Source organism: Bradysia coprophila, chromosome II (genome assembly GCF_014529535.1).
Source record: "Bradysia coprophila strain Holo2 chromosome II, BU_Bcop_v1, whole genome shotgun sequence".
NCBI lineage: Eukaryota > Metazoa > Arthropoda > Insecta > Diptera > Sciaridae > Bradysia > Bradysia coprophila.
In genome coordinates this window covers 12165336-12306598 of record NC_050735.1, presented here as the reverse complement: position 1 = coordinate 12306598, position 141263 = coordinate 12165336, and the positions used below count along the sequence as shown (strand labels likewise).

General features: G+C 37.1%; 17 protein-coding genes and 4 long non-coding RNA genes across 24 annotated transcripts; 10 read left to right on the top strand and 11 right to left on the bottom strand.

Annotated features, from left to right (window-relative positions):
• Positions 1–705: 705 nt before the first annotated feature.
• Positions 706–17555, bottom strand: LOC119082852. Its single transcript, XM_037192549.1, has 22 exons — positions 17322–17555; positions 17204–17247; positions 16625–16894; positions 16358–16552; positions 16017–16291; positions 14356–14510; positions 14125–14287; positions 13894–14062; positions 12337–12531; positions 11688–11848; positions 11505–11627; positions 11289–11443; positions 11052–11214; positions 10901–10990; positions 10712–10833; positions 7983–8026; positions 7733–7924; positions 7172–7369; positions 6842–7107; positions 4268–4422; positions 969–1221; positions 706–901 (listed from the first exon to the last, which is right to left on the bottom strand). The coding sequence occupies exons 1-22, from the start codon at positions 17417–17419 to the stop codon at positions 818–820; spliced, it is 3570 nt and encodes a 1189-aa protein (XP_037048444.1). The 5' UTR covers positions 17420–17555; the 3' UTR covers positions 706–817.
• A 4492-nt stretch (positions 17556–22047) lies between these two features.
• On the top strand, positions 22048–23256 carry LOC119073532 (gustatory receptor for sugar taste 64a-like). Its single transcript, XM_037179077.1, has 5 exons — positions 22048–22154; positions 22223–22377; positions 22732–22894; positions 22953–23042; positions 23113–23256. Exons 1-5 carry the CDS (start codon positions 22152–22154, stop codon positions 23218–23220), a joined length of 519 nt encoding a protein of 172 aa, XP_037034972.1. The 5' UTR covers positions 22048–22151; the 3' UTR covers positions 23221–23256.
• A 3064-nt stretch (positions 23257–26320) lies between these two features.
• LOC119073514 (gastrula zinc finger protein XlCGF7.1-like) lies at positions 26321–27574 on the top strand. Its single transcript, XM_037179043.1, has 2 exons — positions 26321–26430; positions 26607–27574. Exons 1-2 carry the CDS (start codon positions 26412–26414, stop codon positions 27500–27502), a joined length of 915 nt encoding a protein of 304 aa, XP_037034938.1. The 5' UTR covers positions 26321–26411; the 3' UTR covers positions 27503–27574.
• A 2160-nt stretch (positions 27575–29734) lies between these two features.
• Positions 29735–46402, top strand: LOC119082792. The gene is made up of 18 exons (XM_037192441.1): positions 29735–30021; positions 30079–30146; positions 30203–30283; positions 30344–30535; positions 30809–31003; positions 31523–31797; positions 33278–33432; positions 33527–33689; positions 33746–33914; positions 37110–37448; positions 37535–37726; positions 38878–39072; positions 39281–39444; positions 39528–39650; positions 39909–40063; positions 40148–40310; positions 46049–46138; positions 46208–46402. Exons 1-18 carry the CDS (start codon positions 29930–29932, stop codon positions 46316–46318), a joined length of 2922 nt encoding a protein of 973 aa, XP_037048336.1. The 5' UTR covers positions 29735–29929; the 3' UTR covers positions 46319–46402.
• Positions 41411–44468, bottom strand: LOC119073488 (oocyte zinc finger protein XlCOF6-like). Its single transcript, XM_037178996.1, has 3 exons — positions 44314–44468; positions 43380–44042; positions 41411–43310 (listed from the first exon to the last, which is right to left on the bottom strand). The coding sequence occupies exons 1-3, from the start codon at positions 44330–44332 to the stop codon at positions 41422–41424; spliced, it is 2571 nt and encodes an 856-aa protein (XP_037034891.1). The 5' UTR covers positions 44333–44468; the 3' UTR covers positions 41411–41421.
• Positions 46336–48259, bottom strand: LOC119073503 (zinc finger protein OZF-like). 2 transcript variants are annotated; one of them, XM_037179021.1, is made up of 3 exons: positions 48083–48259; positions 47236–47948; positions 46336–47173 (listed from the first exon to the last, which is right to left on the bottom strand). In XM_037179021.1, exons 2-3 carry the CDS (start codon positions 47942–47944, stop codon positions 46647–46649), a joined length of 1236 nt encoding a protein of 411 aa, XP_037034916.1. In that variant the 5' UTR covers positions 47945–47948; positions 48083–48259; the 3' UTR covers positions 46336–46646. The 2 variants fall into 2 exon arrangements, with proteins under 2 accessions (XP_037034916.1, XP_037034925.1); XM_037179030.1 differs by having other exon boundaries at positions 47236–47898.
• A 3291-nt stretch (positions 48260–51550) lies between these two features.
• LOC119073495 (DNA ligase 1-like) lies at positions 51551–53518 on the top strand. The gene is made up of 2 exons (XM_037179010.1): positions 51551–53075; positions 53153–53518. The coding sequence occupies exons 1-2, from the start codon at positions 51620–51622 to the stop codon at positions 53467–53469; spliced, it is 1773 nt and encodes a 590-aa protein (XP_037034905.1). The 5' UTR covers positions 51551–51619; the 3' UTR covers positions 53470–53518.
• A 2137-nt stretch (positions 53519–55655) lies between these two features.
• Positions 55656–73490, top strand: LOC119073520 (uridine-cytidine kinase). 2 transcript variants are annotated; one of them, XM_037179057.1, is made up of 8 exons: positions 55656–55874; positions 55982–56047; positions 56628–56818; positions 57240–57382; positions 57448–57545; positions 57637–57685; positions 69501–69602; positions 73295–73490. In XM_037179057.1, the coding sequence occupies exons 1-8, from the start codon at positions 55770–55772 to the stop codon at positions 73423–73425; spliced, it is 885 nt and encodes a 294-aa protein (XP_037034952.1). In that variant the 5' UTR covers positions 55656–55769; the 3' UTR covers positions 73426–73490. The 2 variants fall into 2 exon arrangements, with proteins under 2 accessions (XP_037034952.1, XP_037034960.1); XM_037179065.1 differs by lacking the exons at positions 69501–69602; positions 73295–73490 and adding an exon at positions 60698–60819.
• On the bottom strand, positions 62617–72158 carry LOC119073556. Its single transcript, XR_005087048.1, has 3 exons — positions 72032–72158; positions 69112–69115; positions 62617–62627 (listed from the first exon to the last, which is right to left on the bottom strand). It is a non-coding gene; the product is annotated as an uncharacterized LOC119073556 (long non-coding RNA).
• LOC119073540 (fatty acid-binding protein, liver-like) lies at positions 65064–65604 on the bottom strand. Its single transcript, XM_037179091.1, has 2 exons — positions 65477–65604; positions 65064–65414 (listed from the first exon to the last, which is right to left on the bottom strand). Exons 1-2 carry the CDS (start codon positions 65550–65552, stop codon positions 65083–65085), a joined length of 408 nt encoding a protein of 135 aa, XP_037034986.1. The 5' UTR covers positions 65553–65604; the 3' UTR covers positions 65064–65082.
• LOC119073546 (fatty acid-binding protein, muscle-like) lies at positions 65605–66399 on the bottom strand. The gene is made up of 2 exons (XM_037179103.1): positions 66121–66399; positions 65605–66047 (listed from the first exon to the last, which is right to left on the bottom strand). Exons 1-2 carry the CDS (start codon positions 66191–66193, stop codon positions 65719–65721), a joined length of 402 nt encoding a protein of 133 aa, XP_037034998.1. The 5' UTR covers positions 66194–66399; the 3' UTR covers positions 65605–65718.
• A 3134-nt stretch (positions 73491–76624) lies between the features above and the next one.
• LOC119073466 (chymotrypsin-2-like) lies at positions 76625–77848 on the bottom strand. Its single transcript, XM_037178974.1, has 4 exons — positions 77353–77848; positions 77176–77294; positions 77048–77113; positions 76625–76809 (listed from the first exon to the last, which is right to left on the bottom strand). The coding sequence occupies exons 1-4, from the start codon at positions 77838–77840 to the stop codon at positions 76679–76681; spliced, it is 804 nt and encodes a 267-aa protein (XP_037034869.1). The 5' UTR covers positions 77841–77848; the 3' UTR covers positions 76625–76678.
• Positions 77849–78735: 887 nt separating this feature from the next.
• On the bottom strand, positions 78736–79899 carry LOC119073476 (chymotrypsin-2-like). The gene is made up of 4 exons (XM_037178986.1): positions 79406–79899; positions 79226–79344; positions 79101–79166; positions 78736–78925 (listed from the first exon to the last, which is right to left on the bottom strand). Exons 1-4 carry the CDS (start codon positions 79891–79893, stop codon positions 78795–78797), a joined length of 804 nt encoding a protein of 267 aa, XP_037034881.1. The 5' UTR covers positions 79894–79899; the 3' UTR covers positions 78736–78794.
• Positions 79900–81098: 1199 nt separating this feature from the next.
• LOC119073460 (dual specificity protein kinase TTK) lies at positions 81099–85347 on the bottom strand. Its single transcript, XM_037178962.1, has 6 exons — positions 85181–85347; positions 84270–84362; positions 83325–84206; positions 82852–83254; positions 82602–82778; positions 81099–81289 (listed from the first exon to the last, which is right to left on the bottom strand). Exons 1-6 carry the CDS (start codon positions 85255–85257, stop codon positions 81191–81193), a joined length of 1731 nt encoding a protein of 576 aa, XP_037034857.1. The 5' UTR covers positions 85258–85347; the 3' UTR covers positions 81099–81190.
• A 2032-nt stretch (positions 85348–87379) lies between these two features.
• LOC119073441 (zinc finger CCCH domain-containing protein 14) lies at positions 87380–91487 on the top strand. Its single transcript, XM_037178935.1, has 6 exons — positions 87380–87539; positions 87744–87981; positions 88043–89546; positions 89627–90105; positions 90173–90418; positions 90484–91487. The coding sequence occupies exons 1-6, from the start codon at positions 87501–87503 to the stop codon at positions 90711–90713; spliced, it is 2736 nt and encodes a 911-aa protein (XP_037034830.1). The 5' UTR covers positions 87380–87500; the 3' UTR covers positions 90714–91487.
• A 414-nt stretch (positions 91488–91901) lies between these two features.
• Positions 91902–115097, bottom strand: LOC119073450. Its single transcript, XR_005087044.1, has 4 exons — positions 115087–115097; positions 108410–108415; positions 103006–103009; positions 91902–91952 (listed from the first exon to the last, which is right to left on the bottom strand). It is a non-coding gene; the product is annotated as an uncharacterized LOC119073450 (long non-coding RNA).
• LOC119073432 (protein crumbs) lies at positions 95199–126158 on the top strand. Of its 2 annotated transcripts, XM_037178912.1 has the most exons (15): positions 95199–95637; positions 109497–109622; positions 114282–114491; positions 114603–114879; positions 114939–115786; positions 115851–116041; positions 116100–116253; positions 116321–117100; positions 117207–118136; positions 118214–119406; positions 119465–119846; positions 119913–120282; positions 120345–120513; positions 121312–121431; positions 123014–126158. In XM_037178912.1, exons 1-15 carry the CDS (start codon positions 95589–95591, stop codon positions 123245–123247), a joined length of 6033 nt encoding a protein of 2010 aa, XP_037034807.1. In that variant the 5' UTR covers positions 95199–95588; the 3' UTR covers positions 123248–126158. The 2 variants fall into 2 exon arrangements, with proteins under 2 accessions (XP_037034807.1, XP_037034816.1); XM_037178921.1 differs by lacking the exon at positions 121312–121431 and having other exon boundaries at positions 95203–95637.
• LOC119073455 lies at positions 112537–112809 on the top strand. The gene is made up of 2 exons (XR_005087046.1): positions 112537–112575; positions 112619–112809. It is a non-coding gene; the product is annotated as an uncharacterized LOC119073455 (long non-coding RNA).
• Positions 126159–128310: 2152 nt separating the features above from the next.
• Positions 128311–128746, top strand: LOC119073429. Its single transcript, XR_005087043.1, has 2 exons — positions 128311–128601; positions 128673–128746. It is a non-coding gene; the product is annotated as an uncharacterized LOC119073429 (long non-coding RNA).
• A 466-nt stretch (positions 128747–129212) lies between these two features.
• On the bottom strand, positions 129213–130809 carry LOC119073427 (mitochondrial mRNA pseudouridine synthase Trub2-like). Its single transcript, XM_037178888.1, has 4 exons — positions 130584–130809; positions 130333–130521; positions 129860–130263; positions 129213–129474 (listed from the first exon to the last, which is right to left on the bottom strand). Exons 1-4 carry the CDS (start codon positions 130720–130722, stop codon positions 129256–129258), a joined length of 951 nt encoding a protein of 316 aa, XP_037034783.1. The 5' UTR covers positions 130723–130809; the 3' UTR covers positions 129213–129255.
• A 1361-nt stretch (positions 130810–132170) lies between these two features.
• On the top strand, positions 132171–133139 carry LOC119073423 (sex-regulated protein janus-A-like). The gene is made up of 5 exons (XM_037178872.1): positions 132171–132290; positions 132378–132479; positions 132548–132652; positions 132829–132953; positions 133019–133139. The coding sequence occupies exons 1-5, from the start codon at positions 132239–132241 to the stop codon at positions 133109–133111; spliced, it is 477 nt and encodes a 158-aa protein (XP_037034767.1). The 5' UTR covers positions 132171–132238; the 3' UTR covers positions 133112–133139.
• The last annotated feature ends 8124 nt before the right edge of the window (positions 133140–141263 follow it).

Genomic DNA, 141263 nt, shown 5'->3' with positions numbered 1-141263 from the left:
ACTCTTCATGCTAACACCTCCTTAATTCCTTAATATAAACTATATCATTCGAATGCGTAAATATTATACTTGTAGGATATTTCGAAAGTTACTGCCGTAATTCGCATGTCGGACTTAGTGCAAAATTTAAACAAAGATTTCTTTTGTTTAAATTTTGCACTAAGTCCGACATGCGAATTACGGCAGAGTAGCTGTAGAAATAGCCGCGCAGCGAAATTTTTTCCGTAAAATTGGACCACATCTGTTAAGCGTTGCTAAAATTTAACAATATTTTAGAAAAAAGAGGACAAAAGAGGACGTATTGTGAAAAAAGTGATGTTCTTAGAATTTTTACAAAAAAGAAGAATTAGACGAAAAAAGAGGATATGTCCTCTAAAAAGAGGACGAATGGCAACCCTATGCATAACCGGGAAAGTCGTTTTCAGCAGACTTAGTCAGAAATTTTTTATGAATTATTTACAATACTGATGTTAATCTAATGACGAGTGCGGGGAAAACGTTTTTAGTATGGGTTTTTGGTGAATGTATCTGAATCGAAAAAGGACTTCTGTCGATTGCTGTCTCGTTCACAAGTTTTGTATAGTCAGTGGAACAGTCAATTTTAGAGCCACATTTTATTAACTTTCAAAGTAATGTTGTGATAGTTTTACAGAGCGTTTTTCACGTAAAAAATGTCGTTAACCCAAAAAAAAAGAACAGAAAACAGAAGCTAAACCAACAATTTATTGAGTATACCAAGATTAAAAAGTGAAATATTGAGTCAATACATATGCTTATTGTTGCCATAAATTCTCTGCGTTACATGCACAGCATCCGTTTAGCATTGATTTGTTGCATACATGGTATTTTCCTCGTGAAATTGTATCAGCACCAGTTCATATGTTACAATCGTAGCTGCAACCTAAAATTGTGTATTCGTAACAACATTTCAACCGATGCTATTTTCACATCCATAAACCGAAACCTACACTCAATACAACACCTCGAGTGAGAAAAAAGAATTTCATGCCCGACAATGCCACTGTGTCCCTGGTAATTTCATTGGAAAATCGTTTTATTTCCAGACACCATGCCTCTCGAGGTACATTACGGATAACTTTTAGTGGTTCCTTGGACTGATCATTTATTTCGGCACTGTACAAGGTGACGGCGAGTGTTCGACTGACCAAAAAGACGAAGGAGAACCAGAAATACAGTGCAACGGTGATGTTTGGCATTGGACTGTTATAATTCGATTGAGGGGAAAAAAGACTTTTAATTAGGAAGTACACGCACGGTACGGTTAAACAATCATGTCCGCACGTACACTACTAAAAACCAATTTTCAAAAAATAGTGACGAAATGACATATTTAAGATCTTCGGTTGTTTTGCTTGGTGCTTGGTAAAAGGACCTTTTTACAGACACTTTAGGAATCGAAGCATTCGTAAGAGTTTAAAAGCACACATCAAACCTGATAAGATTTGGCCGAAACATTGCATTTCAAAAAATTGAAATTTGTGTGACAATTTTCAAATTTTTGTGTTTCGAGATAATTGAAACTACGTTCGTGTTATAGTTAGTTCGTTTGAAAAGTAGGTTCCACAAACTCCTAAACGTTTCGATTAATTTTCTTGAAATTCGGAAAGTATGCCAATCTCGAGCTATATATAAAAATGATATTTTAAAAAAGCAAGGTTCTCGACCTCGTTTGGGAGCTAGGGTTCCCGGAAGTTTCCATTCCATTCAATACGTGTGAAAAAAAATTCAGAAAATTTACTCTTGAAGTAAAGGCGATAATTTTTGCCCGTGGAAGTATGGAGATATGGGGCAAGGTGGTGACGCCATCTGATGTCAAAAAGAAAAGTTTGATATGCTGTTCAAGACCGTCTGAAACGCGGAGAAACCACATTTCTGGAAAAAGTGTGATCGCAAAATTCGCAGATTTTAGGGTTTTAAGGGAGTGTTGACACGAAATTAGGATCTTTGATGAAAAAAGCATCAGGGGAAAAGCGTTCAACGGATTACTTATTGCAAAGAATTTCAATTGCTATTCAAAGAGGAAACGTTGGAACGTTGGGAAGGAATAGAGTGGACGATTTTTATTTATTGTAATTTCTGTTTTTGAAAAGATCAATTTTTTACTGGCCTCTACAAAATGTGTAATTTTTTCAATTATTGTGAATCACGCGGCGCGAAATCCCTAACAGGTGAAATTCTTCCCACCTCGATAACGTCCAAGACATGGGCTCTAAAACGGTGAAAAGGCGTCAGACATCACCGGGGGAATTATCCACCAGGAATTTTTACCCAGCTATCTGAGTATTACTCACCAACAGTCAGTAACAGTTCGTAGCTGAGGAATTATGTCCCAGTGAATACTAATATAATAAATTGGGAATTATCATCCAGTTAATAACCGGGCAAGAAATGACATTCATATTGTCATCTTGGACGAATTATTCATCATCTAAAGGCTTGCATGATTTGTATAGTCAATTGAGCACCGTATTAAATGGATGTGCAGTGCATTTAGTCTAGCTAATTTGACATCCTCTAAGAGGCATGCACAATTAATATGGTCTATTTTACATCAACTTAAGGGGATCATCTCAAATGGATGCACAAACAGTTATAGTCAATTGTATAATCATCCCTTCAAGATGACGCCCAATTTACTATATAAACCCATGCCTAGATAATGGATAATTCGTCGAAAAGTACATATGGATGTTTATTCTTGCCTGCTGCTAATTCACTGGATGAAATTCCCAATTGAATGTAATAGAGGCAATTATCGTGATATGGAAGGATAGTCAACTTTGTACCATAATAACCAAAGGTTCCTAATGAACAGCGTCGAATTTTAAGAAGAGAGACTGTTGCGTTCGCGGTCTGTGTTCGGAAGTCGCGGAACGTTCGTTGATAGCTTTATTGAATTTTTCCGTGAAGTGAAATTAGACAGAGAGATTCTTTTGAAAAACAGCCTACCGAAATCGGGCGTGTTTTCTAGTGGAACTTTTTATAGGTACCTAGAAAGGACTTCGATCCTAGAAGCCAAAACCACTCTCAAAAAAATTCTTCGAAACTTTTATGGCTGGTGAAAGGTGATCGAAAGGCAAAAATTTTCCACTTAAACATTTCAACTTCGCGTGTGGAAATTCACGCTATCCGCGGTATCCTGGATACCGGGAAGTTTTCAGAAAAATTCTTTAGATACCGGGAAATCGAAAAAATCGCGAAAAATATGTGGCGAAAAATCGAATTTTCGATTTTAGATACCGGGAAATTTGACTCTGATACCGGGAAGAAAACAAAATTTCCACACGCGTTCAACTTCTCATATTTCATCGTAGATGCTTTCAAACCCCCATAAGACCCTATTCGGCCCAAAAGCACATAAAATTACCTTTCAAATGATATACCCCACACCACAGTGTACGGCTCGTGTAACTGGGGAAATATTGGTAAGAAAAGTGCAAGTTTTCGGTTTTTGATCACTTTTCACCAGTCACAAAAGTGGTTTTGGGTTCTAGGGTTGAAGTCCTTTCTAGGCACATATAAAAAAGTCCACTGGAAAATGCGTCCGATTTCGGTAGGCTGTTTTTCAAAAGAATCCCTCACAATTCGTTCCTCAAGTAGTTGTCCGAAAGTGTTTTGACGAAGACTATCCATATAATTAATAATCATATTTATGGCTCATGACGCTCATGACGTAGCCTTTGAGTTTTGTAAAAAGATTAATTGAATTCGACTTTTTTTTGTAACGACGATGTCCATTGGATTGATCAATATGCTGTGTAATTTAAGGGGCACCGGTACTTAGTTAAAATTGTAGGCTTCATTTGTGTGCCTCATATTTCATTTTTGTGATATCTTTCCATCAGAATTCTTTTTCAAAGATGTACGACCGCAATTCCGATCACGAATATTTTAGCTTTCAACAGAAAGTGGTTGTAGTCGTTCGACCAGCTCTAAGAAAAGTGAGCAGGTTTAACGAAATTTTCATAAACTGCTCACGTTTCTCAGAGCCGGTCAAACTGTAACAACCAAATGTATTTTCTGTTGAAAGCTACCACATTCGTGGTCGGAATTGCGGTCGTACATTTTTCAAAAAAGATTCTGATGGAAAGATATCATCAAAAGTAACCTAAAATCCAGTATTTAAAAATCGCCTTAATGTATGCAAAAGCCCCGATGCCTCTTAAGCAACGTATGTTATGTAAGCAGCACATTTTATGTTAAATAAATGTTTTTCAGTGTAATATAAAGCAAAACAAAACTTAACTTCAAACTCCACAGCAATTGTACACATATGAAGTACAGGTTATTGGAAAATGAAACCAGTGTAATTTTCGAAATATTATTGTCAACAAGTTCGCATAAAGTGCACAATTTTCGGTAAGCTTGCCGGTGTTGTGTCCATAAATTTTCTGTCATTTCCTGCGGAAAGTTTTGCAAAACGTAAATGGAAAATTGTTTTAAAGTTTAAATTACATAATTTTGATTAGACTGCATGCATAGCCAGCGACGAATCACAATTGTGAAACGTTACAATTTTTAATTGAATTAAAAGTTTGTTGTTTATGATACGAAGTTGTAAAGGATATGGCTTTTATGGATATGGTAGAGGTGACATTAATTAACACGTTCTAAAGATTATTGTGTTACTCGTAACTCTAAGCATTCAGCAGAATATTAACGAGTTCCAAACGGACAACCACAACAATGTAAACTTTAAAGTTACCTTAAAATTGCGCAAAAAAGAGTTTGCTCTGTACAGACAAAAATTAATTGTATCGTAACCTAGCCCAACAATTCAGCACGTTGCAGGTTTCTGTCACTGTTTCAGACTACAGTAAATTTTCTAACTGAAGCATAGCATAGCTTCTAGACGTTCTGCTGAGATCACGGCAGAGTTAAGTAAACCAGGCAGTAGTAGTAGTAACCTGAATTATCTAGTAGCCTTATATTTTGCGAATAAAATCAATCAATTCAAGGTCAGTGTTCATTTAAGAGCGTTCACCCCTTGGCAATTTTCTAGCCTACATTTGTGCGCAAAAATATTCGTTTTTCGATGATTTCTCTGAACCAAAATCTTTTTTTGAAAAAGTAAAACCATTAAAGCATACAAAAATGTGTTATTTTAGAGGGAAAAATTAGTTCGTGGTCGATAACTTAACCCACTTGGAGAAACCTTTGCAAAACACATAGATATACACATTTGTAAAGGTTTCTCCAAGTGGAATAAGTTATCATCCACAAACCAATTTTTCTGTTAAAAGTAACACATTTTTGCGTGCTTTAATGGTTTTACTTTTTCAAAAAAAGATTTTGGTTCAGAAAAATCATCAAAAAACGAATATTTTTGCGCACAAATGTAGGCTAGAAAATTGCCAAGAGGTGAGCGCTCTTAAGAGGGCAGACTAGGTGTGAAGTAGGCTATATATTGAAAAATTGGTTTTAAAATTAATGTAGACCATTTAATGAAAATCTGTTCCAGCAATTAGATGAGCAATATGTTTATCTATCTCTAAAAAATGAAAAACGATTTACAATAAGCAACAGTTGGAAGAAAACCGATTTCCAAAATATGAACGTCGCTTAAAGTTAGGCTATGCAATATTTTTTTGGAAATCGGTTTTCTTCCAACTGTTGCTTGTTGTAAATCGTTTTTCATTTTTTAGAGATAGATAAACATATTGCTCATCTAATTGCTGGAACAGATTTTCATTAAATGGTCTCTACAATTTTAAAACCAATTTCTCAATATATAGCCTACTTCACACCTAGTCTGCCCTCTTAAGTTCATTTTCATACAATGTACGAGGCCCCTTCAGAGAAATGATAAGTTGGTACGCCTGTAGTGAGATAGAAGGATAAAAGGTACATATGAATGACAGTTGGCTCGTATGGAAGAAAATGTGAGAGACTTATTTCAACACGAATTAGCTCTATTAGCTCGAATTAGTCCCTCTATCCGTTGCGATAACAATCTGTATTCAAATTGACACGTCGGTCCTGCAGGTGTTGAGGAATTTCGCGCCGTGTCATTCACAATAACCCACAAAGTGACATTTTCCATATACAAAATGTGTCATTTTGTCAATTATTGTGAATGACGCGGCGCGAAACTCCTAGCAGTCGTCCTGCACGGATATGAATACCGTTTCTCCGAAACGGCTGGATGGATCTGCGACCTGAATTTGGTTCCCTATAGTACTCGAATCCCTCAATAAGAACATGAAGAAAAATCAGAGGTGGTATCGCGACTCTATTTAAGTTTTGTTCAACACCACCGTGGAAACTCTGGCCATCTGTTGAGTGATAGCAAAAACATTTTTTGAAATACAAGTAAATCATAGTCAAACGAAGCGTAATGGCATTACGTCAAAATATCGAGGGGAAAACCAATATTTTGTGATTACCATGGTTAATCAGTTAATCTATTAATCAGAAACATAAGTTTTGTGAATCCAAACGGTTAATTGGTGATTAACAATGATTAACAATGATTAACAATGATTAACCGATATATTTCACGTTTATTTGTAGTTTTGCGACGATTCCACCGGTCAAATGCTGGTTAATCACCAATTTGTCATAATGTTAATCACTGGTTAATCATGTTAATCATGTTAATCACATCAATAAAAAAGAGTGGTTTCACAAAATATCATAATTTGGAAAACACTTTTTTGAATGTGAGCATCGATGACTTTTAAAACTGTAGACAAAACCCACTGTAAGTCATTCTGAGTTAGCAAGTTTGATAATGAGTTAACATTTCAACTGTGATTCGCTAGAGTTGTTCGTGTGCATCATGCTATAATTACGCGTTATATTCTGTAGTAGATCTCACCTTATTGGCAATCAAGCTTTCATTGATTCGCTTAAACAAAGACGACAATCCAACGCTCAATATCATCACAAATAAATCGGTGTAGCTCCACATAAAAGTCGCCAATAAATTGACCGTTTTGGCGCACAGTCCTTTAAAGATATCATATTTGATGCAGGCAAAAACGTGCGGCAATTGACCAACAATCAATCGTTTCAATGGATCATTAATGGAGCGACAAGTGTCCTGTTTGGTCAATTCTGAGGCAATGCTCATCAAATGTTCACCTAAAAAACGAATAGACGTTTGAGTCAGTCTGGGTCGCGCGTAAATTGTGGATAAAAATGTTACAGAGAGACGTAATTAGTACGACGGTTGATATTATTCTGATTTTGTTGGCCAATTTTCCATTGTCGGCAATTGGTTTGGTTAGCATTAGAATATTTTTCTCCACATTTTCCCATGATTGCATTAATTCGGGCCAATTAATGGCCATTTTTGTAAAACATATCATGGCATAGGCATTCGAAACATAGAACACTAGTGGCACTGAAAATCAATCGAAACTTTAGCTGAAGCTTAATTCGCACGTCCGTTTTCAGTTTACGCCAGCACAATGGAATGAGAGATCAGATTTCATTGCTTTTTTTAGGATGGTGTATTAAACGGAATGAACTGCGTTTTGTGCTCAAAATTGACACAAAAAGAAAAAAAATGTCAGTTATCACTGCTCTCCATTGGCATAGACTGCAAAACTCTCTACTAACTGTAGGTAGACATATATAGGTGAAGCGACACGAAAGAGACCTAACTTAAATTTAAATTAGGTCTCCTTCGCACATCTAATTTCGCGATCAAATTTTTACATTCCTTATTAGCAAGGTCGTTGTATGCAAATGACAAACAATTTACCGATTCGTATAAATGTAATACGTTCGTTCATCAACCAAAATGACGCACACACTGCATTTAAACAAATCATCACAAACACGAAGAAGCTGTAGGAGGTTCGAAAGCTTTTCCAGATAAAACGGAGATCTTTGGCAGATTTTCCCTTGATTCCTTGAACCGGCATAATGGCGAAAAATTGGGCCAACACAAGAACTATGGACAAATGCTGCCAATTAATATTTTCTACTAAAAGTGTAATTCAAATCAGTACCTGATCCGATCGCTTCATGAAAGCTTCCATCGTACACAAAGTAGCTTTTCGTTTTTTGTCGGAACGATTGAATTTCTGAAATGTAATGGTTCAGTAACAATCACTCAAAATGTGTCTACTCAACTTGGTTGTATGGATGTGATTGTCTCGGCAATTGTCCATATTGGTGAAATGGTATTGGCTTTCCTGCGATACAAAACTAGGTTCATATAAATACGCTTCTCAGAATTTCCAAAATTAGACTTGGACTATATGCGCTTAAGCTTACCAAAAATTCTGAAAAACACGCTAGGACACATATAGTGATAACAAAATGGAGGACATGGAACTTAGAAAAGAACGTTTTCTCTCAGTTTCTTTAAGAACAGGTTTCAGGTTAAGACACTGACGAAGACTGGTGGCAACGCAATTTGAACACTGAGAGGTGTCATTACCTGTTCTTTCAGAACCTAGGTCGTCTGTACAGAGTACAATACAATACATGGAAAATATCCGCTGAACCGGTCTTAACTAAAATAGTTTCGCTGCTTATGGTTCTACTCGTCGAGGGTTGTAATTTACCGAATCATATTACTGTGCCCGTGGAAAAGGTTGTTCGACATCGATACTGCTAGTGCCATCTATGACGTACTAGAAGCGATACGAGTAGGAGTCTAAAACAGGTTCTCCCAACAATATTTTGTACCGGTAAACAGTGCGAAAGGTCTACCCTCAACTTCTCTTGACATGAAAAGACTCAATCAGATCTGACAATTCTGCCTGCGATTGAGTTTCGAACTCTCGAACTAGTAAGGGTCCGTACTTTTTTTAGTAATTTTTGTAAATTCCGGTTTTGTAGACCTCTCTCTCCCCCCAATTCTGGACGTCTCGTATTGAGCTCTTATTTGTGCTATACCATGGTATATTTTCTATTTAGGAAAGATGACCGTTTCTAATAGGATTATAGTCTAGTTCGTCCATTCACTGTGATCTTTTACCTTTTTTCAGTAAAAGGCATGTCTGACACTGTTTTACGTTTATTAAAATCTCCTCGGAAAAATTCTCGCAACGACTTCATCTTGCCGGAAAATCCTCAAACATTAAAGTAAACTTTCGATTAAACCAAGTTTTAATAATGAATTGAAAACAATGCTGAAAAGGCATCAAGAGCAATTGTTGCATGCAATCCTAGAGCATTTTATTTACGACTTTCCTAAAATTAAGTGTAATTTGAAATTAATTAGACTATAACCAACGAACTTTGCATGTCGTTGGTTCGTTTTCGGTAAATAACTTGAACTAAATGCAAATCAACACAAAAAATCAAAGTTTGAAGGACAATTAGCCTTTTAATGAACATGCGTTATTAATAATGGACTTGAAATTCGTGTGTCACTTGGCTGCCGTTTCAATCAATCAAAATGATTTTCGTTGCTAATGTTGCTAATATACCTTTCATGACATGACATTCCGAAATCTACGGCATTTTTTCCGTTTTTTTGTATGATTAAATTTCATGAAAAATCTTTTTTTAAAGGTAGTGAAAAATCCTAAATTTTGAACGAGAGCGAAGTGGCACAGCCTGCTGGTACATACAAATATATAGCGAATCATCAACGAAAATGAAAGTGAACTTTCGTATCGTTTCAAGACCAAACATGATAGGGAGGGTAGCGTGGTGAACAAATCGACTACGAGACCTTCATATGCGCGCGCACACTAGTATAAAGCGCCTCGTTCTAACATTGGCCACGTGAAATGGCCTGTAATGCCAGTGGCATTATGCCACCACGTTTTTCGTGGTACTTCATTTTTGTCGTTACAGAGTAAACGTCATAATAGTGAATTTGGTTCACATGAAAATAAGCTCTATGACAACAGCTATGTCATTGTCCGAGTGAGATTCAACCGCCGGCAAGTGGTAATAACATTTAACAAACTTCTTACATTATTACTGGCCATTGTGTGAGAAAAATCAATGAACGTCAACACAAGGTATTGTCGAATGTCAAACTTTGTATGGAGCGGTGGACGTAGCGATTTCATACAAACAAACTCACCTCTCATGAGGTTGTTTCATTTGTTTATATGAAATCGCTATGTCCTCCAGTTTGTATGAACAGACCATACCTGGTTTATATTTTCATTAAGAAAAATGGCTCCGTTCTCCAAAAATATACCAAGCTGAAAAAATGTAAAGCGACCCGATTGACAGAGGGGACCCGACTATATAAAGATTTCGTCAGAATTGTCTTCTATAGCGGAAGCAGTACGGCAGAGTAAAATAAACCAGGCAGGAGCTGTTCATTTTCGAAACGTCAAATAAGGGACCTCATACACTGTATGAAAATGAACTCAAATGCACTCAAATGAACATTGACATAAATTGAAAAATTTTATTCGCAAAAAATATATGGCTACTAGATTATTCAGGTCCCTAGTCAAATCAGCGCTCCTGCCTGGTTAACTTTACTCTGTCGTGGGAAGCAGGCAAAACCAAACTTTGAGTAGATTCGAAGCGGATCTTTATTCCAACAAAAATAAGTCGCCAAGTGAACATCCACGTATGTTAATTGTTTAGATAAATTACACTGATAAAGACATAATTACTCTAATGTTAAGGCTTGATTTCCACTTACCAAAAAAGTACCTCGTGCGAGAGACAAAATTGTTTTTTTTTTAATTTTTGCTTAGTTTACTTGACAGTTCGCTCTCTCACGGAGTACTTTTTGTTGAGTGAAAACCATGCCTAATTGTCTCCACCAGAAATTATATCGGTAATGCTTCTCAAATCACATAAATTCGGTTCTTTTGTTCCGTCTTTGATCGTATCCAAAAGAACTAATTCATAGGTAGCGACTGTCCCAGCAATCTAGCGGCGTTAAATATCAGTTTAAAAGAAAACAAAATATTCAAAGAAGGAAGTCATGTATACTCACAGCCAAGATTAACTTTCTTGTTATAAAGAAAAATCGCTTTCCGGAGAGCGCAACAACTTCGTTATTCAATTGATCTGTGAAACGTTGAACCTTATTGAAAATCGATTGTTAAATGACACGTTAAATGACTATTTGATCAATTCGATCATACTTCAAGGCTCCAAGCGACCGATGGTACGCAGCGTAATACTCGTAGGGGCTTCTTCGATGCATCATTGATTGAACTTGCACAGAACAGCATTACAAGAGTTCGTAGGGTGATGAATATCAATGCCGCCCAAAAGTAAACTTTATTGATAAGTAGAGGAATGTGACTGTTGGTATTGAAATGTAACGGTGCGAACGAATTACAGATTACGACGTATGATGAATTCAAACATTTTCTTACGTAAAGCTGTTGAACAATTGGAAGCAAATGAAGTACAAATTGTTGGCGCATGATATAAGGGTTAATAGTGACACTTCTTCATCAATAAGTTGCAGGAGTTCGGTCATAGCTAAGAAATGAGTGCGAATTTCGATCCAAAATGATTCGGGCATCAACTGCAAAATTTGATCATGAAGCCAGAGCGAAAAAATAAAATTACCAAGAAATGGCAGGTACTTTTCCCCTAGCAGTTTCCAATCTTTCATTGATCTGCTTATATCGACGGGCGATTCCAATGCTCAGGGCCATGATGAACACGTCCATAAACGACCACCGCAATGTCATTCCAACATTGTTTATCTGAAGAATGAAGGCAGGAATATCATGTTGGATCGATTTGAAATGATTTCAATTTCTTACGAAAAAAAATATGGCTGCGATGCCATTGTATGGAATTGCCATCGCCAAATGTTTCTTTTCTCGAAAGTACAAATTTTTGAAAAAGCTTATGTTCAGATGGCATTCATCTATTTGCTTGCTGTTGTTATACAAGACCGATGACATGTACAGGATGTGTTCAACTGTTGAATGAAGTGAATTTATTTATAAATGGGTTAGTCATACAGATCTGAGAGTGTAAATTGAAAAAATTGCCAAAATATGCACACACAAGTTTAGGGATGAAATGAAATTTCATTTCAATTATAATTCGCTAGACTTGTTCCTGTGCAAACTGGTATAGTAATCTTAGAGTATTGTCTGAGAATCACTGTCACCATGGTCTGATGGGAAATAATATTATTGAACAGAAAGTCAATGCAAAACGTCGAAAAACAGGTTGAAACGACGGGTGGTCGAATTCACGGCGTAAGTGTGCCTAAAATTTGAATTTTAAGTGAACGATTCAATGAAAAAGTGAACCGAAAAATACATTTCAACGCTTCATTGTATGAAAATAACGCTACGTTAGAAAGACCTCCGCACTTTCCATTTTGAATTTCGACCGCACTTACGGCGTGAATTATGTATGAAAGAATTATAATTATTTTTTATGGTCAACATATCTTACGCATCGCTACTGCCATTACAGTTAAAGTTAGAGCTCTCAATTCCAACGACAAGGATAGTTTCCATCGCCTGTAAGGAAGCTTCAGAAACACGTCCTCATTTCGTCTCCAAAGCTGGATGAGAGACGGCCAATGAATGGCGATTCGTATGAAAAACAGATCACTGAATAGACAGACCGAGTAAAATATTATTGCACCTAGAACGATAATGATTAACTGCTTCGATTGCAGTAAATACAGCATCAAGCCAACATACCTGCGACGCCCAAATTTATCTTTTCTTTTGAGGCGGTCATAAAAATCGTTACCACCTCGACCATCGAGAACAGGACAAAAATTATGGAAACAATGACTGGCACAGATATCCATTTGAATTTAACAAAGCGGGTATCGTTTGATAAAATACCAGAAACTGGCATCGTTCCGAAGAATTGTGCCATTAAAATAACTGTGGGAATTTTCAACGTGTTTCTTTTCTAGAAAAAAAATTGATTTAGATAAAACGAAAAACCTGGTCCGACTGCATTGTGAAAACTGTCCATATTAGCATTGGTATTTGGTATATTTGAAATTGCATACTCGTTCTCGATTAGAATTTTCATTTTGACAACTTTCTGGCGCACTTTTAGCTAGTTTAGTAAAACGAAAGTTATTGCGAATCTTTGAATGAAACCGATATGAAACAATATATTACAAGATGGCATGTCAATATCTCGTTAGCCTGCAGGCCAGATTAAATCGTTGATACTTTGATATCACCTGTATCACATGTACTAATTAATTATCGTGACCATGGGATCAAGCATGGGACAGTACTAACGAGAAACCAAATTTTATTTCTAAATTAGATTTTAATTGCGTACAGAGTCGTTACAAAATCTTCTCTAAATGAGTTTAAAACATTCATCGCCTTAAAATCCAGTTGCTGCGGAGTTTTATGAAGTTCTAGTTTCATGTAGTTCAAAACTCACCTGCCTCTCAAAACTCCCATGGAGTTCAAAACTCACATGGAGTTCAAAACTCACATGGAGTTCAAAACTCCCATGGAGTTCAAAACTCACATGGAGTTCAAAACTCACATGGAGTTCAAAACTCACATTGAGTTCAAAACTCACATGGAGTTCAAAACGCACATGGAGTTCAAAACGCACATGGAGTTCAAAACGCACATGAAGTTCAAAACTCACATGAAATTCAAAACTCACATGAAATTCAAAACTCACATGGAGTTCAAAACTCACATGGAGTTCAAAACTTACATGGAGTTCAAAACTGACATGGAGTTCAAAACTGACATGGAGTTCAAAACTCACATGTAGCTCTAACCTTCCATGGACTGCTAAACTCGCATGATGTTATAGGCTTTTGTTAAGCTAAAAACTCTTTCGCAAACGTGAATTTGAAATTTTGATGGAGCTAAAATCTATAGTGACGTCGCAACGTTTGTAGACTGGCAAGTCATGGAATTGAAAGATTTGACGAGTTATCGCTACTCAAATTTGGTTCGGCGCTTAAATCGTTATAATCTACGGCAAATCGATCGGCTCTTCAACACTAACACGATCCAGATGGTCGTTCATAATCAATTTTATGAAATTGAATCAACACTAGTTCATACGTTATTATTGTGCCAGCGATACTCAACAGTAAACCTCTTGTCAAGTAAAAAAATCTTATACCAGACAGGGCTACAACATCCTTGGTAACCTCATAGTAGAATCTCTTGACCTGGAAATGTACAAATAAAAAACAGACAACTTTAAGTCACTACCGTTCGTTGAGCTGCATACTTCTGTGCACCAGGACTCAGCTGGACATGATCGAAGAGCACGAATCGGTTTTTTCGACTCGTTATTCACATCGGCTGTGTACAATGAAACAGCACAAGTTCGTGTAATTAAAAATGTCAATGAAAACCAAAAGTATACGGAATGAGCAAACGATGGCATGGGGCTAGAAGTGAATTGCATTTTTTTTCTTGTTAATTCTTGTGAAATTCAGGGGTCACTAAGTCACTTTACTTCAAACTCTTCATCAGTTGAACGCAGACGAAAAATAAGTTGTTGGCAAACGAAACGATTGTTATTCCACCGATAGCTTCGTCAACTGTTTCGCAAAGTTTGCACATGTTGCGGTAGCTGGAGCGAATTTCAATCCAATAGTTTTCGGGCATTGCCTAAAAATCAAATTTACCTTCTTTTTTTCACTACCACTAATGTATGAATTTGTGTCAACACAAAAATTATTTGTGTCCCGAAATTTGTAATTTTTTTGTGTAGAAATATTATTTGTGTGTAGTTTTTACTGCTTTGTAAGAATTGGAAATAGATGAAAATGAGTTCAATGAATTTCTGCTATGATTTTCAAGAGAAAATAAGATAGCAAATAAGGATACAAAATTTTGCTCTACTTTTTTTTAGTGATAACTGCGATAACTGTCTTTATGATATAAATGCATCTGTTAATTGAGAAAAGCTTGGAACGTCGAAACTGTGTAAGTTCGAAGTAATAAATGTTTCAAATAGAGTAGTTTTTTGATACCAATGCAATAATACCATTATCAGCCTTAATGGTAATTTTGCAATGACATTATAAAAAAAGGTATGGAAATATTCGCATACTTCGATTAAAGTACTACTTTATTTTTTTCTATTACCCTGCTAGGTGCTTTGCTTATACATAGGAAACGGTTAAATTAAGGAAATATTTCTAAACAAAAACGAGCTGTACTTCGCGACCTGCGGCGAAATTTTACATCAAGTTTTTGAGTATAAAAATTCCAATGAGACAAAGATAGAAATGTCTTCTTGGGTGTGTAAAACCGACCTCCGCGTAGCCTCACACAGCCAAAAAGTTGCTATCAATATATGTTCATTAGTCCCTAATTTTTGTTGTTGAAATTTTTAAAGTAGATCACTACCATTATGAGAGGAATTACGGCTGTCATTCTCTACCGGTTCTCTTTCTTAACTCAATCGCAGTCAACCGTTAAAATGTCGAACAATTTAGTGTTTTTCATAGAGAAAAGCATTGCAAATGTCCTACTTTCTTCACATTCATATTGTTTTTCTCTACCAAAGGCACTAAAATGTTTGACATTTTAACGGTTGTCTGCGATTGAGTTGAGAAAGAGAGCCGGTAGAGAATGACAGCCGTAATTCTTCTCCAGGCCCAATAATTACATGGATTATCGACTTGTGACGAAAAGTGTTTCAGTGAGACCGTTAAACATAAAATAGTCATCTGTTTTCGACAGCCATGACAAAAATAAGGAATAACCTCCGATTAATGTGCTCTTATATAGAGTAAAAAATATGTTTAAACAAATGAAGTAAAAGATTTTTCAATTTATAATGTGAAGTAACTGTCAGATTCATACGGAACTATGCAATTTGTATGAAAATAGTATAGAATGGCACACGAAACGAACTATTTGAGTAACCGTATTATAAGAATTCATTTTATTTAAAGCTCGAAATAGGTAAACTGATGATGAGACCGCGGTTCAAAGACTATTAAACCTGAAATTTCAGGTCAGGGTATTTTTTGTGGAGAAAATTGACCTTACCTGAAACATGTCAGGTCAGGTCAAAGTTTATCAGATGAGGTTCTGGTTTCAGTTGACCTGTTTCGAGCCTTATTTTATCTGAGAAAAAATGCCAAAATTTAGGACAACACTTACTTGCCCCTTATACTTCATCAAATGTCTGTTAATTTTTCGGAATTGAGTTGACAAGCCAACACTGACCACCATTATAAATAAGTCCATGTACGTCCACAAAAATGTCGACAAAAGATTCAAAATTTTACCGAAGACTGCCAAGAATGGTGAATACTCTAAGTAAGCAAACAACTCGTTTAGTTCAATGCGAAAATAATCCTCGGAGGCATTCGTTTTCTCCTTAGTGCACTTAATCGAATAAAATGCTGTGGAAATTATACTCAAAAGATGTTCAGCTGTATAATAGGGAAATGCAAGTTATGATGATCGCTAACTGTTTGACATGCAAATATTGTACTTACACATAGAGAGTAGCATTACCACCAGGGATATCATTTTAATTTTGTACGCCAGCACCGATTTGTCTCTTTGACTTTCGAAAATAGGGATTTTCTGTTCTATTTTCTGCCACTGTTGCATCAACTCTGGCCATTTCATTGCGAGTGACATGAAAAATACGCGCGCAATGCAATTCGATACGTAGAAAACGACTCCCACTGATCGAAATAGGGTCAAAATATTTTTTTATAATTTTGTGTACTGTTGATGGTGTAAGATCTGATACTAACCCACCGCGTCGAACTGCAAGCGTTGCGAAAGACACACCATTACTATCGGCACAGTAAAGGCAAATGTTAGCAGCATAACGGTGATGCTGTAGAAATTCCGAATACTTGTCCACGAATAGTAAAGATCTGTGGGACTTTTTGCCGTCACATTCATCACTGGCATTACGGAGAATATTTCAGCCATTACCAATACTGGACGCACAGCCTCATGAAAACTACCGTTATAAATATAATCGGCTCGGGTACCTCGTCGAAATGCGTTTATTGTTCCTGCAACGAAACTGCATTCAAAGAAATATTCTCGGAACTTCAGTCTTGGCTACACAATTTGAAATAGAGACATGAGGTACATCGAGCATCGAGGTTATCTACTTTTATTAAAATGGTAAAAATGCAACGTAGCCTGTACATTTTACATATAAAATCAGAGATTTTTCAACAGTGTATCGTCGTATTGGTAAGAGAAATTTTTAGCATTACAAAAAAATGTTTTAAAAATAATTCAAGGATTCGATATGCGATTTCGCTTAACACTGTCCACTCTAAACAATCAACAAAAAATCAAATATACATGCTTACCGAGACCCTTCCGCTCTTTTTTCCAATTACCATTAATATGTTGCCTTCCGGATGCAAGCACAAATTATTACTCACTTCATTATTTCATTACCGTGAATCAGAAAGCGATACTTCATACCTTGACCTTTTCCATTCGAACGAAACCCTTTTAAAACCAACTTTCCGATTTTCCCTTTTCCGGTTACTTGGCAGAGAGAGCTTTTTCGATAATTTCATTTTCGAAATGATGAAATCCAAAAATAATATTCCAATGGGCTGTGCTGTTCTGCAACTCGTGCACCAAGAGTGGATTGAAAACGATTGAGGAAATAGTGGTTGATTGCGCGCTAAACTGTTTATTGTTCATGGCAAAATAATCGATCATTGGGCTGCGCTATAATGACTTTGTTTGTTTGTTTGAATTAGAAATTATTTTGATTTTAAAGTACAAATATGAAGGCATGTAATATATGTGTTTCTCTTGTGATAGTTATAGCACTATTACTAACGATTCCATCAAAATATGATGTATTAGAGCTTAGAGATGTACTAGCTATCATCATTTCGGTTCTATATTTCTCAATAATATCCGCCTCGCAAAAGAGAAGCCAAAATAAAAAATGCAGCACTCACTTAGTCATGAAATGCTATACACTATAGTCCAGCCCCTTGTGTCAGAAAAAGTCGGCTCGTTCGCTTTAAGTTTTTCGAATTTTTTCTTTATCTCATGTGATTAAGCAAGAAAAACCGTGGAACGAAATGTTTTTCTGGAAAATGGAAAATTGGTTTTTCGGCCGGAAGAGCGGTTTCTATGAAAAACTTAAAAGTAAAATATCTACCGTCACGTTCGGTAAAAAATTCGAAATTTCTTTTCATGCTTTCAGATGAAATATCAACATTTCGTCGAACAACCTTTTTTCATGAGCAATAAAATGGCGTCTTTCCCAAAAAATGACTCGGAAAATTCCTAAACTTTGAGAGGTGAACACCAACACTTTGAAGCTGATTTCATTAATGGCTTCAAAAGCATGAGGTAGTGCGTGTTTTAGGTCATGTTTAGAATCATTGTTGAAATTTTTCGAACAGTTTATAACAGTTGAGTAGGTGATTTTTTGTCACGGGATTTTTATCTTTCAATATCAAAATCTTGTAGCTACTGCCCTGTTTGTAAAGTTTGGCCAAGAAAAGAAAGTTCACTACCCCAGGTCATACCTATAAATAGTGAACAGATCATGTGACCAGTGACAAATTATTAACCGAAATCAGGACCTAACTTAACATGACAAGGAAGATTAAAAACAAATTAGACGAACGGCTTACAATGACAAGCGTGAATTATTTTTCCAGGTTGACCTTGATCCCTTCCGAACGAAACCCTTTTCAAGCTATCTTTACGATTTTCCCTTTTCCACTTGGTTGCCTGCGTAAGCTTTATCGGTAATTTCATTTTTCACGTACACACCGACGGATTGAATGTATAATAATAGGAAACAAACGTTTCGTCCTAAATGTTTGTTAAAACGTTCATGATAAAAATTATCGATCATTTAGCGGTGCCATAATGACTTTGTTTGTGTACGAAAGTAAGTTTAGTTAAAAACGGATTTGATTTTAAATGTTTTTAGTTCGTGCAAACTTACAGTGATAAATGTTTGAAACTAGCTTTTTGACAGAATATTTGCCACATATTTGCAAGACTTTAACCTGTTACAGACGGCAAGCATATGACTAGTGTTATTATCGGGTCTATTACTTCCATCGATCAAAGTATATTTAATCTGTTGATTTCAAATCTTGTACTTCAAAATTGTCAAGTACGTTTACTATATAAACGTATTGCCTAGAGCTTGTCAACAATTTTATTCGCAAAAAATATAGGGCTACTAGATTATTCAGGTCCCTAGTCAAATCAGTACTCCTGCCTGGTTAACTTTACTCTGTCGTGCTATAACAGTTCAATAGCCGTATGTGACAGGTTAAATGGATACACTGTCACTTCCAGCATTAGATGAGAACGAATTTTCTGAGTGGGAACTTTTGACTATATTGAAAGTGGAGCGGCTGGCAGACTCACTTTTACGTTTCTTTCTCGTCCGGCACCATCGAAATCTTCTTTTTATATCCAAAACCCACGACAGAGTGAATACAGGCAGAAGCACTTGATTTGACTAGCGACCTGAATTTTCTAAAGAATAATCTTGTAGCTTTGTATTTTGAGAAGTAAAATTAAATCAATTGTGTCATTTGAGTTCATTTTTATTTCGTGGCCTCATATTTGACATTCGGAAAATGTATTGCCCCTGCCTGGTTTTACTTTTCCGTGTCTGTAAATGCATTTCATTTTCATAACTCATTAGAATATTTTTTTTTAGTTTTCCCCAATTTTATGGACAATGTACACATAAATGACTATCTGGCAATGAAACGAATTTGCAACGTTAATTCGACCAACCTTGCAAACAAATTAAGACAGAACATGCGAATTTGTATTTAAATTTTGTTTGTTTTCCTTTTTACTTGAAACGATCGCAATCGTAATGAGACAATTCTCGGTGTTTTTTCTTTGGACAGCATTAAGAATTGAGCGGTCCATCAAGTCGGTTGACTTATAATAATCTACTGCGATCAAATTTATATCAGGAAAAAATGGGTCTAAGCAAGAAAAATTCTGAACATCGTTCACAGGATGACAAGAAAAATGACGATTATTTCAGCGAAGCCGTTTGGCCAGGTAATCAGATGGTTAAATTAGAAAACAAAATCCACCTCAAAGGGACACCGAGTCAACAGTTATTTTCCAGTTCTAGCTGTGGCTCGACTGTTCGCCATTATGCCTGTTTATGGACTGCGCAACAAAAATCCTAAATTTAAATGGTTCAGTGTGTACTCCATCTTTTCGTTGTGCTACATTCTCATTGTCTATACGCTAGCATTTCTGCAAGCAAAAGATACCTTCAACGATAAAGTCAACACATCGAACTCCGGTAAATATTTTAACACGGCAGTGTAAAGTTAACCAGGCAAGAGCCGTCAATTTGACGAGGGACCTTTGATTTTTGTACAAAATGCAAGAATCGAATACGTAAACGATGGTAACGGGACTTAGGTCCCTTCTTTGAATGTAGTTGCGTCTCCTGCAGGGCCTATTTTAAGAAATTTAATTTCCAAAAATTTCCAAAATTTCACAAAAATTCTTAAAAATTTCCAAATTTTCTGTTAGATCTCCTTCCGAAGTAATCAGTTAAGCTCAAAGACGTGAAAGACAACTAAAAAGGCAGTAAAAACAACATTTACGATGCAATCTGTTGTGTTTTTAGATGAAATGACGAAAAGTGATCGAAAAATCTGAGAATTTTTGGAAATTTAATTTCCTTAAAATAGGCCCTGGTCTCCTGCTCCTGTCTGGTTTTCTTTATTATGCCGTGATCTTAACCTTCATACTTAATTCCGATGGTGTTTTTATATCGCATCTTTTACAAGAGTTGCGGTCATGCACGAAGTAGCCTGACGTAGTCTGACGTAGCGTGACAGTTCGTATAGTTCATCTAATTTTTCATAAATTTTCTTGTGACATGACAGATAGGGAGGGTGATGTCTGAAAAGTCGATTTAAGCATGACTTACTTTATGAAAGACCCTTGATGGACTCCTCCATAGCACTGCCACTAGCTCGAACACTCATTCTATCAACGTCAAAATAGCTTCCAAATCTCAAAGATGTATGCGTGTAAGATAGCATGCGCTGGGCGCTTTTATTCACACTAACAAATCATGACTCCTGTCTTTACGAAAGAAATGCAACGCATATTAAGATAGCATTAGCGTGCAAATATTTCTTATGTTCATGCTAGTAGCAGGACTCCTCCAAATATAATCACAGATTTTTCACTTTAATTCTTTCGCAGGCGGAATTTTCTTTTACATCAGCATCATCTTAAGCTTTCACTTATTTTTCATCATGGCACGGAAATGGAACAAACTTATGTTAGAGTGGCGCGAGAAGGAAAAAATCTTTTTACATCTGCCTTACGAACGACATGGATGGCATCTGAGGTGGAAAGTTCGAATAACAGCAACGATTTTGTTGGGGCTTGCTCTTTGTAATTCTTTAAAGTTTCAATCACATTTAACTGATTGAACTTGACCAAGAGCCTATTGCATATCAGTCCCTTTGCCAAATTTTGTTACACGATACGAAAAACATTTGTTCTACGACTTCTGTTTCTAACAGAGAAATGATAACAGATGACGACGAGGTGGCAGCAACGTTATCATTTTTGTGGAATCTAAGTGCTAAAAGGGCCCTAACAATGGTATCTTTATTGGGTGTCTCAGCCGTCAAACAACGTAGAGAGTCGAAATTGGTGTAGCCAAATGACGAATGAATTTAGAAAGTTGACTTGTTAGGCACGCCAGACCTTACGATGTTATCAGCAACACAAATTAAATGCAAAAATGTAATTAGGGTCCTTCTAGTGTTAATTTCCTTAGGGCTCTTCTAGCGCTCGGGCAATGTAACAATTTGGCATAGGTTTGAAACTGTGGCCGTTTGAGGGGCTGGTATGCAGGTGGGTTCGATCGACACGAATTGAACATTTAAAATCTAATCTTCATCTAGTGGAGCACGCAATCCAAGTAGTCCGGAGCATCTCGAATTACAATTATAGAGTGCTTCAGTGCAAAGACGGATTGGTGACTGATCGTTGGAAACATTACTTCCGAACGGAATACAATTCAGTTTTTTCCACATTTCGCTTCAATTCGTTCGTGGCCATTTTTATAGCGGTAGTGAAATCAAACGTGTTGTGTGATTGGAATGACTAACCAAATGTTTCCGTTTATTTCGACAGTATGTTCGCGTACTTATGGCAATCGTTTGGAACTATTCCGACATTTTTATCATAACGGTTGCGATTGCACTATCCACCAGATTCAAACAGTTGAACAACCGAATATACTCGTTAAATGAAATGGTTGGGATTGGGTGTTGCCACAAAGGAAGCCTTACGCTGAAGAGATTTTTGTTTTCTTTTTATTTTAGAGCATTGACTACATTCTATGGTCGGAGCTTCGGCAGCACTATGTCTTGTTGTGTGAATTATTGGAAATAATTGACAACAAATTGGCATCTTTGATATTACTATCATGCGCCAATAATCTGTACTTCATTTGCTATCAACTTGTCAATATTTTTGAGTAAGATCACCATTGATCGTGAGATTGACGAACCATTAGTAAGTTATGGACGTGAAGTAGTTGGACCTTGAACAAATGCCATTTTGCCATACTTGACATCAGCGTGTCTCAGTTATTTCTTTCGATCAAAATAATTTCATGTCACTGATACAAAATCTATAACTTCATTCGTTTAAATATTTTCAATTCGATTTATAAAGCCTTATTCTCCAGAGCTTTAATACTTATGGCTTCATAAAAATTTGAACAAGATGTCGGCTCATACGTCGAAAAAAGACGAAGCTAATGGTTCGCTTTGCTATGCCAATTTTTCAGTAGGCCAGTACGAGCAAATGAGCAAAATTTTGATTGTAGAGAACTGCCCGATCTATTGAACTACATTTACTTCTGGTATTCTCTGATCCTACTGATTGGACGGACTATTGTAATGTTTTTATGCATCAGCGAAATTAATGATGCGTCTAAGAAACCACTAGATATGGTTCGACAAATTCGGAGTCGCATGTGGTGTACCGAGGTTTGTTGCGATTTTTGGGTTCATAAAACATCAATATTTCGTCTGTTTTCGTATTTAGCTGGAACGATTCTCAGACCAGTTGACAAATGAAACTATTGCATTGTCAGGAATGAATTTCTTCTTCATAACCAGGAAATTAGTGCTAAGTGTATGGCTTTTGATGGAAACTACTTAAATTGGTGATGTTACTCACTTTATTTTAAATGTCCATTTTGCAGATGATCGGCACGATAATTACGTACGAATTAGTTTTGCTTCAATTTGACTCACAATTGGATCCAGATGCAGATAAAAAGGAACTGAAAGAATTTTGCAATTTAAAATAAGATAATGAAGGCGTAATATACATTACGTGTAGTGCAATGTATTAGTATATTACTTCCGAGGTTCCAAGTTGTGTATTTGATAAGTGGGGTGTTACAGCCCGATCCGAAGGCAATGCTGTACAATGCTTTACGTGATTAGGCAATGTAAATGAAAATGAAACATGCCGTAACACGTAAAATGTTAAAGATAAATAAAAGTTAACATTATTTCGAAAAGGAATTGAGATTGGTCCTTTGTTGGATTTTATTTTTAACAGGAAACTCACACAACACTTGAGAACGTTCCTATAGCACACAGCCAACGTCAGAACAAGACAGTGGAAGCTGCGGGAATTCGCTCAGATCTAAACAGATATAAAGAAATTTTGCCTTATAATTAAAACATCTAATTCCAGACATAGAGAGTGTATGTAAAATTTCACGAAATCAATGCTGACTTTTTGCATTACAGAACTTTGGAACTTTGAAGTACCAATAAAGTGTAATTACGCTATAGTAGGACGTTTGACCACTGTTTCGATCTGAGAAAAAATTAAATAGGTCTTTCGTCGTTTTGCAGTTCAAAAATACCATTTCTCATCAGGCCATGGCGACAGGGGGGTACTTAATACAGTGCTCTAGAAACACCATATCAATTTGCACACGAACAAGTATAGCGAATCATGACCGGAATGAAATTCCAATTCATCACTAATCACTATCCTTGCAGACTCGTGGCGGTCTGCGGCAATGATTTAATACACTTTTATGTCATTGGTCTGCGGTAAAAGCCACCACAAAAGCTAAATTAAGTTAATCTTAATTAACTTCGTATTTATAGAAGCATCAAACCACCGTCGAGTACTTTTTGTTGAATGGCAACCATACTTAATTTTTATTGGTTGAATCAGGGTGATTGATAAATGAAAGGTTGCTCGCATAATTTGAAGTACAACAGACGTAGGAACTAGAAAAACTATTTACGTGTCTGTGGTGAACGGTAGATTTGAGGGAATTTCGCGAGTTGTAGCCCGAACGAAGTGCGAAAGTGAAAAAGCGTCCTTTCTGGAAAAAGTGGATCCATCATTTAGTGTCAAGAAGTGTTGGCTTTGAGTAACAATTTTTGTTAATTTCTTTTCATCAGAATTCTTTTCTAAAAATATACGACCGTAATAGCGACCATGAATGTGTTAGCTTTAAATAACAATTAGTTTTGGTTGTTCTCGTTCGACCAGCTCTGAGAAAAGTCAGCACTTTAACGAAATTTTCATAAACTGTTCAGTGATCTCAGAGCTGGTCAAACCAATGAAAGTCTAGAACAGGTATGGTCGATCGGCGAATTCATCTTAAACGCACTCACATTTTATGTCAAAATAATATGAAAATGAGTGCGTTTAAGTACGAAAATCAAATTTTTATGTCCTCCGGGCGGACAATAGACCATACCTGTTTTACACTTTCCTTGGGTCAAACTGCTACAACCAAATCTATTTTCTGTTGAAAGCTAAGACATTCGTGGTCGTTATTACGGTCATATATTTTTGAAAATGGATTCTGGTGGAAACCAAAATCCAGTATTTAAAAAACGCCCAAATGTAAGCGTTTCTCGTTAAGGCACGATGCCTCTTAACATTAATGTTTTTTTTTCATAGATTTTGCCAACTTCGATTTGAAATTATATTTGTGATGAAATGGGTAATATTTAAATATAAAATAAAACTCAATCAGGGCGCCAATTCTCTTAAATTTAAGGATTTGTAAGTTGACAGTTGTCACCTTAAGAGTGGTCCATACGATTTATAATTTTTAAGGTGACACCTGTCAAGTTACGAATTCTTAAATTTAAGATAATAGTTCATCTTCAAGTTATCGTACTTTCAAACGTAACCTCAGATTTGTTTCGTTGTGTTTTATATTTAATCGAAATCCTGTGTAAAAAAATGACGAACAATCGGCAGTGCAGCGGTTCAAAATATCTCGTTTAAATGATATTTTTTTTAACGTGGATGGCCAAGGCTCCCTATATCACAAACAATAAATATCACATCGATTGTTTACAAAATTTGGAGGCCTAAAATCACTCCGTGTTCCTTGCAAATTTCATTATGTATTCTTTATATGCACTTACGTGATGATTATATGAATTTATTTATTACAAACACATATATAATAAATAAGTGCATATAACGAATACATAATGAAATTCGCAAGGCACACTGAGTGATTTTGGTGTTGAGGAATTTCACGCCGTGTCATTCACAATAACCCACAAAGTGACATTTTGTCAATTATTGTGAATGACGCGGCACGAAATTCCTCAGCCGTGGCCTCCAAATTTTGTAAACAATCGGTGTGATATTGCTAGAGATCTGCCTTGGGATGGCAGTTCTTAACGTGGAACGGCCTTGAGATGATCTATTGGCGCTCAGGAGAGTTATAACGATACCTCAAATCATTAACACAACGTTCTGTGCTTTAAGAAATTTAAATACTACTCTCAATCGAGTAACAAGCGTTTTTTGAGATTAAACCAAAGTTTACATTCATTTGTGTGCCTTAATCGTTCAAAATTAAAATTTACTTACCAATGTGGTGGCGCAATCATTGTTTAAAATGCCAGGGTGCCGTACATAGTGAATAATCCATAGTGACTAGCCAATGAAAGTATACTATATATGTGTTGGAGAATGGAGTTTAGAAACTAAGGGTAAAATCTATTACAATTTAGTACTTTTCTTCATGAACAAACTTCACTGCTGTGACATTTCATTGGAATGAATTAATTAAAATAGTCCTGTGAGATTGAAGTACTATAAAAAAATGTGGCGCCTCTACAGGCCAACCTATTAGGTGAATGCTCTAATGTCAAAATTTGTACGGAACGGAGGAAATAGCGATTTCATATAAACAAACTCACCTCTCAACGAAAATAATTGAAAGGTGACTTTTTATATGAAATCGATACTTCCTCCGCTTTGTATGGACTGGACAGACCATACCTTGTTTGTACTTTCATTTGTATTAGAGCCACCCTGTCATCTGTCCATTGAATAACGTTTATGCTTTAACCTGCACCTCCAGTCTTCAACACAATTTTAGCTGTCATCACTGAACTTGGAGAAATGTCAGAGCAGATTACGTTTGACATGTTTACGTTTTATATTATTGTGTGTTGCAGTCAATAAAATTAATAAATTTTAAATTGAGACGAAATGAATCCACCCTTGAAAGGTAATTTTCAATATATGAAGAAAAAAGCTAAGTTCGGAATGATGTTGAGTTTGTGCTCCTCAAAGTTTTAGTCTTTTACAGTTTTGAAATGAATTAGAAGAACTTTTCTTCTGCTCGTCCATTATTTAAACTTGCTGTGACAAAATTAACAACAAAAAATCCATTCCATTTGAAAGGTCCGGTGTATTCCATGGAAGAAGTGCTGATAAAAAGTGAGCCAGTCGAAATCGAACCTACCGCCTACTTCCACATAAAATGTGAAGACGGCACTACTATAGTCAAAGCCGAACCGTCCACACCTCCATCCGCATTTGAAGACCTGCCTTCAGAAACGGTAATAAACATCAAGTCAGAAATTGAGCTGGGCGACTACGAATGTAGCCCTTCATTGAACAGCACGCTGGTACAGTGTAACAATACCGACGAACAAATAGCCACCGACGAGCCAATAGACACCGACAATACCAAGATGTTCGGCTGTGATCTGTGCGATGCACGATATTCAAATCGAAATAATCTTCAAGTTCACCGTCGCAAACATACCGGCGAGCGACCATTTGTTTGCGAAGAATGCGGAAACACGTTCGATCGGAAGCAGAATCTCATTCGGCACAAACGATTTCACAGCGGAGAGAAACCCTATCCGTGCGACATATGTGGCATGCGATTCAAGCAGAGCGCCCACGTCAAATCCCACATTCGGATGCACAACGGGGAAAAGCCATACGATTGTGGTGAATGTGGCGCCAAATTTGCCACTAAATACGGACTTACAGTCCACCATCGGAGCCACACCGGTGAACGTCGGTACGAGTGTGAATTGTGCGGGAAGACGTACGTGCGCAACGAAAGTCTGGTCAAGCACAGAAGATTTCACAGTGGAGAGAAGCCGTACAGCTGTGATATTTGTGGATTGCGCTTCACGCAACTTGGTCACGTTAGACAGCACGAACTGACGCACAACGGTGAGAATTTATTCCCATGCGATGAATGTAGTGTAAATTTTGCTCGCAAGTCGAGTGTGACTAAACACCGTAAGAAGATGCACTCCTCGGAAGCGATTCTCGGTTGATTGATGATTGATTAGTTAATAGCTCAGCACAAGTAAACGTTTTCCTCGAAAGAGGCTAACTGTATACAATTATTTGTCATTTTTCTTTTGCACAGGCATAACAAGAGTCTTAATCTTTTAAGCTCTTAAAAGAGTTTACTCTCACTGAACATGTAGACATTTGTTCGCAGTGTTCAGTGATTGAGGGTTCGTTTCTAAGCCAAGTTTCTGTTTTAGACTGGTAATTTGTCTAAGGTTTGCATGACCAGAAAATTATCACTCAATGCAACGCACTTCAAGCATGAGTGGTACTCTAAATTGGGTACAGAAACTTGACAGTGTGTCATACAACTCCAAAACACTGTAAAAGAGCAGTTTCAAACAGAATGGTACTCTCTTTGGCAACGCTGTCGACTATGATCACTTTCGCTTGAAGTGCGTTGACACAGCACTGCTACTAGCATGAACACTGAATTGACAAGTGTCAAATTTGGAGACTATAGTGATACGAGCTACCGCTTAGGATTGTTTGTATTGTATGCTTCAACACATACAACGAAAGCAAGTCATCTATCTGTACAACAGAAACGCAGTGCCTACTGTGATTTCATCAGCCTCCGAATATTTTCTAAATTCATGCTAGAAGCAGGTCACGTCAATGACAGAAATTATAGGACTGAGCGACGAAAAAATTGATTCTATGCGACGATACGATTTCACCCACAATTCCGTTGTCAGTGAGTCTTTCTTCCGTCAGGTGATGATCCGGATGATTTGTTTGATTGATACAAGGAGTTTCCGTATGAATTTTAAATAAACACCCAAAATACCAAAAAAAAATGTTTTTCAAATATGGTTCGAATAGTTGCTGCAAAGTGCTTTGGTGGAGCCATTAGAAAGAGGAAGCCAACGTTTATTAGCCGAACAGAATTCAGGTTAATAATTCACCTTGTAGTTCTTTTCAATCAATATATTCTGTCACACTGATTGATTTTCTCAAAGTAGTCTCACCCGAGAGGGCGTTCAATCTAATTTACAGATAGGGAACATTGAATAGAATCCTGGGATAAATTTTAGTGAAATGCTGCCTTTTCTCAGAACTGCTACAACCAAATCTATTTTTATTGACATCTAGTGCAGTCGCCGCTCGTTATTCCGATTTTTGAAAATTGATTCTGGAGAAGTGATATCATCAATAATAATTAATCTAAAATTCACGCCGTAAGTGTGCCTAAAATTTGAATTTTAAGTGAACGATTCGATGAAAAAGTGAACCAAGGAATGCATTTCAACGCTTCCCTGTATGAAAATGACGCTACGTCAAAAAGACCTCCGCCACGGCAGAGTAAAAGTAAACCTGGCAGTAGCGGTTCATTATTGAAACGTCAAATGAGGGACCTAATACACTGTATGAAAATGAACTCAAATGAACACTGACATAAGTTGAAAAATTTAATTCGCAAAAAACATAGGGCTACTAGATTATTCAGGTCCCTAGTCAAACAAGCGCTCCTGCCTGTGTTACTTTTACTCTGCCGTGCCTACGCATTTTCCATTTTAAATTTCGACCGCACTTACGGCGTGAATACTATTTGAACAACGCCCCAATGTATGCTTTTCAGCATTTAAAATGAAAGCAAAATAAAATGATCGGTTCTGGTCCAGACTCGATCATTTTATTTTGCTTTCATTTTATTTGTGCATTTCGTATTTTATTTTACAAAAATCCATTTTCAAAGTACGACCGTCCTTTTCAGCAGAAATGTTATAGCTTGGGTGGGTTTTGTTAAGGTAAGTAAATATATGGGCCCGTCCATATATTTACCTTTGGTTTTGTGTCAGTCTGTGAGAATTCCTCTGAGAATTCCTGCTGGAAATAAAGGTCATACTTTTTGAAAAAGAATTTTTGTAAAAAGATATTAGCGAAAACAAAATACGAAACGCACAAATGTAGGAGCATGCCTCTTAATTATAGCAATCGAAGCTTCGCTGAAAGCGTTATATTTTGTAGCCTACATTTGTGTGTTTCTAAATTGTATTTTCGATGATATCTTTTCACCAGAATTCTTTTTGAAGGAGGTGCAGGAGGGTAACTTTCACTTTCATTCAACAATCAGAGACAACATTAAACACGAAACCATACCTTTCACGAAACAGATCTATGTGAACTTTACGGACGTTATAGTTGGCATATACATGCAATGCACTTCGCAATAAACATCCTGCTAATTCGCTTTTAATTTTCCAGCTGAATTGTATTCGCATTATTTAAAAAAATCGTTCGTGACGCAGTTGTTTTGCTGTCTATATTGTTCTTATCCCACGTAAAATCTATCCTCGGCATATATTTGAGAAAAACAACAAACCAATTATAGTGTTCACGACCACGACACAACTTTAATTTCTACTTTTTAAGTTTGTGTGTTGGAAATTTCACCTTTGCAGACGATGAGACTTATCGGCAAAAACGCACTTTGGGCTAGGAGACGTAAAAATAGGACTGGTGTCAAGGGGAACCTTTTCAAAAATACCGTTAAATGGTAGGAAAGGCCAATAAGTTTTCCTAATTAAAATTAATTAGAAATTGAGGTTTCCAGGTTGTTCTTTTCGAATTTTAATGTCACAAAACTGGAATTTCTCCGAAAGGCCAAACTGACTGTTTTGGGTATGTTAAAAAGTGTTTTGCCGGCATTTTTCACTGAATTCAAAATTTTAAATTAGCAAACGTACAGGCGAAATTGCGTAGTGGATCCAAAGGAGACTTTACACACAATGGAAGTTTTCACGAAGCAATCGCCCCTGGTAATATGAACAATTTCAAAAAAAAAATTAAATTTCGCCTTTGACACAGAACCATTTTAGTCCTTGTTATGGCACAATGCTTTACCATTATGCCAGTGAAAAATGTCACAGCAAAAACGGTTTCACAGTTGAATTTCTCGTGGCGGAGCGCTAGAACAATATACTGTTGCAGCTTTACGATCGTCTCTGTTCTATACAATGGGATGGTGATCTGGTGGTCCTTTTCGAATGAAATTGATTTTGATAAAATTGGTAAGGGTCTGACCCGAGCAACTCCGATTTGTACATCCAGCTTTCCTAATTCTCACAGTTTTGGTATAGCGAATAAGAACTAGTGTGAGAATTGGTGGAGAGTGACAAATCTAGTTGGTCGTATATTTATGTTCAGTTCAATGGATTTGTTTCAGTAGCAGTTAAAGCAAAATTTGTTTATAAATCGGAAGGAACTCAAAGAATCCATCCACCGACAATCGGCTCTCTGAATCTGTTATGTACATTCAAATACTTAATTATTGTCCCTCACAGTTCCAGTGATCTTCTACACATTCTGTTCATATGCTCGGATATGTTTCATCATTCTGGCAATGAAATGGCCGGCGCTAATGGCATATTGGCGAAAACTTGAAAAGCAACTTCCTCCATATGAAAGCATTCGAGAACAATCAGAACTGGCGTACAAGATTAAAATGACTTCCATCATCATCATGACGTTGTCTTTGTGTAAATTTATGTGCTAATTTAATGGATCGTCCAATTTCTATTATAGGGTGACGGCACCAGTTTCCGGCGATGTAACAGTTAGTAGTCGGACACCTCTTGTTCTTTCACTCATAAAAAATCGCGCATATGAAAGAAAGGACAATAGGTGTCCGGTTACTGGTACTTGTGACAATTAACTTGTCCGAAGACTGGATTTTTGCACGAAAAAAGCATTAGGTGTCGCACTACTGGTATATGATCAGAAACTGGTGCGCCCACACTATTCAGCTTGCACTGTTTTTGGATTTATTTTTTGAGGGTTTGTCCTAGAGTTGTTATAAAATTGCATAAATGTCTTTTACGGCAAAATTAAAACGACAAAACTTATGAAGTAGAAGATTCAAACCAATTATACTTTTAAATCTAGGCCGTATTCAATCATTTCAATCATCTTGTATGTATGATACAATCTCAGTCATTGGACGATCCCTTACGAAAGAGAGTAACAAATTATGCTGAGCATTTAATTTTACATTTTAGCGGAACATCTTCTGAACATAATATCGATTGTGAGTCACCTGCACACCTGTCACAAAAATTTACCAGATCCTATTGAAATGTACTTTCTAATCGAGCTTAATCAATTGTTCTACTACTTCGAATTTTCGCCATTACTTGCATTTGTTGGGAAATTGTTGAACATAATGTCGACCTTTCTGTGGAGTTATATGGATCTGTTTGTGATCGTCATCAGTTTGGGATTAACGTCACGTTTCAAGCAAATAAATAAAAATTTGTTGAAACATAAAGGACAGGTACATTAAATACATACAACGGTTTGGGGAGGTCACACAGACCGCCATTTTGTTAGACACACCAAGGCACTTCAAGCAAAAGTGCTATTAATGACAGCTGCCAAATAGAGTACTATTTTGTATGAAAATTTGTTTGATACACTGTCCAGTTTCAGTAACCTATTTAGAGTACCACTGATGCTTGAAGTGCGTTGGACACACCAAAGTTAATAAACGCTGAAGGTAACGTGATTCTTTTGAAAAACAGCCTACCGAAATCGGACGCATTTTCCAGTGGACTTTTATATTTTCCTAGAAAGGTATTCCCTAGAAGCTAGAACCACTTTCAAAAAAATTCTTCGAAGTTTGTGTGGCTGGTGAAAGGTGATCAAAAACCGAAAACTTGCACTTTTCTTACATAAATTTCTCCAGTTACACGAGTCGTTAAGGGTTAAGGGACTATTGAGCCGAATAGGGACTTATTGTGTTTAAAATTCATCGACACTGAAATATGTGCAGTTAAAGTTTTTAACCGAAGACTAACACTATTCTTTCTGAAATTTCTCAAGGTACACAAAACGTACATGGTCGTGTGGGGTGTCATTTGACAGGTAATTTAATGTGATTTTGGGCCACATAAGGTCTTATGTGGTTTGGATGCATCTACGATGAAATAGAATCTGAAATGTTTAAGTGTACATATTTCATCATAGATGCATCCAAACTTCATAAGACCCTATTTGGCCCAATAGCACATTAAATTACCTTTCAAATGATACCCCATGTACGTTTTGTGTACCTCGAGAAATTTCAGTAAGAACAGTGTAAGTCTTCGGTTGAAAACTTCAACTGCATATATTTCAGTGTCGAGGAATTTTAAACCCAATAAGTCCCTATTCGGCTCAATAGTACATGTGATCACCTTTCTAATAACACCTCACATGACCCTGTACGGCTCGTGTAAATAGAGAAATTTTTGAAAGAAAAGAGTAAGTTTTCGGTTTTTGATGACTTCTCGCTAGCCACACAAGCTTCGAAGAATTGTTTTGAAAGTGGTTTTGGCTTCTAGGGCATAATACCTTTCTAGGTAAAAAAGTCCACTGGAAAATGCGACCGATTTCGGTAAGCTGATTTTCAATAGAATCCCTCTCAGCGGACCACAAACTTTATGGAACTGGAACATACGTTTTGGGCGAATAATAGATTTGTTATTATGCGTTGGTGTGTGCTTAGTTTTGTCACATGTTGCAATCTAACAAATTGAATTTAACTTATTATATTCACCCAAAACTAGGGTTCCATGAGTTTTTGTGGATTTGCAGTACCTTTAGTGTTTATATACTTTGGGAACACACCGCTTTTGATGATTAAAAAAAAAAAAAAATGACGAAGATAATCATCACGAGAAGTGAATTTTTAGTCTGAAAATCTGCCATAGTATCATCAAGTGTAATCATCAACTTAAGCGGTAAGGACTCAAATTGAATGTAAATTATTTTAGAATATGCCCGAAAAGTTTTGGATTGAAAATCGAATCAACTACCGCAACATCTGTCGATTATGCCAAGCCATTGATAAAGCGATTGGACCGATTACGATTGTGTCATTTGGCAATAATCTCTACTTCGTATGCGTCCAGCTGTTAAGGAGCTTAAAGTTTGTATAATGATTCCGAAAGTTTGTTCTTTTTCATCAGCGTAATTTAAGGGCAAGAAAAATATGAAAATACAATTTTGAATTACACGAACAGTCCGATGCCATCAACCGCACATGCAGTGTATTTTTGGTTTTCGCTTACATTCCTTATTACCCGGACGCTGGCGGTGTCACTGTATTCTAGCGCAGTGAATGATCAATCTAAAATACCGATACGTATTTTTCGAGCTTGTCCATCGAGCTCTTGGTGTCTGGAGGTAAATAATGTGTAAATTTTAACGACAAAGTTAATGATCGTAAGACCATGCATCAGGTGAAGAGATTCTGTGAGGAAGTTACTACTGATACCATTGCCCTATCTGGCATGAAATTTTTCTATTTGACCAGGAAGTTGGTGTTGAGCGTTGTTGGGACAATAGTTACTTATGAATTGGTACTGATTCAGTTCCGTAAAATCAGCGACAAGGCTACAGATGGCTGTTAGGCGCCGTCTGTGGATTCAGAGAAGTACAAACAATATACGATCGAAATAACAGTGTTTGTCTTTGTTAGTAGTTAGTAGTAGGACTATATAAAATGTAAAATTAAAATCGAAATAAGAAGTAGTTTGAATACAAAATTGTCAACCATTTTACTCATTAATAAAAACAACGATAGGTAAGTTTGATGCAGAGGGAGATATTAGTATAAATTGTTTCTTTGAACTGACCAGCCCAAAATCCTAATCCTAATCGGCTCTCTTTCGTCTTTTTCATTTATTTCTCACACATTTCACATCACCAGTAATTCCCCCTTCAAAAGGCGGAGTGTGTTTGGTGTCGTTTCTATCATCATCATCACCATCTTTATCATCATTGCAGGACCTATCATTGTAGGGAAATTTCTAAAATTTCACAAATTTCTCAAAATTTCACGAATTTATAAAATTTTAGAAATTCGTGAAATTCAAGAAATATGAAAGTTAAGATAAAGTATCGCGGTTCGGCAGAATTTTGAAAATCTGAGATTGAAATCGATTTTTTTTACGTTTCTTGGAAGATATGTACGGGTAATTGTGTTTGATCATAGGGACAATCAAGTTTCTACGAAACTAGCCTAATTATGTTAATTTTAATGTTAATTTCAGTTAATTATTAAGGTTTTTTTTAATCTAATTCTGGCTTGGATCGCGGTTCGACAGTATGGCAAAAATCGCGGTTCGACACGTCAAGCTGTTGAGGTCTCAAAACCAAATATGAAAATCACAAATTGGTATAGAAAATGCTAGTTATCACTTAGTCTGGGCTCAAAAACATTTACTATTCCGTTTTATAGGCTGAAACTCACTTAAATCGCTTATTTTCATCAAAAATCGGCTTTCCATGCAAAATTCAAAGACTATCAAATTTCGATGTATTTTGCATGCACAAACCAAATTTTCCTTGATTAAACTGTTCAGTATCAATAATTTCACTAATATCGACTCGTATAATGTAAAGAAACTAAAATACTAAAGGTAAAGATGTTCAACACGAAGTGTCGGAAAACGAACCGTTTTTGACATGTCCAATCCCCGATACTTTACCTTAATTATATCAAATTTCACTTAGAATCGACTTAAGCTCATATATACTTATTTAGAGTGTGAGATTCGAACAATATCAAAATTTGATAATGATTGGTTGATTTAACAGTTAAAAGACATTAATCAACCAAAATATATGAAGGTTGTGACGATATCAAAAATCCGTCCAGAATATATGAAGATTGTGACATCTACACACCTATTCTAGTGTGTGAGCACTGCGCATGATGAAGGTTTCGGTTTTTCTTGCTATTTTATGTGGACGGTCAAGGTTTTTCACCACTAATAACACCATCAGTGCTATTTTGGATGGTCAAGATTTTTCAGTGCTAGCCGTAAGGCTCGGAATAGGTCGACCTCGGTCAACCGCTGTCAAAAATAAGGTTGACCTGAAATATCAGGTCAAGTAAAAAAGACAAACCTGACCTGACCCATCCCTCATTTTATCAGACCTGACTTTACTTGACCTGACCTGTTTGATCTGTTTCTACGACACTGAAGAAATATCCTTAGATTTGGTAATAGAAGCTTAAAAGCAGAGTAATTATGGGTTACACCGGCCATTGCAGGGTGATTCGGCACATGAACAAGTTGAGCACTCCGAGATGTTCCTGCGATCTAGAGAACGAAACGGGTTGCCCCAAATTTGTTCTACTAAGTCGCAGGATGCTAGGAGAATTTGAGTTACCTCCTTCAGACATTGTCGCAATAGGACCTGACGTTCTAGACGGGCTCCTCCCTAGCGGCAACAAAGTTACAATGATTTACGGGAAGACCGGTAAAGGTAACACAGGATCAACAGATCTGTATTTTGAGATCCTCACGGATCGTCCCAACCTAATAAATCTAAAATTGGGTCTCATGGAATAATTTTGATAACGACTTTTTCTTCACTTTACTTTTGCATACGACTATTGTGTCATTGTGACTTTTAGGGTCAGCGTTAAATGTTTAATTTAAACCATTATTGACGAGATGCATTCCCACTGATCATGTTAATGGTCACTCATTCGCAATTTTTTCTTTCTTGTGTTAGCCCCGGACGATGGTTTCTTTAATGTGCAACGTGCCTCTGATATATTCACTCTTGATTTCGGTAACGACTAATAATTTTCACAAAATTATCCATGACTCAAGACACATATGGCTAATTCCATGATCTATGTCGTGATGAACGGTCTTGAAATAGCTCGGAATCTTCAGGGCTTTTCTTAGAGCGGCATACATGGAACTTTATATGATATACTAGTGAACCGCATGAACCAAACATGCCTCCATGGTATCAAAGTCATACCGTCAGGTCTTTCCCCATCATCTCTTGAAATCAGTTTCAGGTCAGATCAGGTTTCAGGTATTTTTCCGAGCCATATACTAGCCACACCGACACCATTCTGGGATTTTTTTGTTCGAATCCTATCACGGCATCAGAAGTTAGTGTTCATGTTCATGGACTGAGCGTTTGCCGGGCTACTCGTAAAGCAAAGGTAGTGCTTTTTTTGAACAATAAGGAACTTTTGGGAATTTTGTGAGTTTTTGGAAACTTTTAGCAGTATCTGGAATAAGTTAGAGAATGCAATTGGCGAATAAAAAAAGGAAAGACTGGCTAAGCGAAAAAGCGTTCACTGGGATTTTTGCTATTCCACGGTTTCCCGAATACGTTTTTCTTCGTAAAATATGTATTTTTTTAGCCGCAAGAGAGTGAAATCAAACACTCACAAACACATTTTCTTATTTGAGAGTTTTTTGGGGTTTGCAATTGTTTTCACCAAATTTTTGTTTAACAAATGAACATCTAGATTTTAATTTTTTGACTTGACTTGTTGACCGATCTGGGATTCGCTAATTTTCACTTTACTATTAATCGGATATATTGGAAAAAGTATTCATTAAAAAAACCTCTGACTCTTTAAGCGTTAATTATTTATTTTTACACACCTCATGACCTGACGCGACGGTTACCGACGAAATCGACACGATATAACTTTCATGCCACAATTTATTTTAAATTGAAAATGGTTAGCTGGCCATAAATTTATTTACTTTTGCACATGATTAACTAAGGGAAGGTATACTTTACGAGTGTGATTGTCATGTGAGATGGTTATCTCGGTAGCGTTTAAAAGTAGTGTTTGTCATACCAATCGAAACTCAACGACAAACAATTACAAAGAAATCAAATTTGATATACGCCATCATCCAATTCAATCGAATGTTTTACCACGAACGGTCGATTTTAGTGCATTTTATCAGAGAAATTGCGTCTACAGGAAAATGCCTTCGATTCTGAAACAAGAAAAAAGGTCGGTGCTTAAGAGACGAAATATGTCTCATTTGAGCGTCGTCAACATTGAGACCGTTCCACAACAAAATAAAGTTTCCTTCGCCAAATTTAATTCAATGGAAATCGAAACGGAGACGCGGAATGAAAGTTTTTTCTTTAGTGTCTGGCCAGGTAAGCCATTAACATCGTGTACCAAATTCGGATCTTTTTCTGATGTTCACGAATTGAGCGAGAATAATTAGAGTATCCACCAACAGTTATATATGTGGCTCAATTTATGGGATTTATGCCAGTACAGGGCATTCGAACTGGGGATCCGTTTAAGTTCGAGTTCCGTTGGAAGACCTTTCGAGTCATGATAACAATGCTGTATTTCGTGTGTAGTGCATCGATAGCAACCATGTACTTAAATCGAATCGCTCAATTGGGAATCAGCGCTAAGAACATTGGTGAGATAAGTACAGACACATTGTTTCAGCTCGCCAGTGAGGTCGAACAAAAATGGTGTTAAGGATCCTGTATAAATTACGTAACGTTTTTTCAGTGCTGTCATCAAAATTAAAATCTAAATAACTCGAGAAATACGCGCTCTGTGAAGTTAAAACAATAATGTATCCATTTAGATGATAGAACATAGTTTTAACTTCGCATACGCGAACTTCCTGAGTTATTTAGGACTTAATGTTGATGACAGCACTGAAAAAAACGTTTCGTAATTTAAGCAGGATCACAACGGAAATAGTACATTGAATGACAAGGGGCGAAAGTAAAAAAATTCAACCGTGTGCGAGAGTTGATGCCCGCGCCGAAGGCAAGGGCCTCAATCGCACAGGTTGAATTTTTTTACTTTTGCCCCGAGTCGTTCATACTATTTTTTTTGATACCAACATCGAAAGTTGATACGTATTGCAAACAGCAGAACAAAATGTTGAAATATGAAGGCATTTAGCCAGAAAATGCGGGGGTCCAGGGGGCGGCAGCCCCCTGGTATATCAAAAATTTAATTATTTAGCCATCACAACAATAACACACACAAAAATTAACAAATAACTAACAAATCATTAACAACAAAAATTATCAACTTCGTATGTTAATTTCAATAAGAGCACTGGCGCACGCTTTATTTCAATTTTGATCGCAGTACACTTATTGACAAGAGTCGACTATTACATTATGTAGTCGACTTTCGCATTATGTATATTGACTTTCGCTTTATGTATTCTTTCTTTCTCCCCGCTCAAACACATAACTTGCATTTTTTTACTTTCGCCCCGGATTTCGAGGGCGAAAGTATCAACTTTCGATGTTGGTATCAAAAAAATATATTTTTCATGTGTCGGGGCCGAAAATGAGGGAGTTTCGATATTTTTCTCAGGTTTTCGACCCCTTACATGAAAAATTTTTTGAGTATCTGTTTTGGACGATTGATTTTAGGCACTTTCGCATGTAGCCCTCACTTCGTTCGGGCTACAACAAGCGAATTTGCCTAAAAACAATCGTCCAAAACAGATACACAAATAACTATTTTTAAAGTCAAATTCGCGCGTTACCCTGCGGCAACGAGACCACAAAGTTCACTGTTGTATTCTTCGTTTTACAGTCGGTTTCGTGTTCTATACGTTTTGTTTGTTTTGCGGCATTCTGTTTCTTTTCCTCGCTCAAAGGTGGAAAGATCTGGCCCTGATGTGGCACCGATGTGAAAAGATTTTTTTAAATTTGCCGTACAAAGAATGCGGATGGAAACTATCGACGAAAATTCGAATCACAGCCGCTGTAATTTTATTTCTTGCAATAGGTAAATATGCGCAACTGTTTTGCACACCTAAAAATCCCACTTTCGTACCTAAGCTATTACTGCCGCAGTTGTTCCTCTACAGTTCACTCATTTCGTTCATTTCAAATGGCAAATGAGTGAAATCAGAGAAGCCAAGAAGAACAGTGGGATTTGTTACGGGTTCAAAACAGTTATGGAAATTTTATTTTCGTGTACATGTTTTACACAGTGGAGCACTTGATGGCAATCTTGAATAGTGGATTCAATTTTCATACAAAACTTGTTGCCTGCGAAGCAAACATAAACGATAAATGGAAATATTTTTTCCTTAATGAGTATCAACACGTTTTCCCGTTATTACCCTATCATTTCCTGCTCACCATTTTGATTGAGGTAAGAAGATGGCGTCACGTAACAAGATGGCGATGATAAGTGTAACAAAAAATCATTCGAGTGCTCTCTTTTCGCCAAAACAGTGGTCTATAATATCATTTACGTTCGGTTGGAACTATATGGATACATTTATCATGTTGACGAGTATCGGTCTGGCGACGAGATTTAAGCAGATTAATCAACGACTGGAAGAGATAAAAAATGAAGTAGGAAAATGGGATGAGTTTTGAACTGCAGTTAGAGGCAGTGATTTTTCAAAATCAGGATGAATCAGCTGCTTTTCAGTTGGTCCATGGTCCACTTATAAAAACATAATTGCTGATACGTCTTTATATCCTGCTTCACTCGTATGAAGAGTTTTGTTTGTATAGTGGACCAGCTGAAAAACAGATGAGACAAGTTTAAGCTGAAATATCACTGTCTCCATCGTAAGCGTGAATTTCGTATATTTATTTCTAAATTAGCCGATGGACGAATCTTTGTGGGCTGAAATCAGACATCACTACGTTCTGTTGTGCGAACTCGTCGAAACAGTGGACCAAAATCTAGCCGCTATAACCCTACTGTGTTGCACGAATAACCTCTACTTCATTTGCTACCAATTGCTCAACGTTTTCAAGTGATTTCATTTTTTAAAGTTTCGATTAGCACTGATTGGTAGCGATCAGTATCGATTTGGAGTTAAAATGAAATTTGTTTGTAGTAAGCTGCCGCATTTCATCAACTTACTTTACTTTTGGTACTCGTTGTTGTATTTGATTGGTCGTACAACTGGAGTGTTTTTAATAGCTTCGTCCATCAATGATGCGGCCAAATACCCGGTAACATTTGTACGGCAACGACAGACGACCGAATGGTGTTCGGAGGTAATTTTTCTCTTATATTCATTCCAAATCGATGTTTTGAATATTCGGAGTAATGGCGACAATCGGAAATTATCTCACAAAATAACAGGCACAAGGGATTGTCATGTCTGGATCTGAATCGTAGAAATTGATCAGTTGTGTTCTTATATTGTCATACCAAAATAGGATTTTGTTGAGAAAATATTAAGAGATGAGTCGTGGCGAAGATTTAGTAACTACAGTCAGAGGCAGTGAAATTTCAGCATGAATTTACTTCAGCTGTTTCACACATACAATCAAAACTGTTAATACGAGTAAAGCTGCTACACGCACGCGCGTGGTAGTGGTAGAACCGTATGAAGACGTATAAACAGTTTTGATTGTTTGGGTGGATCAGCTGAAAAACAGCAGAAGCAAATTCATGTTAAAATTTCACTGGCTCGAGCTGTATTAGGAATTACTTCCTTTGCAACCTTTTTCCTACCGGAAGTGTAGGCACTGGAAGTTAAATAGACTTTCAGGAAACGGATGGATTCTTTTGAAAAATAACCTACCGAACCCCAGTATCGCGTCCGAAGAACGAAAAAATGTCATCTTTTTGTGCGCTTTTCTCCCATATACGACAAGAGCTATGGCCGTCCACAATGCCAATGGAAAACTGAGGTCTTGTAATTTCGGGGCCAACAGGGTCTTACTGGCTTTGGATGTCATTTACTCTGAGGTATGAGTGGGTCAAATAATTTGACTACACTGGAGAACTTTAAGACTTCCTTTTCCTCGACAAGGCCATTGGGAAAACTTTTTCCTATATTTTCCCAATCTTTACCACATTTTCCAGAATTTTCCTTAATTTTTATTTGAAACCATAAGTCACTTCAGCTACTTTTGAGCCGAGATTGGTTTTGAGGTGATTTTTGGATTCTACGATTCAGTACTTTTCTAGGTAGGTTGCTTTTGAAAAGAATCCCTAGCAGTGTTAACTGAAAAAGATGCAACAAACTCTCCAGCGACAAACGCTGAATATTCTGACTTCAAACAACAACCCTCTGTCGCAAGCGATTCTCTTTTATTAATTTCATAGATCCATCTACGCTGTAACATAATGTCGGTACCGGTTATGACCTCTAACCCTCTATGGCTTGTGAAAGCGAGTTTGGTGCTGCTTCAATAACGTAATTGTCGAATATTTCGTATGACATTCGTCACAATCGAAGTGTTTGTCGCCTTGGTGGTTTTTCATGTGCCTTCGTACGTCACACTTTTGCGAAAATTGCATCCTGCAAATGTCACAACCGTACGGCTTAATACCGTCGTGGGCATTTTGCTTATGTATGGTGAGAGAATACCGACGATTGAACGATTTTCCACACTCGTCACAGACAAATTGATTTTCACCATTGTGCGTCCGTTGGTGAAGTTTTAAATGCCTTTCGGTAGTAAATTTTGCTCCGCAATCAGTGCAGGAGAATGGCTTTTCTTTTGACCTCCGGTTGGATGTCGTACGGAATTTGTCGATATCCGGTAGGTCTTCGGTGACATTGGTGGGATGGTCAGATTCGATAGCTGTCTGCTCTATAAGTTGTAGTGGAAAAGGATTTTCTTCCTCTGATTTTACTATTGCTTTTGCCTCATCTTTGACATGGGAAACGACAGAGCTTTGGTCAATGTGTGCCTCCAGTTGAATTTTGATCTCAGGTTTCTCCTTAACTTCTCCTTCAAACACAAATTTGATATTGCTGTTGGTCACCGTAAGCGGCTGATCATCATTATTTGATGTGGGCCATCCGAACGAGATTTTCTGACGAGTACTGCCACCTGCTTTCGGTTTTGCCGATCCTTTCGGTGCATCACTCCTAGTGTGTACCCGCTTGTGTTGGTTGAGATGAGATCTGGTATAAAACGCCTTGGGACACTCGGTACACACAAAGGGCTTAACGCCGATATGCTTGAGTTTGTGTGTTTTGAGGTAAAATTTCATGGTAAATCTCATGTCACATTGGTCGCACGGAAAGGGTCGTTCACCGGTATGCTGAATTTTGTGATCTTGAAGGTGGCAATTCTTGGTGAATCGCATGTCGCATTGATCACATGGAAAACGCCTGTCGCCACTGTGCGTCAGCTTATGCGATCGTACCTCCGCTTTCCGGGCGAATTTCTTTCCGCATTCATCGCATGCGAAGGGTTTAAGTCCGGTATGGGACAGTTTGTGGGCAGTGAGTCCCGATTTTTGGGTGAATCTTGATCCGCATTCGTCGCAACTAAACGGCTTGAAGTCGCTGTGCGTCCGTAAGTGTGATTTTAAATAAACTTTCAGGGCGAACCTGGCGCCACATTCGTCACAGATAAAAGGCTTATCGGTGGCATGGCGGTCCTTGTGTTGCTTTAGATTGATCTTCTTAGCAAACGATTTTCCACATTCGTCACAAATAAACTCTTTTTCACCACCGATGTGCGACCGCTGATGCTTCATTAGACTAGAGTTTCGTGAAAAAATTGCTTCGCATAGGTCACAACTGAAACTTGTTTGGTCCGAGTGCGTTCTCATGTGTTTCTTTAGGTAGGTCTCCAGTCTAAACTTCATACCACATTTGTCGCAGCCGAAAGATTTATCACTTGAATGGCAAAGCACGTGTCGCGTAAGTGTTTTCTGGTCGACGAATTTCTTTTCACAAATGTCACAACTGAAGGGCAAATAGCCGGAATGGTCACGTCGCTGGTGCACGAACAGATAATATCGTCGGCTGAAGCTTCTTCCACACAGGTTACAGGAAAAAACTTTCTCACCAGCATTGTGCTGATCAACTTGGCCACCTGTATCAACATTCGATTGATTTTCGGCAACGGATCCTACATCCAAGTGTGTCCACTGATGTTTCCTCAAACTGCGAATCGACATAAAATTGATCCCACACTCATTGCACTGGACCACTTTATCGCCATTGTGTGTTAGTCGGTGCTGCTTCATGTGACACTTCTGGGCGAATCTGAGCCCACATTCGTCGCACTCAAACGGTTTCTCACCTGAAAAGGAAAACCGAATTCAGCCATCAACAGTGCAGAAATTTGATCCGAGATATTTGAAAGTTTTACCTGAATGGGACCGTTCGTGTCTGGTGAGGTGATATCTTCGGTTGAATTCTTTTCCGCATACCTCGCAAGCGAACGAATCCGAATTCGTTGTTTTCATGTGTGTCCGTTGATGTAACTGAAGAATACGCATCGACGCAAAACTGACTCCACATTTATCGCACGGCATCATGTTATCACCTTGGTGCGTCAGCTGGTGTTGTTTCATGTGACACTTTTGGGCGAATCTCATGCCGCAATAGTCGCACTCAAACGGTTTCAGTCCCAGATGGAACATTTTGTGTCTGTTGAGGCTACCTTTCATGTTGAATTCTTTTCCGCATTCGTCGCAACTGAACGAACTCCTACCGGTGTCCATTTGTTCCGATCTCTTGACGTCCAATCTGGCAGCGGTCTCCTTTGCGCCGAGTGTGTCAATGAACTCTGGCTCTGCATCGTTCGTGATTTCAAGCACGTCCGACGCTGGCATGCATTCAAAAACGTCAAATGTAATTTCGGATTTGATGGGGACATTCGATGATTCTTCGTCTGGGACTGATATTTCCGGTGGTGGCTTTCCTTCGACGATGTCAACTCCATCTTCAGTTTTTATGTAGAAATATCCATTTGGCTCGTCGTCCGCAGGTTCACTCTTGAACCATACTTTTTCGATGGAACCCGTTTGACCTTCAAAGGAAAGAGTTTTGTCAGACTTTTATCAATTTTATAGGCGCCATCGTAGCTGCAACGCATACGATTTGCAACCAAGGCCTAATATTTGAGAAATGATTCTTAAAAGATTCCCTAAAATGACCGAAAATTGTGTGAATCCGTTCTCAAATATTAGGCCTTGTGCAACATTTAATTGATAAAAAGTGGAACTTCAACTTGAAATCTCGTTGTTGGTAACAAGTTATACCAACAACGGATTATTGTAAAAATAAACACAACTTTATACCGTTTGATGTTTGGTCCATTACTTCATGTCTTTAATAATGAAACTTTACGTGCAACGAGCCGTTGTGGCTGATTAAAACAATTTGTTGCTAATACTCTTCTGAATGCAGAAGATGGTAAACATTTATAAGAAAAAAGTTCAAATGTCAAAAGTGCTGACAAAACAACAGTAGGTGACAGAGGAGGCATCGGAGGCATAACAGGCATAATGACAGTCAGTGATGACATTTTTTGAAAGAAAATTTATTAAAATTTGAACTAACGCGCAATTTTTTGCTCTTGATCTTAGAGACAAAATAGGTCTGTTCCATTGTATGGTAACCATAACCTCTGCGAACAATTTGTCAAACAGCTCAAATCACAGACATATTATTGGTTGCAACGTTTCGGGAAAACTTCTTTTTTTTAAACCAGATTAAAGCAATGAAAGTATAAACCAGGTATGGTCTGTTCATACAAACCGGAGGAGAGATTTCATATAAACAAACTCACCATGGGAGGTGAGTTTGTTTATATGAAATCGCTGTGTCCTCCGCTACATACGAAGTTTGACATTCGACCATACCTTTTGTTGACGTTCATTGGATTAAAGTTGAAGGCCTATTCACTCTGTAAGTAAAATTTGAATTTTAACCAAAAAATACATTTCAACGCTTCCCTATATGAAAATGACGCTACGTTAAAAAGACCTCCGCACTTCCCATTTTGAATTTCGACCGCACTTACGGTGTGAATTCAGAGAAATCATATTTGGGATGTGGGTCCATGTTGTGGAACATGAAATGTTTTAGACACCTTATTTCATCCAAAACAGATATTAAGAAAATGGATGTATGGGTCCAAAACCCAAGAAGACATTTCAGAAAACCCTCGTTTTCGGTCTAGAAACATGAAATGACTATTACCTGATTCAGGGCGACCTTCACTTTCACTGTCTCATTGGAATTTTTCTCGTCTCTTTGCATGTTAAAATGCTTACACATCTCATACTGTCGAATCTCGAACAAAATCACAGTTATCGAAGTACTCTCTAGTGTACTGTGTACGCTAACTAGGTCGAACGCCCAAGCAAGTGAATCCGAAACTATTAGTCAATGGTCGAGGTCAATAAACACACGAAAACGAGGACTGAGGGCTTTGAAAGAAGTGCTTGAAACATGAAAAGTTCGGTTTTCGACGCATGTAGCATGTAAAATAACTATTTCATACCTAGGACCAATATGAAAAATACTATTCGTACCACGGACGACGGACTAAAAGTCTTTTTTAGCGTATTCGATTCCAGACCTCGCCTTCGGCTCTGTCTGGAAACTTCTCACACGCTAAAAAAGACTTTTAGTCCTAGGTACGAAATGTACTATTACATCACAAGGACAATATCCGAAAGTATTTTCCGTGTGATGTATTGAGTTTACTTTCGCCCCTCGAATTGACAGTTTTCATTTTCGGTTTTCATAGCAAGGGTACAGATAACCTTCCTATTCATCTCTAAGGGATTCTTTTGAAAAACAGCCTACGTAAATGGAGAAATTTTTGAAAGAAAAGTGAGTTTTCGGTTTTTGATCACCTTTCACCAACCACACAAGCTTCGAAGAACTTTTTCGACAGTGGTTTTGGCTTCTAGGGTCGAATACCTTTCTAGACATGTATAGAAAAAAGTTCACTGGAAAATGCGTCCAATTTCGGTAGGCTGTTTTTCGAAAGAATCCCTCCCCTATCTTTATTTTCACCAACAGCTTGAACGATTTGGCGATCAAATTTCCACACAATTGGTGGCACTGTCGGGAATGAAATTTTTCTTCATCACCAGGTCACTACTTTTCGGTGTAAGTTTTCCTTTTGGAAGTATATTCCGCATGCTAATTACGTTCGATTTCTCGTTCGCACCATATCAGATGGCTGGCACAATTGTCACTTATGAATTGGTGCTGCTGCAGTTCGATGAAACTTCGTCAAAGAAATCGGCAAATGTAACTTTGCCGTTGTGTGACATATTTTTTAAATAAGAATCGTCTTCTTACTGCAGAAGTCATTTATTTCAGGTGTAATAAAGTGTTGGACATAATAAACTGGTGGCTTTTTTGGAGTTAAAATTCGGAATGATTTTTTCTGTTCTCTGTAAATTCACAATAGATTTACCTTGGAATTTACTATGTCCAATTTAAGGACTTTCTTCAACTTTCAAAGGTTCTTCTTCTTCAAAGAATTTTCCTTTTTTAAATAGTTATTTACATGATAAGGGATAAAAACATGAAAATTAGAGTTTCCGTTTGTTGATCCGAGGCGAAGCAAGACTTTTCAACTTTTATCCCGAGTTTTGTAACCCGACTTTAGTCATGGGTGCAGGTCACCACTAAAACTTGTTTGGTCCGAGTGCGTTCTAATGTGTCTCTTTAGGTAGGTCTCCAGTCTAAACTTCATACCACATTTGTCGCAACCGAAAGATTTATCACTTGAATGGCAAAGCACGTGTCGCGTAAGTGTTTTCTCGTCGACGAATTTCCTTTCACAAATGTCACAACTGAAGGGCAAATTGCCGGAATGGTCACGTCGTTTGTGCACATACAGATAATGTCTTCGGCTGAAGCTTCTTCCACACAGGTTACAGGAGGTTTTCTTCTCATCGGCGCCGTGCTGATCAACTTGGCCACCCGTATCGACATTCGATTGATTTTCGGCAACGGATCCTCCATCTATGTGTGTCCACTGATGTTTCCTCAAACTGCGAATCGACATAAAATTGACCCCACACTCATTGCACTGGACCACTTTATCGCCTTTGTGTGTCAGTCGGTGCTGCTCCATGTGACACTTCTGGGCGAATCTGAGACCACATTCGTCGCACTCAAACGGTTTCTCACCTGAAAAGGAAAACCGATTTCAGCCATCAACAGTGCAGAAATTTGATCCGAGATAACTTTACCTGAATGGGATCGTTCGTGTCTGATGAGATTATATGTTCGGTTGAATTCTTTTCCGCATTTCTCGCAAGCGAATGTATTCGAATTCGCTGTTTTCATGTGTGTCCGTTGATGTTTCTGAAGAACACGCTTCGACGCAAAACTGACTCCACATTTATCGCACGGCATCATGTTATCACCTTGATGTGTCAGCTGGTGTTGTTTCATGTGACACTTTTGGGCGAATCTCATGCCGCAATAGTCGCACTCAAACGGTTTCAGTCCCAGATGGACCATTTTGTGTCTGTTGAGACTACCTTTCATGTTGAATTCTTTTCCGCATTCGTCGCAACTGAACCAACTCTTGCCGGTGTCCGCTTGCTCTGATCTCTTGGTGTCCAATATGGCAGCGGTCTCCTTTGCACCGAGTGTGTCAATGAACTCTGGCTCTGCATCATCCGTGATTTCAAGCACGTCCGACGCTGGCATGCATTCAAAAGCATCAAATGTAATTTCGGACTTGATGAGGACATTCGACGATTCTTCGTCGGAAAATGATATTTCTGGTGGTGGCTTTCCATCGACGATGTCAACTCCATCTTCAGTTTTTGTGTAGAAATACCCATTTGGTTCGTCGTCCGCAGGTTCACTATTGAACCATACTTGTTCGATGGAACCCGTTTGACCTTCAAAGGAAAGCAGTTTTGTCCGACTGTGTTTTGTAGGTGTCATGTAGCTGTAACGCATACGATTTGCAACAGTAACACTTAATTGATAAAAAGTGGTACTTCAACTTGAAGTCTCGTTGCTGGTACAAGTTAATTGTTACACCAACAACGGGCTATTGTCAAAATAAACACAGCTTCGTACCGTTTGATGTTTGGTCCATTACGTATTCATCGTCTTCACGTCTTCATAGTGAAATATTTACTTGCAACGAGCCGCTGTGACTGATTAAAACAATTTTTGCTAATACTCTTCTGAATGCAGAGTTCTGATGGTAAACATTTAGAAGAAAACAGTTCCAATGTCAAAAGTGTTGACAAAAAACAGGTGGAGACATATTGACAATCAGTGATGACATTTTGTGAAAGAACATTTGAATTAACTCGCACTTGATTTTTTACTCTTGATCTTACAAAATTTGGTACGACAATTTGGATTTTTTTTGTTCAAAAACCAGATTAAAGTACACGGCCAAAAGAATTGTCAAATTTAAATGAGATGCCGAAATTAGCGCGAAGCAGCTTCAATCAAGGTTCTGAAAGAACAGGTTAAGAATTCTCTGAGTTGATCACGAAGGCGGTGACACACAAATTTTGACAAATAGATGCTTTTTGTTGAACACATTCCATTACAGATTGTTTGAAATGTGAACTTGATAGACGGTTATAAGCTGAAGACTAGTTATTATAACTTGACTGGGGGTACTTGTCAAAGTATTTGCTTCTCTTTCAACGTGGTACGTTGAGAGCGAGAGGACAGAAGACCAATTTATTTTAACTTGCCTTGGGGTACCTGTCAATATATCTTCTTCTCTTTCATCATAACACTCTATAAAAAGTAATCACTATAAGTATCCCAAGTAGCATTCAACGGTTAAAATTCGGTTGTACAACTGTTATTACACCGCGGTTATAAATTATTTGAAGATAACCCAAAATAACTAATTAGTTGTCGCAACGTTGCTACAACGTTGAAATAACGGTTGTACAACGGTTTTTGCCCAGTTGCGAAAGTTGTAAGATTCTAGTAACGAATTGGTTGTAAGACGGTTATACAACGAATTGGTTAAAGTTGTGAAACGGTTGTATAACCGACGTAGGACTTATAAATCACATTTGAAAATTCGATACCGTCTTACTTATTAGTTGTACTACCGTTTCACAACTTTTTCGTTTATCATTATTTTCAGCTTATAGCTACACTTTCAAGAACACGTTTTATCTGGAAAATTGTATGTGCAATATTCGTAAAGATGTTTTTATGCACAGCAATTCAACTGATTTTTTTTTAAATTATTTATTATCATTCATCATTTGGTGCGTAACTAAAGTAAGAGGCACGGTGAACTGTTCTTATTTTGTTCACGGTTCGATTTTAGTCAACAATTCAGTCAGTCACACGTCTTTCCACTCGTTTTTCTACATCTTTGATAATTAGCACCGTATTGTCTTAATGTCAATTCAACAAAGTTTTATCCATCAATTTCACTTTTATTGTAAGATACTGTTGTCGACCCTAACTCCCATCAAGAGACCTAACAAGACATAAGAAACCTAACTTCGACAACAGCAACAAACAAAACTAGTGAAATTGATCAATAAAATGTTGATTTACGAATTGGCAATAAGTTAGAAAAATACGACAATTCACAAAGTATTCACAATTTTCAGCACAAACATTCTTCAAATTTCATTGTTTCACATAGTGACTCAAAACTGAAACACTATTTAGCACATTTTACACATAAAGTCTCTCATAGATAGTTATATATTCCGAGCGAACTTTTGAGCATGACATCTTGATTCCAACTGACGCAAAATTGAAAATGCATCAGTTGCTCAACCGTTTTACGACGAATTAGTGAAAGAGATTTCTTCAACTTATTGGTTGCATAACGGTTAATTGACGAATAAGTTTTTGGCAAAAATTGTCGATTCACTTATTCGTTTATTAACGGTTGTACCACTAATTCGTTAAAAATTGAATGATAACGAATTAGTTGTGAAACGGTTATATAACGAATAAGTTATTTTGAGCATAACTTATTCGTTACATAACCGTTGGACAAAAAAGTCATTTTCTAACCGCGGATATGAAATGCTACTTGGGTATACGGTGACTCAAAATTTCAGCAAAAAGCAAAGGTCTATGGACGAAATTGTCGTGGTTCGGGTTGTCAAAGTTCGCGTTACAGTTATTTGGAACAAACCTATTTAGGGAAATCATATTTGTGATGTGGGTCCATGTCGTGGCACAATTAAAGTGTAGAACTATGGGATTGACACATTTTTTTGCAGTCATCCAAAACAGATACAAAATAAAATTCATGTAGCGGCCGAAAGTTTGAGTGGGCATTTGAAAAAGACCCTCGTTTTCGATCCCGAAACATGACTCTTTCATGCTTCAGGGGCGACCCTCACTGGAATTTTTTTCGTCTGCACGTAAAGTTGCTTACACATATAATACTGTTGAATTCTGAACAAATTGAAAGTTATCGAAGTACTTACTCTCTAGTGTACTATGAACTCTAACTAGTTCAAACGCCCAAAACAACTGAATCGGAAACTAAGGTTTCCCAAGGAGGGAAAGTGCCTTATAAAAACCTAGGGATGGAAAGTTAATTGACCTCAAGCTGAATTGGATAACTTTGGATAAAAGTTGAAAGTCTCGTTTTCGTGTGTTTATTGACCTTGGCTACGCCTCGAATCAACAAAATTCACTCGAAAACTCTACTTTTCATATTTTTATGCCCAATCATGTAAAAGACTATTGTTTTTTCAATTATTGTTTTCTTGATATTAAAGCAGAACACCAATAACCTTCCTACCCATCCCTATCTTTATTTTGTCCAACAGCTTGAACGATTTGGCGGTCAAATTTCCACACAATTGGTGGCATTGTCGGGAATGAAATTTTTCTTCATCACCAGGTCACTGCTCTTCGGCGTAAGTTCGGAACGTATTCAGTTTTTTTTCCTTTTGGAAGAGTATTACGCATGCTAATTACGTTCGATTTCGCGTTCGCACCATATTAGATGGCTGGTACAATTGTCACTTATGAATTGGTGCTGTTGCAGTTCGATGAAGCTTCGTCAAAGAAATCGGCAATTGTAACTTTGCCGTTGTGTGACAGATTTTTTAAATAAGAATCGTCTTCTTACTGCAGAAGTCATTTATTTCTGGTGTAATAATATTTGTTGTTTTTGTTTTAAATCTAGATAATTATGGAGGCTGGAGAGTGATTTATTCAAAAATTAAAATATTCCCTTTGTACTAGTACCACTCGCAGTCCCGCTCGTAATATATAGACTGAAAGCATTTATGATTTTTCGTTTCATTTTAAATTTTGCACAACTACAACACAAAACGTAATGTAAAACACATGCAAAATGTGAAATCTGAATTCATTACATCAAAATTCATCCATTTACTTAAAGCATTTTTGGTTTTTAATCATAAACAAACGTATAGAGTGTACCCTGTTGCAGTTTTCTATTTTGAATTAAACTTGGCGCTCATGCTCATAATAATATCGGGACGAAGTAGTACGAAGTAGATGACTCTAGTCGGATTTTCGTGAGTAAACGTCGAGCATGTGTCAAATCGTCTGTCACAACAAAAGTTTTTTTTTTTTTGATAACTTCAGCAGGACAATATCAATAATTTGAAGACGAGCACAACGATGGAGGATTACAAAATTGTTTCCCAACAAAATAAACCATTTGAACAATGTGAAATTGACCAAAAAATAACGCCAACTTACGAATCAGTTGTGGAACAAACTACAACAGTTGAAGAAGTAAAATCAATCGCACGTACTGAAAAATTTGAATCAGTATTGGAGTCAATAGGACAAAAAAGTGTTAGACCATCCAAGAGAAGGAGAGTAGCTGTCGATAGTGATCCGTCCATTAAAGTTACAATTAAAGAGGAACGAGTAGAACAATTGTCACAGCAAAATAGTTTCTCGGAACTTAACTTTCTGAAAGTGGAATACGACGAACGAAATGAGCATGTGGCTTCAGATGAACTTCCTGTAATCGACGAGGGAAATAATCGTCACGAACGACCACAGTCGGAAACTGAAGACGATAAAGGAGCTGAATTAGAGCATATTATGGCAACGGAATTAGGCGAAAAAAAGCGGATGCGGGCGATGCGAGTAAAATCTTTGAAAGACAAAAGAAAAGCGAAAAAAGATGAGTCCAGAATTCAAATTTCGAAGAATAGGAAGGAGAGAGCTGCTGCTAAATTGAAAATGGAAGCGGAACGTGTAGAACAAATTTCACAGCAAAATGGTTTCTCAGTACCTAGCTCTCAGATATTAAGTGACGATGACCGAATGGCAAACGAGCGTGAAGCAGCTGCACTACTTGCACTGCACAATGACCTATTGGAAGTTGAATTTACCATAGTTGAAATCGACGAAGGAAAGAATGTACCGAAACAACCAGCTGGAAAATGGAAAACGCGATTAAGGCAGAAAGGAAGAGAAAAAGTGATAGAGAGAATTAAAGCTGTACAAGCTCAATTGAGTTCTGACGAAGCACAGCTTCCCGTTGCAGTTGAAATGGACGAGGTAACTAATTGCAGTGAAGATTGTAAGAGAACGAAAGGAAATAGAAGTGAACGCAGAAAACCAATTCAAGAAGAAAGCATTAAAAAAAAAACTGCGAAAGAGAAGAGATTGAAACGACGCGCTACCGAAACGGAAGAACAGAAGGCTAAACGATTGGAAAGAGCGAAACGTCAGAAAATAGCACTGGAAAAAAGACTTGCAGCGGAAACCGAACAAGAGACTGCTGCTAGATTATTGCGTACAAGAATAGGTATACTGAAAAATCGATTAAAATTGAGATTAGAGGAAATGAAGCAGCTAAAAGCACGAAAAAAAAAACTGAGCTCATTACTGAAGTTGTTGAAACGAAGTGAAACAGAAGAACACAAGTTGAAACGATTACGATTGCAGAAACTAAATCGGAGGAAGTTGAAAAAAGTGACGGTGATAGTTGAACAATTAAAAGCTCAAATTTTCGAGTTGCTGGAGCAGCAACAGAAGGATCAGGAACAGAAGCATCAGGAACAGAAGCATCAGGAGCAGAAGGATCAGAAGCAGAAGGATCAGGAAGCTTTTACAGGTATAATCTCCTTATTAATTCTACTGTACCATCTATTCCATTCTATTGCACTACAAATTACAATTCATTATTTTCAGAAAATCAATCATCCTCCGAAGTGCATGAGCAAGATGCAACCAAAATCATATTCTTGTCGCATGAAAGAATTTCAATCGAATCACCGTCAGAAATGTCTACAAGTACCACTACCACATCCACAAAGAAGGAAACTGAGATTGATGCGGTGTGCCATTTACTATATTCCATCTGCAAAAATCAACCATCACAACATCCACCGCATCACCGTCGACTGCAAATTTCAGGCAATCTTTCCACGTCTGGCAGTTTTCACCACCTTTTAGCAGCGGTCCACTGGCACAAACTTAATCGTCGTACTGATGATCGACGAATTTAACGAATTGAATTCAATCTTACAAAAAAACTTTTTTTTAAACAGATCGAAACAGATCTTTTTAATTAGAAACATCAACAAAACGTTCTGAATGTCTCCGATCACCGAATGCAACGTTTATGAAATGAGATACAAGACTTCAGACTAAAGTTTTCAGGTAAGTTACGACGGCAGAACTGAAATTCAAACATGATGATTGAGAACGTGGTTGTTGACTGTTGAAGCATCATATTCCGTATAAATTTGCCATTGATGTCTCCATTAGAAAATGGGTCCGATCTCGACAAATGTTTTTCAAAAGAATCCATCGAATGAATTTACTTTTATTATTGAGACAACGCACATTACACTCACATAACCCCATAGAAACATGGTGTAGCCCCAGCGTCGTGTTCGGCAATTCGTCCGAATGCACCGAAAGTTAGCTCAACAATACGGCCTGGAACGAAAGGACCTCGACCGTTTATTGTTACATCAACGATCTTTCCATTGTTACTATTCGTTACTCTGATGCAGGTACCGAATGGTAATGTCTTATGACCGGTCCTCTTGTCGAATCTATTGAAAATTTCTCCGGATGGTAATTTGAAACCTTCAGGAATTTCTCCTGGAGCACCGTACCATGAACACACTCCTGATTCTATTGTGATGGAGTGGGTAAAAGTCAATTGGTTTGGGTAACAGGCGGTTCATTCATTTACCTGAAGCTGTTGATGGATTTGAAGGTCCGGTGGATCCTTTTGGGAAAGAAGTCACGTTCAGGCCCAGTATTTGGCTGACAACCAGACCACCAGCATTGCGATTCAACGTTTACCGCACAAAAGAATAAAGCATTTGCCACTTTTGCATGTTGTTGGCTAAAATCAGTCATCTAAAACAGATACAAAATAAAAGTCATGTTTCATCTCTTCTTATGTAATAGTAATTTATCTGCTTAGTCGGCAGATAAAATAGAGTATGCACGTCTGTCCAAGATGTTTATTTTGACTATTTGGATTATGTACCACGCCTTAGGCTCTGTACATAACGTCCAAATCGTCAAAATAAACATTTAGGATAGATGTGCATAATCTACTGTTACATGCTACATTCGTCGAAAACCGTACTTTTCATGTTTCAAGCACTACGCTCGGCGGCCTCGGCCTCAGCAAGTAAATCCATCACAAACCTCGTTTTTGTGTGTATACCTTGGCTACGCCTCGAATCAACACGATCACACGAAAACTCTACTTTTCATATTTTTCAAGAATTCGAGAATTTCAAGGACTTTCTTTACCCCGGTACTTAGCTAAAATTGTAGCCTAGATTTGTGTGGCTCGTATTTCATTTTTGATGATATCTTTTCATCAGAATACTTTTCGAAAAATATACGACCGCATTAACGACCACAAATGTGTTAGCTTTAAATTAAAATTAGTTTTGGTTGCAGTCGTTGACGTTTCTCAGAACCAAACGTAATGCTAAATTTTCATAAACTGGTTTCAGTGTTCAGGGTTCAGGTTTCTCAGAGCTGGTCAAACTGCTGCAATCAAATCTATTTTCTGTTGAAAGCTAACACATTGGTAGTTATTGTGGTCGTACATTTTTGAAAATGAATTCTGGTGGAAAGATATTATCATCAAAAGTAAACTAAAATCCAGTATTTTAAAAACACCCAAATGTATGCTTTCCAGCAAACCATATCGATGCCTCTTAACTTAAAAAGATGAAAAGTAGAGTTTTCGTGTTAAATTTGTTGATCAGATCTTGGATCAGATGCGAAGCGAGACTTTTCTATTTTTGATCCGAGTTGATTGTAAACTTTGGGGAGTTCATCACGCAGATCGCCATCGGACGATTTTACTTATAAAAAAGTCACCACATCATCAGCATCACGGCGACGAGAATCATCACTGGAGGTGAGTTTTTGTATGAAATCAGCCATTATATCGCCAACTGTGGTGTGTCTCCCGCGTATCTGTATTTGCGTGACCTCCCCAAAGTTTACCGCCTTGGGACTTTGCACGGGCGTCGAAAGTTCATGAAGTTCGATGAAAACAACGATTTTCGACCCGCAACCAAAATATTTTTTGAAGATTTCTAAATGATTTTCTCGAGTTAAAATCCCCATATTCCATCAAAGAAAATATTTTAGTTTTCCCGCTTCATGCAGCCGTTGTGCTGTAGCACCATAATGCTGCACATAGAATATCGGCACCAATTCTGACAGAATCAGAACTGTCATAAAGTTTTTTAATGGGAAAGAATTGAGGAATCGCATTTCGAAACTTTATTTTTTTCAAAAGTTCTCGTCTACTTAAAATATGAGTGATACCCACTTAAACGGTACCAAAAGTAATGGTACAACTACGACCGAAGTGAAAACTCCTTTTTTGATTGGCGTTGCTGGTGGCACAGCAAGTGGAAAGGTAATATTTATGTTGAAGGTTGAAAAAATGTGCGCTCCGTATCAATCCACACACGCCATTTCAATGTACGTAGAAGTTTCCTTTATACGATTTAATTTTCCGTTTAGTCAACCGTCTGCAAAAGGATTATGGAGCAGCTCGGTCAGGCTGACATGGACCATGCACAGAGACAGGTAAGTAACGTTTAAGGACTTGCAGTGCAAAAAAAAAAAATCAAAAAAAAATCGAACGCAAATTATGTTTGATGGTGTTTGTGGAGACCATACATCTACATCTACATGCATCTACTGTGGCTTTGTATACGTGCCTGTTTGTTTACATATGCAAATTAGCTGCGGTCACAATCAAAAACGTGATCAATATCGGAGAGATAATGTGCCTTCAAAGCAATTTTTGCTGGAATATTTTTTGATCTGCTCTGAATTGTAATGTAAACAATGTCTTTGAGGGATATTAATGCAGATATGTCATGGACAGAGAGAATAAAGTATATTAGGATCGACGAATTACTATACACGTAATGTTAGAATTCACACTGCATGTGCGGATTCTTCATAACTGGTAGTTTCTCGATGCTATAAGCGAATTGCTACCATCGAAAGTTAGCAAAAGTTCAACTTCCGCTTTATGTTTTGAGGTTGTTCTTAAAGTGACGATCAGCTGTTTTCTTAATTTTTCGCTCAATTTAAGCAAATTAGCAAAGTACTACTCCTGTGACAAGCTGCCTCTTAAATGAACGTTATGTCATTTTAGGTTGTCTGCATCAGCCAGGACAGCTTCTACAGAGACTTAACGCCCGGTGAGAAAGCAAAGGCGGACAAAGGAATGTTCAATTTCGATCATCCGGACGCATTCAACGAAATTAAAATGTTGAACGTGCTGAGAACCATTTTGGCTGGCCAAAAAGTTACTATAGAATCATATGATTACCGCACCAATGCACTGTAAGTGAATTGAAATTTAATGAATTGCGCATTGTAAGCGCCAAATAAACACCAGTCTCGTTCGCGATAATACCGTTGTCGTGATAATTCGATACTGACGTTCTGTTAAGTTCAGTCCTCCAAATGTGCTCTGTTATTACAGTCGGTGACTTTGAAATATGTGACAGCTAAAAAACAGCTGAAACAAAATACGTCAAGTACGACAAATGGGGACGTGACAGTCCTAATAAATTTGGGTTAATTTTAAAACTTTTAAGATGACACAGGGAGGAGTGGGTCAAAAATTTAATAAAGTAGCGTGACGTCATTGGTGTACGGCACCTCATTTCAAAGTCGTCGCCTGTAGAATTCATCATCAATTGTTGAACTTTGATTATTCTTACATTCAGCTCTGTTAAACTTTGATTATTCCCTCTTTCAGCTCCGAGAAAACAATCACCATCTACCCAGCTGATGTCGTTTTATTCGAAGGAATCCTAGTCTTCTATTTCCAATCCATCAGAGATCTCTTTCACATGAAGTTATTTGTAGACACAGACTCCGACACCAGACTGGCTCGACGGGGTGAGTTGTTGCATTTGATTTTTTTTCCATTGAATTTTCTTTCAATGTCGTACATTGATTTCCAGTACCACGAGACATAAAAGAGCGTGGAAGGGATCTGGATCATGTGTTGAATCAATACATGACATTTGTTAAGCCTGCATTCGATGAGTTCTGTTCACCGGTGAGTATGATTTACCGATTCAATTCAACAATGCTTGGAGGAGTGTAGAGAGGCGTAACGGATGACTTTGGTTTTTTGCTTTCTTTTTTAGACGAAAAAGTTTGCTGATGTCATCATACCTCGGGGTGCTGATAATACAGGTGTGTGACGTTATTTTTCTTAATGATTTTTTTTGTCTATTAAGTCACTTGAGTAAAATTGTAACATTTTGGTTATTGTTACGTAGTGTAACGATTTGTTGCTTGGTATTGCTTCAATATTCCTTTGAAATTTGTAGCTAAATTTGGTTTTGCAGCACTTATGTACATACGACAACCGATGCATTAATTATCTTAATCGTAATCTAACCTATAGCCGTAAAAATCAATTAGAAAATGTTCATTTATTAGTCGTACGTCTCATATGGTATGGTACAAGTATCTTAGGTGGTTTGACCCGTTATCAATACGGGAAATTTATTGCAAATAGCTTACATTTATCAGCTAAACATAATTTCACTTGAATTCTTACTTTCTTACCTTCTCAATAAAACGTTTCGGGTTCTCCAATATGAACGGTTCACTTTGTGGATTTTTTTGGACGTGGCTCTGTGTGGAGATACCAAATGATGGCATAATTAACATATTGATTTGTGTAGAACAAACCGCTCTGTTTAATCGGAGAGTATATTGTCAATAGAAGAACAGAAGTGAAGATGATTCCCATTTTGTCATTACAATGCACTAATTGAGACTTATTAAAATTTAAATCCAGCTACAAGCGGTCGTTGCGACCGTCTGGGTCAAAAGGTAACATTTTTGGGTTTTTGTACCTTAAAAATACAATTTATCAAAATCGTCCGGTTCGAAACCTTCTTAAATTACAACCGCTTGGATCCGATCCGACTTCCGTTCTTTTCGGGGAACGAGACCGGTACAAATATTTTCGCTCCGACTTCTGTTCATTTGGAACAGGAAAGGATTTTGATATACTTCACATCCCTAGGATTGTAAAGTGTTTCTCGTTTTGTTGAGTAAAGTTGTGTATTGACTCGGGTTAAAAATGAAAAGTCGAGTTTACGCGCGATTATTGATCGGCTTTGCCTCGGATTAACAAATGTTACACTTAAAACCGACACTTTACCATTTTTCCTAGATTTATGTGACGTGCAATTAAAAAGTCCCCCAATAAACGAACAATAGAGGTCGGTTCAATTGTTCGTTGTATTGCTCGTATGTTCGACGAATTTTTAATGAATCATTTTCTGTTTTTTTTATAATTCTTGTCAAGTCAGGATAACTCCATAACTCCTGCACTGCACAGTTTGTCCAACTTACGATAGTAGTGACACTTTCTTCTCCACTAAGTGATCTTGCTACTTCTTGTTCGTCTAACACAGTTTCAATGTCTTACTTCAGTTACTAATCTACCACTTTAAGGGAACTGCACAAAATATATTCTAAAACAAAATCACTTTGCTGAAAAAGTCTCTAAATATCAACAACAAAAACTGTGGTGATAACTCAATGGAAAATTTATAACTCTCATTTAGGACCAGCAATGCTGGTCCAGCACACATTTATTGAACGACTTAAATTAAAATCGAGCTAAAAAAAATCGAAAAATTATTGAAGGTTGAGGGTATCTAAGGTGAACGGGCTAAGGCTTAGACAGTGATAAAATGTTCCAAGGCCGTTTGTAATTACTAAAACATCCCAGTGAGTTTTGTCGGCTTTTCTATGTTGTGGATCCTTTTAAGACAACACAAATACAATATGTCTCCTATCTTTATCTACTAAATGGAACTGTACGCTGGGTTTGGTTGTAGTCTATTCTATGTAATAGGGTGCGTCGATATCAGACCTTTAATCTATCTTTGTGCATCAAATATTTATGGAGAAAAAATATTATTTCCAACATCCAATGAGAATGTTTACTGTCCCACTCCTATTCTACATCAAAACATGGATGTAAGTAAAAGTTCTAAAGCGATCACGAGTAAGCCTCATATTGTCAGCATGTTACTGTTGGTAACCAGGACACCCTAAATAATTTTTTTAGTTTGCAACGAAACGTGTTGTGTTAACGGGCTCTAACTGAACAAGGCAGATTATCAGTTACCCGTTATCACTCGATTTATCGGCTAAAGGCAGCACACAAGACTACTACATACTTCAAATTTTGACCGCATTCTTCATTCATTTCCTGATCACGACCTCTTTAGGACTTCGTGACTGATCTAACCATGTATGATTTTTAAAAAAAACTTTAGAAATATGAAGAATGTGACAAAAAGACTCGAAAATTTCTATTGAATCCAGGGACAATTTTTGGGAAGACCTTTTTGTCCCCGATTTTACTATAACGTACAAAACAGGACATCGAATCTTTTTTCCCAAGGACTAGTTTTGATAATGTTCACGTTGAAGTTAATTGCGGCTTGTCAACTTTCGGCACCCTGGACTTTACTTAAATCGTCGAGGAATGCCTCCAAATAAATTTCTAAAAATCCAAAACGGAATTCTAGATTTTCAGAAATTTATTTGGAGGCATTCCTCGACGATTTAAGTAAAGTCCAGGGTGCCGAAAGTTGACAAGCCGCAATTAACTTCAACGTGTTTTAATCGAGTTGCACGCTAATATACTCTTTGATATACTGTCCTTTTGACGCTTTTGCTCATTATTGATTCGTTTCAATTAAGCAGAGCTCGCTTTTGGTTCAAAATAATAATTTTCCCGAAACTTCAATAAGTTTAATGGTACGAATGGTTAGGCTTGTATGTTATGTAAGGGTTATTCACATGCTACCCGCGTCAAAAACCGTACTTTTCATGTTTCATACAATATTTTCGACGTCCTCAGCATGTACAATCCATTACAGAACTAGGGACAGAAAGACGAAAAGTCTCGTTTTTGTGTGTTTAATGTTGACTCTACTTTTCATCTTTTTATTCCTAGTCATATAAAAGACAGTAAATTGTGCAATTTCTCGTTGAAGTGGTTGCAACTAGATAGGTGCAAGGTCTGCCATAGAAATAAATAATTTCAAATCGACACATCCTACTATGCGTTTTCCGAACAGCATTTTCATAATTCGTTTAGTGTAATTAAAAAACCAATCAAAAATACAAAAAAAAACTTTAGTCCACCGTGTGCTTGTTGTATATTTACAGTTGCAATTGATTTGATTGTTCATCACATTGGCGAAATTTTACGACCTGGTGGAAACGCTAATAATCTCTCACCAGGACCATAACATACGATCATGCGACGGGCACATTAGTTAATTTATAAACAAAAAAGTTAATTAAACAATTTGCTGTCGTCGTTCGGTACATTACCAAATTATACATTTTTTTTTGTTCTTTACATTTACTACATACCTTTTAGTCGTATTGTAAGATTTTGATGCCATTTATTTGTATAAAACATTTTTACTTAGGTTAGAGATAAAAAATTAGTCTTTTTTGATTTTAAACATTTTCTTTTCCTTTCATTTCTTCTAAATACATACATATAATTATGTAATAATAGGTTAATGCTTTTGGACCGGATAGTCAGGTGATGTCTTGATGACATGCACTCACTTAGTAGGGTGTGTCGATTTCAATTTTTTTTTTAGTCATTCCTGGTTCCGCCCTACCGCGATTCACCCTCGCACTAGCAATAATAATCAGCAATTTTTTTTTTTTTAAGTCAACATAAGCTTGCACTTTTTCAAAAATTTTCGAGCTACACGAGATACTTGGATTATGGGTCCGAACCAAAAAAAATCTACAGATGCTTTTGCAGAGTTTTCACTCTGTACGGCATCTAGTACGGGTCTATTAGAACATACAAAAATTAAAAAAAGTTAAAAAAATGTTTTACCATCATTTTTCTGTAGCACCAAGTTTCACCGAGGTGGAATTTTCAAGAATTTTGTATGTGAAAAAATCATCTCTTCTGGGTAAATTTTATTCAAGCTATTGTTGTGATAGCTCATTTTGAAGGGTTTTCAATAGCGAATCTAGCAAGCGTACACTTTCGATAGGTAAATCTAAAAATTTATTGGTTTCGCTGTTGGAAGTCTCAAAACGGGGCATTTTTACGAGTATGGAGACAATTAACATTTTAAATGCAGCGAGTAAATTAAAAATTTTGACAGAAATTCGATTATTAATCATGAATAACACATTTAAAAGCTGAAAATAGTAAAACTTTGTTTTTTAAGAGAAGTCAATTTGTTATATTTTCGACAACACTCGTAAAAATGCCCTGTTTTTGAGCCTTCCAACAGCGAAACCAATAAATTTTTAGATTTACCTATCGAAAGTGTACGCTTGCTAGATTCGCTATTGAAAACCCTTCAAAATGAGCTATCACAACAATAGCTTGAATAAAATTTACCCAGAAGAGATGACTTTTTCACATACAAAATTCTTGAAAATTCCACCTCGGTGAAACTTGGTGCTACACCAAAATGATGGTAAAACATTTTTTTAACTTTTTTTAATTTTTGTATGTTCTAATAGACCCGTACTATAGATGCCGTACAGAGTGAAAACTCTGCAAAAGCATCTGTAGATTTTTTTTGGTTCGGACCCATAATCCAAGTATCTCGTGTAGCTCGAAAATTTTTGAAAAAGTGACGGTGCAAGCTTATATTGACTTATAAAAAAAAAAAATTTGTTGATTATTATTGCTAGTGCGAGGGTGAATCGCGGTAGGGCGGAACCAGGAATGACTAAAAAAAAAAAAAATTGAAATCGACACACCCTATCACTTAGCATAGGCTCCACTTCCTATCAATAAAATTGTATCATTGTGTAATCGATGTCGTTTTTTTTTGCAATTCTTAATTGCGAGAAAGTGAGAAAGAAAGTTAGAGTAAGAGTAGGGCTCTGAACAGGTCGAATTCAGGTCATGCAAAATAACTCAATTGAATTATAGAGACGATTGAATTGAATTGAATTCGTCTTTACAGCCTTTCCGTTGCACATTTCGGTGTTGCAGTGGATATTTGTGTCTATTAGAATAGATCATCTTTAAGGCCGTTTGAAATGCCATCCACGTTATAAGAAACTCATACAAATGAATGAATGAACGAAACATTTAATTGAACTTAAGTGAGGTTACGTAAAAGTACAGTATTTTGAAGATGATCTATCAAAGATGGCCTATTCCATCTATCAGAGGCGACAATTCAAACGTCAAAATTAGTTATTGTAAGGTTTGATTTCCACTTACCAAAAAAGTACTTCGTTGAGACAAAATTGATTTTTTTTTTCAATTTTTGCATTATTTACTGGACAGCTAGCTCTCTCACGGCTCTTTTTGTTGAGTGGAAACCATACTTAAAGCTGCCGATAAGATACACCTATGGGAGATTATGCAAGAGAATTACATACGAAATCGATTCTATTCTCTCTCATAGAAGTCATCTGTCATTCATATGTTCCTTGTAAAGCTGTAATCGCTCCTTCATTTAGCATTCAGTTTGACAGTTGGTTTCAAACAATTAAGATTCCATATACTTTGACATAAATCAATGACGCACTAAATGCATACACTATGAGTCGATTGAGTCAATTTTGCATGACCCGAATTCGACCTGTTCGGAGCCTTAGTTAAGAGACACTTGTTATATTGCACTAAATAACTGAGTTATGACTGAGTATTGAAGTTGAAGATGTTCGTTTCGTTTAAATAAAATTGGCAAATTTTCAGACTTCGGAAAATTACATTCAACCGTTTTTCAAAGGGGACCACGGTTGATGTAAATGTCGTGGATTTTTGTGGCATATGTCTCTTATTTTCTGGATGAAACTGTAAACTGAAGTTCACATGTTCAGAAATTTAACTTCACTGATTTTCGGTACGGTCTGCAGAGCCATCAGCAACGGAAAAAGATATTTATTTCGACTAACAACCATGTACGTACATTTACATCATCGTACCTTTTGAAAGACAAGTGAATATAATTTTCCGAAATCTGAAACTTCATCCGCTACGACCCTTACTACCATGAGGGATACTAACGATAATCATTCATCCATTAACAAATGAGTTAAAGCATGGAGACCGATTGAAAATCTTAGGATTGTTATGTCAATATCAGCGTCAAGTCAATATTTACAAAGTCGATTTCGTAGTGGTGTAGAATTTACCTTGTGAGGGATTCTTTTGAAAAACAGCCTACCGAAATCGGACGCATTTTCTATTGGAATTTTTTATATGTGCCTAGAAAGGACTTCGACCCTAGTGGCCAAAACCACTTTCAAAAAAATTCTTCGAATTTTGTGTGGCTGGTCAAAGGTGAGCAAAAACCGAAAAGTTGCAATTTTCTTACAAAAATTGCTCCAGTTACACGAGCCGTACAGGGTCGTGTGGGGTGTCATTAGAAAGGTAATCACATGTACTATTGAGCCGAATAGGGTCTTATTGGGTTTAGAATTCATCCACACTGAAATATGTGCAGATAAAGTTTTTAACCGAAGACGTACACTGTTCTTACTGAAATTTCTCGAGGTACACAAAATGTACATGGTCGTGTGGGGTATCATTTGAAAGGTAATTTTATGTGCTTTTGAGCCAAATAGAGACTAATGTGGTTTGGATACATATGCGATGAAAAAGAAGTTGAAATGTTTAAGTGTCCATATTTCATCATAGATGCATCCAAACCACATTAGTCTCTATTTGGCTCAAAAGCACATAAAATTACCTTTCAAATGATACCCCACACGACCATGTACATTTTGTGTACCTCGAGAAATTTCAGTAAGAACAGTGTACGTCTTCGGTTAAAAACTTTATCTGCACATATTTCAGTGTGGATGAATTCTAAACCCAATAAGACCCTATTCGGCTCAATAGTACATGTGATTACCTTTCTAATGACACCCCACACGACCCTGTACGGCTCATGTAACTGGAGCAATTTTTGTAAGAAAATTGCAACTTTTCGGTTTTTGCTCACCTTTGACCAGCCACACAAAATTCGAAGAATTTTTTTGAAAGTGGTTTTGGCCACTAGGGTCGAAGTCCTTTCTAGGCACATATAAAAAATTCCAATTGAAAATGCGTCCGATTTCGGTAGGCTGTTTTTCAAAATAATCCCTCTGTACGAAACGCTATTTGTAACTCTTAAATGTCGCTTGGAATCTGGGGGGCTTTGCAAGATTTTGTCCAAGTTTCCAATTTTCTTTTTTGCAGACCTGATAGTGATAACTTACACTTTCGACTTAATGCTTAACGGCATTCATGTCCCTAAACGACTTATCATAAATTGCAAATGAAAGCCAATAAGCGAGCTTATAAACACTCACCTCAAAATACCTTGCAATATTCGTGCGACTCTCTGTGTTGTCTTTGAGTGCCACACTATCTCCTTCCAGCGATGGTTGCCATTTTATGCAATTCAAAAATTGAATTTCTCAGCCAAAATTATCAGAAAGATTACTGATTATGACTAACAACACCAAGTCAGAATCGTAAGCCGACCACTCGACAAACCTTCTGATTTTCAAAGTCCATTCGAATTAATTCACTTAATACTTCAAACCCAAATACCATTTTATTGAACGGCTGAACACCAATATTTACATATCACGTCACCGACAACAATTTCCCCTAAAATTTCGTCATCAGTAAATTCACGTGTAATGGTCACCTTCCTGACGGGTTCAATTTGTTGTTCAATCAGCTTGTTGCCATCGATTACAAAAAGATTTTTGATTTTACGGCCATCAATGGTAAACGCATCGTTCTCCTGACCGAGTACGAATTTTTGCTGATGCGTTTTGAACGGAATGATCGTATTGATTGCGTACGCACAGTCATCCAGTTTTATGAATTGTGTTGTCGAAGGTATTGATTTCGCAATTTTTCGATTGAATATATTTAAACCTGGGAAAATATGCGAAAATTTCGATACTTTTGTTGGAACAGAATATGTGTTATTGCTGCACCTATCGCTTCTAAATAGTCGTCGTAGAATTCGTCGAAACGTACGAGCTTGTAGCTTTTATTTAAACACTTTTCCATAATTAATACACAATTAGCGTGACGTCTGTCAAGAAAGAAGACGAAAAAACCGTTCTGCAGTCATACGTTTATTCAAACACTCTTGATAAGCGCTATCGAAAACATTAAAATTATCTCCACTTATCTAACAGCAAAGAGACGAACTAGTCGTATTATAATGCCACTACTATTGCTTTAACGGCTTACAATAGGCCTTGCACACCACATTTCCATAGTAGGACGTAGCTATCATTTCATTTTCAGCAAATTCACGAACTATTGTCAACGTTTGATCGCCGATTTGCTTTTCGGTCAGTACATTACCATCGACAGTGAACACATTTTTAACTTTACGACCATCCGTGGTTGTAACGTCTTTCTCTTCTCCCATTTTAAATTTCTGCGTGGTGGTCATCAGCAACATTTTCGTGCTGAGTGTATATTCGTCTCCTTTTCGAACCAGTTGTATGGTTGTGGATACAGACGATGCAATTTTTCTGATGAAAGCATTCACATCTGAGAATGTCAAATTGGAATGTAATATGGACACAGATATCTCGTAGAACTGCATCTGGTCGCCAATACTCACCCATTTCATCAAGCAGTTCGTCTAAGTTGTCGCATCGCTCCAATTTGTATTTAATGTTAAGAAATGGCTCCATTACACTCTCTGTACAGGTAGATGAGATGTGTTTATTTTGCCAACAAAAAGTTTTTCGTTGAAATGCTGATGTTATTCTGATTGTTTGTTTTATACTATGCGGAAGTATGAGGCTTTATATCCATTCTGTTGCATCTTTGATTGACGGAATGATGGTCATCATGAGTCTGCGACTTTATTGTCTGATATGTATGGTAGTTCACGCCTGTTTGCTGTCCAATTTACATTTTTCGTTGGACGCGTTCATATTAGGGTGGAACGAAAAATCCGACAAATGCAGAATCAAATTCTTGAAAATTCCCTATTTTTTACGTCATGTATTGTTGAAGATGAAGATTTAACAAACACCAGATTTGAGGATTTTTTGAGAATTTCCGGGAATTTATTCATTACACTCTGCAGTGTATTCATTTAGTTTGTGAAGACTTTTTTACAGCCAGTACGTGCTTTGCTTTTCAATTTTTTCAACAATCTGTGATCTGTGTGCGTTGATCAGAAATGATCACCTTAACTGATGAAATCTTGTTCGTCTTTCAAGTGCAGAACTGAATTTTGGTCGTGTATATTCCTCACCAACATTCATTTTACTCAACTTTGTATTGTGAGTGACTTTGCTAATTTTTTTTTTTCACTTGAACACAGTCTCAGTTATCTTAAGATACCCAAAATTATTCGCTTTACGTCTCTCAGTGCCGAAAAACTCATTAGAAGCCATAACTTTTCATAACATTTAGATCGCCATTTTATTAGTTATAAAATTTTTTGTAGCGAATGTCGGTGTCACCCGCGCATCTGCCTGACCTTCCCAAAGTTTACAACCTTGTAACATTCGACATTCATTGATCTTCTTTTCAAAAATCTAGAGTGTGGATTAACTAAGTATTTGCTGCGTCAAACAACGTCATGACAAACGCAAATATTATATTTCAGAATGCAGTTGTTTTTTCAGTGAAGTCTCTGTTTACGCAACTGGCGTCGGCAAAATTTCCACTCGTTTTATAACACAACTGACGATATGTCAATGTTTGAATTGTATAATCTTCATATTTTATTAAAATATTTAAAATTTTGCAAAAAAAAACCGCTGAGCTAATAAGCTATGGAGACCAAACAATGTTCAATTGAATAAATCATTGAAATGATATTCTCGATAAATTTTTCCACTTTTTTTATCCTATATGTATGCTTACAGAACTCATTCAAAATGCCCGACCAAATTTTCAATTATGAAATTATGAATTACTTGTCCAAAATTTCGCTCCGCCGATCACGAAGGCGGTGACACAAAATTTCCGCCAACGGCTGCGAAGTTTCTATGTAAAATGGAACTTAACAAAAACAAAATTCTGAATTTTCGAGAAAAATATTTTCTTCAAGTTGATTTCTCACACTATCTGTTTATAAAATTTGGTGTCACCCGCCTGCGTGGTTGTCTTAATCTCTTCTTTCAGAACTTTGAAGTTTACAGCCTTGGATTTTTCAGATATTTTTCACGAACTCTGTACTCATTTTAAATGTCAGTTTTCCTCAAGGGCTTTCTCAATAGAAAAAACTGACAAATTAAAATGAAAAATCATATATTTGAATGTGTGTGTGACTGCTCCGTGTACAGACAGTACACGGGACTCGTTATGTCAAAAGTAAAGGGACTCATAATGTCAAAAGCAAAGCAAAGTTGACGTTTTAGTGTTAGTGGTGTGTGTGATATAATTTTTCAATGAATTTCGGTCATAATTCCTCTAGGTAGTCTACCTCTATGGTTTTCCTTATATAAATATTAACAACGTATTTAAGAAACGGGTCATTTCACGCTAGCGAATTATAACAAAAATGAAATTTCATTTACTTCGCTTCGTTTCGAAGATGTTTTCTCTTTTATGTTAAAATATAAAACGCTGGTATAGTATTGATATCGTCAGCCAATTTGAAACGGAGCTTCATCAATGAAAATTCATTTTTCTTAAAATTCACAAATGTGACATGTCCTGTTTCTATATTTAACCATTTATATAAAAATGTATCGATTTTGATGTTGATGATGAAATAAAGACTTTATGTGAGGAGGTTACGCCCGTCCGGCATTTATTTTTACAATGGGAGCAAAATGTCGATAACCTTTAGAGGCTAAAAAGTATACGTTTGGGCATTTTTTAAATACTGGATTTTAGTTTACTTTTCAGCAAAGTATCGATGCCTCTTAAGGACTAATATAGAGGACATGTATAGCAAGACATTCATTTAAATACACAAGAACAAGATTAAGTTGGTTAGAGCGAGACAATTACACTGGCACAGATCTTCTAAAGATGGCACATCGGTAATCTTTTACAGACAGACCAATCCATTGAACAAGAAATTTTTCGCTCCACCATAATGCAGAAGGTCGTGAAATTTGTCGATTTTTGATACATAGACAACGTTTAGACTACAAAAATTTTGCGTGTCATCTTATAAATTCCGGTTTGTCATTCTCAAAAATATACTTGTCTGCATTAGACTTCGAAAATATTTCGTTCATATTTGCTGTTGTCTCAAAACGCACATTTTTCCTCATGTTGGTTGTTATAATATTTTAATGCTTTCAGAGCTGATGGCTTGAATAGTGATTTTCATAAAACATATGCTAAAAACCTTTTTTAGCGAATGAGAGATTTTCAGCACGAGCGAGTTCTGGAACCGAATTCGCTAAAAAATCCTTTTAGCAGAATATGTTAGGAACAACGTTTCTAAACGACGAAGTCGCGATATTTCATCACTAGTTAGGAAATAGTATGTTGTGTTACAAGTATTGTAATGTTGTCTCATTACAATACGTGTAACACATCATGCTTTGTGCCAACCGAGAATTGAAATAGACAAATGCCCAAAAAAATCATAATTTTCATGGTAAACAATCACTCTTCAAATTTGATCGATCACATTGCTTTGCATTTTCTAAAACGAATGTTGTAATAACTCATACAAATTCCATAACAACACTGCTTTGAGTGTTGAAATATCCCATCAAACGGGTGCTGAAATAAGTCACTTTACAACACTAAAATGAGTGCTGAAAAGAGTCGTATTTCAATTCTCGGTGGCACAAACTTTCATACCTAGGACCCGAAAAGTGCGACTTCGTTTTCGTCTTCGGCTCTGTCTGGAAACCTCTCACACGCTAAAAAAGACTTTTAGTCGGAATATACTATTCTAGCAACTACATCTTTTTGATTTGAAAATGTAAAAGCAACAATAGATTGTAAACGCGTGCGCGAACTCATTATACGTGTTACTTATGTAGCTTATGTTTGTGTTTATTTTATTTTCAGTTGCTATTGAGTTGATTGTGCAGCACATTCGCGACTTTTTAAATAATCGTTGTAAAGGTGACGCCGATACAAATACGTCATTTTTCCTAGACACTACCAAAGGTAAGCCTATCTGTGTTGAATCAACAAATATGCATACGCATAGGCTACACTAAAAAAAACGTTCATCATATTTTAGTTACTTAGTTCTATAGATCGTTATTGTTTAAGTTTTTCTTTTCTCGATTAAATTAATAAATTAATTAAAAACTCTTGACACTTAATATGAACGCGACATTTAGTTTTGTGTAATTCGATTTTTTTTATTTTTTTTTTTTGTTTTTTTTATTATTCTCATTAATCGTTTTTATCATGTATATCGACGAGCTTGGATTTCTCATGTAAAAGAATATTACAAACATTAATATTTCACAGTCATTTTCGTTTAAGCATTTAATACAAACTAATAGGAATATAGATAACTGAAAAATATTTATTTTAATGCCTGCCGCACGCGGAAGTTGACCATTACATATCAGTTTGTCCCATGGAAAATGATCCTTTATTTTCGGTTCTTTTTACGTAAATTCTTTTGTGATATTCAACTTTCGCATGGGGCTGATAGCATTGGGTGCTGCGTAATTAATTAATTGGAGAAACTTTGTGATACTTGCACACTCTCTTATATGTTTATGAGCAACTTGCTTTAGTAACTGTTTTTCCAAAAATGTTGTTGTACCACTCGCTTTCGGCGAAAATACAGTTTTCGACGTTCGCCCTCGACTCGAATTTAGAAACTCGACACTTGTCGAAAGACAGTTATCGAAGCTTCTTGATGAAAAAACACACTGACTGGTGAGTTTGATTTTATCACAAACTTCTTGCCTTATATAATGAATTACTTTCGCAGCATCCAATATAATCCACTATTTCACAACTCAGAGTCGAAAACTACAGAAGAGTATGTCCTTGTTTGGTCATTTTTATTTTGACGAGTTGAACGTTTATAACCCTTTCCCAAGGCTATAATTTCACCAGTCAAAATAACAATCTCTAAAAAATTACGAAGGTTGTTTTACTCGCTGACCTCCACTGATATGACAAATGTCGTCAGATAGTGAATCATTTCAGTGTCGTGCTGGGAGTAATAATATATTGTACATCATGTTGTACAATGTCAATTTTTGTAGTACAAGTCCTTAGTGTCCATGAGAAATTAGGATGTGTGATACAAAAGTCTACTTGTGCAACGAGTTGCAGAATATACTTTTTGCAATGGACAACTACAAAAGACAGACACGGATAGAGTTTAAAAGTATAAAACAAAATTGAGACGCAATCAACGCGAATGTCAACCATTTCGATACAAGTGCGAAAATGTATGTCCCCATTTTGATACAAGTGCGCGAAATGTATATCACCGTTTCGATACAAGTGCTGGAAAAATATGTCAAATAATTGGTGTTGTCATAGTTTTTGACATTGCCACTAACATCACAATCTGTCAGATTGTAGTTGCCAATTGGAAGAAAGATTTTGTTAATCTTTATTGTGAAAAAATGTCCGTATCGCAACTCAGTGCTTTTTTAGGCGCACAATAAATAACTATTTTCCCTTAAATGACAATGCACGGATATCTCACACAGTAATAATACCTACTCGCTGGCACTCGCTGTTCCAGTCATAAATTCATTCGAAAAATCAAATTAACTACTGTACCAACGCACTACAAGCAATAAACAGAGGTCGAGACGTGTCAAAATAAAAGTCAATTTGTGAAAACAATGGTAGGCATCAATTTCATAGTAACTTATTTTTACACGTCTGTTCAGTTTACCATTCCAACGAACAACTTCTTTTGAAGATTTTGTTTTTTCTCAAAATTCTCTTGAAATTAGTTGTAAGTTTAATGAAATTGGTTAAGCTTCTTCTCTGAACAAATACAATGAAATGTGTAGGCAAACTGTCGACGATGTCATTTTTCACCATAGTTTACAATATACAATTCAACTCACTATTAACGCTTCGTACTCCAACTATAACACAAAGCTGATATTTTAACGCATTCTATAGTACTTCAATGCAAATTATTGTCGTAAAATACTAATTGTGCTAGGATCAATAGATCTGTCTAAATATGGAGGTGTCAAGTCGGTTCAAGTCGGTCAGTTTCGCTATATTCGATTTGTGTTAGCTCTGTTACAGATACAGAGCCTGCGTACGGAAAACAATGTAAGTGTACGATATACTTGCGAATAGTGTTTTCTCTTTTACGGAGGCTATTGGCAGGCGTCTGCTAATAGCATTTTCTCTTTTACACAGGCTATTGACATGAGCCTACCAATAGCATTTTTCCTTTTACAAAGGTTTGTAAAAATCGAATGAGAAAAATATGAAAATTTGTGAGTTTATTGTTATCCGTACAGTGGCTCGGCATCATTTATTTTTAACTTAACTTAATATTTTTTAGATATATCGTATAATAGTCACGTGATCATATAGAGTTTGGTATAGGCTAGTAATCAGATATTGAAATGATTAATTTTTTAAACAGAACGAATTATGAGAAGTTAACCTAATCGTTTCTTAAATATTGTCTTTTTGTTTTAGGTCTGATTTCCCAATCTTATACTTTTTAGATAAAATGATTGAGCTGCAGGTCAATGATACGTTGTTGTTTGTACTTATTCGCTCATTTTTCGTTTTCATATTCATACACTCGGTAAATTTCATTGAACTTCAAAATTTGCAACAGCTGGCGTTCATGTTATTGTTTACAACATCTATTATCCATCTATTCACACAAACACACAAGTGTGAGTGAGTCAACCGCCAAGTACCCTACTATTATAAACAATATAATGTACAACAGCTGTTAAAAGACCAGCCTGTTGCAAATTATGCACGTCAGTAAAATTTACCGATTGTAATTCAAGTGAAAGTTAGTGATCTGTTAGTCAAACTAATCAGAAGAATATTGGTTTCGAATACCAAAGGTTATATATGTTTCAACTACTTCCATCACAATTTCTCACACAGAAAGTTTCAAAAGACCCATGATGCGAATGTTTCCAATATCCTCCGAGATGTTTCCTCGTAGGAAGTCTTAAATACAATCAGAACACATATCAAAAAATCTGGTAACTTAATCCAGTAAATTTGTGGACATAGCCATTACAAGGGTTGGGCCAAAGAATAATCATCAATCTAACAAAACTAACTTAAACTAATCTTTAATCTCTTCCAGTCTCCCTCTTATCTCATACCAACAACTCTGTAAACGTTGTTTAATAGTGGCAGTTCACTAGTTGGATCTGTTTACTAAAACGACTCTTTGATAAAATTTCTCCTTTACCAAAGGCTAGTACACAGTTCGTGAAATCATGCAAAATGTCTGAAAAACTGAGGGCTTACACCTGGCTTACATCATGCATGAAAAAAATGTGACAGTTGGCTCATACGTTTTCGGTTCACTTTCAATCATTTTGCATGGGACATTGTCCCATTGGGACAAGTTGTGAAGCATTTTTGAGGCATCTTTAACGAACTGTGTACTCATCTCTATAACAACGATCGACTAACAACACCATCAAATTATCGTTACTAATTTGAATTGAGTTTGAACAAACCGACATCATTTTCGCTTGTTGATGTTCGGCGAGGGGGATCGCACTGAAAAGAGTTGCATTCTAAAAAAAAGAGTTGTAAATTTAATGCGGTCCCCCTCGATGTTCGGTCATCTTTTGGGTGCTACCAAATTTATTTATTTTAAAATTTTCTTTTTCTGTTTTTTTTTCTTCGATAAAAATTTATAGAAGGAACTCTACTAACAGCTGGTGTCAGAAGGTTTTCATCGTTGTGCAAGGACATTGCAACGGTGCAAAATAATTTATTTTTTGATGCGTTTTCAATGAATCGAAATAATCCAAAAATATTGGAAGATTGATGCAATGGTGAAATGCTCAATAATGATTTTTAGGCACGGAAGAATACTCAATTTTTATTATATTTAGAAGAAAAAAAAATTATTTATTAAATCAGCGTAGAGTGAAGAAGAAGAAATGGTAAAATTAAGCAATATATTGTGTTACGTCACTGTTTGTAAATATTTGTTTTGGCAAGTTTTGTGGAACGAGCCGAAGACGAGTGGAGTAATCACACGAGCCAAAACAAGCATTTACAAACAGTGACATTACAGATTTTACATGCTTGTGCTCGGTAAGTGCATTTTCACTATCGCAAACAGTAATGTAAAGTGGACTTTACCGTACATAAGCATGTAAATACAGTAACGTATGCCATAGACAGTGTCCATTGGTCACATCAGATTTTTGAAAGAAATATTTAATGTAAAACCGTACAAATAAACTAGAAAATGAAATTTATTTTTCTTAAAAGAAATGTTGAAAATAAAATTATGATTATCGTTTGTTCACGAACTCGTTTCATTTTCCACTGTCCGTGCATCTAAGACCATGGATCCATGGATATTCAAGTACAATATACTGCAAAAAGAGAACACTCAAGCACTTAGGGAACGAACAGTCCCTTTCCAATCGATTTGTTGCTTCACATAAACGCAATCTTATTGTAAGCAGTAATAGTAGATTGTTTGGAACTTTTTATTTTGCCTTCAGCTCGGTCAGCAATCACACAGTTGAAGATATAAAGTTTCAAATGAGAACGTAACTTTTTTTACTACCTGTCTCATGCGAAAGTTGACCATTACATAGCAGTTATACACTGTGAAATTGATCCATTACATGCATGAATGTTTTCGGTTGATTTTATGTGATAATCAACTTTTACATGGGGTCGGCATTAAACCATGTATTCTGGTTGCTGTTATGTAGTTCATTAAATCGGAAACAACCATGCGATACTCGGAAAATCACTCGTGTGTTTTTGAGCACCTTGCTTCGGTAGCTGTTTTGTTGACAAATGTTTTACTGACACTTGTGAGTATTGTATTGAGTTACTTTCGCAGTATTTAATGTAATCTACTGTTACGGAAAATTACTTGTTGTCTTTTTCAATTTTTCATAACATTCGACATTCTTTGTTCTTCTATTCGAAAACACAAGTGGTACATATTGACTAAATAACACACGCGATTGCGACGGGCAATGTTCTGTTATAGTTATTTGTTCGATTGTGTATTTAGTCAAGACTGTTTACGCAATTGGCTCTAAGGAAAATTTCGCAAAGAACGCAAAAGACGATGCTGCACTATTTGAATTGTAAACTTGCATGAAAAAAGCTGAGATAATAAACGCTAAAAACAATGTTCAATTGAAATGATAATTTTTTATGACAACCGGAATGTATACTGCGCGGAATACATTAAATTTTAAAAAAATCGACCAAATTTTCATTTACAAAATGTAGTGTTCAAAAAATTGGTTATTCCAAACAAGTTACTATTTCATTATAGGGAAGGTGCGTCACACAGAGGCAGATGATGAGGCTTCATGAATTAATATTTTCTGTCTTCTTCAATTTTATTTACATTGGTTGCCTCAACATCTCTAATTTGTGACGCACCTTCAGAAGGTGACCTTCCATATGACGAAATAGTAACTAATTTTCAAAGACCAATTTTTTTAATTAGTCCTTAGCAGGTCTGTACGACAGTATACACCTCTTAAACTCCGAAAGACACTTTTAGACCCTTACAACGGTCATATAGGTCACATATCTCACATCTAAAACGCTCGTAGCTCCTGAATGAGCGACTTTAGGGGAAAAGCCTGAAAGTTGACTAGAATCTAAAGCTCTATAAATTTGGCTTTTAAACAAACTTTCTATCTGTCATATTTTCCGAGATTCAGCCGAGATCATTCGATGCACAAAAAGCCATTTTCCCATTGACTCGAAAAATTGAGGTAATTTTTATCTCATAGATTTGCCATTATTGTCTACAAGTGTACTTATTCGTATTTTATTGTAGAAATTGATAATCTTAACAAATAAACGGACATACAGAATCCAGACAATAAAAATGTGTCAAATAACCAACGCTTGATAATAAACTTTGCACATGGAAGCACTTCTTTATCTATACATGCGCTTTCATTTCTCGCGCAACCGATAAAAATGATCCAAATCTCGAACGCCTGGTATAAAATAAACTTCATATACTTTTATTGTCGCATTTATATCAAGTTTTTCGATTCCAATCTCGGCACAAGGACAATTGGTGTGCATATCGTGCAACGACAAGTGCGTTAAATTAAAACATTAACCTCATTGTACAGGTAAATATTTTTGTATGAGACAATTTTGACGGGTAATCTTCAAGAAATAAGGAACAATGGCGAAAAACGTTTTTTCCCCGTACCGCTCCTACCAGTAGAATTCTAGGATTTTGAGGACTTTTGACTGTTTGTATGGGCTCCCTTCTCGACTTTTTGGATTACTGAGAATGAGGTGGTAGTTGACTGGTTCTTAAAATTTTATTACTCCGCTTGATTCACTATCTTCCCAGTTCTTCAAGAATTCACATTTTTTGGATAGAAGTAACAATATGTCTTGAAATAAAGTATCCTTAACGATGATAGCCGAATCATATACCATTTGTGACGCAATCGTTTTTATTTCGCGAAAATTTTCTCTAGTAAAATCTTTGAGCTGAGGCGCAGAGTGTGTCACCCCTAGCTATATCAGCCATTTTTTAAGTTAAAACATAAAGACTTGCGTCACACTCTTGGGTATTTAAAGTTTTTGAAGTTTTTTTTTTGAATGGTACGGACATTTGTGCGTTTCACATTTTATTTTCAATGATATCTGCTCACCAGAATCCTTCTTGAAAAATGTAAACTGACAATAACGACCACGGATGTGTTTGCTTTCATTAAAAAATAGATTTGGTTGCAGGTGTTTGACCAGCGTTGAGAAAAGTAACTATGCAAATTTCGAGAAATTGCTTACTTTATCAGTGCACCTTCTGAAGCTCAAAATTAAAAGTCACAGAACCAATCGTATTTTTGTATCGATTAATGTAATAATATGGCATAGGTTTCAGACCGTGTCCTTGGGAACACGAATAGAAATTAATTCATTACGGAAACCACTTCTTCGTGATGGAGAAGCCACCATTGGATTGTAACTACGAGAACCCCAATACATAAAAACTAAACCTTTTTCCCAAACGAAATTAATAATTTTATTGCATTCAAAACGAAAACATAATTTTCTTGTTAGATTTTATTGGCGTTTATCCAAGTCAAATGTGAGGTGACTCTTGTGTTAATTGTAGGTCTGTTACCACTGCAAGTACCACCAACACTTATAACACCGATCTGCACTGGATTTGCGCCTGTTGTTACAACTGAAAAATTAAAAAAAAAATGAACAAAATTACTTGAAATTATGAGATGTGAAGGCAAGTCTATAATTTCCGATTTTTTGTTTATTTTTGGATGTCATTTTAATTATTGGATGTCCTACAAAGAATCGAATGAGTACTTTGCATCTCATGTGTTGGGTTGGTATAGTGTTTTTAGACGAATTCTAAGATCCCGCCCCGTCACTCCGCTGATTTATAGTTGATATTTGTAATCAATTACCTGGTCCTCCTGAGTCTCCGGCACAAGCTCCCACATCTTCACCTGCAGCGGTTCCACTGGTACACACTGAAAGAAAAGGGTCACTTCATTTCATTAGCCCAATAAATTGTACAAAAATTTGTAATTACTATGCGAAGATTGCACTGAAAAAGGAATTGTCTGAAGCTGGCAGTTGGTGTTAGATATCACTTTGGTGTACACGTAATGTAAGTTCGGTGAACTAGTAGTGCTTGAGGTCATTCCCCATCTATTAAATGGTGCAATTAAATGCAAAATCTTCAATTAAACTGACCGTCGATTTATACCCAGTCAATACAACATCAGCATTTAAGTAGTTATTGCTTGCACTCGTTGGCAATGCGACAACAGCTATAGCACGTCCAAGCGGAACAGGCTCGAAGAAAACCAATCCAATGTCATTGAAAACGCCGAGCGAAGTGACTGAGAAGTCGGGGTGCCAGAGTACGCCCGTTGCATTTTTGATGATTTGATCTGGTTCGTCTGGTGGATACTTATCTAACACTAGACTTCCAAATACGATGCTCGTCCAATTTCCTGGGGATACATCTTGAATGCAATGGGCTGCAGTTAGGATGGTTTTAGTTGTTATCAAAGAGCCTCCACAAACAGCATTTGACGGATGCATGTATAGAGTAGCCATGTAAGGAAACTGATATCTAACAGCTTCATTTCCACCAACAACTTGAATACTTGGAGCAGCAGCAAGATCAGTCGAGCCGGCTGTGACGACTATGAACAAGCAAAACGTGAAACTCAAAACGATGCTCAACATTACCAAGCTTGAGTATAACTGAATTCACATCTCAGTGTTGCACATTTTTATATAGGAAAAACATGAATCTAACAGCAAGACAGACACTTCAAACAGCTTAAAAGAGAGGTAGAAGCGAACAGTCTGTTAACCAGTTAAAGCTAAATTTTTCTAATTTTCGTCGTCGAATGTAAGTTTGTTTTCAATATTTAATTTCGATTGTTGTCGGTGACGAAAATTAAAACTTTCGTTGCCTTTATTGTGCAAATCGTTGTGTGAAACTCGGCGACATATGTCACACGATGTGTAATTTCAACACACTATAAACAGGCACCAGAACAAAGCCTCGCAACTCTTACTCCGCCCTGGCCATAAATGACAGTCCCAATTGCTCATTGTTCAGGGATACATGTGAAAAGTGAGTTGGTTTGGTCGAAAAACTTGAGTAAAGTAGTTGGTTGAAGATGAAAAAAGGTGTAAAATATTGAGTGGAAGCCATACATTACATCAATCGAAACGGAAAATTGGGAGGCCCCGAGTAAAAAAAAAGTTCTCACAAAGCCTTAATCGATCGAATTCAGACTTCTCAGTGAGGTCTTAGTGAAGAAAATTTTGTATGAAGCTGAGGACTGAGAAGTCTGAATTCGTTCGATTTAGTATTTTGAGAAGTCTCACTTACAAATTTTTTTTACTGGGGGTTGTTGTGGTAACAGATGAATTTCCTCCTTAGACGTCATTCAAATAGTGCGCAGTATGCACGCTAAAATCTACGAAATACCCTATCGAACATTTATAAACCAGGCAGATGCGACTAATTTTCGAAACGTCAAATAAGGTACCAAATGCACTGCTAACTTTACTCTGCCGTGTTTATACATTTACATTGCAGAAAAAGAGCCGAGTCAGAAAAATAACACTTTTTGCCAAAACGACAATTTTATTGCATTCGAAACGATAATAAGTACATTTGTTTCGTTAGATTTTATTGGCGTTTATCCAAGTCAAATGTGAGGTGATTCTTGTATTAATTGTAGGTCTGCTGCCACTACAAGTACCACCAACGCTTATGACGCCGATCTGCACCGGATTAGTACCTGTTGTTACGACTGAAAAAAAAAACGAAATTAACAAAACTTCAGAAGAATCAGAAGCTATATGTCGAGACGAATGGATATTTTGCATTTTATGTTGGTTTGGTATGCATTGTCTTTTAGACGAATTACTATTTTGTAATTTTTTTACGATCTCGCTGATATGAAATTGAGACTTGTAATAAATTACCTGGTCCTCCTGAGTCTCCGGCACAAGCTCCAACATCTTCGCCTGCAGCGGTTCCACTGGTACACACTAAAAGAAAATGGTCAGTTCATATCAGCCCAATAAATGGAACGAAAATTGTGATTTACCATGCGAAGATTGTATAGAGAAAGGGATTGTCTGTAGCCTGCAGTTGAGGTTAGATATCACTTTGGTGTACGCGTAATGTAAGTTCGGTGAACTAGTAGTGCTTGAGGTCATTCCCCATCTATTAAATGGTGCAATTAAATACAAACTCTCCAATTAAACTGACGGACACTGATATATACCCAGTCAGTACAACGTTAGCATTTAAATAGTTATTGCTTGCACTCGTTGGCAATGCGACAACAGCTATAGCACGTCCAAGCGGAACAGGCTGGAAGAAAACCAATCCAATGTCGTTGTAAACACCAAACGAATCCGTTGAGAAATTGGGGTGCCAGAGTACGCCTGTTGCATTTTTGATGATTTGATCTGGTTCGTCTGGTGGATACTTATCTAACACTAGACTTCCAAACACGATGCTCGTCCAATTTCCGGGCGCTACATCTTGAATGCAATGGGCTGCAGTCAGGATGGTTTTAGTTGTTATTAAAGAGCCTCCACAAACAGCATTTGACGGATGCATGTATAGAGTAGCCATGTAAGGAAACTGATATCTGGCAGCTTCATTTCCACCAACAACTTGAATACTTGGAGCAGCAGCAAGATCAGTCGAGCCGGCTGTGACGACTATGAACAAGCAAAACGTGAAACTCAGAACGATGTTCATCATTACCAAGCTTGAGTATGACTGAATTCACATCTTACTTGCACGTTCTTATATACGAAACACGAATCTATAATCTACAGCAAGACAGACACTTCAAACCGCTTATAAGAGGAGGTAGAAGCGAACAGTCTGTTAACCAGTTAGAGCTAAATTTTTCTAATTTTCTCTAGTGCGCTATGCTACGTCGCAGGCCGTGTGTCATTATACACATCTTGAGCCTGATAATAGTACATTACTGTCTTGCTGGGACATTTTTTTGTTGAAGCGTGTTGAAGTTTATATTTCGAGCCGACACGCAAAAGTTCCCAGCGAGACAGTACAGTTACAATATTTTGTTGTCTTACGGCCAGAAAATGTTATAAATTGGATTTTGTCGTTTTCTGGCAGCAGACAGCAAAGTACTTTGCATCGAAACTCATACAACGATTTATGCAACAGAGACATCGTAAGTTCGCAGTTTTCGAACATTAAGGTGCTGAGTTGCATAATAGTTATTTATGTCACTGAGTGATAAATACTAGATGTGTAGATTGTCACTCGAGGCCGTAGGGTAGGCCGAGCGTGACAATACACATCGAGTGCCTTTGAAGGCATTTATCACCGAGTTTCATACAACGTTTTTGTCAACGAAATTTTCTCATTTCGTCACTGAGATGAGAACAGAATTTTTGCTGTTATAATAAACAGCTCACTCCACACACTCAACGGGGAACATCTGCTGCTGCTAACTCCACACACTCAACGGGGAGCATCTGCTGCTGCCTCCTCTATTTTTCGGTTGGATTGGTGTTTCGTTAGGTTAGAAATTTGAAATTAACTTAAACAATGTGTGTGGTGTTATAGTGTATCAAGGCTGTCTAGCTGTTGATACACTAAAAAGTTTGTCCCCTCTTGATTTGAGTTAAATTCCTTAGATTTGATTCTTCTTTGCACTAAATTTTTAAGTTTCCCCAGACACTCGAAAAGACGATTACATCCTCAATTCCCACACATTTGCTAGTCTCAGTGTCTCATATTCTCGGACTAAACAGTATGAGATTAGATTCAAGGAGTGCAGCACTGCTCGCATAAAGATTGGTTTCGATCAGTAGTTGATCACAGACAAGCATTGGCGAAATTCAGTCTACCGCTTTGATACAATATTTTGTTCAGGTGCCGGGTTGTGCTGATAAAATGAATGTATAAAGTGGAATTGAAAACACAATAAAACTTTAGAAATATAATTTATTGGTTGGCATTAGTGGTAGCAAGCAATTTTATGTAAAAGTAAAAAAAATAAATATTTCTACAAACGAAGCAATTAAGAAATAGACGGATCAATCATATTCATCGGATAGTTTAGTAATTCAGCTGCGGAACTTCTGTTTTGCGGGTTGAACTGCAAACATTTTTGGATCATCTGAAAATAATAAAAGAAAAATTTCAATAAATTACGTGTTGAATTTGTCTATGTTCAATGTTCCTGTTGAAGAAGAATATTCTGCAGCCAACGAGACAACGATATTTTTTATTTATTTATTGGATGGTTGTTGAGTTACTTCCCGAAAACTCTTCAAATGTCCTAAATTTAAAGTTTAAATTAAACATCCAAAAATTATTATTTAAGATTCCTCGATTTAGGAATTTTAGAGAATTTTTAGAATTCAATGCTTTACTCAAAATTCTTAAAACTTAATAAAATTCTTCGCAATAGTATTACGCTCGTGTGATACACCTTATGCCTTTTTGGTAGAAATTCAACCATTTTGGAAAATTAAATTATTTAAATTTGTCATAAAAGCAGCATGACCACTACAGCTCTGGGCGTCGATTCTCGTGAATTTAAGAATTCGTACCTTGACAGTTTTCACCTTAATGCTAAGAATGGTCCATACAATTCGTAACTTTTAAGGTGACAACTGTAAAGTTACGAATTCTTAAATTCACGGGAATAGGCACCATGTGCACCTTTCTTATCGTTTTTGTGAATTTTAATTTTTCACGGATTTTCATCGATTTTCAATTCGGAAAGTGGGACTTTCGGTGCTCTAAATTGTCGCCATGTCCACAATTAGAAGAATGAGTGTTAAGGTCTCAGGCATAAAAGTCTTAAATGAAATCGGTATTTTCCATGCTAAATGTTTAAGTAATCCAAGTATAGTGTTTAAAGAGGCAAAAAATAGAGAGAAAAGATAATTAAACAATCGGTTTTGATGGGTGATACGTCAAAATTTGTATGGAAATTTAGCTGAGTTCGATGGGTGTTGGGTGACACTCTTTTTGACATTATCTTAAACATTTTATAATAGTGAGAAATTAGGCGAACAAATTAAATTTATAATTTACAAAGTAAGAGCGTCGAAAAATTTACTGTTCATGTTGAATGACCTTTTTTCGCAATGTACAGGAGAGAAAATAGTCATTTTCTCCCCTTCGGTGAGACTTCAAAAGCCTTTGTTGTGTTCAACGTTGTGTTCACCGAGGGATAAAAAATTGTATTTTCCCGGGTGACTTCAACAACAAACTCGAAATGCAATTTCCAACCCTTTTTCCCTCGGTGAACAAATAACTATTGTCTGAGTATTATCTCGTCTTGCTTGTCGCATGTGTCCGTTTCATCATCTTCGGAAGGCATAGTACTGGCAATGTTAGTAAAAATGTTTGTCTCGTCGGGGCATTAAAGAGTGAAAATTTGCGGTCTGCAAGCTAGGCTGTCAACGATCAAATCTTACCTCAGACAACATGGGTGGATAGTAGACCGGTAGCGATGGATAATCGATTGCGGTATCTGGACTGGTGATTGCTGCAAATTTCGCATAAAATTGTTTGATATGCGAAAATGGTGTTCGCCGATAAACTGTCAGATAGAATATGCATCCCAGCGACCATATGTCCGATTTTCTCGAAATCTACGGCAGAAAATCAGATTGTGTTACGTGGCGAAAATGTCGAGGAAGAAAAAATTCCAAAACGACCGTTTACCTTGTACCGATTCCTCTTCTGCGACGTGCCTCCTTCCTGACCCACCATCTTCTGAGGCGTGCTGCCCGTCGAAGTATCAATCAGTGCTTCCGGACTGATGTAATTAAGCGTGCCAGTTTGTTGAAATTTGTTGATACTGGTCGCATCCAACGACATGCTGCTGGCAATGCCGAAATCGATTAACTTCAGTCGACCGTTGACGATCAGGAAATTGGCCGGCTTCAAATCGGAATGGATGACGTGATTATCGTGGATGCATTTGACGGCCGTTAACATTTGATGCCAATAGGATATGATCGTGAGCAGCGGTATATCGGATTCGTACGATTTTAATACTTTATTCAGATCGGTTTCGCCCAGTTCCATGACCAGGAATAGAGAATACTTGTCGGGACGATGTAAACTGAAAGGGAAACGCAGTTGTAGAGTTAAATAGGAATTAAGGTGCGTGTACTCGGTCAGTCAATACTTACTACTCAAACAATTTGATGACATTTGCATTCCCCTGCAGTTTTTCTAGGCACTTCGTTTCATTCAAGTAGCTCTCCACATTGGCCGGATCGGTCCGTAAATTGACCACTTTCAAGGCCCGATCGGCTCCATTTAATTTACATTTACTTGAATATACCAGACACGAACCACCGCTGCCGATTTTCTTTTTCAAAATGAACTCTTTCCCGTTGATCTCGATCACTTTGTTCTCCAGGGCCGTGCCCGAATCATTAGCACTAAGTGAATTGAAATCATCAATCGAAATTTTTTCCTCGTCAATCGGCGAAAGCACCGTCAAGAATAAAGGGTTCCTGAGAGAATTAAAACTGTCCGTTCCGTAGTCACTGGTGGAAATGTGACTGTTGGTAACGGCCTGCGGAGTAGTGAACAAGGTCTTCTGATAATCTGGAGTTAGTTTGCGTGGTTGACGCTGTTTGTTTTGACTGCTGGAAAAAATGATGCGACCAGTGGTTAGCGGTGGTTTGATGGACGGCGTGGCGAAGAAATCATCGATCGGATGTTGTGGCATATTCTGGGCATTTTTCTGTGTGGCCTTTAATAGTTCGATTGGGCTGAAAAGTAGCGATCTGGGTTGTGGATCGGTTGCCTTTTTAGCTGACTCCGGGTCGAAGTAATTTTTTGTCATCGAACGCATTGTAGCAGTTGATTCGGATGGCTTGCTGAGATTTCTTTCGTGTGACAACTGTTGTCCATTTCGCTTACACGTTCCAGATGAAGATGCCCCATTCCAGTTTGCTGAATTGCGATCATTTTCTTTGCCAAACGGTGTTGATGATTTACGGTCCCTTTCGCTATCAATATCCTTTTCATCAAAGCCGGAACTTTCATTTGATTGAGCAGGACTGAAATGGATAGATGTTGAACGGTAAGAAACGTTGGAAGTGATTGAATTTCATACGACTTACTCATCATCCTCATACAACTCGTCGAAGACAGATGATTCTGAATAAAGTTCATCCAATCGTTTCGGTTGTAGTTTGACCGGCGATTTTTTCGAACTAAAATGGAAATTAAAAAATTTCATCAACACAACGAGACTCAGACGGTTGACATTCAATGGGGCCTAATTTGCTCTTAAGTAACTTTACGATAATTTTTGATCACAATCAGACTTTAACACCGTTCGTTGAACTCGAAACTATGAAAAAATTGGTTAAATTTGGGCAACTTTTTACTTCGTGCAACATCCTGGCCTGCAACACAATTTTTCTGAGGTTTAGTTTACGTGGGATGATAGTGAGTGTGTCCAGCTACAACACCCCATAGTCGGTTTCACGGAAACGTTCTGTTGCAGGCCAGCAGTACTGTGCAAAAATCGACTATACTTTCATTGTTTACTCCCGAACATACAGTGGTTACCGACTCGTGCCTATACTCTAATGATAGGTCTTTTAGAGGCGCACACTCGCACAACATTTCAGCTTTTAAAAAATCGTCTACCTCGAGTTAATACTAAAAAAGTGTTTTCCCTACCCTATGACATGTGCCTGCATTTTACTAATTTACACCAAGAGTACACAATTAATAAAAAAAGGAAAAGATACGTATTGTCTAGAATTGAAAGACGAATCCAACGCGCTATAGCTCGCCCGGATCGCCGAACCCGTGTTTTCAAATTGGTTCAAGTTTTGGCGATATCACTCTTAAATTATTGCGAAACTACCTATAAAATCTATTACTTCTTCGGTTTAACGCGAAAAATCGTTTGCTTCATTAGTTTTACCGAGCGTTTTCCTTATAAATAACAAAACACAGCCCACCGGTCTTCGCTCATGTTTTTTCGTTTTTTTGTTGTCGATAGCAGATGAATACGTACCTAGTTTCCCCTTCGGATTCTTCATCTGTTAAGCTTATCGGCGATAGTTCACTCAATCGCTTCGGATAGCGGTACATTTTACTAAATTAAATAAAATAAATTTCGTTACACTAATGATAGAGGTACGACTGTTAATAACTGGACATTTCTTTTGTTTTTTAAAACGCACTTTGACGACTTTGACACATGTCACACTGCCATCTGTGTGTACAATATAAACATATGAGCCAGTGATGCCAACTACAATTATGCAGTGTTGCTCCTGCAGTTTAATAAATTATTGCATTCATTATACACAAGTGGGATAAGATCCGAAATAAAAAGACCAATGAACGTCAACTCAAGGTATGGTCGAATGTCAAACTTTGTATGTAGGGGAGGACATAGCGATTTCATATAAACAAACTCACCGCTAATGAAAAGTGAGTTTGTTTATATGAAATCGCTATTTCCTTCGCTCCATACAAATTTTGACATTAGACCATACATATAGAGCATACTTTCATTGCATTTTATGAGATACATTGGAACAGACCACTGCTGATTGTACATAAAAAAAGAAAGTCATCACGAGAGGTGAAATTTTAGCATGAATATTCCTCTACAACCATATGGTTACACTCTAATGAAAGTATACTCTATAGGTATGGTCTAATGTCAAAATTTGTATGAAGCGGAGGAAACAGCGATTTCATATAAACAAACTCACCTTTCAATGATTTTCATTGAGAGGTGAGTTTCTTCATATGAAATCGCTGTTTCCTCTGGCTTGTATGGACATTCACGGCCGCAGCGCCATCTGTTATCATTTCTCTGATAACTATATGTTTCCAACAGTAGATTACGGTATAGAAAAGTGTCGATTGGTGAAAAGAGGTATGATGGGTATGATTTTGACACATGATAATTTCAGTACGATTTCAGTTCAGTTTGAAAACTATCAACGTAACTGTTGTTGGTATGCATAATTCCTGTGATTGGTCATTTTATTTAAAAAAAAAAACTCGCTGTTCTAAAACTTAGACACAAGTGTGTCGATGATATGGCAGATCAAGGTGTCACATTACCTTTTTGCAGCAGTTTTATCAGTTTTATCCATCTCCATCTCTAAGTTACCAAGCTTCTGAAGGAACAGGTTAAGACACTTACGAAGGCAAATTTTGACAATTTAGACAATTTAGACATGTTTGGTAACACACTCATTATAGATTGTATGAAAAGAAAACTTGAAGGAATTTTTTTTTTTATTAAGTTGACATTTCACACAATCCGTAATGAGTTGGTTTGACGTGTGTAAACCTGTGTAAATTATCAAAATTTGTGTTTCACTGTCCTCGTGATCAACTCAGAAGTGTCCTAACCTCTTATGTCAGAACCTTGTAATTTATGTCATTTAAAATAATAATAATAAAAAACTACGACCCAGCTTTTAGTCGGTGAAAATCATGAAAATTTCTTTATTTTGTAGTATTACTGACGTAACCAAGGTATATACATAGAGGACAGACGATGTCATAATATAATCGAATCAGATGTGAGGTGGCACGAATCGAAACGCCAGCTCTCCAACTTTGTTAAACGCACCCATTACAAATTATGTAAAAATTCAACTTGAACAAAATAACTTACATTTTTTTAAATTTTTGTCGTCATATAATTTTCATAAATGTAGATGGCAGAACAGAAAAATATTGGTTTCACCGTCTTCAAATCAAAGGTGTCTGAACCTGTTCTTTCAGAACCTTGCTGTTTATCAGGTTGACATTTATCAAATCTGTAATGAGTAGGTTTAACCAAGTATGTCTAGTTGTTAACTCAAAAGTGTCTTAACCAAAGTAAATATAGTGTAAAGGTAATGTCATGCAGACGCGCAGTGTAGCACATAAGTTCGATGCCCATGACATCTTTTTTTTTTAAATGGTTGACTATGATTTACATGTGTTTCACAAAATATTGTGCCTATCACAAACCAGATGGCCCAGGTTTCTATGCTTATGGTTAATAGATGGCGTTTGTATCCAACTTTCGTGTCACCGCACTTCTGAATCGGTTATATATGACATTACCTCCGCCCATACCTTGGCCTTAACCTGTTCTTTCATAGCATGGGCTATTCCCGTTATTTTTGGGTAAAGAGGGGAATAGAAGGGATGTTGAACAACGCAAAACAACGGATACAACGTCTAGAAAATATACATTTCTGACAGCACTGCGAGACAGCTGTCAATTGGTTTTCTTTCATCGAATAAAATCGTCTCCCATTGAATTAATTATTTTTTTGTTAATCATAAGCAAACCATCAGTCCGATCCATAGTGAAAATGGATACAATAGGAACAGAAGTGGGCCAGAAGATGAGGGTAAGTCGTCCGAAATGTAAAGAACGAAATAAGCGATCAATTTATCGATTGTTTATTTTCCTTTTCCGTCCCCCATAACATTTTTCAGGTTAGGAATGTTTGATTAAATAAAATTTTCTCTTCTTATCCATTTGTCACTTGCGAACATTATCGACTCTCGTTCCATTCAAACCGCTTTAATGGACCGTTTCCCTTCTATTGCAGAGTGCCGTTAAGGCAAAACTGATCGAATTGGGAACGGGATACATAGACGACGAATTGCCTGACTACGTCATGATTATGGTCGCAAATAAACGATCCAAACAACAGATGACGGAAGATTTAAATTTGTTTTTAGGATCAAACACTGATCCGTTTGTCGGCTGGCTGCATCAAGTGTTACAAAAGTTACAGGAAGTTACACTTCCGCCAACCACAACAACGGCAACAACATCGTCATCCGGTAAGTGATTTATAACTGATGTTCTCGTCATTCGAAATTGATTTCAATTTTGTTGGACCAGCAAAACGGAAGGCGTCCACCTCTGAATCCACTGACAAGAAAAAGAAGGACAAGAAATTGAAGCGATCTCACAAAACTAAATCACAAGACAGCACTGATCCACAACAGAAGCCAGCCACACCACCACCGCCATCCATCACCGATGTTTTTGCCGACCATTTGATTCAAAAGGCCAAAACCGGTCTCATGCTAGAGAATGCCGTTAACGTCAAAACCAAATCGGAGCATTTGGCCAAAGAATCGAATGACAAAAAATCGTCCGATGACTTTGACATACCGACGATAACCGAAATCGCCGAGAACGAGGTGGTCAAAGTCAATCGTCGCAAAGAATTGAATGATCTGGCCGAATTGCAAAAGCAAATCAACAAAGCGAAACGGCATCTGCGAACGTTGAATTCGGAGGAATCGGAAGACGAGGATTTCGTTAAAATCGAGGACGATGATGATTTGGGCGAAGACGATGACGATTTTAGCGGCAAGAAACGCTATCCGAACTCAGGTCAAACAAGTGCGATGAAGGTGGGCGACAAAATAGCGCACAGTCGATCGCAGAGAGTTCAAATCGTTTTCAATGAAAGTCAATCGGAAAATTCGGACACGGCAGCAAAGGCGAAAAAATCGGTTATGGAAAGACTGGGCGTTAAGCCGTCTGCATCTGCGAATAGGGAAAATGTGATCAGTTTGTCGGCGAATCGACGTGTCGAGCAAGAAATGTATGTGCCGGTGTTTCGGAGGAACGATGAAGACAAACGATCAAAACTTAGTCAGAACGATCGCGGTGCGATAAGATCTCGAGACCGTGATGGTCCAGCGGAACCAGTGAATCGTGCCGCTTCGTCTCACAATCGTGAACAAATCAGAGAGCTGCGATCACGAGAATTGTCGCGGGGCTTAGTGGATCGTGAGAAAAATCGCGAAATCGTCAGAGATCTGAGAGAGCGTGTCGGGAAGAGTAAAATCGTTGAAGAGAACACGGTAAAAGAGTCGGCGGTAAAACTAACGGCCAAACAACGAATCGGATCTCGTGTCATTGTCGCACCACCGAAGCCAGAGTACGAGGATGCCGTTGTCGAAGTTCCTGTTAACTCGGTGATTCGAGTGAAGCCACGACCAATAGTCCCATCAAACAAACAAGCGAGTAAGAATTTACTGCTGAAAGCGGTCGCCGAAGCCCAGAAATCGACGGCTATGGTGAAGCCTAGACCGGAATCACCATCCGTACAAAATGTGAATGCTGGCGCAGGTCGTGCACAAAAGTTATTTACGAAGTCGTTTCGGGACAACAACAGCCGCATCGGAAAAGGCAAGAAAAATATTGTCATCGAGGTTACACGGACAGAGGATCAAACACCTGACGAAGACGACGAAGACGATGATGTTGCCGAGTATGTTGAAGAAGGCGATGACGAGTACGTTACGGCTATGATATCCGATGTTGAAGAATTCGAAGAGGAGGACGCTTACACACCAGTCAATATTAACAGTGACGAGGAAATTAAACGGTAAGCGGAAGCATTGATGACTTAGTCGCACCTTCTTGAGTTTCTTAAGTGTTTTCTTCATTCGAATCTTTCTCTTCCAGGTACACATACAAGCCGACAACCGACGATCAAACTAAATTTGTGGTGACATTGAATGCGGACAAGTATATACCGACCAGCAAAGCCAAGACGATCGATAGAAAACGAACCGAAGTCAATGGTGCCGTCGCTCAATCCGAAAAGTTAGTAAAACGATCCGTGGACGGGGTGATTCAGAAAGAGAAAGAAAGGACGTCGTCACCGATGCGCGTAGACATTGCAGCGCAGAAAGTAAATAAATTAATCATAAAAAATGACACAGAGGACGAAGAGGAACTGCGCAGGGAAGTCGAACGGAGTAGTGTTAGCAGAAAACGAAGTCGTCTGTCGCCGATCCGATTCGATTTGAATGACGAAAAGCGGAGTAAAATGCGAGACGATCAAAATACGGACGACGATAACATTGGGTCTGGTGAAGACGGTCAGAAATTGACGATTAAACGGTCGGAAGTTAGCAAAAAATATGACAATCTGCCGCCACGTAAGTTAAATTGATCCCTGTTGTGTGTGATCATGTTCTGACTATTGAATTGTTGATCCCATTCCAGTTCTCAACTCAGTTAGCCTCACCGACAAAACGAAAACGAAGGAACGTTGCAAATTTTATCCATCTTGCGGCAAGGGCGAACAATGCGAATTCGTGCATCCGACCAGCCCGTGCAAAATATTTCCCAACTGCAAATTCGGCGACAAATGTCTGTATATTCATCCGAAATGCAAATTCGATTTAACCTGCACGCGATTGGGATGCAATTTCTCTCACACAGCTGTTGTCACTGCAGCGCCTCCGCTATGTAAGTGCCACTATCCGATTTCCGCTGCTATTGATAAACTTATCGCGACTTTGCATTCTTTGCAGCATCGCATGTCGTTCCGGTCATGAACTACAAATCCATTGGTACCGCTGTCAACTCGTCGGTAAAATGTAAATTTTATCCGAAATGCAGCAATACGTCGTGCCAGTTCTATCATCCGAAACCGTGTCACTTTGGTAAAAATTGTGCCAACAAAGCGGAATGCAATTTTTACCATTTCGATGCACCGACACATGCCAACAAATTGAAATGGGTGGCGCCGATGGATTTTTGAAGGGTCTTAGTCGTCGATTGGAAGCGGGAGAGAATGGAGCAAAAAATTAAGAAATTTAGTGGAAAAAATTAAACTTTGAATGGTCGAAGACAAGCTCATGTTGCGATGCAATATTAATCGCATTTTGAAGCCTTTGACGGTAGGTTTGCTGTAGTTTGCGATGGGGGAATGTTGAGCAATATAATTAGCCAATATCAAACGGTCGGGTGGACTGTTTCTCCAATATTTTTTTGCATTGTAAATAATTGAATTTATTCAGAAATTCCTAAACCGAATTGAAGGAATAAAATTTGAATTGTTAAAATTCACTGCTCGCTATAAGAATGTTATTACCAGAACATGTTTACAGTTTGCTCTAAATGCTCCCGAAAATTTGTCTACTGTACACATCATGACTGTAAGAACCATCAAAAGTTTTAAAATTTTGGCCATTTTGTTCTACGTTCATCCTCCGCTTGTACTGAAATTACGAATTGGATGATACCGGATCCGATTCTTCGACGTAAATTAATTTCGGTTGCTAAGCAATGTATATAATAGTCTGAGTGATGCTATCCAATTGCTAAGACAAATTTCTCTTCAACTAAGCCATCTCGGAACTCCGTGTTGTTTCTGCTTTTATAAAATATCCGCGTCGGTCATGACGATGGCAAGTTTGAAGAAAATGATAAATTTAATTTGAAAATAAAAAATAACTTTTGCGTTGTTAGTGTGGGAGTGAGGGTAAAGGATCGTTTTACAGCTTTATCAATCAGCACGGTTTAATTAATAATTGTCAATCGTTGAACAAAAAATTGTTAGGAAAAGCCAAATTGATCGAAGCACTAAATGGTAAGATGGAAGAGATACCGATTCGATGTATCGTCAGCCACTGAATGTGTTAAGATTTGGAAGTACAATTGGACAAAAAACACAGAATATTTTCGAGTTATCACATTTCGTATTCCTTCTCTCTGTGTCTCTCTCTTCTCTCTCTCTCTCTGCCTTGAAATGTTTGTCACTCTAAATTTGGCTGAACAAAGTTGTATTTCCAAAAAGTCTTGCAACTTCTAATTTTTAAATGACATTTTTTGTTAATGTGTTAACATCATAGTCAAGGTGCACGTGCTCCAACGGGATAAAAATTGACTTCTTCACAAACTAGTTCTATGTGACAGAGCGTCAAAAAGTACGGAACTACATTTTCCCCCAGATTCCGGTAAACCGGTAGTTCCGGCAATTTTACCGTTTTTTGGTCAACTAGAAAAACAAAATGGCAGATCAATCACCATTTCCTGGAAACACTGCATAAAAAACCGCTGACTTTGAGAAATCGGCAATTTGACCACTATCTCAAATATCGTGGGATCCCAGAGACCTTTCTCTGCCAGACATCGAGAATTTTTTAATGGGTCCCATAGCTACATGAATCATGAACCTACATCGAAAATAAAATTAAAATGGTGGCTGTACGTTTCCTCAAAGTCATTGCATAAAAAGTGTTTCCGGAAAATGGTCACTTAACCCCCAATCACCATTTTGTTTTTTACGAAAAAAAAATCTTTTAAAAAATGTAGACATTGAGTCAGAGTTGGATCGGTTATCCGAAAAACCGAAAATTTCGGTTCGGATTGAACCGAACCGAAAACTTTGGTTTTGTCGAAAAACAATATGAAATGAAGGCAGACTCGTCAAAATTGATTAATTTCATTATGAACTAACCAAAAAGAAGTAAATGGAGCAATTGCATGATACTTTTATTGAGAATTGAAAATCTCATAAGTTCTTGTCAAATTCGTTTTCTCACAAAAATCGCATGCAATTGCTCCATTTACTTCTTTTTGTTTAGTTCATAATGAAATCAATCAATTTTGACAAGTCTGCCTTCATTTCATATTGTTTTACGACAAAACCAAAGTATTCGGTTCGGTTCAAACCGAACCGAAAATTTCGGTTCGGTTCAATCCGAACCGAAATTCTCGGTTCGGTTCTATCCGAACCGAAATTTTCGGTTTTTCGGATAACCGATACAACTTTGCATTGAGTGAGTCTTTCCAACTTTCCAGTTGTCCAAAAAACGGTAAAATTACCGGAACTCCCAGTCCACTGGAGCCGGATTTTTTTCCGTTCTTTCTCATACTCGATCATCTAGGATAAAAAGATAAATTAAAAACCTTGAGTCTGACTAGATGATATAAGCACCAGGGCTATCAATTGTATCATACTATTTTTGAAATATCGCGACTTTGTCGCTGATTTCCCACTTCGTTTAGTAAAAACGTTGTTCTTAACTTATGCTAAAAGGCCTTTTTAGTGAATTCGATTCCATCACTCGCCTCCGGCTCGAACTGGAAACCTCTAATTCGCTAAAAAAAAAAAAAGGATTTTAGCATGCGTTAGGAAAATAACTATTTAGGCACCAGATGTGTAATTTTGACACCGAGTTGCATACAACATTTTTCTCAATAAAGGCAACGAAAGTTTTACTTTTCGTCATTGAGTCAAGAAAAGAAATTTGTCCGATTCCTTTGATGAGAGTTCCGGATGATTTGTACAATTTTTTTTAAATTTATTGAAATTTCAGTTAAAATATTTGAATAGCCCAAGACTATTAATTATGTGAAATTAACTAGGTTCCACTTATATTTATAATATTTTATTTTGGAGATAAGGTATAAATGAGAGATAATTTTTATTTGTATGCCCATAATATTGAACAATTTTAAACAAAAATGAAAGAAAAATATGGAAATAAGATGAAGAATTAAAACACTTTTTAAAAACTCGATTTGTTTCAATTGTTTTCGATAGACGAGTGCATGCAGGGCCTATTTTAAATAATTTTAATTACTAAAAATTACCAAAAATTACAAAAAATTACTAAAATTAGTAATATTTTTAGTAATTTTTGGTAATTTTTAGTAATTAAAATTATTTAAAATAGGCCCTGGACTAGTGAGTAAAAACAAATGTTGATTCTTAAAAATTCTGACAAAATCTCCTAAAAACAAGAGAAGAAATTGAAGAGATTTCTAGGAATTTTCAGAATTTATCACAATTTTAAATTTTCAATCAATAAGTCTTGGTCGATTAATTTTAGGCAATTTCGCGAGATGCAACCCGAACTAAGTGAGCACTACAAGTGAAATTGCCTTAAATCAATTGTCCAAGACAGGTACTGTGTCACTATCGTCACACAAGTATTCCTTCGATCTTTACATGGGGGCACACGCGTACCAGAATTGTTGGGACATTTTTTGTTGAGGGGTGTTGGAAGATTGTATTTCGAGCCGAAGGCAAGGAATGCATCCCACACTCCTCAACAAAACATTTCCCAGCAGGACAGTACGGTACTTTGTTGTCTTGTGACCAGAAAATGCTAAAAAAGCAAGGCCGCAAGACAACAAAGTTTTTATACTTCTTTGTTCAACATAGAGTAACCTTACGAGTCTCTGTTTTGAACGATTGATTCTTGTCAATTTCTTTCGTTGTAGCCTGAAAGGAGAGATCAACCGTTTCAAACAGACATGTATACCGCTTTTGACACCTTGGATATAGATTTCAGATTTTTTCTACAAATTTAGGCCTTTTTCGGCATGAAAAGTTGTATAACGTGTGTCTTGTGGACGGTAGACTTAAGGCACTTTCGCTTCGTTCAAGCCACAACTCACTAAATTACCTAAAATTTAGTGTCCACCACATATACGCAAATATCTATTGCACCAAAGGGACGTAATCATGAATTCCCTAACTTTCGTCCCATCAAATTTCCTTTGGGTCGAAAGTAAGTGATAAGGACGATTTCACTAAAAAAAAACAGTGAATTGTAATCCATTAGCTCTGAACAACAATGAAAAGTTGCGTTTTCATGTGATAATAAATCTCGACTTCGTCCCGGGTAAACTGTATCGATTTCACACGAAACTGCTTCTTTCGCTCCGAAAACGACAAGTATTATACGTAACTCGGGAAAGTGTTTCTCGTGTTTCGGAGACGAAAATGAGGTCAATTTTGGATTTTTTCTCGAGTCAAAAGGGGCGAAACTTCGCATGAAAAATTGTCGCGAATTGTAACCCAAACGAAAATAACTATTTTTGGCGAGTATGCACGCAACACCATGCAACCCATGCAACTCGCGGAAAAAAATCTTTCTCCTGGATAACTATTGATGATCTCCTCTTTAAACTGCCGTAATTTGCATGCATCTCTTATACAAAGACGGCAGCAACAGGAAAACATTAAATTGCTGAAGGCCACACCGTGTGCGACTTGCCATATGCAATTTCAAAAATAAGCAGCACTTCACTGGGTAGTGTTTCTCTTCAGTCGCAGAAATAAGGAATCCATAAGAATCTTAAAGATATTACGAATTGCATATTGATTTCGAAGATCGCGGTCCCAATTAATGTTCATCTTTCATCTTTTCATGATGGCCAACGAAAAATTGTCGGTAAGTGATCATTGGTAGCCGCTGCATTAAAACATGCATCTGTATCGACATATCCTACACAGCCAAATCATAACTTTATTGTGCAATTCACATTATAGTTTACCTCGTTTACCTGTAAACAAACACATGCACCTCCACCACTAATGAGTACATACGTTTTGTCGGTACCGCATTCTACCAAACACAGAGACCGAAACACTTTATTAATCTCTCTCTCAATGAATTTTCAATTCCATTCAGTCAGTTTTCAGTTAGTCAGTTACGAGAGCTAAAAGCAAACGGTTACGTGTGTTTTGTTGTCCGTGCTTCTTGCGATTTGCGTTCATTGTATAATTTTTTCTGTTTTCGTTGATTTTTGTTGTTAGTAGTGACCAAGTGCGAGAGCGAATTTTGTGACAATATTACTTTTGTGTTAAAATTGGATTATCCCTAATGACTGGAACAAAATGAAATTAAGTGTAGCATTGGAATCACTAGTGGTGGCTCTAATTATCGGTAAGCTAAAAATGCCAAACAGAATGTTTAAATATTTTGTCGATGAGTGATCGTCATCGCATCGTCAACATACTCAACCACTCATACAAACCTGCTAAGTGTGTGTATAATAGTGATTGCACACCTTTAGAGCGACAGGTTTTTCTAAAAGTAAAATGCGCCTGTAATCGTGTGCTAGTCAGTTTTTAACCGTAAATTTTGTGGGTGTCTCAATGTGTGTGCGTGTAGAACGATCGTCATGCAATGCGTTCTTTTGTTAAAGCAACAACAACAATATTGTGTCTAACACATACCAACGCTACGATTTCCACCTGACAACGGCGATGGTCACGGATGAATGTTACTTTGATTATTCGTTTTTGAATTTATGGACAATTTTGATCGGAAAAGTGTGATTGTCGGAATGAATTTTGTTTGTGTTTTCATTCAAATTTCATGTATATTTAGCATAAAAATAGCCGAAACCATTCGGTCGGTGGGCGTTTTTATTGATCGGTTTTATCGACTCCAAGAATTTTTATTGATGTGTAGTTGAGAAACGTCTTGGTGACACAATTCATTCTCTATATTCTCGTAGACGTTTTTTGAATGAATTAATTGTGTAATGCTTATCGGGCCATAAAGTGGTCAGCGTCATTATCATTAATCGTTTGTCTTTTCACTTTAGTGAGTTTAACCTTTCACAGACGGCAAGCAATAGCATCAGTTAGACCATCGGATCTATTACTTCATTTTGATCCAAGCATTTCAAAGAGATTTCCAATCTTTTACTTCCATTTTTTTGAACATTGTGTTTGCAATGTAAGACCTCTTTTGTCACAGATTGCCGTTTATTTCTGAAGTCGTTATCGATAACAGATGAAAGCCATTCATAAATGAGTCCAGAATCCGGATTGTATTAGTACTTTATGTTCTCACTTCGATTTCAAGAACGTGCACTGTAAAAACAAATTGATTCTTATTTAAATGAAAATACAGGCATTTTACTCAACTCGTCTGATGAAATGCTTTTTTTTGTAAAAATACAATCGAAGTCTATCAGATATTCCGATGTCAATGTTTGTAATTACGTCATATGCCATAAATTCTTCAATGATGAAATTGTTCAATAAGAAAATTTGTCAATGGTTATCGAACTCCGTATTTACTGAACTTATGAGACTTAAAACATGCACGTACATCCCCCATATCTATTAAGAATGTCAACATTTATTACTTTTCTGTATAATAAGAAGGCTCTTCGAATTTAATTTAAATTTTCCCTACGATCCGGTCTTGATTAAAGAAAACAGCAGAAACTCTGCTCTCTCTTAATAAGTCTTACAAAACAAAGTGGCAGAGATTCACCAACATCTTTATCACCTTAGTAATTGTAGTTTGTCCACATGAGCGCAGCGAGATCGAAATTTGGGACGCGTGTTACAAAGATCAATTCGCACAACTCGGTGCACAGTATACGTTTTAACAATAGACAAACACCGAAATAAAAATTAAATAAAGACAAAATCAACGCAACTGCCATTCTTTTCGGTACAAGCACGGAAAAGTGTGTCACCATTTCGATACAAGTTCGAAATAGTTATTTATGACAAAAAAAAATTCGACTGCAGCTGTAGCCGTAAGGCTGCGAGCGCACTTACGCCGTTTAGCACTCCGTTTACGAGTGAACAATGGAAGCTCCTCCCACTTTCCATTGTTAAAACGTAAACGGAGAGCTAAACGGTGTAAGTGCGCTCGCAGCTTAAGTAGTCGAAAAATCACGATTTTCAATGGGCGATATATTCGATTGTCGATATGGACAGATGGTTACAAGCCCTCTCCACCACTAGTAACTGATTATTTAGATTTTGTGTCTAATGGCCAATTTTTGACGATTTTTTTTTGCTACCGTCGACGAACTTTGAGCACAGCTGGAACACACGTGTACGTGTACACGTGTCAAAATGTGTACAGTTGCTTAGCCCTAAGCTTAAGCTTTGTAACGATTTTTTGTAGCGACATCGCTCTACTACGAAATTTACAAACTAATCTTAAATTTCGAAATTGTAACTCAGATACTTCGTGTCCTTTGTTCTTTAATGATTTTTTTGTGTTAAAATAGAACAGTTGCGTGTCGAAGAAGTCAGATGTGACTGATTTTAGTGCAGGTGTCACTATTGGGCTTATGCGGGAATTCTGGTTTCTTAGACCGCAGATAAATAAGCCGCAGAGTATGAAGTACTATGATAAAAATGTGGCGCCTCTACAGGCTAGCACACTTGTCCCATAGATTTTGACACCAGCGATGCGTTCTCAGAAAAAATCTCATTTATTGACATTGCTACCAGCATCACAATATGTCGATAGTTGTCAATCGTAAAAAATTTTCACAGTTGTGTACTAGGAAACTGCCTGAGACAGTGTAGATATGAGTGATCTCTTACGTATTCTACATTTTGTATCAAATTAGTAAAATACAATTTTCAATTGTCGAGACAGTGTTAAACTGTTTTTTTAGGCAAAGAAAAACAACAGCACCGATCCCAAACTAAAGCAAAACCGCCAGCCAAAAAATGTATCACATTATACCAAGCCCAACGACTATTCAGTATTTCACAAAAATTACAAAAGCTAAAACATGCTAATTCGACAGATAATGTTACCATTCCTTGATACCTTGAATGAAAAAACTTGTTTCAAAATTTCTACTAAATTAGAAGATTTCGTAAAATTTGGTAAGTTCATTTCAGTCCTATTATAATACTGGAACCCTCAAAACACGAAATGAAAAGCACACAAACGCATACCATCGATTCGTGGGATTAATTTAATCCGATTCAATAAAACGAACCATTGAATATCCTACCTTCTGTTCGTGTTGTTAATTTTTTAGATTAAGTTAAAGACGAAATAGGCCCGTAACGATGTATCAGAGAAAAGAACCTCAATTGTTGTACCACAAATTATATATACTCTTAAAGGTGAACACAACATACACTTACACAAGTGTATACAAAAAAAAAAACACAGAGTGAAAAAAAAACATTAAAATCAAGCCGCGCGTCATTCACTTTCTTATCAATAAAAAAATTTCTAGAAGAAAATGATCCAGAAATAATAATTTTGAAGACGTTTTTTTTTCATGGTTCTAATGCTAGACGATAAACAATTAACTTTCAAGTTGAGGAAGGTTCACATTTTATGAGTCGTGTACAAGCTATAAGATTCCGTAATTATCTTTTTGGTTTTGTTGTATATACTTACTTAACGGCGCACAATTCGTTTCGTAGTTCAAACGGTCAGTTTTGATTGTTTTTTGTTGGATTTTCACGAAATTTTTTATGGCTTGTCTGGCTCAGTCGATTTTAATTAACTTTGAAAAACAACAGAAAAATTACTGAAGGCACGAAGTAGTAAAGAAAATCAGAGACAAAATTAGAGACAATTTCATTTCTAAAAAGGGACCTAAATCCCGTTTAAGCCGTTTACACATTCGTTTTATGTATTTTGTGTTAGTCAGGGTCTTCCATCAAAATCACAACCCTACAGGCACGGATCTATGTATCACCTGAGGTCAGTCAGACGGATAATTTTTATGATTTTTGTACACAAGAAAATGGATTTTATTCGCGCTTTAACAGCCTAGGTCTGAAAGTACGTATGAATTTTAAACTCTCATCAAATGAATCTGCCTGTTTCACTGTACTATGCCATTCTTGAAACATAACTACCTTTATTCTTTAAAATACGGTTCGGTTTATCAGAAGCCCGCACTAACTAATTATTCTATAACAAGGGGCAACCGTTCCGATTGTATTCGTTTTTGATTTGATGCCCGATGTTACAAGCCAAGTCAAAGAAAATATTGAAAAATCGAATTGGATTTTCTTGCCGTTCATAAATCATTGTAAATCGCAACGAAGAAGCTGGACTCCGAAAACCATTTCACTTGAATTAGTGTCGCTGTTCATAACCCGTTTAATTCAGTATAGAAGTTTTTACAGTCAGAGGCAGTGAAATTTGAGCACGAATTTGCTTCAGCTGTTTCTCAGCTGATCCACACAAACAATCAAAACTGTTAATACGTGCGAGCGTGTTGCAGCTTCAACTGTATAAACAAGCATAAACAGTTTTGATTGTATTTGTGATCAGCTGAAAAACAGATGAAGCAAATTCGTGCTCAAATTTCATTGCCTTCGTTTGTATGATAAAATGATGGAAGTGCCTCAACTTCAACTGTTGTTTGCAAATAAAACGATCGATTTATTATAAAAGCTTCTGGCCTTTTCTGCTGACCTATTTATTTTTGCAAAAATGACAGAGTACAAAATACTTTACCATCTATAGTAACGGCTAATATTCATGCTGTTACCTATTAACAATAAACACTGAGCCAGACAAATTGTCGATCTATATAGAAATGTTAAAACAAATGAAGTAAAAGATTTTTTATGAAACAGTGAACACAATACAAGAAGTAACAGACTTAATAATTTTGTCGCAAGTCGTGTCTACTTTTAACCTTGCGTGATTGAAAGAATTACTGAAAAGTAAACAAATTCAATTGTTTGTATATTTCCACAACATCAACCAGTCCACAACTTGTTAGTTTAGCAGTGTAATTGTGGACTACAAGACAAACAATTTGCGCACATCATCAAAATTTGAACAACAGAAAAAAACTTGTAGAAATGAGTTACGTTCCTCTTGAAGTTAACGTTTTTAATTTTCACTCAACAAAATTATAAAACTTTCAGCTTCGTTCAATAGAAAATGTTAAAAAATTAAATGAATGAAACCCGTTCACCAATTAGAATTTTTGTTATGATTCATTTCAATGATTTTGCTAATTTTGTTCACTGATTTTGTGTTATTTGTAACGTCGATAAATAACGAGTTTTTAATTTGAAACGAACATTTCTTTCTTTCCTTCTATTTATTTCGCTAAAAATTGTGCGATTCGATTACAATCAATCAAATGTTATTTTTAACTTTTTCTGCGCTATCTCTTTGAACAAAAAACGTGAAACGAATATCATCTACATATTTACCTTGTGAGTGTTTAGATTTTGTGTGAATCGTGAGGTGGAATGTCGTCAAATTAGACCGAAAATCGTAACATCTTTTCATCGTTCGAAGTGGCTAATTGCCGACGCGGGCGTATAGACTTTAAAAAACTGTTAAACCCTTGTGAAAAATAGGAGGTGCTATGCTTCAAATATAATATTCTCAGTCAGTTTGTTAATTTAAGATCAGAGGTCATCGTATAACAGAGTTCATCTGTCATTAGTCTTTATTCGACGATTCGCACTTTGTGCCATTAATCTTTATTCCACTATTCGCACTTTCCGGACGATAAGTACTTAGGACAATTAGCATCGGCCTTCATTGACTCTGTGAGCGGATCACGTATATTGATTTGCTTTGATTCCGGCTGATTCAATTAAACTTAAGAAGAGACCCACAGAACATTTGCAGAGATTCATTACGAATCGACCGTACTGAAAGAAAATATGAATTTTATGCCAAATTCATCAAGCAGAAAAATAAAAAAAAATAAAAATATTCGGCTCACTAACTGCAACCTTTTGGTAACCTCTTCTCCACCGAATAACAACTCGGACAATACAATACACATCGAACGAAGAAGAAGAAAAAAATTAAATAAGAAAACAAGTTCTGTTCTGGTTAATGTAACTTTTTCTCAATGTCTTCCATTCTTTTACCTTTCTTAGAAGTCGTCTCTTTTCTCTGTGTTTATGGTTTAAAAAATTTCTTTAAAAAGAACACACTGGTTCATGTTATTGCACATGAAATGAACGAAGACATTGGTCTCAGCATAAAAAATGTTTATTTCGTTCGTAAATAAAAAAAAATTTTAAGAAAAGTTTTGCATTAATAAAGAAGAAAAAAATGAATTGAGTTGAGACTGTCACGTATGTAGTTGGTACTATACCCAATGATGGCACATTTGAAGCATAAAGTTCAATGAAATACCTCTGCGCAGCAATTTATTACAAGACCATGCAGTCTATATTCCATTTTTGTATACTCGTAAGCGAGTTCAGAGTTTACATTGTAGTCGTGGAAAAATTACACCAAAGAAATATCTGGAGGTAAAATGTTAGATCGGCGAACGACCTATTTTCTCTTTGTCTTAAGGATGTCTTTTTGCATGAAATCCAAATATCAGACTTGGATTTCATCTGTTATCGACCAAGACGATGAACTTTGGCTGGTGTTCGCTTTTATAACGGAATGTAAGTTAATAAACTAATGAAGTACTAGATGTCAGATCAACACTGTAACTCACAGAAATAAAAAAAAAAAAAGATCCGGACTGGTACCGTCCTGAAGCAACAACTATCGTACTGATTGAGAATAGATCAAAGACCAGATTTATCCAATGAAATTACGAGATACTAACCTTGACTCGTCAAATTAAAAGTTTCTTTCCATTTAAGAATCAAAATGCAGATGCAGTTGCTTCCTCGAGGTCTGTTTCAACTCTACAATTTTGTTGGAATACTTCTAGGACCTAATGTTGAACGCGTAATTAAAAGATCATTTTTTTTTACTCAAGACTTTCTTCTGTGCATAGTGTAAGTCATGATCAATATATGCACAATAGAAATGTAATGAATGACTAACAAGGCGAACATAATGTGTGAGCACTTAAGAAATATCTTTTCGAGAGTAAAAAATACTTTTACAACAGAAATGTGTCTCGTCAATATACCACATAATATATCTATCGAGTATCGTATTCGTTTCATCGACGGCATTTCGGTAACATGATCCGGTTAATGGATATTAATATTTACTTTTCTATTTAATATTGACGATTATTTGGAGTGGCATTTGAAATTCAGATTTAGCAATATGGTGTAGTCGTAGCCAATGAATTCATAAATTTTACATAATTTGAAATTCTAAACGTTGTGCACCACAAGCTGGTAATGTTAAGAATTTTTTAGGTAAATAATATTGACTAAAGGTTGGGCAAAATTTGTAATTACAAAAAAAAAACTTTCTATTTCTGATGGCAAATAATCGTTGGTTGTGAATTTTCATTACCTATTTGCCTCATGCCTCGATAAAAGACCAATCTTTTGAAGACCTCCAACCTATAAAGTTTGGGCCAACGACCGCTGTCAAAAAATGACTCGAAAAATGAGTTTGAACTCTACACCGAAAATAATACCTTAATCGAAAAAGTCAAAGATACGTTCACTCTAGAATAGACAGACGAATCCAACCAGCTATCATACATTTAAGCCGTTGAACCTTTGTTCCCCAATCAACTGAAGTTTTCGCGATATCACTCTTAAGAAAGTTAATACGGTCCATACCCAGAAATTGAGTTACTATTGCTAAAACTGATAAAACGTTGCTGTGCTATTCATATCCAGGCTGACTTCAAATCCATTTCAATCACACACCGGACAACGATCAACTTATTTTCAAATTATATGTTGTATTTCCTTCGACAGAATTATAGATTGAGAGCACATGCGAATGTGAGTTCCTCTACCGGTTTGAAACCTATGGTATAATATGGCCTTGCCGTATATTGACTTACATAAGAAGTAAAATGTTTGCTTTGGAAAATTTTTAGTTTCTCTAGGTCGTTAGGACGCTCCTAGTGTTCGAAACACGAAACCAAGTTTCCCACATTGACTCCCCAGAAGAAAAAAAGATCGCCAAACTTCCACATAAAATCTTATACTATCTTGAATTGCCTTACTTCCGCCCAGGATGAGTCAGGAAAAAATCGTTAAATTGTTTCTTATAATTTCTGCAAGAGTTCTTTAGATCACACATAACATGGTCTACGAAGAATACGTTTCGTGTTACTTGAACCATACCACTGACGTCATATATTTGCTTTAACAAAACAAAAGGAAAAAAATCCGATCTTTCTTACCGAGCTAAGTATTATTCTCGCTGTAAAAATACTTTTAACATAAAAATGTTTAAATTATAATTTATTTTGTATTTGTGTGGAGCGTTTTCCGTTCGCGAATTTAACATGCCTTGTGTCTTATACGGCATAAATATATACGTTTTTACTCATTGTTGAATTTTAGTGTTGTTGCTGTAGTTTGTTTAAATTATTTATTTTCTGGTCTTCACTTTTTTTTTTAATGGAACACTACAACAACTCGCATTGTAGACACACTGGTTACGAACATTTGTTTTGTAACAGTTAACTTCTGAATCTACTAAAACGGTCAGATAGAGGGCACACGAATTGCAATACAAAAGATAAGAGTGCAATGGTAAGGTATCTTACACTTGCATGTACATTTTGAACAATAACAATTTTTGTCCGAAGTTGAATGTAGTTCTCATCGCAACAGATAGAAATATACGTCGACGTTTGTTCGCAAGGTTGCGGTAGTGACGCTAAAATACCTCGCCAATAGCGACTAGCACGAAGAATTTCCGCGATTCCCTAATCAATCATCGAATCATATCACTATGGCCAGTTTTTCCAAAATGTAAAGATCTCTCAAATAAGTATGAAGATCAAGTCCTCGATCAAGTCGATAGCTCACTTGTGTCCTTTGTGAAGGAAAAACAAATGCTCATTATCATAAGCTGTAAATCAACTGATAGTGACCGCAATTAGCAAAATCCTTTTTTGCTGGAACACCATTTATAATTGCAACAGTTGACGCATTTCAAGCATGAGTGGTACTCTAAATAGGGTACGCAAAATTGACAGTGTGCCACACAACTGTAAAACACTGTGAAAAAGCATTTCATACAAAATAGGACTATTTGGCAGCTGTCGACTATGATCATCACTTTTGCGTGAAGTGCGTTGATTACACACAGCACCGAATTGTGAGGGATCCAATTTTTTTACATTGCAATACGACATGTAAGCGCTAGTGGCGTTAGCAAGTAATTATAGAAACAAGTGAACAAACAGTATTCTTTGTCATTAATTTGCGTTATATTGAGGTTTGTGGATCGATTCCTCAACTTTCGATAAGGAAAGGTTCAAATTTTTGTGTCCTAGGAGTAGACGATTCTTAGCTGACCTACTTGATCTTACTGGAATATTACACCTTAAAATCTAGCACAGATTGTTACCACGAAAGGTCGACCAAGTTTCCAGGATTTTTAATCCCTCTTCCCTTTGCCCACATTTCTCTAATACCTATTTATACTTATGGCGTGTCACAACACACTTTACCAGATCCACACTCTTTTCGTGATCCGTTGACATCCTGTGACATTATTCTACAGCCCATCCCACCTCACCGTGCGACAAGACTTTAAATTAGCTTAAGACAAATCAACACAACGCTAAGTGTAGCCTAAGAGGGAAAAAGGACCCTCGTTTTGTGTCAAGAACTGTTGGCTTTGAGTATAAATAATAAATGTCTGTGGTGATGTAGCCTACCTGACTCAGAAAACTTAGGGTTTGTGCCAATTTTCGGGAACTATTTCGTCTGGATTACGTCACCACAAACGTTTATTAGTTTTGCTCGGAGCCAACACATTTTGACAGGAAAACGATGGTCCCCACTTTTCCAGAAAGGGCACGGATGCAAAGTTATCATCGAAAATATTTATAAAAATACCTTACCGCGTGACGTCAATTGTGAACAGTGTCTTAACTAGCCATAATTAATGAGATGTTACCTCAAGGCTAAATTGTTTTTGGATTTTATTTCTGGATTTTATTTAAATTTATTGTTTGAGACTTTTGGTTGAATATCTACATCAATATCTACATCCGTTGATAGGGACTACTTAGTGCAATAAATTTCAACAACAATAACAATGCTCAAACAAATGGAAAACGCTGCAAAGACGTTCAATAAAAGACAACCTACGATGTCTTCACTGAATAAAACCTTTAATGTTCCCCCTGAAAATAGACAAAAATGAAACGAAAAAAAGACATTCAATTGATTTATTGTTTATCGTACACCTGTTAAATGAATACGCAAAGGTATGTGTGCTCATCGTTATATCGTTAAAAAGTGGAAAATAAAATTTAATTTCTTTATAAAATTTAGTTAAAAAATTCAAACGAGTCTCACGATTTCAAATCAACCTTTGTGCTGTTTACCACTTGGACATTGTTTGTTCGAAATGAAATTAAATTTTAAAATTCTCAACGCTTGACTGTATACGGTTCGATTCTGATTAAATTCACAGTCAAATTAGTTATCATACATAAAAAAAAATGAAACAACACAACTCAAAACGATCTACTTCCAATTTCCAATCATTCTCGAATGGGAAGTTAACAAAAAAAAGCAAATAAAAGAAAACAAATTTCAACAGATGTTAAAAAAATAATCAAACTATTTCAGAGTATATAATGACGAGACGATGCTGACCTAGTAGTAGTTACATCACAAACGTACGTATAATGCCCACTTCGCTGATATTAATCATGTTCTTATTATTTACCGGCCATCGTGTTTATTGAGAACAATGATGATGATTCGAAGGTATATAATCCGCTGTGTGATCCATGCAAGAGAAATGTTTATGCAAATTCCGATCGACGATCTTTTTTCTGTTGTTGTTGTTGCTTTATAGGTGAGCCTCCACTGAGAGGTTATTTAACTGTTTTATCTATTAATACACACCACAAAATCCGATCAATGAAAAAAGAAATAAATTAATCCAGTTACTGTTTTACGAAAAAAACATAGCTAACGCCGACCCGTACGAAACACCTATTCGTATCAAAAGCCTTTAATGTGAAACTCTTCATTTCTCTTACTTCATTTTCTTCTCTGCTGAAAAACTATTCTCCCTTTAAAATCACTTACATTATCCACTCTTTGCCTTGTTATCATATACAACTAAATTGCCGGAGGCAATATAGACAGCCCCGTACGAAGACAAATTTGATAAATTCCTATTTAAACAGCTATATACCGCTATATTTAACTATATTTCACTATAAATAAACATTTCACAGATAAATATATGCTATTATATAGCTCTATATGCCTGTATATAGCTCAATATAGCTGTATATAGGTATATATAGATGTCCGTATATGTAATCCCTGAAACCCCACACACATAACAAATTATTTCCATGTTAACAGAAACTCTCTAAGTATCATTTTTCCCAAGATATTTCTATTTTACTAAAATCCAATATGGCCGCCGGCAGTCATTTTGTTAGGAGACCGGAAATAGTACCGACGCATTCGTTAATACCTTTCAAACAAAAAAAAAATTCATGAAATTCGGTCGAAATTTACTCGAGATATTGTCAAAATACACCACGTTCACTGTACTTCCGAGTAGCCAGATAAGAGCTCACTCCAAGAGACCTAGCTCACGCTCCGGAGAACATAATTTCATAAAAAAAATTTTCCCTGATTGGTACGGTCAATACCTATCTAATAAAGCTAAAACAGACGAAATATGTTCAAATGTGGCCGACCTACAAGCAAAAACTGCTTGCCGCCCTGTGCCTGTTCCACACCAAGGGGTCTAACTCACGAGTCGGTCATCCGATTTCCATAAACTTTTTTTTGTCGATCGGTATTGTAAGTACCTTTTATTTGACGTATCACTTACAAGTTTAACGTTTAAATGTCCGGAGATATCTTCGAAAAACCGTAAAGCACTTATTGGGCCACAGCTCGGGAGGGGTCGATCCAAAATCACTCATCTTCGAACTTAGCCTGTCTTTTGACATTACCAAACGGGAAAAAAAAGAATTTTCAAAATCGGATGCGTTTTACTCAAGTTATCGTGCAGACGGACAGACGGACAGACGGACATATTTTTTTTCGCGGATTTGGCATCTCTAGACAACCACAATAGGTTTCCCCTTACTCAGGGAGGGAGTCCAATTCGACGTGTTACAAACGTATGCGTAAACCTATAAGACCCCAGTACTTCGTACGGGTCTAAAAACACTTATGTTCACAATGTAGGTCTTATGGTTTCAATGGACAATGTACTCATCGAAGTATTAGGTGTGTGATTGTCGTAAAAATGTGGAAAATTCGTTTTTCATTTCCTTGTTGAAATCCTACGTTGACACAATGGAAATACACTCTAACGTTGAACCAGTCTGGCTGGCTGTTCGTCAGAATTGGGTCAGAATATCATTTTCTTCCGATTTCGTTTTTATATTTTCAATCCAAACACGTTGGTAAATAGTTCTAGATGTGCAGTACTTTGCTGCTGCTGAGTTCACCAGCTGGTCCACAAACCCGTTTTGTGCATAGTATTATTCATCGCCGTTTTATCATCAGAAATTTATCTTTACTGCTTGCCCCATGCGAAAGTTGAACATTCCATGGCAATGTGCCACTCGCGTAAATGGTCGATTACATGTGGAATATTTCATTAAGTTTTATGTGAAATTCAACTTTCGCATGAGATAGGCAGTAATACTACATTACGTCCTTGTTTGGAGATTTTTATTTTGCCGTCAGGGAGGTTGGTAGCCAAAGCCGAAGGCGATAACTATAATCCCTCGTGTCAAAATAACAATCTCCGAACAATTACGAAAGGTATTTTACTTGTGAATTCGCCCCTTGATGTGCCCCTTGCGAAAATTTCATTTTCGCAGGGTGCTGCAAGTAAAACAGAGTTACATTGCTGCCGAAATTCAGAAGAAAAACAATTTACAATGAAACAACAAAAGAACTACTAGAAATTGTTTTGTTATTTCCAAGGGAAATTGTTTTTTATCCGAATTACGGCAGATTGGATGCTGCTACACAATTCATTCATTCGGAAACAATTTTGTGATAATCGCGAATCCCCTCGTGTGTTTTTGGACAACTTGCTTCGGCTCTGATATACACTCTAAAATCTACACTTCACGAAGACAGTTACCGAAATTTGTTGCTCAAAAACACTCTTGGTTAGTTTACTTTTATCACAAAATTGTTACCTGATGAAATGTATTGCATTAACAGCATCCAATGTTATCTAATTCTTTTTTGCGGGAAAGTAGGTAATTCCTGACGAAATTCTTACAAAATCCTTTCGGAATTATTGTGAAGCTTCACAGACGAGATCTGTTATGATAATTTTGGTTGTAGGATATACATTACACCTACAGTGTAGAAGAATTTCATTGTGAATTTTCAATGACAATAAAATTCTCAGAAAAATTTGACAGTGAGACATTTGAGATGTCGTTCACTGTACAGTGTGGGGAGACAAAGTTCATCGAGGTAGTAAAAAAAACATTTTTGAAAATTGGGAAAATACTCAGACAGACTCCCTGGCTTGACTCGGAATCGATCATGTTTTAAAAAAAAATGTCAATGTTACACACCACTTCGTGGTTCAGCTGCTTTTCATCTGTTCGGGTCGCGTGCCATATATGATTGTATACAAACTGCATGAAAGCAGTAGGAACAGGTGGATATCGGGTTTTTATAAATCTCGTAAAGTTAATTAAGATTTTATTTAAAAGATATTGTCAGGCGGCAGAACAATCGATTTTAAAATGTTATATGTGTGGATCGTTGCAACACTTCTCCTAAAGAAATTTAGTAGATAAGGTTGACTGTATCAGCCAACAGTTGGTGAAAAATAATCATCAGTTGAGTTAGTTATTAATCTACGCAATATCGTAGCATATCGGCTTTTGAACAAAAGTGCGCTTTGATCGCCTCATCATGAAACAGGACTGAATAGACTGACCACCCGAAATCGGAGACATTTTTATGATATGTGAATTAACAGTCGTCCGGTTGGGTGGTCCTTCCTACAATGCCGGGTGTGAAATTGTCCCGGTTATGTGAAGTCTGAGTCATTTAATGAAAAATTTGAAGGAATTTATAATTGCAGTTATAATACCATCACAGTCGCTTAACTATGGCACCGTTAATAATTCCAATTTTCTCTTCTTTCAGTCATAATTCCCGCACTAGCAGATGATCCGAAGGAAGCATATTTCAATGGAACATCATCGTACTTGAGATTGGTCAATCCAATGCCAATATGGGGTCATTCGGCATTGAGTTTACGAACGTGTCTAGGTAAATATACCGTTTTTTAATATTTCAGTATCACGTGCAATACGTTGCTCCGTTCGTTGCAGTATAATATTTACCTAATTTACCTAAAATCGATAAGTCGTTTGCTTTATTTCTCCTACAATATGCATAGGAGTGGTTTTCGGTGTGCTCATGTAGTTATTGTTCATTCAGCATTTGTGACGTCATTTTTGGAGCAATTCAGAAAAAACAATTTCGAACGTTCCAATTATGATCTTCATTTGTCTATGTCGGAATTTCGAAATATCAATCTAATTTCGATTTTACCTATTGTTAATCCATGATCATACCGATCACGACTATGATCTCATAGAAATATTCACAGAAGGAAATCTTGGATTAATTGAAATTACACTCATTAAATGTGCATAGTTAACAATAACTGATAGGTTTGTTCCATCATAAGGTAAAAACGAAACTTGACAACTGAAAACAAACGAGAGCATCTACAGAGTCATAGCCTCAACGCTTTTGCGAACCATTCGTCAACAATAATTTTTTGGTTATGTCTATATGGATGACGTTTTCACAGCTGAAATATCCTTGGAATAGACCTATATAGAGACTCTGACATAGTTAAATGTAAAAAGTCATGGTAATTATGTATAAGTGGCACTCAAATTTCGTTTATTGATGCGTGCTCATGTGGATAACCAGAGCTTATTGTTCATTTCATTTACTGATAGAATATCGTTACATGAGTGATTACGACCAAACGTCCATTTAAAATCAATCAAATAATATAATAAGAAAGATTCAAAACGATTAATTTCATATCTTCCTCGGTGTATTGTATTTTGATGCTCATTTTGTTGCTTTTCAATTAAATACTACTCTCTCAAGAGAATATAACTCATTAACGCAATTCAGAAAAAAAAACGATCGAATGAAATTGAAATTGAAATATTTTACGATTAGCTCCTCGAAAGGGAGCAAACCTTAGGTTTTGTTTATAATACAATCTCTCGTAAATAGTCAACAATTTATTGAGTTTAGCTTGTTTGCGAGTAATAAAATTCCAATTTCCATTATCAATTTTCTCACGATGAATGGAACATATTACAGAAATGTTGAAAAGGAATTTGTTCTGTTAAAACGTAGTTGAAACGATCTCGATTAAGTCGAAAATTTGTTGTTTAAGTTATATAGGGGTTAAGTTATGTTTTCGGCTTCGCCTCGGATCAACAAAATTCACACGAAAATTCAACTATTCTAAAATTATGAGTCAACTTGCGAAAAAATCGAGCAAGTTTTATAAAACAAGCCACCGGCGATTTTTAAAAGCTAAGCGTTAATTGATACAGCTCACTTTTCTGAGTAAGTTACAGGAGAAATTTTGTATTGGAATAATTTCGGTTGCTAGAACCGGTCAAAAATTGGCCTACACTGGGGTAGTCAAAATCGTTTTTGATTGATATCTCTCACAAAAAGAAAAGGGTTTGTCTGAAATTAAAGGCGTTGGTAGGCATTTTAGAGACGCACACACTGGACTTTTGAAAATTTCGAAAAACTTCGTATGAGCGGTGTATGAGACATTCTAGGACGAAAAAATTACAAACTTCTCGAAGGGTTGACAAAGAAAAAACAGTCCACTCCTGGACATTGTCGATCACACTGCTTGTCGCCAAAACTGGTAAAATTTCTGAAAATTGAAATCATCGGTTTGGGTTATTATTATACCGTATCGGTACCCATAATAACTCAAAAATGAAAAATTTCGTGTTAATTGTCTCGTGATTGGCCAACTCAAAATCAAAAGATAAAAAATCTTGCAATAAAGAAATCAATCAAATTTCACATTTTATTAATCGTCCGTTAATATGAAACACTGTAATTAAATTCATTCAAAAAAAAATCGAAGCAATTTCTTAAGCCGACGTTTCACTTTGAAGCGTTTAAACTGTTCGCCAAGAGAGTGTAAAGAAAAGAGAAAAATATTTCGGATTTTTAATTTCGGATCGTGTTTGGAAACACCTATCATCATATTCCGACGTGTAAATAATAAATACAAAGCTCTATTGTCTTGTGTGATGATGTATATATGGTTGATTGTAGATGCATCCGTTCAGTGGTAATTAAAATCCATTCCAACAATTTTTCTGGCTAAACAATCGAGAGAGAATTCATATTTTGCGTTATGGTCTGATAGGAATTATTGTTGGTACTCCGATAAATTTATGTGATGATTTGGGATTGTATTCAGAGGTAAAATCAAATAGGAACAAATTTAGAACGATGAAAACGATGCGTATTTTGCATATCAAAGAGCATATTTATTCGGATTTACATAAAATTATTCATTTCACATTTTCAAGCGAGACAACATCATAAACTATGTATGCAATGTGCAGTGGAATGTTTCAAATTGTCGTAAATTAGGAAAAATTTTAGATAGAAACATTTGCATACAAGAAACCTAGATTCTTGAATTTTTTAGGAGAAACCTGGTAAACTTTTCTTCATTCAAACGTTACAAACGATGAAGTTTTTGAGGTGATAGTCAACTGAGGAATCAAAAGTCAAAAATTCCAGATTTCGTGTGAATCAAAATGTTATTGAAGTAAGATGAAACAGACACTTCAGCTTTATCCCGGGATAATATAATTACTCGCTGCACCCCCTGGAGACTTGTTTCGATCAAGTTTCTTCGCGAGTAAAATGATTTGGAGATTTTTATTTTGACTTGTACGGTTGCATACCTCGGCCATCGGCACACCCGTCAAAATAAAAACCTCTAAACCAGTACGTAATCTACTCTTTCATGTTCAAGTGACGAAAGAAATGCTTGAAACACTAAGGACAGTGCAGTCAAAAAGTTGCAGTCCGAAGTTTGCGAAATAGTACATTTTTACGAGTGATGAAAAGTTGAATTTTTCGGTACTAGTCGTAAGTTTGCCCTAACGAGGCGAAGCCGAGTAGGACAAGCTTACGACGTGTACCGAAAAATTCAGCTTTCATCACGAATCACAAACGACGAGTGCTTGAAAACTGAAATGAGATGAAACCACAACACCATTAACATAGAAATCACTCTACAGCCATTTCAACAACAAAGCATGCACACTTGATCGCGGCCGGATAAATATATATGAAAATCCACTTTCGGCCGGAGAGAGCGTCCGGGATAGTACTTTCTTGGCCGCAAATACCTCTCTCTGAGAAGTACAGATAAATTGAACTTTTCGATCGTAGAATGCGTGTCGGAATCCGTCGAATTTCAGTCTTCAAGCACAAAAATGTACTTTTCGCAATTCCGGTCCATAAACCTTTCCATGCATCCATTTAATGTCGTTTTGAAGGTATTTATTTCACTGTATTCCTGGACACAGTGCGATATCAACTTTTTTTCGCACGCAATCTTGCATTGACCAGAAATCGAACCCCCGACACCAAAAGGTTTTTGAACACAAAGCAGCGATTATAGCCATTCGGCACAATTATACCGAACGTATTGTTGAAGCGTATATACTAAGCATTGACTACTCGATTTCATTCAACGTGTCTCTTTACATCACATTGCAATGTGTATCAAAATGCAGCCTTCTTGATCGTTCAAATGAATTTCTGTGTACAAAAGAATTTTGGAACAAAATGTAGGACATGTTTTGCATTGGAAAGATGATTATGGCCCGAAATTGCGAAAAACGTTGTATCTACCAAGGTAGGTATGGTGAAGGTATTTTTTCGCACACGACGTCTTGTCGACCTCGGCTTCGCCTCGGGTCGACAATCGACATCTAGTGCGAAAAAATACCTTCATAACTACCTTGGTAGATAAATAACTATTTCGTCACTAGTGCAAAAATGAGATGCAATTATAGGCATAAATGACACGATGAATTATGAAAAGTGCTGAGATCGTTGTCATTCCGTAATCAAATCATTTCGGTATAGAGTGAAGTAAGCGATTTCTCACTCGATTGTCTATCAAATAGACATGATCGATGATCATCATAAACTCATAACAACAATCTCACTTCTCTGGTTCAAAAAATCTCTCAATTCTCAATTTGTGAAATCTGTCAAATTTATGAAATCTGCCAAATTTGTGAAATTTTCCAAACTTTTGAAATCTGCCAAATTTGAAACATTTCTGAGATTCTGTAAAATCTTGAAGCCATCCTGATACATTAAATTGCAAGTGTGCTATAAGATGAATCATTTTGGTAAGGAAGAACCTGTACCTCAAATTCATCTTGCATTAACAGGTACCACATCTTGAGCTGAGAAACTCATATCTATTTCCCTGTAACGTACATTGTAATCTCTAATGCAAACAAAAACATAAATTTTTATGGCCGTTTTTATAACTTCCATATATAAATTTAGTTAAAGAATTTGTGGTTCTCACACAGTGCAGGTAAAATAAGAAATTAATTTTTTTTCTCATAACATACTCACACCGACCCATACATCCAAAATCTAATATTTATTTTTTTACAAATTTTCATCTGGTTTTACCGAGAAAAAGAGAGTTTTTGCGAATCATAAACCGTATTGCAACTGATTGAAAATTACCGTGAAATTTCAATTTAATCGAAATTTGCCTTAACGAGACTATACCTGTACTGTACAGTGTGTTCAGCAAAAATTGATTGGATTGATGTGAAGATTAAACTGCAATGTTTGTCTTTTTTTCAGGCGGAGAGTTTCTATTGCAACGATATAATCGTCACATGCTCATGATGTCGGTGAATTCGAATGCAGTGACCGTGTCTCTGCTAACACCGACTGTGTCGGTCGAGGCGAACGTTCCATGCAAATTGTTAGACAACAAATGGCATACAATACAGTTTCTGTATCAATTAGGAAATTTGAATTTAATTGTGGACAAACAATCAACCGTAATAGGTTCGTATGTGGGTAATGGTGAACCGGAAAATCGGAACCAAATTTACCTGACGATTTGTTTATGGTTTTTGTTGTTCTAACTAAAAAACTTATTTCTACATTCAATGTCAGCTAATTCAACGTACAATTCGATCTTTCTGACCGACACGGAAATTAAGAACGAAGCCGCTGTGTTACTGTTGGGCAAATCATATTCCGGATGCATTTTACATGGACCCGGACTGATTTTCAATACAAGCGGGATGAATTCACAGGGTGTTGTATTCGGACCATGTCCGTTAAGGCCTGGCTCATGTGAGCAACGTGATGTGTTGATCCGCGTACCTGTAGACCATTGTTTGCACGATCCTTGCATGCAGCATGGTTCATGTATATCAAGAGCTGATAAGTATGTTGTTCAAATGGTACTTCCAGTTATGGACTGAGTTAAAATTCCTTCTCTTCCAGCTACGAATGTCATTGTACGGCAAGGTACAGCGGTAAAAATTGTGAAATCGACACAGGACCACCGTGTGCGTCTGATCCTTGCAAGAATGAAGGCCGTTGCAGTGAAGATAATCGGGGAAATTTCCATTGCACCTGTGCTGCTGGTTACACAGGCTCGCTATGCGAAACGGAAATTGTCACACATCCTCTGTGTGAGAATAATCCGTGTCAGAACAATGGCACCTGTAAAGTTCCTCACAATACGAACCGCTTGGAATGCGAATGTCTGTCTGGTTTTACCGGGCTACGATGCGAAATTGATTTCAACGATTGCGAATCCCAGCCTTGCATGAATGACGGGGAATGCATCGACGAAATCGGTGGCTTCAAATGTAATTGTACAGGAACCGGCTATACGGGGACATTGTGTCAGATAAATATTGACGAATGTGTGATCAGTAATCCATGCCTGAATGGTGGTGTATGCTTCGATACGTACGGTTCGTACACTTGTGAATGTCAGCCTGGTTTTGGTGGAAATAATTGCGAACAGCAGGTGAATGAATGCTTGTCGCATCCGTGCGGTAGCGGTACATGCATCGATCTGAAAAATGGCCGATACAACTGTATATGTCCCGTTGGATATTCCGGCTTGAATTGTGAAATTGGACCACCTTGTCCAAGCGAATGCGCACCAGATATGGAATGTGTTAACGGTCAATGTGTATGTATCACTGACAACGATGGCAACTGCTTCAGCACTCCGATCCCAAAATCAGCTCAGAGTACGAGTTGCAACTGTTTGAATAATGGAACATGTGCTGGAACAACATCCAATTTTTCGTGCATCTGTCCGAGAGGTTATACAGGTACATTCTTCGCGGTCACCATCACAATTGACGATTGTTAATCGGTTTTTCGGTGTATTGTTAGGAACTCTCTGCGAAACCGATATTGACGAATGTAGCATCACGAGCGGCATCTGTGGCCATGGTATCTGTGTCAATCAACCGGGATCTTTTAAATGCTATTGCGAACCGGGTTTTACGGGTCTGCTATGTGATGTGGATGTGGATGAATGTCTGAGTCATCCATGCAAGAATAACGCTACGTGCATCAATAAGGTAATGTCGTGGTGAAATCGGAGTTATGTGGTGTGCTGACGACGTTAATTTTCTGTAGATTAATGACTATGAGTGCTCCTGTCCGTTGGGTTACAGTGGTAAAGATTGCAGCCTCGATATAGACGAATGTGCCAGTAATCCATGCTTCAAGGGTTCCACTTGTATCGATCTGGTGGCTTCATATACCTGCATGTGCATACCTGGAATGACCGGTAAGTCGATGATTTCCTTTCCATTTGTATCGAGTCTCAACTTTCTTCTGTTGTTTCCATTCCGCAGGCCCTAGATGCGACATCGACATCGATGATTGTGAATCGCAACCGTGTCTGAACCGCGGTCAGTGCAAAGACGAACTCGGTGGATTCACGTGCAATTGCACGGGAACTGGATTCACCGGCACCAATTGCGAAGTTAATATCGACGAATGTATCACGATGCCGTGCGAAAATGGTGCCACTTGTGTCGATTTGGTGAATGACTACGAATGTCGATGCTACGACGGTTATGACGGGAAGAATTGTGAGCACGACATCGATGAGTGTGAAAGTGCGCCGTGTCAATACAACGGAGAGTGTCTGGAGCGATCGAATAAAACGCTGTACACGTTGCCGGACCGATTCACCACGATGCCGGCGATATTCTCGCAACCATTCACCTACGAAAATGCGAGCGGTTACGAATGCGTCTGTGTGCAGGGCATTATCGGGAAAAATTGTGAAATCAATGTGAACGAATGTGAAGACGATCCGTGCAAGCACGGAAGTTGTGTGGATGGTGTCGGTACGTTCACTTGTGACTGTGATGACGGTTATGAAGGCAAACTTTGTGAAACGGAAATCGATGAATGTGAGCGATACCAACCGTGCGTCAATGGGAAATGTTACGACAAGATCGGCTATTATGTGTGCAAGTGTGATCCACTTTGGGGTGGTAAAAATTGTTCGGTCGAATTGATCGGATGTCTGGATCAACCGTGTAGAAATAATGGCCAATGTAGTCCGTCACTGGAAAACGAAACGGTGCACAATTTCAATTGTACCTGCGTGGATGGCTACCAAGGTATGTTGGATTTCTATTCTTTGTGGTATTGAAGATTCTTTCACGTCCACCCTATCTTGCTAAGACATTTAGATTGTCCATTCCTGAATCCTAATTTTCGTTCCAGGCGATCGATGCGAACAAGAAACAACTCTGTCGCTAGCAGCCAACAGTTTAGTGATTGTAAACACAAGCAGATCCGAAGGCTACGACATTTATCTCAGATTCAAGACAACATTGCCGAACGGGATACTGGTGTTCGGTAGTGGCTACAACAGTTACATTCTCGAACTGGTGAATGGTCGATTGAATCTGCATTCGTCGCTGCTTAATAAATGGGAAGGTGTGTTCATCGGTTCGGGACTGAACAACAGCAAATGGCACAAGGTATTCGTGGCCATCAATTCGACACATTTACTGTTATCGGCCAACGAAGAGACGACCATTTATCCGATTAATTCGTACGATTCCGGACTATCGAACGTTAGTTACACATCGTTCCCGGTGACATATTTAGGAGGAACTATTCCGCATCTCAGTTCATATTTGCGACACTTAACCCATGCTCCGTCAAGTTTTGTTGGATGCATGCAAGATGTGGTTATCAATGGGCACTGGATTTTCCCGCATGAAATCAATGCGAATCAGTCTCTCATCAACGTCGAGGCTGGTTGTCCGCGTCAAGAACAATGTGATCCAAATCCGTGCCATTCCAATGGACAATGCATCGATTTGTGGCATACGTTCTCGTGTGCCTGCCCTCGACCGCATCTGGGACACACATGCCAGTACAACATAACGGCGGCGACATTTGGTCATGAAAATACGACACATTCAACAGTTGTGGTGAACGTTGACGAGGCAGCCCAGCGAACGGTTCGATCAGTTTTCGATATTTCCATGTTCATCAAGACGCGACAGTCAACGGGAGAAGTGTTTTATTTGGGAAGCAATCCGAAGAAGTCTAACGGCAGTCAATCGTTTGTGTCGGCCAAATTGAATGGAGGAGAATTGTTGATTAAAATCCAATTGAATGGAGCGCCTGAAGAGCAACCAGGTGAGTTACAACGACAAAAATTTGTCTTTCCGTGCGGCAGTTCCGATCACAATAATTGTTTTTTGTTCCTTTTGCAGTCGGTGGCAATCGATTGGACAACGGTTACACTCATCTGATTCAGGTTGTGCGCAATCATACCCTAGTCCAGGTGAAAATCAACGGAACCGAAAACTTCCGGAAAACCCTTTCATCACTCGGCCAATTAGATGCTGACGTACTTTATCTCGGTGGACCACCGCCATCTTTTGATGGATCCGAATTGCCACTCACCAAAGAAGAACAAGACAAAATCTACTTCAAAGGCATCATACAGGATGTGCAAGTTTCCAACGGCTCGTTTCCTATGTCAGTCGAGTTATTCCCGATCAACGAACCAGATATCGTTTTGCCGATGTCATTCGGCGAAGTTCTTCTCGACGATTCGTCAATTCTGCGAGGAGAAGTGAGCGATGATTTGTGTCGATTGGAACCGTGTGGTCATAGTGCTGTCTGTATGAATACTTGGAACGATTTCGTTTGCATTTGCCCGCGAGGTTACAAGGGCAAATATTGTCAAGACATTCAATTTTGCGAATTGAATCAATGTCCCGGCGAAGGTGTCTGCCAGAATTTAGATGATGGTTACGAGTGCTTGACGAACATGACATTCCAAGGTAATGAAATGTCGCCACTGTCGTTCGTTTTCCATCAGAAGGATGAAAATACGCCGCTTGGGAAGCTGTCACAATCCGTTGTCGAGGTATCCTATCGCACGAAAACTGGCGGAACTTTGTTTTACGTCCAGGAGGGTGAAATGTACTTTGAAATTGCCGTGTACAAGGATCAAGTTACTGTGCAATGGAGACTGTCGGACAAGGAACTACCAGAAACTCGACGATTCCATAAAGAGAATTCCATGTTCGGCTGGGAGACGATTCACATTCGAGTGCTGGATGACATGATCGAGGGTGGTTTTATGGGATGGCAAGACAGCATCGATCCACAACCGTCATTCATGGTTCCAGTCGACCAGAATATGTTTTCCGATCTGTTATCTGGAAAGTATTTGGTTTATTTGGGTGGTATGCCACAAGTGGAAAGCAATCACATTCCGAAAGGCATCAACAACGGGGCAGTGTTCAAGGGATGTTTGGGCGAGGTACGAGTCAATGGATTCTTATTGCCATACTTTACACAAGCGGAAGTTTATCCAGAGACGTTACCGCCACGACCACATTTCCGTTTGAATAGTTCGAAGCCGGAAGAGGGTTGCATCCTATGCTTTCAGCAGGTGAGTCGCATTGAGTCAGACAAATTAAAATTTAGTTTGAAACTCAAAATCTGTCTAGGACTGCCAAAATGGTGGCATCTGCAACAGTCCATCCGACAATTATGCATGCGAGTGCCCAGCTGGCTACGAATCAGATGACTGCTCACACAATATCGACGAGTGTCTGACCGCAGAGTGTAAGAACAATTCGACGTGCATTGATTTGATCGCCGAGTATACGTGCCAATGCGTGCCCGGATTCACCGGAAAGTACTGCGAGAGTGAGATAAATGAGTGCGAAAGCAACCCATGCCACAACGGTGGCGTTTGTACGGATCTGTTAGCTACATATTCGTGTGATTGTACAGAAGATTATGCGGGACCACAGTGTGATATTTTGAAGCAAGTGACGTGCGATAATCAACCATGTCACATCGGAGCACTTTGCGTTGATGGTTTCAGTAAGTCGTTTCTCGTCGACTATCACCAACACCCATCTAATTTCCCGTTTTTCTTCATTTTATCAGACGCTACGACCGGTAACAATTTCACATGTACGTGCAGTACAGGATATCAAGGACCGCTCTGTGACGAACCGTTTTGCAAAGTGGAACCATGCCAGAACGGCGGATTCTGTTTCACAGATGATGAGACGCCATCGTGCAAATGTAGCATCGGCTACACGGGCATCTACTGCGAAACGGATATCAACGAGTGCGAAACCAATCCATGCCAGAACGGTGGCACCTGTATCGACATGATTGGTATGTACAAATGTCAGTGCCTGGGAACGGGATTCGAAGGTAAGAATTGCGAAAATGACATCGACGAGTGCACGGTCAACCGAATTAGATGCGGCGACAAGGGTTTCTGTGTGAACACGCCGGGATCGTTTAGGTGAGGAGCTAAGGCCTGGTTTTTTTTTGCTTCGTTGAAAAATAATCCAAAATTTCCGACAGATGCAACTGCGAAGAGGGTCTATGTGGACCGGAATGCAGACTGGAGAATCCGTGCATTTTGAATGAAGTGTGTATGAATGACGGAGTGTGCATTGAAGACTGCGGTGAAGAGCCGGACTACATGTGTAATTGTACCAGCGATTACGTGGGGAAAAATTGTACATTAATGGTGAGTACGGTGGATGCGCAGTGAATGGAATTTTTGGGGCTGTTTTAATGTGCAGTTTAGTGTTTGATCGTTTCAACGGTGCGAAGGGTTTTGATCGTTTGTTGTGTTTTTCTTTCTTAACACTTCAAACGACTATGCCATCAGCTTGACTTTAACCGGAAAGCTTTGAGAGATTTCAAAGAAATTGGTCAAGATCTGACAGTTATATCATGTCCTAGAAATTATGAGATTTTCAAGCTGAATATTTTTAAAACTTTTTGTTGATCTTTGCTCTGGTTTCTTTAATCATTTCTACAAACAAAGAACTGTCCGAACCGGCTATTTCACTGCAATTCTTTCGATGTCTTGTATTATAACTTGAGAGGAACATTACACAACACACCAGAGCCAATTTTTGAGAAAATAATTTCTTGATTTTTTCGAATTTTCTTAAAATCTTTCTGAATTTCTGGAAAAACATTTTCAAGAAAATTTCGGTAAAATTAAGAAAATGTTTTCCCAGCAATGGGCATTGTACAAAACTGATGATCATACCCTGCGTATCATTGAGATGTTGAATGAATTTGGCTAACGATTTCTTTTTAGCAACATTTTGAGATGCATTTGCCCGCAAAATTAAGTTAGAAATTTAATTATTTTCTTCAAACTTAATTTTCTTGGACTGTACCATAAGCATACCATCTACTGACACTTTCCAGCACACAGTTTCTTTTCTAGCACAAAACACACCGCCTACATTGCTAACACACAAAACACTAAAACACTTTCTTCCTTTTATGCTTCTATCCTATCTTATAGACAAATGTCGTTGACACAGACTCATTTTCATATTTCGGAAATTGGTATTCCATTCCATCTAAGCTATGGCATTTTTCTTTCACTCTATTTTCATCCTCAAACACATCATCTTCATCGTATGTATGTTTCGTTACTTTTATTATTTTATCGTAAAGCCGAAAACCTTTTTTTTTTGCTTTTTGCATGCTAAATTGTTGGTATATAGGACTGTCATGCTTTAATGTTCGTTGTTTTGACGCGCGGTAGAAGTTTGTAGTTCGAGGCGGAGACGAGAAATATAATCGAAACGTCAAAACAACAAATTTTCGAGCAAGAAAGTACAATATTTGTCACGATTGTGGCCAGAAAATGTCTAAGACCCGAGTGGTTATCGAATCGAGTGAGGGACTGTTATTATTGGGAATTTTTATTGACTGAAAATTACCGAAATTTATCAAAATTTACTGAATTTGCAGAAACTTTTGATAAATTTTCGATAAATTTTAGGCAACTTTGAACAATTTTAAGGAGTTTTATGAAATACAATTCCCAACAATAGTTCCCTGCCTCGAGGAAATGATATCACGCATTTAGAAGCAAATACAATACAGGAATAACACATTTTCCAGCCACATGCGTGAAAAATTATTTTGTGTTCTTTGGTTACGAAAAGTGGTCTTTTTTGTGATGAACTGTGATACTCTTCGAAACTAATGTTGAAATAAAATTCAATTTTAAACTCGTGCCAAAATGAAATCTATTTCGACACTAGTGACGAAAACACGACGTTTTTAGTCGATCCTCTTCGTAACCAAACTTAACTACAATAAATCTTGCTTGAAGTATTGCTAAAGTCGCCCTTGGTAATCTTCTTGGCAATCACATAATGTGATTACATTAAAATTTCGACGACACGAGTACCGACGACTGCCTAAAAATTGGCGACTTCCTGGAGTAATAATGTGGAATTGAATTGAAAAATAAAATTTTCGTTGGTGGGTTAAGCGTGCCTGACAAGTTGAAAATTTGATATGTCAGGGACGCTAAACCAGGCTAACGAAAATTTTGTTTTTCAATTCAATTCTACATTTGGCTCCAATAGCTTCAACCTGATACCAATTTGGATTTAATACGATGTGCGGTTGGCGAGATATACACTAGGCCTACCCCTAAGAGTAATTATACCTAGAGAGGAAATTTCGAACAAAATTACTTAAAATACGTGGTCCAACATGAAATACGATATGTTTATTGGTATGTGTGTTTGCCCTCTTAATTAAGAGGGCAAATTGAACTATCAAAAGCGAAACAGCGTCAGCGTATACGTGGATTGGTGTAAAATTATACGAAATGTGTATCATATACAAACTGATGTTGGGACCACATTTCGTCGTAAAAATTTCCTCTCTAGTTATAATTACTCTAAGGCCTACCCCCGTTCTAGCCCTTCTAGCGCTAACAAAAGTCGTAGACCAATGTTGTTCGTATCGGATACGATAACAATTTGGGATAGGTCGCCTTTTGAGATGAAGAAACAGCGAGCCGAAACGACAACTTGCTGAAAAAATATTGAGTTCATGTAGAAACGTTTACTAATTACTACTTCTTCAGAAACTCGACGCTTCTCCGAAAAATCGTCGATACTCATGTCGTCGAGTTTTTAGTGCCATCTTTTAGTGATACAAACACTCGAGTAAAATTTCAATTTCATTTCGATACACAGGCCTCGCTCAGAGACGACGAGGGCATAACACCAACCGATATAGCGATAATTGTCGTACCAATTGTGATTGGTATTCTGATAATTGGTGGCATATTCCTGGGCGCATTTTTGATGATGGCTCGTAATAAACGGGCCACAAGAGGAACGTACAGTCCGAGTGCTCAAGAATATTGTAATCCCCGATTGGAAATGGACAATGTGCTCAAACCACCGCCGGAAGAGCGACTCATTTAGTGATTAAAATAGAAATTAAGATAGGGAAAACGACAAAAAACGAACCGAAAACATTCGATTTCACATTCCAAGTTTTTTTTTTAATTTATTGAAATTTTTCGTTTTGTTTTCAATTGAAAAACGAAATGAATTTGCATGAGTATCGATCGTGCTGAAGATGATCCCGTAACCAACAGAAAAAAGTAAAGAAAAATCAAAATGACACATAATTTATAAGTGATGTACGTGTTGCCTTTTACGAAAATTACTTAAATCGTTAGTAGTATAGCTAGACAATATCGAAAAAACATTGAAAAAAAAGAGAAAGAAAAAATTGATTTTTGTGATATTTTAATTGTAATGAAAAAGCATGAGGAAAAAGAAATAATGAAAATTGGGAAATCGTGTCCGACATGGACCATCCCAATTAATTGTATTAAATGGAAGCATTTTGTATTACCCTACCCCCTTTTACACACAATTCACTAGCAAATAATTTTAGATTTGTAAGAACTCATCGCTAACAAATTACCTTGACCGTAAACGATTGTTAGAATGAAATATACAGAAAAAGGAAACTCGATCGGTCGCTGAATGATTGGGTTAATCGACTTGAACAAATAAATTTATTGTTAACAGGTGGCCTTAACTAAAAGTAAATCTAGGAACCGATCCTGACCAGAAAAAACGTAGACATTATTTGATCTGAGCCTGAACCTCATATGGGACATTCCAGATAATTTGTGATTTTTCGAAAGACAATTAAACCCCACCAAATTTGTGATTCAGTTTTCTTCAGTTAGTCAACACTTTTTTTTTTGCTGAAAGCAAAAAATAGAAAATTTCGAATGGAATCTAAGGGCTTTTGGAATAGTTTACAGAATTTTGAAAACCGACACATTTTATGTTATTTTGTGTTGCACATAAGTTTCTGATTTCTCCGTTTAAAAATACAATTCACAAAAAACCATAAAACAGAAAATGTGTCGGTCTATAAAATTCTATGCGTGTAGACGCGGTAACGCCAATGAATGTAGCAAGAACAGATAACAGCGCAAAAAGTTGCGACGCAAACGATGAACGAAGAGCAATTCAATTCAGATAAAAAAGGTTCTTTCAATTGGCGATAGTTTACAAAAGTTAGGCTTCGAATCTTATCAACTATTCTACGAGCGAATGTTTATTGTCAACTCCAAACTTTATAGCTACGAAAATTATGAACGGATGTCTCGACTACGCAAATTTACATAGCTAGAGATAATCTCAACATACCCATCCTTACCCTCGAAAAAATTAAATTTTTTGATAACATCTTAATGAGATAATGAGTACATAGGATGCTCAAAATATCCGTTTTGTCAGCAAATTTCATATCAAAAATGTCACAAATTCGCAACTAATTCTGGAATGTCCCTTATGATCAATTTTGACTTGATCTGGAAAATAGGAACCTGTCAAGATTACCCGAAAAATGTGCATGAAAATTTCAGTTCGCCAGGTTCGATTGACGATTGACCTTGGTGGGCCTATTACTTGAACCAAATCCACGATCAAAACAAAATTGTGAAGCATATTGCTCTTAGAACTTTTTGGGTGGAATTTCGTGGAAAGTATAATTTCCGAATTTTTTCTATTAAAAACAACGAACATAAAATTTTAACAAAACGAAAGACGACAGCCCCATAATTATCCTACTATTGACTATTGAAACTTCCACTCCCTGTAATCGAATGTAAAACGTAACCATAATGCGTACGGAGAAAGAATTAATTCTGAAAATTCCTTAAAATTCTTGGAAATTTATAAATTCTCTTGAAATCCGTAAAAATTAGTGCACCTCTGTCTAAAATGTTTATTTTGACGATTTGGAAGTTATGTACAGAGCGTGGAACGTGGTAATAAAAAAGGTAGTCGATCAGTAGCGGAAATACACACCATCACACAATGCCTCAAGTGGATAAATACCGAACTGTTGTCAATTAACAGGGCAATGATTCTCATACGTTCGTAACTTCAAGAATTCGTAATTTCGACAGTTATGAGATTTTATACAGGCAACTGTCAAATCACGAAATTTTAGAGTTACTAATTTATGAGAATCGAGGCCCAGAATTGAAATACTTGGCGTTTGTCGAAGTTATGTCGTTGTCGTCCCATTCAAGGAAAGATGAAATGAAATAGATTGTGGAAATTGTTATCGCCACTACCGCAAAAATCAGCGATGGCACTGCCTTCGAGTCGGTCTTTTGAGATACGAAATTTAAAAATCAAAATCATTTGTTTGGAAATTAAATTTTTGATCAATGTGGTCCATGGAAATATTGTTCGATGAAGTGACAGAAGTGACCGACTTGCCGACAGCGTCAATCATTGAAAGTCCAGTGGAATAGTGCTCAAATCCAAAATCTATAGAAAAATTGGTTTTGATACCCGAAAAATCGTTCAGCATCATTCTCGAGTTGGCTCAATTTTTTAAAGACAGTCTTGTGTAGTCGTCTGTTAATTACGCCCTTTTTTAAACAAATAATTTAACCGTCCAAATGAAGTGAGCTTATTTTGTGTATAAAATAGTTATACGTTCGAACATAAATTGTAACGGTTCAATCCAAAACGGATGTTGTAAGCAAGACACTTTTCTTTTTGTACATAAAATATTTTTTTTTTACTTTGCCTGATGTAAATTATCATTTTTCACCTCAACAGAGTATAAATATAACTATTACAAATAATAATCTGCGTAAAAACTAATGAATAATTACGTAACTGTATACAGAAGGGCCTTTAATTATTATGTTCAATTACACAAATGTACTTAAACGAGAAATTTTATTCATTTTATGGTACCGATCCGATGGAAATGTAATTATTTATAATAAATGTCGCATTCTCAAATCAATCCCTATTGGAATATGGAATAATAAAAAGTTTAAAACGAAAAAAAATAATAATTGAGAATTGACACCCAAGACTAAAAAAGGCTGGACTTAAATTCAAAAGTATCAAGTTCTCTAAAATGCAAATAAATAAAAATTGAACTTAGTCTTTTAAGATTTATTTTAACAAATATAAAATTATTTTCTAATTAAATTAAAATGTACAGACTGATGTGACAGAATAAAATATATTTTAAATATAAAATTAGGAACTGGAAAAAAATCGAAAGTTCTTTATACTCACTAGACCACAGTTTTGCATGACAAGCAGAGATGGGAAATTACCGGTAATTTATTTATTGTCGATAATATTACGTAATATTACGGTAATATTACGTAACATTGGGTAATATTACCGAAATCTTAAATTACCAATATTACCGATGTTTCGGTAATATTACGTAATTTACCAATACAAAATTGTAACAATTCGATATTTTACTATCAGACTCATACGAAAGTTGAATATTATTCAGCAATATGTCCTTTGCGAAAATTATCCTTTATGCGGTGGACTATTTTCTGTTCATTTTTCGTGAATTTTACGTGAAACTCAACTTTCGCATGTGTCACACGGTAAACCAGTACCTTCGATACTGCTACATAATTGATTGCTTATGAAACAACTTTGTGATACTCGGAAACTCACTCGTGTGTTTTTGAGCAACTTGTTTGATTGACTCTACATTTGTCAAAAAGACAGTAACCGGAGCTTGTTGCTGGAAAACACCTTTATCACATAAAAGAATTACTTTCTCAGCATTAAGTAAACTACTATTACATGCGTCACTTTGAGCTTTCCTCAGTATAGTATAGTTTTACTGAACAAGACAATAGGTAAAAATGAATGAATTACATTAGCAGCATGGAGACTACTATTACATGCTTCACTTTGAGCTTTGTTGAGTAAAGTATAGTTTGACTGAACAAGAATGTGGAATCTTACTTCTTGCGTAGATGTTTCCAAATGTTTGTTTCGACTATTCAGATAACCAAACTCGTATTCGGCTAGTTTAAGAAGGGGTACACGAGTCGAAAGACTTGGAAGCACTTGTGTTACGTTATCACGCTAGATTGTATGTCGCTACCACAATATTCAACGATGGCAGTGCCGGAAACTCGGTCTTTTAGGATACGAAATTTGAAATGAAATTTCATTTGCTAACAAATTTCAGTTTTCGATCTAAGCCCGTGTTCTTATGAAGTGGCAGAAGACCGAGTTGCCGACGGCGTCATTCAATGACAACTCTGAGAGAAATCGTAAAAATCCACGCTCTTTTAATTATCAATTTCGGTTGAAGCTCATTCAAATGTGTATACTACTCGACTGTTTTTGAACAAGTTGTTTAACTAGGCTGAACTAGGCCTAACTAAAACAAAATTATACGATAAAATACACTTGAATTTGGTAAAAACGAGTAATTTTTGTTGAAAATGATTAAAATTTACAATATGTTAACTGATTTTTGGTAATATTACGTAACTTACGTAATATTACCGAGGCTTTAAATTACCAATATTACCGAGCTTCGGGTAATATTACGTAATTTTACGTAATATTACCGGGTAATATTACACGGTAATATTACGGGCCCATCTCTGATGACAAGTCATGGTGGCCCTTGCTGTCAACAACAAACTCAACGAAGCATTTCACATATTTGACAACCTACTCGTAAAGCGGAAACAATTTTCGCTGATTTAGTGTCAAACAGTAAATCCAACTGACTAGACGGGGTAGTCTGCAGTCAATTTGAAGAATCTTCGTGAACCAAATGTTGATTTTTTTAAATCTTCATTTGTAGGACATGCACGGAGGCTACTATCGTACCCATTGTGCTTACTATTGTCTTCGCAGCACTGTTGTTTCGACGAATCTTCCTGTACTAGGTCCCACCTTTTGGGCGGATCAGGTCCCTTGACTGCCAATTTTTTTAATATATTTTTAATCAATTTCATTTTATTTTCCGTTGTTAAACTTCCGAAACATCACAAATAACTATGAAAACCTTTGCTTGAGTCCAAATTCTTTGGAAAAGTACTTAGTTGCTGCTTGTTGAAGCAATCGTATAGTATGTGGGTGGTGAAACATCTTGAGGTGGAGCTCATGCTTGCATGGCTCAATGTGTTGTAGCCACACAAACGAACAAATTTGACGTTAAAATACGTTAAAATTCCGACAAAAAATTGTGATTTAAACCAAAAACGAAACGATGACAACCACATCGATAGCTCAAAAGATAAAAGAGAGGAATACCGCTCGTCAATTAAGATTCGGTTCTCCAAAATTACGTGACCATTTGCGACAAACAAAAACAATACACAGGCAAGACAAGCACTTCAACGATCTTTTGTTGTATATCCGATTAAAATTAGAAATGCCGAATCAGAATAAAGGAATCCCGTGTGATGTCATTCGATAACAACAGAGCATTCGAAAATGTAAGTCGAAACTGGTTACGCTATTCAAGTAAAAACGAAATTATGAATTTCGATTTTTTTTTCTACGAAAGGATTTCTTATCCCGTATTGTAAAAGACGAACTCCGAGAAATGGACATTGACATTGAGCTGCAAACGCAATTTTATGCAGAAATCGAACAGTGGTCAGTGAAATTTTGACTTTCGCCTGAATTATGAAATTGATCGAAAATTTTCAGGACAATTGAAGAATTCGAACGAGAAAACGATTACCTCCTCAACGATAGGCCAACATTTTTCTGTCCTTTTTGTCCAAAGTCCGAACTGAATTTCCATTCGGCCGATGTAGATCAGATATCGTGCCAGAGATGTGCCATTCGCTTCAAGTGCCTCGGAACACCCGACCAATTCCATGAACTTTTCCAACGACGGCTGGTACAGCACGAGTTGATATGCGATGAAAATTTGAAAATTTTTCGTCGAACCAATTGCACCGAACGCAGCCGTCCAGGGACTGAATGCCATTTGTATGGAATGTGATTTTTACGCGAAACTCTATTGAGATTCTGTCGGCAAGCCGGCGTTTCGCTTGTGTGTACATAGCCGTAAATAATAAGACTTGAAAATTGTAAATTTTTTAAATGAACGACACGAAAAACAAAAACTTTTTCGTCTTTTATTGTGGTTCTTGCTCCTTCTCTGTCAGTTCAACATTTTCTTGCCGTAACATGTTCGGATGTTCATCAATGATTTGTCGGCACTGAGCCATATTGGTCACAACCTCTTGTAAATGCCAATTGCTTCGCAACAACGAATCTTTGTTGGTAAAATGTCCATGACGAATGCACCGTACGCCCGTGCAGCAGGCCACAGAGTGTAGTTGTAATCCGATTTCCTGAAATGTTAGAGGCAAATTTTATGTAATGGGAATATTCAACAAGTGTTTGGACCATCGAAGGCCATCGATTCGTTGTAAGTTTTGCTTCTAAGGCTTGATTTCCATTTACCAAAAAAGTACTCTCCGTGTGAGAGACAAAATTTAATTTTTTCGATTTTTGCTTTGTTTACTTGACAGCTCGCTGTGTCACGGCAGACGGAGTACTTTTTGTTGACTGGAAACCATACTTAATGCTTGCCATCCACTTAACATTTTTCGTCGTAAGACAGCTCAGTGAAGGTTTTGTATGGGTCAAAAAACGAGAGACACGAATTTCTCCCAATAGAAATCCTTCACGGTGCTCTCTTCCGACAAATCAATTCACTTCCCCGCACCCACTCACCTGAATCAGTTCACCAAAATACTTCACATGCTCATTGATCGCATGGACCTCTATTGTAAACTTCGGCCGATCGAATTGTACGCATTTCATTCCATACAAAATGGGCACTGTCTGGCTGGCAGGACGAATCAATCCCCTCTTAGCTATTTCAAAGGCCGAATTCGATTGAATGTGTACACCGCATAGTTCGAACATTTTCCGTTGATGGGACGCCTGCATCGATGATAGAATTGCGTTCATTTTGTCGGGCCATACGTGTGTGTAGTTGGCTCGGGCAATGACTAGTGAATCTTTGAAATTATTTTCAGTTGATGTGCCCAGTTCACCGGTTACGTGATATACGCGGATCAGGCGACTGTCGCGAATTCGGTGTATTTGCTGAGTGCCCGCATTCAGGCCGACCACTAAAATGTCAAACAATTTTCAATTTGAATCCGAACAAATTCGACTGATTAATGGATGGCAAGACGTACACAAAACGCCGGATGTTAATCGAGACAGATGCGATGTGTTGAATTTAAAGTCGCTAATTTGATGTCGCTCTCCAACGGCCAGAACATGATCACTCCAGTCAGTCGCAACGTCCACTTTATATCGATCATGGGGTGCGTCTGAAATGACTACACGTTCTATGGGGGGTCGAGTTTGAAGACTGTTTAAACCTGACAAAAGTTGGGATCAGTTACATCTTAACAGACAACTTAACGAGTAAACGTTAACGCACCTTTACACAAATTGCCCAGTAAGGATCTTTTGATATTGTTAACGCTAACGCCGGCTGGTTTGTACACGTTTATGATTCCATTTAGAGTATTCCACACAGTGTTCGCATCTTTTATGTGAGCCAGCATCGAGTTTTGCATTTTGATTTTATTTTTATGCGCCTTATTTGTTGGCTAAGGGCGAGAGGTTATGTGTGTATGCTCGGTTGTGACATGTCAAAAGTGTCAGAAATAATGTCACTGGCTATAGGGTAAATATGTCAGACATTGACATTGTTACCGTTGCTACATGAAATCAATGAAAGCAGGGGCGCCGACTTCTAAGGACAAGCGAGGCTCGGGCACCACTACTCGAATGATGAGCACCACTACATCTTTCCAGTTTTACTTGAAAGAGCACCACTACTCCCAGATTCGCTTGTTGTGTGAGCACCACTACTCCCAAACACAATTCGGCGTCCCTGAATGAAAGTGTAAACCAGGTATGGTCTGTTCATACAAACCGGAGGACATGGCGATTTCCTATAGACAAACTCACCTCTCATGAGAGGTGAGTTTGTTTATATGAAATCGCTATGTCCTCCGCTCCATACAAAGTTTGACATTCGACCATACCTTGTGTTGATGTTCATTGCATGAAATGGATAGATTTCCCAAGGCTCTGAAAGAAAAGGTTTGGTCACTTCTGAGTTGATCACAAAGGCAGTGAAACACAAATTTTGACAATTTAGACATGTTTGTTAAACACACTCCTTACAGATTGTGTGAAATGTCAACTTGATAAAAAATTTCTTTTTTCTTTTCTTTTCGTACAATCTTTAATGAGTGAGTTTAACGAAACATGTCTAAATTGTCAAGATTTGTGATTCTCCCGCCTGTGTAAGTGTCTGAACCTATTCTTTCAGAACCTTGAGATTTCCATACAAATTTTTAGTACACAGAAAATCTGTTCTAAGTTCGTGGAGGTGCCACTGGCTAATTTGGGCGCCAATTCTGCTTCACAGATGTCTGATATGAATGACCACTTGATTGTATATGGGAGAGAATCAGCCCAGTTTGATTGTTGGATTACATAAATTCCCATAGTTATAGTATTGACAGCACAATGATTTTATTTAAATTATCTTGTTCTGATCCTAATCGAGTTTAGAGTTGACAGGAAAATTTTCATTGTTTCAGTGTCAAATAAATCGGACTACGAAAGAACAATGGAAGCTCCATTCACCTAAATTCAAATTGACCTGAATTGTGTGAAAATTACACCACAGTTCAGCCAAGGCCACAAACCACACTTGTGAATAAAATGGCGGATTTCATACAAAAATGCACCTCCTATGATCATTGAATGTACAAACCAGGTATGGTCTGTTCATACAAACCGGGGAGGACATAGCGATGTCATATAAACAAACTCACCTCTCATTCCGCTACATACAAAGTTTGACATTCGACCATACCTTGTGTTTACATATTCATTGCCTATGATGATTCTTGTGTGTTCAAAGTTAACAGCTTTCAGTTCAGTGGATTTTTTTTCATGAGCGGCCCAAGGTTCGTATTGCTGTGCAGTTTACAAAATGGTTTACCCTATGGTAACGACGGTAAAGTAGAGTTCATGTCATTTCAATGAAAACGTCAAAAATATTTTACCAAAACAATGATTGCTAGTCTGTTACGCCGGCAAAATAATTTGTTTCTAAATTGTCAAGGTAAAATTCTATTTTTATTGTGACTGACAAATCTGTCGCAGTATTACTGCTGATGGATGGATACCAAAAACGTTTCGTAATTTTCAGGATATCACCGTTTCCGTTCGCATTTACGTAATTTCTCCGCAATCTTAAATATGTCCCAGGCCGCTCTAGACAATGTTCCTGTCGTTGATATTGACAAAGAAGGTAAAAATAGGATAGAACGAATGTCGCACTCGCACGATTTTCATTGTCACTGACGAGAATTTTCGTAGGTCGCTTCAAATATGTCCTGATCAAAGTGTACGCAAAAGAGCTTGAGGATGGATCTGAACCGAGTAAATTGGTCGTCAGAGGAAATGTTGACGCTCAATGGCATGGTAAGGTTGTCCCTAATTAGAAAATTCTGTCCTGTGTATCTCGTACCGTCGTTACTCTTCGTTGCCCTCTACTCACTCCACTTGGGAAAATATCATTTGACGAAAGCCAACAATGGAACGAGTGCCGGTCTTACCTAAGTAATGTGTATCACTTAAATCTGTACTGTCTGTTTCAGCCGATATATACGAGCAATTCACCGACATGTTAAAAGCTTTAAAACTCGATGCTGAATGTCTCGGAGGGGGACGCATCGAACACCATCCGGATGTGAAGAAGTTGAAAGTTTACGGATATTCTCAGGTAACTAAACTCTAATTTTCACGTCAGACGAATATATCTGCAACATTTTCCCATATTTTCGCTAGGGTTACGGCAAGGCAGACCATGCGGAAACCAAACGACTCTTGCGGACCAAATATTCTGACTATGAAATCGAAATATCTGATGAAGGTTATTGAATGTGAATAAAGGAGAATTTTGCGTTAACCGTTGTACCGTTAAACGAAGTCTGTGACTTTCCGGAGGTAACGCATAGAAAATATGGTCTGGAAATTGAAAATGGCTCGGACCGATGACCTTTCGTGCTGTTTCAGAGCACCCGTTCTTAATTCTACAATCAAATTGCTTGTGTGGGCTAGTAAGAGAGCCACACGGAAAAATGTTCCGAAAACCTTAGACTAATGACTGATCACACTTACACAGGAAACTACGTAAAATTTGTGGCCCCGACAGGAAATACGTAGCATTTGATAGTGAGGGATTCTTTTGGAAAACAGTCTACGAAAATCAGTCGTGTCACTTTCTTAAGCTTTTTTGGTATGTATCTTGAAAGATCTTGATGCACAGTTCTCAAAACCATTTTCAAAAAAAAACAAAGTTTTTCTGGACCCCAAAAGCTTGGAAAATTGAGGGTTTTTCACTAGAATTACAGCCAGTTGAGGAACATGTTCGACCATGCTGGATAGCTGAGGTCATGTACAGTTGAGCCGACAGTAGGTTGTGTTTACCGTTTACTACGTGAGATATTAGTCAACGAAAAAATGGAAAATTTTATCTAAATTGGTGAACGTCTAAGTGTGTCCGTAACGCCTATACAAACATAAAAAAACTGAATTTATATGAGAATTTCAGACTACACTGTTATTTAATTCTGTTCTCGTGCCTGTTCTTGGAGTGCGTTGTCAGAGTTTGTCATTATTTTGATCGTGGTAATCTATAACAGATGAATAGCCGTGTGTGACAGATTAATGTCACACTCTGTTCCTCTACGAGGGCCTACTTTTGTGAAATTGATTCTTAAAAATTCTTGAAATAATGAAAATTCTCGAATCCCACAAAAATCTCAAAAAAGGAAAAGGTTCCGTTATTACTGTACAAATTAAACTTCCAAAACATTTCATATCAGTTTTGGTGACGAATTCTGCGCCTAGACGTAATCAATTTTAACCAGGAAAATTTTAATAAGAAACTGTCGACGAGAATTTTACTGATGAGATTTTACAACGAAAATTTTACACAAAAAATTGCGTCACAAGTGGCAGATGATTACTGCCACTTGTGACGGCTTGTGACGCAATTTTTTTTTGTTGTAAAATTTCGTTCTAAACTCTCATCGGTGACAGTGTACATCAGGGCCTATTTTCAGGACTTTTCTATTGAAAATTTCGATAATCTTCAAAAATTTCGGAAATTTTTGGAGTATTTTTAGGAGTTTCAGGGGTTTTAACAATTTTAATTCTCGAAAATTTTGCAAAATTCTTCAATTTCAAAGTTTTGAACATTTTCAAGATATACTGCAGAATTTGCCAAAGCTCAATAAATTTCGAGAATTTAAGTTCCCTAAATTTTTGAAAATTCTCGAAATTTTTGAAAACTCTCGAAATTTGCAAATCTTTTCCTGAAATTCCTCTTCATCAGGAACGGGCCATGAGCGGAGTTCGTGACGCTAGTGCTCCTTCCCTAAAAAAAGAACAACCAACGGGAGGACTAAGGAACCTATATGGGTAATTCCAGCTAATTTGTGACTGTTCGAAATATTTTCACCAATTGAAATGCGATTTCGGCAAACCTTTTTTTCCTTGAAAGCTCTTGTTCAGACGCGTCGTTTAAGCCCCATATTAGGTCGGTGGCCGAAAATCTCGGGGAGATACCACCATAAAAATGTATGGTTGTTTTTAGGAAATTTTTGAAAATTATAGTTTATTTCACGAAACCTGAACCTATTATGACCCAATATGAGGTCATTGTAAAATGCGGTCTCTGGGAGATATGACCAAAAAGTGTTTGTTTGTATTCGACATTCCGAGATATTCTCAATAAATCTCAAATGATTTTTGTTAATTTGTTTTCCTGTAGATGTGAACGCTATAATTCCACAATTGCTCCAAATGACACGAAATTAATTTTTTTTTGAAGATTTTTGGTTCATTCTGCTTCGAAGTAAGGTGAAATCACCTCGACCCAAACGTTGTCGAAATTACATTTTTTCAAATAAAAACTGAAGATTGGTGTCATTCGAAAGCTACAGCATATGACTTCACGAGAAAAATAACTTTGGGTCACTCAGGTTAGTTGCATGAGTGTAGTAGGTGAAAACAGCTTCCCAGTGGTGAAGCTTCCCAGTGGTGATAAGTGTCATCCTCGAATTTTAACTCGTCGAGATTATCTCGAAAAATTTTGAAGCCATTTTTTTAAACGGTTTTGAGCCAAAGAAACGTTTTCTGTTGGGTAACAACCACCAAATGCGAAAAAAAAAATCCTGGCTGTTAATGACCTCCGAAAAATATCACTTTTATGGACATATCTCCCCCAAATTTTGGGCTACCAACGTCATATTGAGTCATATTAAACTGTGCGTCTTTCCCATAGCTTTCAGGGAAAAGAAAGTTTACCGAAATCAGTTTTTATTTGGTGAAAATATTTTGAAAAGAAAAGTCACAAACGTGTGACGCAACTAACCGCTGACTTCTGCGATCACACAAGTCACACTTGGCAGGCTAAAAATTCCAATTCTTCTTGGTATGAAAGCACTATGTCTCCTGAGTATTAGAAAATTTATAGACTAATTTGTTACCGCAAAACATAGCCAACACAATTAACTTTATGACTCACAGATAACGAAATTTGTAACGCAACTAACCATGGAGTTACCCATATACAGGCGAACATTTAAACTTTTTCATATTGAACGATAGTACTCCTCAATACGAGTTCAACGAGCCATAGATCATGAAAAGCAAGAAAATTTGTCGACAGAATATTGAACATTTTGATGCACACGATCAAGCATGAGTGGTACGACACTGAATTATTTTATCGATGATATTTTTAACGTTACGAATTGGCAACGGACACATTAGAATATCTATGAGTAAGTGTTACATAGAATACTGAAACTGGACAGTGTATCGTACGAACGTAGACACTGTAAAAACATTTTCACGTAAAATATAGTACTTTCTGCAGCTGACCACTATGATCACTGATGCTTGAAGTGCGTTGATACGACAAAAGTGGTTAACTTTGACGAAATTCGTTGGTAGTGTCACGATGTACTAATTGGCTATAATACAATACGTTCGTCGTTCATTATGTGTACAGTAATTTAATTGCCCCAGTGAACCGAAAAACATATTTTCTGCAACATTGTACAATATGTGGATTTTGTCTTATATCATCATATAAATGAATCAAAAAGTTTCTTACATTCATTTCGTTCTATGTTCATATGTCACACTAATATTCCTCTTGTTATGCTGCCACTGTGAATTTAATAGAGAATTGTATCTGAAGCAGCATCTTTTCTACTATCTACCTTGACGAAAGTTTAATGGAATTAGAGCAAGCGAAGAGAGAAAATGTTTATTTTCGAAACAAAATTACGAACTAACGTTTTAATGACTGCTTCAATAAAAAAGGACCTTTGTGAAGCATAATCCATAATATTTCAGAACCAACAGTGAACTAGAGAGATTGTGATTTTATAAGTTAACTCACCACATGTGTGGTAGCCTTATGACCCTCCAAGTAAAACAATCGTCACATTACTTGCTTTGCTAGTAAATTTTGTAGTAAATAGTATCAAATAGTAGCGCTAGGTAGAGAATTGATCCTAATTTAAATATGAACATAGGAAAATCCAAAATCCAGGATTTTGAATTACATGAATTGAAAAATTGAATGTAGTCTATGTAAATCGACTAAACTAACCGGATTGCTGTATAGAACAGTTAATATTACATTATATGACGTTCATGTCATTCCATTAAAAGGCGAAACGAAACATTTTATTCCGTCAATTTTACTATAAAAAAGGTAATGCAAAAAGCAAGGTAAACGGATTACGATTTAAATTGCATTTTTCGTTACCAAAAGGAATATTTTCATCAGGTTTGTTTGACTGAGCATAGCCCGTTTTTACCGTAATTAAATTATGCATTCAAAGTACGTTGCACTTTGCCTTAAGCGGAGAGGGTCTCATTTATTATTATTATCAAACAGTAGATGATTACATTGGATGCGGTGGAAGTAATAAGGAAGGGAATAATCGATTCTTTTCGCGATTTTTTGTCAAATATCAGCAGAAATACGAAAAATAAGAAAGTCGTACATCGGGCATTCTCATAATATTGTCATATTTTAAAGATTTTACAAAAAGAAAATCTTTGAAAAAGCACTTCCCACTCAATTTCACACCCAAATCACATCCACCTTGAACTTAGTCGAATATGGTTTAACGAAGAGAATCGTCGTTAAAGTCGTCAATCGTAACATGAGTACTGTTTTTGAAACGTCAAATCACCAAAGCAAAAATTTAGTGTCGGTTGTGAAAAATGTAATAATTTCGGTGATTTCGATGTGTTTTAAATCAGATTTTGTGCGGAAATGTGCTTTTTGTGTTTTTTTAACATTACAATCAACGGTTTACTTTAAATATTCATCAAAGCAAACGAATTTATGAAAAATTTATGGTGACCAATCATGTAAACAAACAACAATATTGTCGTTTGGTGTGATGTGAGGTTCAAAAGGAATGACCCAGTAGAAATAAAATGTCGGCGGTAATCTTAAAAATTACGTTTTAGCGGAAACGCTTTAGTTTAAATGTGTGTACGCTTCCGGTGAAATAAATTAGTTCGAAAGTATACACTATTGAGGAGCTTTACGATAACACCTTTAGTTAGAGGGGTGTCACATCCCTTATTCATTACATGAGGGATCAATTTTGTGATACAAGTCGAACTCACGAGGGTGTATTGAAGGAAAGAGCTTTGGAAACTGTTGCTTCGACAAATGTAAGCTGATCGAAATAATAGTTTCCAAATCGATGTGCTTAAAGTCATACGATTGAGTTCACGAGTCTCATAAATTGTCCCAAATGAATGAATTACTTCCAGCATCCAATGTATGCTGTTATATTCTGCCCTATACGGAAAGTTGCCATTACATGTATGTGTAATTTTCATATATGTTATGATAACTTTCCGCATGGTACAGCGAATAATAGTACATTACTATCTTGCTGGGAATTTGTTTTTGTTGAGGCATGTGGGAAGGCAAAACGCGTCGAAACAAAAATTATCCCAGCAAGACAGTACTATGCTTTGTCGTCCTGCAGCTAGAAAATGCGGAAAACTGGTTTTTGTTTACACGGTAATGAGTCGTTTTCTGGCCGTAAAACAACAAAACGCTAATATATACATCATCCGATTTGTTCTGTCCGTCTTTTTAAGGAAATAAAACCTGAAACGACGAAATCGTACCGCATTTAGCTTTTGTTCCTCTCGGTAGTATAATCGGCTTAAACTCTTAAAGTTTGATTGAAAACTTTTACTTCTCCAAAAGGATTGCTGATTTTGATTTCAGCCCTGTACTTTCGATGCCCACTACATTTTCAAATTTGTGAATAAACAATGAAAACAATGAGACTACCATGGACTATGGACACCATATAAGCTAGAGTTCAAATAGAATCTTTCTCACTTATTTGCTGGATAGTTCACACTAGCAAACAATCCAAAATAATTACTTTAAATGTCATCAAACGGGTGTGACTCCGAAGTCATCAAGTTTGGTAGTTGTGGTCAAATACCAGAGACTTCCAAGGAGACGGTTTCATAAAGTAATCTTTCGTGTATTAGCTGAGTGTGTCCACATTCTACTACAATAATTTACCAATGATTTACCGTTGCTCTATCACGAAAAGCGACAGCTGTCGCCGAAACACCCATTTGTCAAACTTCAACAAGACTTGCATCGATGGGACCACTTTTATTTACCCTTACCATTTTTATTCCATCCCTTACCGCCTACAACTACAACCTCAATCAGCTCCGATGGCTACGAGCTGATAAATACTATCCAATGATATCCGATTTGAGTGTACATGTTTAATTAAAGTGCAACAAGAAACAATTCAATTCACAGTAGCATAACGTTCAACTTTTACCTGCAGATACGATTACAATCATTGCCAATTTACCTCGACGGCTAATTATGTTCCTAGGAAGTACATTGTCCTAATTAGCTGAAAACATTAAGTGAGTATTTACAAATTACCTACACTCTATAGAGCAGAGAGTGCATTATTTACTTACCTACACGTGCATAAAATTCCAATCCAATCCAAATTTGAAAGGGAAAATGCACCGTAAGCAAACGATTTCCTTGAATTTATTGCTTGCTACTTCGAAAAAAGTTAGAGAAAAGGAAAAGAGAAATGAAATTTCAAGGGCTTCTCGATCGCCTTGGGCTCGTCTGAGGGTAACAGACATAAATGTAATTCAATTTATTTTCATTCATATTGTAATGCAAGTTCACACAGAGTTAAAAAGCGAAAATAATGCGGAAACGAAACGTATTCGACAGTACAGAAGAAAGAGTTCCAAGAAATGTTGCCAAAGAACATTGATAGGCACTGCATTAGACAAATTATAATACTGCAGGTGGCAGCTAATGCATAAAAGGGAAAGGATCGCATACATAACCAATTTATTTTATAGCTCAATACGAAGTACTGGGAGCTAATACGATTGCTATACCAGAAAAAATGTATCCATCTATATGCGTATGTACAGTGTACACGATAACTTGCACAAATATCATCCGATTTTTAAAATAATTTTTTTCCCTGAAAGGTAATGGCAGTGGTATGTTCCTGTTCGAAAATGGGCATATTTGCTCCGCCAAAATAAATGTTTTAGTCGGTCTCACGACAAACAGTCACGTGCATGGAAATAATGCGGTATCCTGGTATCCTAGATACCGGGAAGTCGTCGGGGCGAAAAATTGGATACCGGGAAATTGAGCCTTCGCCGAAGGCGATTTTCTTTTTTTTACTGTAAAAATTAGACCTCACCGGGAAATGTCTATTAGCGGGAAGTACTCATCGGGAAATATCTATAAGCAGGAAGAATTCAGAACTAACCGGGAAATAGTTGTCGCCGAGAAATCGGAAACAGCTATCACTGGGAAGAACTCACACCGGGAAATATCTATCAGCGGGAAGAATTCAGAACTAACCGAAAAATAGCTGTCACCGGGAAATCGGAAATAGTTATCTTTGGGAAGAAATCACACCGGGAAGAACTAACACCGGGGAATATCTATCAGCGGGAAGTACTCACTCTATCAGCGGGAAGAATTCAAACCGGAAAATAGCTGTCACCGGGTAATCGGAAATAGCTATCACTGGGAAGAACTCTCCGGAAAATTTTGTCAGCGGGAAGAACGTATCGAGAAGTTTCTACCAACGGGAAGAACTCATTGGGAAGTTTCTAACAGGGGGAATTCTGCGGCGCTTTCGCTCAAATTAAAGTTTCATTTAGAATTTTGAGTTTGTACAGTTGCAAAGAATGGTACTTTTTATGCATCAGCATCATCACAAATCAATCTTTTAAAAATATCGCTCGCTCCGCTCGCGAATTTATTTTTTTATATTTAAGTAAATTAAGGCAGAATTTCCGAAAGATTGTTATGCATGATTAGAACAGAAGATAATTTTCCAATGTTATATCAAAAGATGGATCTCGTGCAGTTAGTATCTTTACAAACATTATCTTATACAAATTGATGAGTGAAAATTCATACAGAAGAAAGTCACGAAAAGGTTATAGCATTGTAAAAATTAATGTTACACTTAAATCTGCACAAAGGACTATAAAGGGATTAGGAAATAATATTCGCGCCACCGGTAAGTTACTTGCGACTCACCGGGAAAATGTTGTCAAAATTTTCGGATACCGGGAAGTTTCGACTTGGTTACCGGGAAGAAAACATTATTTCCATGCACGAACAGTCACATCCAATCAAATGAGATAAGTTTATTAAAATAGATTCATTGGATTCTGAGTCTAGAAGTAGACTGCTCGGCTCTGAGTGTTTTTCTGCATATAATCGAGTAAATTTCATCGGAATTTTCCAATCTTTGTTTTATCTGAGAGGTAATTTACAAATAGATAAGACTAAGATTTCAGTTTAAACCCGAACTTGACCTGAACCTGCATTTTCACTTTCGGGTTTGATCTGAACCTGAAATTTTTCAGATCACGTCGGATTCGGGTAACCCGAAATTGTCGGTATAACATTCCTGTTTTCGGTGTAAAAATTTCG

Bases quoted from the DNA above. Each gene is read 5' to 3' on its own strand.
- LOC119082852 (XM_037192549.1), bottom strand. From the start codon at position 17,419: ATGAAATTATCGAAAAAGCTCTCTCTGCCAAGTAACCGGAAAAGGGAA. The intron at 12,532-13,893 runs GTTAGTGTTGAA...TTATCGTTCTAG, and splicing joins TGAACGACCATCTGGATCGT to GTGCAATAATATTTTACTCG. The intron at 8,027-10,711 runs GGCATGGTTTTC...AAAAACGAAAAG, and splicing joins ATTTCTGGTGGAGACAATTA to CTACTTTGTGTACGATGGAA.
- LOC119073532 (XM_037179077.1), top strand. The intron at 22,895-22,952 runs GTTTGTTGCGAT...TTTCGTATTTAG, and splicing joins GTCGCATGTGGTGTACCGAG to CTGGAACGATTCTCAGACCA. The intron at 23,043-23,112 runs GTATGGCTTTTG...TCCATTTTGCAG, and splicing joins CCAGGAAATTAGTGCTAAGT to ATGATCGGCACGATAATTAC.
- LOC119082792 (XM_037192441.1), top strand. From the start codon at position 29,930: ATGAGACTTATCGGCAAAAACGCACTTTGGGCTAGGAGACGTAAAAAT. The intron at 33,690-33,745 runs GTAAATAATGTG...ACCATGCATCAG, and splicing joins CGAGCTCTTGGTGTCTGGAG to GTGAAGAGATTCTGTGAGGA. The intron at 37,449-37,534 runs GTAAGCCATTAA...ATCCACCAACAG, and splicing joins TTTCTTTAGTGTCTGGCCAG to TTATATATGTGGCTCAATTT.
- LOC119073488 (XM_037178996.1), bottom strand. The intron at 43,311-43,379 runs GTAAAACTTTCA...TTTCCTTTTCAG, and splicing joins ACACGAACGGTCCCATTCAG to GTGAGAAACCGTTTGAGTGC.
- LOC119073503 (XM_037179021.1), bottom strand. From the start codon at position 47,944: ATGACACCTACAAAACACAGTCGGACAAAACTGCTTTCCTTTGAAGGT. The intron at 47,174-47,235 runs GTAAAGTTATCT...TTTCCTTTTCAG, and splicing joins ACACGAACGATCCCATTCAG to GTGAGAAACCGTTTGAGTGC.
- LOC119073495 (XM_037179010.1), top strand. From the start codon at position 51,620: ATGGAGGATTACAAAATTGTTTCCCAACAAAATAAACCATTTGAACAA. The intron at 53,076-53,152 runs GTATAATCTCCT...CATTATTTTCAG, and splicing joins GGATCAGGAAGCTTTTACAG to AAAATCAATCATCCTCCGAA.
- LOC119073520 (XM_037179057.1), top strand. From the start codon at position 55,770: ATGAGTGATACCCACTTAAACGGTACCAAAAGTAATGGTACAACTACG. The intron at 56,048-56,627 runs GTAAGTAACGTT...ATGTCATTTTAG, and splicing joins TGGACCATGCACAGAGACAG to GTTGTCTGCATCAGCCAGGA. The intron at 56,819-57,239 runs GTAAGTGAATTG...TCCCTCTTTCAG, and splicing joins GATTACCGCACCAATGCACT to CTCCGAGAAAACAATCACCA.
- LOC119073540 (XM_037179091.1), bottom strand. From the start codon at position 65,552: ATGGAAAAGTGTTTAAATAAAAGCTACAAGCTCGTACGTTTCGACGAA. The intron at 65,415-65,476 runs GTGCAGCAATAA...ATATTTTCCCAG, and splicing joins CGACTATTTAGAAGCGATAG to GTTTAAATATATTCAATCGA.
- LOC119073546 (XM_037179103.1), bottom strand. From the start codon at position 66,193: ATGGAGCCATTTCTTAACATTAAATACAAATTGGAGCGATGCGACAAC. The intron at 66,048-66,120 runs GTGAGTATTGGC...TGACATTCTCAG, and splicing joins CGAACTGCTTGATGAAATGG to ATGTGAATGCTTTCATCAGA.
- LOC119073466 (XM_037178974.1), bottom strand. From the start codon at position 77,840: ATGTTGAGCATCGTTTTGAGTTTCACGTTTTGCTTGTTCATAGTCGTC. The intron at 77,295-77,352 runs GTATAAATCGAC...ACCATTTAATAG, and splicing joins GCTGATGTTGTATTGACTGG to ATGGGGAATGACCTCAAGCA. The intron at 76,810-77,047 runs GTAATTGATTAC...TTAATTTTTCAG, and splicing joins CGGAGACTCAGGAGGACCAG to TTGTAACAACAGGCGCAAAT.
- LOC119073476 (XM_037178986.1), bottom strand. From the start codon at position 79,893: ATGATGAACATCGTTCTGAGTTTCACGTTTTGCTTGTTCATAGTCGTC. The intron at 79,345-79,405 runs GTATATATCAGT...ACCATTTAATAG, and splicing joins GCTAACGTTGTACTGACTGG to ATGGGGAATGACCTCAAGCA. The intron at 79,167-79,225 runs GTAAATCACAAT...ATTTTCTTTTAG, and splicing joins CTCTATACAATCTTCGCATG to TGTGTACCAGTGGAACCGCT.
- LOC119073460 (XM_037178962.1), bottom strand. From the start codon at position 85,257: ATGTACCGCTATCCGAAGCGATTGAGTGAACTATCGCCGATAAGCTTA. The intron at 84,363-85,180 runs GTACGTATTCAT...TTTCCATTTTAG, and splicing joins GAATCCGAAGGGGAAACTAG to TTCGAAAAAATCGCCGGTCA. The intron at 84,207-84,269 runs GTAAGTCGTATG...TATCCATTTCAG, and splicing joins GAGTTGTATGAGGATGATGA to TCCTGCTCAATCAAATGAAA.
- LOC119073441 (XM_037178935.1), top strand. From the start codon at position 87,501: ATGGATACAATAGGAACAGAAGTGGGCCAGAAGATGAGG. The intron at 87,982-88,042 runs GTAAGTGATTTA...TTGTTGGACCAG, and splicing joins GGCAACAACATCGTCATCCG to CAAAACGGAAGGCGTCCACC. The intron at 90,106-90,172 runs GTAAGTTAAATT...ATCCCATTCCAG, and splicing joins ATATGACAATCTGCCGCCAC to TTCTCAACTCAGTTAGCCTC.
- LOC119073432 (XM_037178912.1), top strand. From the start codon at position 95,589: ATGAAATTAAGTGTAGCATTGGAATCACTAGTGGTGGCTCTAATTATC. The intron at 116,042-116,099 runs GTAATGTCGTGG...AATTTTCTGTAG, and splicing joins ACGCTACGTGCATCAATAAG to ATTAATGACTATGAGTGCTC. The intron at 119,847-119,912 runs GTAAGTCGTTTC...TCATTTTATCAG, and splicing joins ACTTTGCGTTGATGGTTTCA to ACGCTACGACCGGTAACAAT.
- LOC119073427 (XM_037178888.1), bottom strand. From the start codon at position 130,722: ATGCAAAACTCGATGCTGGCTCACATAAAAGATGCGAACACTGTGTGG. The intron at 130,264-130,332 runs GTACGTCTTGCC...TTGACATTTTAG, and splicing joins ATTAACATCCGGCGTTTTGT to TGGTCGGCCTGAATGCGGGC. The intron at 129,475-129,859 runs GTGAGTGGGTGC...CTAACATTTCAG, and splicing joins ATTTTGGTGAACTGATTCAG to GAAATCGGATTACAACTACA.
- LOC119073423 (XM_037178872.1), top strand. From the start codon at position 132,239: ATGATTGCTAGTCTGTTACGCCGGCAAAATAATTTGTTTCTAAATTGT. The intron at 132,480-132,547 runs GTAAAAATAGGA...GAATTTTCGTAG, and splicing joins CGTTGATATTGACAAAGAAG to GTCGCTTCAAATATGTCCTG. The intron at 132,653-132,828 runs GTAAGGTTGTCC...TGTCTGTTTCAG, and splicing joins TGTTGACGCTCAATGGCATG to CCGATATATACGAGCAATTC.